This window comes from Rattus rattus, chromosome 7, assembly GCF_011064425.1.
Source record: "Rattus rattus isolate New Zealand chromosome 7, Rrattus_CSIRO_v1, whole genome shotgun sequence".
NCBI lineage: Eukaryota > Metazoa > Chordata > Mammalia > Rodentia > Muridae > Rattus > Rattus rattus.
In genome coordinates this window covers 74,314,948-74,459,126 of record NC_046160.1, presented here as the reverse complement: position 1 = coordinate 74,459,126, position 144,179 = coordinate 74,314,948, and positions in this window count along the sequence as shown.

Sequence of the window (144,179 nt, the reverse complement as noted above, 5' to 3'; positions counted from 1 at the left end):
TAGAGGAAGGCTACTGATTTATTTGAGTTAATTTTATACCCAGCCACTTTGCTGTAGGTGTTTATTAGGTTTAGTAGTTCTCTGGTGGATATTTTGGGATCACTTAAATATATTATCAAATCATCTGCAAATAGTGATATTTTAACTTTTTCCTTTCCAATCTGTGTCCCTTTGATCTCCTTTTGTTGTCTGATTGCTCTGGCTAGAACTTCAAGAACTATATTGAATAAGTAGGGAGAGAGTGGGCAGCCTTGTCTAGTCCCTGATTTTAGTGGGATTGCTTCAAGTTTCTCTCCATTTAGTTTAATGTTAGCAATTGGTTTGCTGTATATGGCTTTTACTATGTTTAGGTATGGGCCTTGAATTCCTGTTCTTTCCAGGACTTTTATCATGAAGGGGTATCATGAATCTTGTCAAATGTTTTCTCAGCATCTAATGAAATGATCATGTGGTTTTTATCTTTCAGTTTGTTTATATAGTGGATTATGTTGATGGTTTTCTGTATATTAAACTATCCCTGCATACCTGGGATGAAGCCTACTTGATCATGATGGATGATTGTTTTGATGTGTTCTTGGATTCTGTTTGCCAGAATTTTATTGAATATTTTTGCGTTGATATTCATAAGGGTAATTGGTCTGAAGTTCTCTTTCTTTGTTGGGTCTTTGTGTGGTTTAGGTATAAGAGTAATTGTGGCTTCATAAAAGGAATTCTGTAGCGCTCCATCTGTTTCAACTTTGTGGAATAGTTTGAATATTATTGGTATGAGGTCTTCTATGAAGGTCTGATCGAATTCTGCACTGAACCCATCTGGACCTGGGCTCTTTTTGGTTGGGAGACTTTTAATGACTGCTTCTATTTCCTTAGGAGTTATGGGGTTGTTTAAATGGTTTCTTTATTCCTGATTTAACTTCGGTACCTGGTATCTGTCTAGGAAATTGTCCATTTCCTGCAGAGTTTCAAGTTTTGTTGAGTATAGGCTTTTGTAGTAGGATCTGATGCTTTTTTGAATTTCCTCTGATTCTGTAGTTATATCTCCCTTTTCATTTCTGATTTTGTTGATTTGGACACACTCTCTGTGACCTCTGGTTAGTCTGTCTAAGGGTTTATCTATCTTGTTGATTTTCTCAAAGAACCAGCTTTTGGTTCTGTTGATTCTTTGTATGGTCCTTTTTGTTTCTACTTGGTTGATTTCAGCCCTGAGTTTAATTATTTCCTGCCTTCTACTCCTCCTGGGTGTATTTGCTTCTTTTTGTTCTAGAACTTTTAGGTGTGCTGTCAAGCTGCTGATATATGCTATCTCCTGTTTCTTTCTGCAGGCACTCAGAGCTATGAATTTTCCTCTTAGCACTGCTTTCATTGTGTTCCATAAGTTTGGGTATGTTTTACCTTCATTATCATTAAATTCTAAGAAGTCTTTAATTTCTTTCTTTATTTCTTACTTGACCAGGTCATCATTGAGTAGAGCATTGTTCAATTTCCATGTATATGTGGGCGTTCTTTCCTTATTGTCATTGAATTCCAACTTTAGCCCGTGGTGGTCTGATAGGCCGCATTGGATTATTTCTATCTTTCTGTATCTGTTGAGGCTGGTTTTGTGCCTGATTATATGGTCAGTGTTGGAGAAAGTACCATGAGGTAGTGAGAAGAAGGTATAACCTTTTGCTTTAGGATAGAATGTTGTATAAATAGCTGTTAAGTCCATTTGGTTCATGACTTCTCTTAGTCTGTCTATGTCTCTGTTTAATTTCTGTTTCCATAATCTGTTCATTGATGTGAGTGGGGTGTTAAAATCTCCTACTATTATTGTGTGAGGTGCAATGTGTGCTTTGAGCTTTAGTAAGGTTTCTTTTATGTATGTAGGTGCCCTTGTATGGAGCATAGATATTTAGGATTGAGAGTTCATCTTGGTGGAATTTTCCTTTGAGGAATATGAAGTGTCCTTCCTTATCTTTTTTGATGATGTTTGGTTGAAAATCGATTTTATTCAATATTAGAATGGCTACTCCAGCTTGCTTCTTCTGACCATTTGCTTGGAAAGTTGTTTTCCAGCCTTTCACTCTGAGGTAGTGCTGTCTTTGTCTCTGAGGTGTGTTTCCTGTAGGGAGCAAAATGCTTGGTCCTTGTTACATATCCAGTTTGTTATCTGTGTCTTTTATTGGGGAATTGATGTTAAGAGATATCAAGGAATACTAACTGTTGCTTCCTGTTATCTTTGTGTTTGGAGGTGAGATTATGTTTGTGGGCTTGTCTTCTCTTTGTTTTGTTGCAAAACAATTAGTTTCTTGTGTTTTCTGGGGTGTACCTTGCCTCCTTGTGTTAGGCTTTACCATTTATTATCCTTTGTAGGGCAGGATTTGTAGAAAGATACTGTGTAAAATTGATTTTGTCATGGAATATCTTGGTTTCTTTATCTATGTTAATTGAGAGTTTTGCAGGATATAGTACCCTGGGCTGGCATTTGTGTTCTCTTAAGGACTGTATGACATCTCTCCAGGATCTTCTGGCTTTCATAGTCTTTGGTGAGAAGTCTTGTGTGATTCTGATATGTCCGCCTTTATATGTTACTTGACGTTTTCCCTTTACTGCTTTTAATATTCTTTTTTTGTTTTGTGCATTTGGTGTTTTGACTATTATGTGACAGGAGAGTTTCTTTTCTGGTCCAATCTATTTGGAATTCTGTAGGCTTCTTGTATGTTTATGGGCATCTCTTTCTTTAGGTTAGGGAAGGTTTCTTCCATGATTTTGTTGAAGATATTTACTGGTCCGTTGATATGGGTGTCTTCATTCTCTTCTATACCTATTATCCTTAGGTTCGATCTTCTCTTTGTGTCCTGGATTTCCTGTATGTTTTGGGCCAGTAGTTTTATCTGTTTTCTGTTATCTTTGACAGTTGAGTCGATGATTTCTATGGAATCTTCTGCTCCTGAGATTCTCTCTTCTATCTCTTGTTTTCTGTTGATGATGCTTGTATCTAGGGCTCCTTGTCTCTTCCTTTGGTTTTCTATATCCAGGGTTGTCTCCCTTTGTGCCTTCTTTATTGTTTCTATTTCCACTTTCAATTCCTTCACCTGTTTGATTGTGTTTTCCTGGAATTCTTTCAGGGATTTTTGTGTTTCCTCTCTAAGTACTTCTACTTGTTTACTTGTGTTTTCCTTCATTTTTCTAAGGGAGTTCTTTATTTCTTTTTTGAAGTCCTCCATCATCATGATATAATGTGATTTTAAATCTAGATCTTGCTTTTCTGGTGTGTTTGGATATTCAGTGTTTGCTTTGGTGGGGGAATTGTGCCCCGATGATGCCATGTAGTTTGGATTCTGTTGCTTGGGTTCCTGCACTTGCCTCTCACCATCAGGTTGTCTCTGGTGTTACCTTGTTCTGCTATTTCTTATAGTAGCTAGACCATCCTATAGGCCTGTGTGTCAGGCGTGCTGTAGACCTGTTTTCTTTTAGTCAGTTATGGGAGCAGAGTGTTTTGCTTTCAGGCATGTAGTCATTCTTGTCCACTGGCTTTCAGTTGTTCCTCTGGGCATGTGTCCTGGGTCTACCAGGCAGGTCACTTGGAGCAGAAAAGTTGGTCTTACCTCTGGTCTCAGGCCTGAGGTCATTTCTTGGTGCTGGGTTTCAGCTCTCAGGAGTGCTGCAGCCAGAAGTGCCTGACCTCCTTCTCCTGTGTCCCTGTGTGCTAGGGGTTTTCCTCTAGAGTCAGAAATGTGGGCAGGAGTAGTTTCCTCTGGTTTCCCATGTGTATCTGCCCCTCTGAAGGTCTAGCTCTCCCTCCCACAGGATTTGGGTGCAGGGAGCTGTTTGATCAGGTCTGTTCAGAGCCAGGAGCAGTCTGGACCGCAGGGCTCCTGTAGCTTGACTGTCCCTAACTTCCTGTTCCCAGGGGCCCTACACAGTTTCCTCTTGAGCCAGGGAAGTGGGTAAAGGTGGGCAGAAGTGGCAGTCTCTCCTGCCCTGCAGTCTCAGGATTGCCTACATGTCTGGGTGATGAGATCTCTCTCCCATGGTGTTCGGGGGCAGGGAGCTGTGGGTTGGGATCAGCTCTGTACTTACTATTTTTATGCTTGGGTTTCTCATTGTGTCCTGAATTTCCTGGATGTTTTTGGCTAGGGGCTTTTTGTATTTTCCATTTTCTTTGACTATTGTGCCAATATTTTCTATGGTCTCTTCTGCCCCTGAGATTCTCTCTTCAGTCTCTTGTATTCTGTTGGTGATTCTTGCTTTTATGTCTTTTGACCTCTTTTCTAGGTTTTCTATCTCCAGGATTGTCTCTCTTTGTGATTTCTTTATTGTTTCTATTTCCACATTTAGATCCTGGATATTTTTTTTTCTATTCCTTTACCTGTTTGCTTGTGTTTTCCCATAACTGTTTAAGGGATTTTTGTGTTTCCTCTTTAAGGGCTTCTACTTGTTTACCTCTGTTCTCCTGTATTTCTTTAAGGACTTATGTCCTTATGTCCTTCTTAAAGTCCTCTTTTATCATCATGAGGTGTGATTTTAATTTTAAATCTTGATTTTCCTGTGTGTTGGGGTATCCACAACTTGCTGTGTTGGGAGAACTGGGTTCTGATGATGCCAAGTAGTCTTTGTTTCTGTTGCTTAGGTTCTTGTACTTGCCTCTCGCCATCTAGTTTTCTCTGATGTTAATTGATCTTGTTGTCTGGCTGGACCTTGTCCCTTCTATGGGCCTGTGAGCCTGCGATCTAAGGTGGGAGAGCACTCCTGGGAGAGCACCTCTCTCTGGGCATGTTTTGGGTCCTGACTCTTTGGGACAGCCTTATCTCTGTGTGCAGATGGAGACCAGAAGATCAAAACCCACTTTTAATAAGGGTTCTTAAATGTTTTAACCTCTCCACTACCCACCAGAGGTAGTGTAAAGGAAAGATTAATAGAACAAAGTAGGATACATGCTTAGAAACCATTTTTTGGGGTGACTCCAATCTTTATTGTGAGGATCATCAGTGGCAGCTTCATCCACTGGAAAATAGCATTTACAAATTAGCAAGAGCAGGTTGATTTAGAGCATTTACAAATTAGCAAGAGCTTTGCCAATTGACCTGAGTTAGCAGAAAGGGCAAGAAACCGCCAGGATATCACTCTAATTTTGTTGGTAGTGCTTCTCTCTATGAAGTCACAACAAATGATGATCAGCAAAGAGTGGTAAGGTGAACCAATATATAACATTGTCAGCAGAGATCAGCCTCAGCCCAATACCACCCAGCATCATCCACTTTCTACCCTTTTCAAACATCACGTGGTCTCTCAAGCATCTGCTCTAGCAAAACATCATATGCCCCTTTTCAGGATGCTTCTAGAAAAACACCACGTGTTTGTTCTCAGCAAAACATTCTCCAAAGTGTCTACTTCAGGAAAAACATCCTCTCATATGAAAGTTTCCAGAAAAAAATCATAGGACATAACTGAGTCTCCAAAGAAACTTTCACTGCAATTCAGTTTATTTTTAAATTATTAAGGACATTGTCTTGCCAGATATTCTGGGTTGTCCTTGAATTCTCAGCCCTAGTGAATGTTAGGATTGTAGTTGTGCACTACGACTCCTGGAAAATCACTGATATTTGAGTGGAGGATGGAGAAATTTCTCAATTCTTTTAGAACTTTGAATACATTTTTTCTTTCATGTTGAGAAGGGTAAATGAGATTTTTGAAGGTTTTAAAGTTTTCATGTGTGCTAAGCTCCATATTTGGTTGCCCACACAAGAAATTTGTATTAAATAATACAAATTTATTAATTTTTGTTATTACATGATTATTTGATAGCCACTTCATGTTTTGGCAAATTGATCTCCTAAAGTGATGATGTTAATTTATAAATAATTACATTTTCAGCTCTGTGTGAGTTAGGTGGGGTCTAGGGCAAAAGTGAATGAGTCTGTTTATTTGAGGTATTATTATATGGAATTTCAGTTTGAATGAATGAGGGAGTTGAGACTACTTCAATTGTGAATATTCTATGCAAGAAGGGAATAGCAGTTAATATTTTAGAGTTAGAGAGAAGCTATATAATTAGTAATTGAATACGTGCTAGTATTGCTTTCATGGTTTCCACTAAAGCACATAAGATTCTTACAAAACTAGCAGAGTAATAGCCAGTTTTAAAGGTTAGGAAACAGGTTGTTTCTTCTTTAAGACTTGAGACTAGGGACATTTATAAGATGTGCTCCATTTATTGTTCTAAATTGCCAAAGAATGATTATTCTTTGCTCCATAATCTTTGATACCTATTTGTGGCCTTTGAATTCTCTTTCAGATTGACTATTGTTGACATGACATAATTCATTAACTGGTTTTTAAAAACGTTATTATTATTATTTATTTATATGTGTATGCCTGTATATGTTCATACACCCAGAGTTAGGGGAATCCCTTGGACGCTCGAGTTACAAGCAGTTATATGTGGGTGCTAGGAGTTGAACTCAAGCCCTTGTGAAGAGAAATATATGTTACTAACCACTGAACCATCTCTCCAGTCCTCATTAACTGTTTTTTACTTCTATTCTTTTTTCTTTTTTTCAATATTTATTTTTTGAGAATTTTATACAATATGTTTAACCTTTCCAAACTTGCCCCCAGACCCCCAGATCATACCCTATTTCCCTACTCACTAAGTCTGTGTTCTTTCTCTCTAAACAACCAACCAAACAATCAAACAAACCAAACCAAAAAGTGTGTGCATGCAGGTGGATAGACACAGATACACACACAAACTCTATGGAGTTTGATTTGTATTGGTCAACTACTTCTGAGCATAAGGCCTGGTCTAGGGTTTGGTTGTCTTGATTCAGTGGTTCTCAACCCTCCTAATGCTGAGACACTTTAATACAGTTCCTCATGTTGTGGTGACCTCCAATTATAGAATTATTTTCATTGCTACTTCATAGTAGTAATTCTGCTGCTGCTATGAATCACAGTGTATATATCTGAGGTGCAGGATATCTGATATGCAACCCCTGTGAAAAGGTCATTTGACCCCAAAAGGATTGTGACCCACAATCCTAGTCCTAGTTAATGTCCTATTGCTGTGAAGAGACACCATGTGGCCAACTCTTGTAAACTCTTGTAAAGAAAAGCTTTATAGACGTTTAACTGGGCCTTGCTTATGTTTCAGAGGTTTAGTATTAGCATAATGGCAACATACAGACAGACATGGTCTGGAGGAGCTCAGGGTCCTACATCTGAATATATAGGCAGCAGGAAGATTGGACCATTAAAGCCCCAAGGCGTACCTCTGGTGCTATACGTCCTCCAACAAGGTCACACCTCCTAAACCCTGTCACGTAGCACCATGTCTAATGACCAAGCGTCAAACAAATGAAGGCCATTTCTATTCAAACTACACAGTGGTTGATATACCCAGTATCATTATATTGAAGAAAACTTATTTACCCTCTCCTAGCAACTATCAATTGCAAGTAGCTTCTTGGCTCAGGGTAGAACTTTTTGTCTACTTCTCCTTCTTCATGCTGTGTCTTTGCCTGTCTTGGACTTGTGAATGTCTTGTATGTGCAGCCACATATTAGGACACAAAGCAAGTTTCAACAGATATAGGAAAATCAAAACAACATCTGCAGTCACTGTTTTAAAAAGAAATATCTTTTAACTTTTATTTAGAAATAAAATTTCCTTTTATAATCAGGAAAATGCTTTAGTATTATTTATTTTTATTTTATATTATATGTGTGAGTATTTGCCTGAATGCATGGCTGTTCACAACTTGTCTGGTGCCCATGAAGGCCCGAAGAGAGTGTTGGGTTCCTTGGAACTGTACTAACAGTTGTGAGCTGTCATATATGTACTTAGAATGGAATCCAGGTCCTTCAGAAGAGAAGCCAGTGTTTCTCACCATAAGCCAACTTTTCAGCCCCTACAAAAATGTTTGAAAGACTAGATTTATAATAACATTTTAAAAAATATAATATTGGATGAAGAAAACCAGTGTTGATAGGGTCAGTAGCCATAAAAACAAAGATCGTGCACTTTGAAGATTACATGCGACTTCGGTCTACTTGAAATTTCTAAGGAAATGTCTCGATGTATTCGAATGCACTCAGTTGAAAGTGATAATACATTTCCTTTCTTTTCACACAGAAGCATTTATAAAATTTTACGTCAAATTTTCACTCCAATGACATTGAAGCACTCTACATTTTTCAGGAGACAATTTATTCATGGCTAAATTATTTCTTAAATATCAAACTTTGATATTCACTTTTTACTTATCAGTTGGTAAAGCAGCTGATAAATGTATTTAAAAATGCAAAAACTGAGGTGACTTGACATTTCATAATGGTTTTCTATCTTCTATATTAGAAGTAATAAAATTATATTTGTGTTTTCCTGATAAAGCTGTTAAAGAAACTGACATTACACTAAAGAGTTTTTAACAGTCTTTAGCTCTGTTTTTCTTTTGATGTGGACAGAGTTGCTACAAAAGAGACCTGACGCTAGATTGATGGTCAGGTGCATGATGGTTGATGAGTTTCCTTCCTGGAGAACTCTGAGTGACTTGTATACACGTGCTGCGTTGGAGTGATTTTTAAAGAATACTTGTCTTCTTTACTCCGCTTTTGAGACCACAATTCATGGAATGGGGCATCCTTACGGGATGCTATATGAAGATAGTCATTGATATTTTATTAAAGATTTGAACGATTGTGCTTTTGATTCTCTTTCTTCCTAAGCTCTGAGTTTGAAAGTAATGTAAGAACTAAACAAAAGACTCTGCGGGGACTTTTCAGCTTGGTGGCTTACCAATAATGTTTTGAAAAATTTTATTCTTATTAAGCACTACAGTTTTTCATTAGATTTCAATAGCCCTTTTTCTGTCTGACACTTTTTAAGTAACTGACTTGTACAGCTGGAATACTACCCTTCACTGTGGCTTAGTATTAATTGTCTATCTTAGCACAGGCAAAAAGCATTTAAAGTGATGCTTTGAAGCACATTGCCACGCAGAGCAGCCTTTTCAGTGGTGCAGAGAAATGATGTTGAAGTGGCATTAATTCGTTAATGAATTCTGTTGAGGAACCTTATAAACGGTTCAGTATTTTTCCCCTTTTGGGAAAAAGTCTCCCAAGCTATGCTTTTTGACATTCTTTAGGCACATTTACACTTTTATTTTTTTATTGGATTTTTTTTATTTACATTTCACATGTTATCCCCTTTCCTCCGTCCAACCACACACCCCTTTCTCCCTCCCCACCCTGACGTTCCTCTACACTTGGGGGTCCAGCCTTGGCAGGACCAAGGGCTTCTCCTTCCATTGGTGCCCAACGAGGCCATCCTCTGCTACATATGCGGCTGGAACCATGAGTCTGTCATGGGTGGTGGTTTAGTCCCTGGGAGCTCTGGTTGGTTGATATTGTTCTTATGGGGTTGCAAAACTTCAGCTCCTTCAGTCCTTTCTTTAACTCCTCCAATGGGGACCCCATTCTCAGTTCAGTGGTTTGCTGATAGCATTTGCCTCTGTATTTGTCAGGCTCTGGCAGAGCCTCTCAGGAGACAGCTATATCAGGCTCCTGTCAGCATGTACTTCTTGGCATCACCAATATTGTCTGGGTTTGGTGGCTGTATGCGTATGGGCTGTATCCTCAGGTAGGGCAGGCTCTGAATGGCCTTTCCTTCAGTCTCTCCTCCAAACTTTGTCTCCATATCTCCTCCTATGAATATTTCTGTTCCCCCTTCTAAGAAGACATTTACACTTTTGGATTGCTATGCTGAATTCAAAATAACCTGATGTCTTAGCCTCTTAAAGTGTAATACTAACAGTTTCCAATCAAAAAATTTTTTTGAAAATCTCGTTGGACATTTCGCTGTGATCACCATATGTCTTGTAGATTTCTCATAAAGAAATTGTCTCAGGGTTTCAACTCTTCTGACCTGTTTTAATTTCTTGACCCTGTGCACCCCACATTTGGTTATAATTTTAAGTCAATCTAGAGTTGCATTCAGACTTCTTTTAATTTGAGAGAAGTTTGTTGTTTAGAAGTTAATTTTTAAAGATAGAATTGAATCTGAGTATGTGGAGTATCCACCCAGCATGCACAAGGCCCGGGAGCGGGGTGTGTGTCGATCTCCAGCACAAAGCCAAATATCAGGTAGTTTTCAGTTGCCAGACTTAGCAAATTAAATAGATAAGTAGTATAATTTTTCTCTGTGTCCTTCCCAAATTGGTCCTCTAGCCCTTCAGAGAACCTACATGCTTGTTATTGGCTTAGGAATGCCATGCGATTGTGATTACCTAGGCCATTTGTCAACATCTGAGTGTCATCTTTGTTGAATGATACTTCATCACTGGTCCATTTGGTCACTGGTTACCTAACAGTGCTGGGACAGCAATATTTTACACATTATCCTTTTAAATTAAGTTTCATGTGATACCTGTGGCTTTCTGCTCTACACAGTATAGGCTAGATTTTCTCGGGTGGGTTTTCTTTTTAATTTATGTATTTATATCTCAAATGCTGCACCCCCACCTGGTATCCCCTCCCGGGTTCCTCCCTCCATATTCCCTCCCTTTCGCCTCTGAGAGGTTTCCCCCTGGGTATTCCCCTCCCCCCAAGTGCATCAAGTTTCTACAGTATTAGGTTCATCCTCTCCCACTGAGGCTAGACAAGGCAGCCCTCTGATGCACATGTGCCTAGGGCCTCAGTTTGATTTGCCCACATATGCTCTTTGGTTGGTAGTTCAGTCTCTAGGAGCTCCCAGGGGTCCAGGTCAGTTGACTTTGTTGGTCTTTCTGTGGGGTTGCCATCCCCTTCAGTTTCTTTAATCCTTCCCCTAAGTCTTCCATACGGTTCTCAGACCTCAGTCCAGTGGTTGGCTGCGGGTGTCTGCATCTGTCTTACTCAGCTGCTGGTAGAGCATCAGAGCACAGCTATGTTAGCTTCCTGTTCATAAGCACAGCATAACATCACTATAGTGTCATTGATTGATCCCTGCCCAGGGATGGGTCTCAAGTTGTGTCAGTCTCTGCTCCATCTTTGTCCCTCTGTTTCTTTTAGACAGAGACAATTTTGGATTAAAAGTTTTGTAGGTGGGTTGGTGTCCCCATCTCTCCACTGGGGGTTCTGTCTGGCTACCAGAGGTATTCTCTTCAGGTTTATTTCCCCACTGTTGGGTATTTCAGCTAAGGTCATCTGCATTGAGTCCTGGGTGCCTCTCACATCCCAGGTCTCTGGGACTTTCTAGAGGTTCCCAGCTGCGTATTCCAATTCATCTACTGGCCCTCTGGCTCACTCTCCTGTCTCTCCCGATTCCTCATCCTGTCTCCCTGGTATTTACTTATACCAGAGTCCTGGAAGACATCAGTCACATGTTAGATATCTACTGGGAGTGACTCAACCTTTTAAATTTTCAAGTAACTTCAGCATAGGCCTGAGTTTAAAACATCACTTTTTTTTGTATTGGTCAGTGCATGTGACCAGTTTCAAAGTGATAGAAATATACTCTACTTCTGATGAAAAGAATAGCAAATATAACAGCAGTGTATTTAGATACACATCCTCATTAGATCTGCAGCTTGCAATTATAAGGGGACAATGGTTCTATTACCCATGAGGGCAAAAGAACAAACAACAAGAGAAACAAATATCAGGTTTAATGAAAGTTAAAAACTTGTGGACTATTAAAAAACACAAGCTACAGAATGGGAAAGTAGAGTTGATAACTGCATTAGACAAGAGATTTTTTTTATTCAGGATAATCTTTTGCAACTTAACAAAAAATGAATAACTCAGTTAAAAAATGGACAAAGGCTTAATAGATGTTTCTCAACATAAGTTACACTAATACCAACTAAACACATAAAAGATACTCATAATTAATTACTAAAGATATATATAGAAACCAGAAAAATATAGAACTTGACATACACAAAAATGCTGATAGAGTCTAGAGAAATTGGAACCCTTCTACAATAGCACAAATGTGAGATGGTGTAGTCCTGACTTAAACTGTTAAGATAAAGGCACCACCATGCATAGCAGTTATCCTTCTTGGTATACGTATCCCTTAAAGAATAGAAACAAGATGGGTAGCAAAACCTGGCACACAGATACTCAGAGTTGTTCTTTTCACAAATCCAAATAGAAAAAACAATCAAACTAATCAGTAACTGATAAATGGACATACAGAAGAATATTTCTCAGCCATATAAAGGAATAAAATAGTAATATGTACTTCAAGATGAACCTTGAGGATGCAAGAAGAAGAAGCCAGACTCAAAGTCCTGGACTGCTGGTTGAATATTTGGATGACATACTAAAAATAGAGAGCAGAGAGACAGAAAGTGAGTTGGTGATTATCAGTGGTTGAGAGAGAGAGAGAGGAAATGGGGATTGACTGCTTATTGATTTGGAAGTTTCCATTTTTATGGATCAATGCTAAGTTTTGGCAGTGATAAATATGGGTATTTAAACAGCCTGTATCCCCAGTGTTGGTCTCCAAAGCTCCTTTAAGGCATAAAGCTTTCAACCTTTAGTCAAGATTCTGTTCAGCACTTGAGATCTAGAACTGATCCAACAAAAAGTCTTTTCCTAACTCTGGTGCTCCAGTGAATGCAAAGTTGGGGGGCCCTCAACTAACCCTTGAATACAAATCAGAACCAGACTAGGATCTTTGCAGTCTATGTTCCTGGCCTGTGGAACATATTGATCTTCCTTCAGTCAACAGCAGAGTGCCTTCCTGCCAGACACCAGCTATCCATCTCAATGGAAAATTACCTGTCTGATGAATTTGGTCTAAAGTGTAGGGGAGACAAATGATGTTCTACAGGGAAAAGTTAAGTAAGTAGAGTGCACATGTTTTTAGTAATGAAATCCTCTAATCAAATAAAATTCTGCACTTAACTAAAATATTTAAAGTAGTACTTTATTTGTTCAAATTGAGTTTGATTCATGCTTACAGAAAACAAAATTGTTCAGATATTTTCTTTTGGACTTTCAACAGATAGTCATAGTTATTAGTGGTAGTCACATTAGTCTGGGTAGTTAATTTGTTTCTGTGTTTTGGTCTTAGTTAAACAAAATCAAGGCAATTCTAAGTCACAGAGAAAATTACTCTGGTTCTTAACAATCTTTTTGTTTATTATTCTGTGATGTTCTCTGAGCTTTAGGTACGGAGATTGTATTGTAGATGTAACAACTGGGTCTGGGAACACCACTATCAGGTTCTTTCTGCATTTCTGTAGCTTATTGTAATGATTTCCATCTGCTGCAAAGAGAAGTTTCTTAAGTCCAACTAGACATCTGTTGGTAACAGCCAAGATACAAGTGCCAGTGTACCACTATTGCCATGTGGGACATTTTTGTAGATCATGGGTGTCAGGACTGGTTCACTGATTGGTTCATTTCCTTGGCAGTTCTGATAATGCCTTTCAATAGTATGAAAGCTTGTCTTTAGGGAGGAAGCTTTTAGGTCAGATCTAGCTCAAATCCTCGGAATCCTCTATCTTAAGTGCGTTGTGTTTCCAGCAATAGAAACCTACTTTAAATCTCTGGGAGGCAACTAATGGCAACAACAATAGCCTATGTTGTTTGGGCATCTCTGGACCGCTCCTGATTCACAACTCAAGGAAGTTTCTCATGTGTGGCCCTGGGGTTTCTACCAGATATTCTATGCGTTTCAGGGATAAACATCTTTCTAAGTCTCATAACTTTATTGAAATCCCTCTCTGTTTCTCTCCCCCTCCCCCTCCTTCCACTCCTTCCATGCCTATCTCTTTTTTTTATTTTATTTATTTATTTTTTTTATTAACTTGATTATTTCTTATTTACATTTCGAATGTTATTCCCTTTCCCGGTTTCCAGGCCAACATCCCCCTAATCCCCCCCCCCCCCCTCCTTGATGGGTGTTCCCCTCCCCACCCTCCCCCCATTGCCGCCCTCCCCCCAACAATCACGTTCACTGGGGGTTCAGTCTTAGCAGGACCCAGGGCTTCCCCTTACACTGGTGCTCTTACTGGGATATTCATTGCTACCTATGAGGTTAGAGTCCAGGGTCAGTCCATGTACAGTCTTTAGGTAGTCCATGCCTATCTCTTATAGCTAAAGCTCAGCTTGAAATCATAACATTGTCAAGAATGACCTTGAAGTTTTAATCTTCCTGCATCCACCTTCTGGGGTTCTAGCCATGTGCCTGATGCTTATGAATTTCTGGTCATCAGACCCACAGATTTGTGCATGCTAGGTAAACATTATACTAGTCAATGTTTTATTGCTGGGAAGAGACATCATAACCACGATGACGCTTGTAAATGAAAACATTCAGGCAGGATTTGCTTACTATTTCAGAGGTTTAGTCCACTATCCGCATGGTGGGAAACATGCCAACACACAGGCAGACATGATGCTGGAGAAGGAACAGAGTTCTATGCCTCCTGCATCTGCAAGCAGCAGAATGAGATAGAAACTGGGCCTGGCTTAAGCATTTAAAACCCTAAAGCCCACCCCCCAGTGACACACTTGGCCAACAGGTTTACACTTTCTAATTCTTTCAAATAGTGCCGCCCCATAAGCATTCAGACATATGAAACTTTGGGGATCATTCTTATTCAGACCATCATACACTCTATCAGTTGAGGTATACTCCAGCCTTAATGTCTCTTGATAAAGGAAGTATGTACATTATTAGAAAAGCATACATATGCATATATTATAACAATTATGAATAATATAAGCAGTAGCTAAGAATCACAGAGTGCCCACCATGCTACAGACACGGTTATAACCTCCTCTTGTAAAAGTAGATCTGTAAATAAGAACAAAGAGTATATATGCCCATGAAGTGAAGGTGATGGTTTGAGTAGTAGACCAGTGTGAAAACGACTGAAAATAATACTAGTATAAAATGTGCTATTAAAAAGATATTTGCACTTCTATAGAGACCTACGTATTTATAGCACATATGGACATATCTATATGTTTCCAGTTGAGGGTCCAAAATATTGTTAGTAACTTATTCCAAGAACTGGATTGGCTAGAGCAGGCTTTTATTGTTTATATAACGATGTCGTGGGACTGAGAATACTTTTGACTTTTTGTTCTTTTCAAACAAAACGTTAAATAACATCATATTGGTGATGGTGTGTGAAGAATACTGCTCTGTTGCACTGTGGTAAGCGCAGCTGGGTCTGTGCAGAGTGTGCTTGATCAAGACACATTGGAGATCTCCCCTCAGGCTGCAGGTAGCCATGGGGAAGAGGAGGCAGAAAGGTTATAAGAGCCAGAGGGAATGACTCCAAGGAAATGGTATCCTCCAGGCACAACAGGACCAATGCACACATGCATTCACAGAGACTGTGGCAGCATGCACAGGGCCTACTCAAGCTCAAGACAGATGGGGCCCCAGTGCTGAGTGGGGGAAGTGAATTTAGGCTTCCTCTAACCAAGAAGCTGTCTACAATTGCTAGCTAATATCAAAGGGAAAATCAGTTGTTTTTCCCCCCCCATGGAGTCTTACCTACACTTAAGGGGAGACAGGGTAGGTAGGTAGGTTTTTTTTTTTTCTCTTTACATTCACTTTACATCCCTCTCACTGCTCCCTTCTGGTCACCCCTTCCCACAATTCTCCTATTCCCCATTTCCTTGTCCTATAAATGGGTGCCCCCCCCCGGCTGGCTCTATGTCCAGCAGTAGATGGTCAAAATAAAATGAACTCAATCAAATTTGTGTAGACTTTTGTTGTATATTATTTTACTTGAACATTTTTTTTAAATCTCTCTGGTCTTTTGCTTGTATATTATGTTTTCCAACTTCGTGTTTTTTTTTGTGCCTGTTCCTTTGTGGTTTCCAACTTTGTGTTTTTATTGTGCCTGTTCCTTTGTGTTTTTTTTCTTAATTTTGTTTCTTTTTATTTGTTCATCTGTCCTGGAGAGAGAGAGGGGGGAGAGAGAGAGAGAGAGAGAGAGAGAGAGAGAGAGAGAGAGAGAGAGAGAGAGACAGGGCATGGAGTTGGATGGGTGGGGTTGGAGGGAGGATCTTGGAGAAAGTGGGGAGAGGAGACCATGTTCAGAATACAGTATATGAGCAAAATTTTTCAATTAAAATTTTTTGATATGGTTTTTACACTTCGAAACAAAGTTTGAGAGAACTGCTGTGTTGTAGTAGGTGAGAGCCACTTCTCTAAGAGAAGAACCTTAATTCTGTCAGTAATTAATGAGAATGGCTTTAAAAACTAGGCAATGGTTCTCCACACTGAGAGGAGCAGCTATAGGGAAAGAGAACAAAAAAACCAATTTGTTTTATTTTTAACTCTGTGTGGTGTGTGTCTGTATGCATATGTGAGTGTACACGCCCATGGTATCCACAAGAGGGCGCTGTTACTCTGGAGCTGGAGTTGCAGGCAGGTGTAAGACTATTATATGAACGCAGGGAATTGAACTTCTGTGGTGCACATGTAGAGGTCAGAGGACAACTCTCAGGAGTCAGTTCTCTTCTGTCAGGTGGAGTTTAGGGATTGAACTCTGGTCCTTGGCGATGGCAGCAAGTGAAGTCTCCCATGGCAGCCCCTCAGCAGCCCCGAGTGTTTGCGTTTTTGTCTTTTTAATTTCATCACTCTAGCTGAGTTGTGTTGGGCTCATCTGTTGCTGTTTTCCTGGAAAAGTAACTTCAAAGCTCTAGGTTTGAGCATTTTTTTTTGTCAGTGCTTAAACTGTCTTTGTCCAGCTTCGTTTAATGTAACCCAGCATCTCTTAGTGCCTCCCTTCTTTCTACTCTTCTGGTGCAGTGGTGAAGATGACACAGTGTGTTCAGCGGAAGAAGGGAAGGATGAAGACTTAGTTTTTAGATTGCGTATGGCTGGAAGTGTCATTCGGCAGGCCTCATGGCTTGCATAATCCCGTTGTTCACTGCCTCTGCCCCTCATATTTTATAGACCCACTCTACATCTCTCCATTTCCAGGGTGGTTGTCTCACGCTCTAGTCTGTTGTGTGTGGCAGTAGCAGGATGCCTGATACTTGTTGGATGTGTTGGTTCATACGTAATCCCAGCACTCAAGATATGGAGGAAGGAGGAGCACAAGTTCAAGGCCAGCCAGTTCAATCAGTCCAGTGAATCAATCCATCAAACAAAGAGAAAGAAACTGGGCAACTTATAATGAAATTTCTCACAGAATCCTGAAGTTGAATACCAGGAAGTCCAGTACCGAAGTGCCAGCATGTGTTGAAGACCTTTGTCTTATGTTCTTTGATGCAGAAAGAGAGAGAGAGAGAGAGAGAGAGAGAGAGAGAGAGAGAGAGAGAGAGACTGAGACTAGAAGGGAGGGGCTTGGAAAGAGGGGTTCTGTGGGTGTAGGAGTTGATTAGAACAGGGTAATGAGTCAGTATGATGAAAATACACTGTGCACATCTATAAATTTGTCAACTTATAAATTAAAATGTTTAAAGAAACACACAGCATAAGCCTGAAAATAAAAAGAAGAATGGGGAGAGGTTTATCTAGGTCACAGTTCTGGAGCCCGGCGTCCTGGCACCAGCATCAGCTCAGCTGTGGCAAAGACCCTCATGAGAAAGAGCATGAACTTGGCAGGGGCATATGCGAAAACAAGAGCTCATGATTCAGGAAGCCGGGGTCATTCCACAGTGGTCCTTCCTCTAGAAACTCACTCAGGATCCCAAGAACAGTGCCTTAAAGTCTTCTAGGGCATGAGCTCAAAGATCTAAAGACCACCAGGACCACTACTTACCTGCCCCATCACTGCCCAGCATTTCCAGACTAAGGACCATGTCTCCACCACAGGAACCTTCAGGGGATAAACCGCATCCAAACCACAGCAAGGATGTTAATAAAATGGTGGGTAAGCCCTTAGAAAATGGAAGACAAAAAGTATTTCCTCCAAGAGAGGAAAATTATAAATACATAGTCAAAACTTCATATGAATTAAACCAGAGGGAGGTAGAGTGAGCTTTTTCAACACAAACAGCAGATAACTGCTGTAATCCACACACAGCTCTGAGCCCAGATGCTCTAATTTCCCAGAAGGTCTCAACAAAAATGCCCTTGGCTTCTAATCATACCGTGATTTCATTGTCACAGTCCACTCAGTACTGACCACAACGGAAATCCGTGCCCATAATACAAATCACGGATGTCTTATCAAACACTTCCTTCCATTTGCTAATGTCAAAACATTCTGTCACTTGTTAAATTAGAAATTAGAAACCTTTTTTTTTTTTTTTACATGCCCTCTCCGAAATTTAGAGAATTAGGGCAACTGTGAAAGAACGGAGAAACACGCGCTGACTACAGATTTCTCTAAAAAATCCATCCGTGAAACAGTGAAGGGTTTTCTGTTTAATAGATTCTCAACAAGCCACATACTGTGCTCGCTGAAGCGAGAAGTAAAAAGAAATGATTGAGCAACATTAAAAGGTGGAGAGACAGACCCTTCTCTCTGGAGTGGTTCAGTGTTGAAATAAAGGGCACCGGGTAGCACTTGGCCTCAGCAGTCAGGACACCAACACCCTGCCCTTCTTGAACTGCTGGGACTTAGAGTCCCTGGAGAGCCCGTTCTCTCTCCATATTAAGGAAAACGTTGAAGCAAAGGCTGCCAGCGGGACCTTCCTATTCACACTGCCTCAGAAAGCAGCCTGCTCCGCTACTAGCAGGGCTGCGGAAGCTCACTCAGATTTGAACGGAAGTTCATACTGCCTCCATTCTTATCGGCCTGGCCCGGGAGGCCGATTTTATTTTCAGCAGAGTAGCATTCTGTTTCAATACAGTGTACTCTAATACTTTAACTTCTAGACTTTTAAACAAGGAATGACACTTTGAAATATCCTGTACGCCCTGTTACTTCTGCACACACAGTAAGATTTGTGCACGCACGTGTGTCACTAGGCTTCTAGGAGGTGCTCGCAAACTGCTGCTTGTTAGTCATGGGGCGTGAGCGTAGAGCTCAGCGGGTCTGTGGACACGCAGTAGCTCTCAGTGGGTATCTCCCAATATGTTTGTTTTCAGTTTACTGTCTGCTATGCATCCTTAGCACATTCATTTAAGCATTAGAATTAGTGTACACACATATACCAGAGTACCTCAGTACTCCAGAACTCCATTGTGTGATCTAGATTTCTTTTTCTTATACTTTGCGTTTAAAATTCTTCTAGAGGAAATCCTACCTCTCCCAACCCCTGTAGCCCCCACAGGTCAAGGAAGAGAACTCATGGCCACTGCTTTTTCTAAATATTGTGCATATTGCATAGTGAGGATTTTTTTCTAGTTTGCTAACAGCAGATATATTTAAATACATTGTCACATTGATATAAACATTTTCTTGCCTACAGATAATTTCTGTTCAAAAATTAATTGCCTCACACACACCTCCAGCACAGTTGAAACCTGTCAGTCATTGTATACGATCTAGGATGTTGTTCTCTGCACACAGGCTCTCCTCAGTTCCTCCCATATCTTTATACAAAAACTCTTCTAATCCCAACACTGGTTATTTTTAAGCTTCCTTATTCCCCAGGCAAAGGCAATATCTTTAGCAATGTTATGCACATAACAATGGTAGGATATCATTTGAAATGAAAAGCGTCTTTTTTTCCCAGAGATCAAATGGTATCGGTGGACTTTTCAAAGTCCAAGAGCTGTAGTTGTTGTTGAATAATGGAGGAGTCCAAGGGTACGTGCAAGAAAGGGAAGAGAAGATGAACAGGTTTATTCCCGTCAACCTTAAATACAGTTGCATACAGATCTTAGAAGCCCGTGCCTGGGCCAGCTGGTCAGGGGCGCACATATCCTCACAGGGTTTGCTTCCTTTTTCCTTTCATCAATACGAGACTATTTCTCCTTTCATAGCCTATTATAGGATCTTCCACTATTGAAGTATTCCTTACAGCATGTTCTTTCTTTGTTCAATTGTAATCCTTTTAATATCTGAAAAGGTAAGAGCCTCATTTTATTTATATAAAAAGATAAGCTCTGGAGTCAGACCTCCCCGGCTCAAGCCCCATTTCCAATATCTGTTAGCTGAATGACTACATGCAAGTCCCTCAAAATGTTTCTGCCTCATTTTCCTCGTAATAGACAAGACTCTAGAGGCAGGAGGCTCCCTTTATGTAGCCCAGAGGGTAGTCCTGACACCTGAGGTTTTTATGCCTCAGCTTCCTGGGTGTTGGAATCTCAGACCTAGGAGAATGTGGTTGTTAAAGGTAAGCAAAGCAGTTCTCATTTAACAGAATAAATGTCTGATAATGTTGAAAATTAGCCAAAATTTAGTTCCACAAGTGACTGAAGTTTCTTTGCTTGTCTAATTTCTTATTTATGTTGCTCATGCATGCTTTCTAAACTTACGTCTTTCTATTGCTACCAGGTCTTCTCCAGCCTTTATCTCATAGAGTTCCCTTGAATCACTTCAGTGTTTTGTTTACCTAAAAACCATAAGCCCTGTAGCTAGAAAGATGGCTCAGAGGAGCTGATGCTTTGACACAGGACCAGGGTTCGATGCCCAGCACCCACATGGTGGTGTACAACCTTTAGTAACTCCAGTTCCAGGGGATCCAACTCCCTCTTCTGACCTTCTCAGACACAAGACACACATGGAGTATACATACATACATACATACATACATACATACATACATACATACATACAGGAAAACAACCATATACATAACAAAAATAAATAAACAAATGAATGAATAAATAAAGCATTTTAAGAACAAACTTATTCCTTGCATGTAGTCTTACCTAGCTTAGAGTTACGAGTATCCTGTTTGTCAAAACAACAACAAGTAGTTCAACAGACTACATAGTGATAACTCTGTGAGCTCAGAGAACTGACATCAGAGAGTGCTAAATTTGCTGTGTCTACCAAAGTCCACTTGTAGTTTGGATGTTTATGAGATGACTGGTCAAAAAGCCCTGTGCCCTCATGCATGGCCTAATATAAAAGTAAATGTTTTAAAATTAAAAGTAAAAATAGTATAAAATAAGTAAAAAAATTATTTCTATTACTCTCTGTCTCTCTGTCTCTATCTTTGTCTCTCATGATACCTTTTCGCTCAGGAACCATTAGCTTCCATCAATTCCCAGGAAGGGGTGACTTTCGAGCATCTTCCTCACCTGTGATTGGCTGTTGAGCATCTTCCTCACCTGTGATTGGCTGTTGAGCATCTTCCTCACCTGTGATTGGGGGTTGACGGACCAATCTTTTGCTGCTTTTCTGCAGGTCTCACAGCTGCTGTGAGCCCAGGAGTGCAAGGGCCACACCATGTTCAGAAACCAGTGTTCTACAACATTCTTCACCATCCTCTTGGGTCTTCAGTCTTTTCTCCTCCTCTTCTAGTATGTTCCATGGGCCTTGCTATGGGAGGTGATGTAGACGTTCCATTTGGGGCTGAACACTCAAGAATGATGTATTCTTAGCACTTTGACCAGCTATGAGTCTTTGCCTTAATTTACATCTACTGCAAATGAATATATTATATACATGTTTACAGATTCTCAAAGAAACATTGAAGATGATTCTCTAACCAGGGCTGACCGTACCACTAATTTGAAGACATGAACACAAAGCATTTGACTATATGTCCATTTAGCAAAAACAAGATTAGAGTAAGCCTCTTCTGTATAAAGGCACTTAACTTCACATATCTCATTTCAGCAATAAAGTATAGTCCTCCGATGAAGTATAATCCTGTAAACCATAGTGAGTAGAGGATGGCAAGACACCTCCCAGGAAGGTGATAGCAGGCCCAGGAATAGTTCGCCAGAAGGGGGCTAATTCCTATGGAAATAGTACTGGCCGTGTATCCAGTCACTATATTTATCATGTACTTTGATTTTTCTTACTCACAATTCTATTTAGGGAACAGAGTATGAACTCTTAGCCGGCTTTCAAATATTTACAACATATGCACTGTATAAAAAAAATCCTTGAAAATAAGTTTACAGTAATCCAGACAATTCTTTAGACCAGAAGCTTAAATGCTGTAGGCAACATGTATGGCAAACACGAGCAGTGACACGGAAGCCGACAGTGAGATACAGAGGCTCAGCTGAGCCCACCCGGCTGGGTGCGACTCACGTTTTATACTCAGTTTGCCTTCCTGCAGCAAGACTGCTTCGCTGGGCAATCGAGCTCTTTCCCTTCTGGTCCCCTGGAAACCGACCTCCCAGCTGCAGGCCCCATTTTCAGCTAGGGCAAATCTCATCTTATTTAACCAATCTTTCGGCAAGTGGCTGAGTTCAGGAAGTTATTGCTTTCTGTGGTCTAAATTGCCTAACGGGAAGTCATTTTGCCTAACTCCTAGGACCCCTGTGGGAAAGCCCCACTTGGTTACTGGGCCTGCGAACTAAATAAGGGGCTAGCTTCCCTTACGAACAGAACTAGTCTAATGTCTTTGCACTCATCACCTTACTTAAATTAGAAGACTTTTGTTTGTTACAGCAAAAAAGCAACTTGTTTGGCTGTTTGTAGGTACTATTAGAATCGTTTTCCTTCTGGATACAATTCTTCTGTAAATGCTAAAGACCCGTAAATATTTCATCGTGTCAGTCTCATCAAATACTTAAGAGGACTGTGCAAGCCATTATCCTTTTAAAAAGCAGGATTGCTACTTAACTGCATATTTAGCAGAATTAATTAAGGCTTCTGAGATCCAGGCATGCAGTTGTCTGAGGAACCTGCTAAGGGCTCCCATTGCACGATCCTTAAGCACATAATGATTATACCTTTCACTTGTGTGGGACATTTTGCAGGTAATTCACTATTAATAAGCATTTACTAAGACAACTATAAGTGCATTCTGTTTTACAGTTGCAAACAAGCTCCTCATTCCACACAAGAAGGCTTATTATCTCCTTTATGTGGAAGGAGAAATGGAGGCGAAGATTGAGCCTTAATTGTAGCTCTGTCTGTCTGATTGGTAAACAGTGAACAGACACATGCTCTGAAGAGATTATAACTTTGATGTCTATGACATAGCTGCAATAATTCTCAGTTCTTTACCGTGTCATTAAAGTGGAATTATATTTACAGGAAAGAGGGAGCAATTTCTCCTTTATAATGACCTTAAAACAGGATCAACCAAGTCTCTTATACTTTTTTCATTAAGGTGAGACCTTTGTCCCTTACCTTGGGTCTGGGCTTTGCCTCTGGCTGACCAATAGGGGACAATAAAAAGCACATTTTACCCATCTTTCACCTAGGTTTTCAGCAACTGTTAGCTTCCACTTCTTTGTCTTAGGATGCCTGCTCCAGGAACCCAGGCTCCATGCCAGAGCAAGTTGAAGCAGCCAGCACACTGACTCGCCTGCTGGGTCTGCAGATGAGAGTTAGCGCCATAGAAGTGAGTCAGCCTGCAATCAGGTTCTGCATCCTTAGCTGAACTGTCCGATGGTGCCAGGAGAAGGACAGAGAGTTGTACCTGCTGGACCTGCCCAGATTACAGATCTGTAGGAAAAACAAGTGACACCTGTTTTAAGCCACTAAGTTTGTTGGTAGCTTTTCCAGACAACAGTAAATAACTGGAACTGCTCCATGGAGATGGCGGCGTTCTCGGCTTTCTTCCGGTGTAACCGGAAGGTTCACCTCTCACTGCTGGAGGCTTACAAAGCAAAAAGTGAATTCAGCGTGTGTCTAGGGGAGGCTCTGAGGATTAGAGGTATTGTATTTGGTCCAGGATGAGGACACAGCCTTGTCAAACTCACTGAGCCTCTAATGAGTGCCAGGCCCCGGCAGAGTCTCTAATGGCAGCAATGCTACCCTTCCTAATTTTGCTTTCAGTAGTAACTCACCATGTGGTCTGACAGACTGTTCTGTGCTAATGAATCCCATTTTCTCATCTATGAAATAAAGAGGCTAGCATAAACGTTCTCCTGGGCCCTTCCCAGCTAACGCGGTACCGCTCATACTATGTGTATAGTGTGAACATGAACACTCTAAAACTTAGTTGTTTGGCTTGAAAGTCTAAATATTTATTACCCTCCACAGGACTCCCCACTCCATTAGCCAAATATGCTTCCTTTTAAAGAGAGTATCTTATTCCTAAGGGTTGGCAATGCAGCTCTTTTGCCCTGAACACAATTCTCTACAAATGACTACTCTCTAATCTACTTTTTTTTCTTACCTTGGTATTGGAAACTAAGACTCAGGAGAGAGCTTATGTGACACATTGTTAGTACCTAATGTCTGCACTTGTCCCTTCCTTACAGAGCCTTGGGAGAGTAGCTTCATGGCACTCACAGCAGTGCTCCTTTATTCTGGCAGTGTGTTGAAACAACACCCTCCTGTCCTCTAATTTTTTAAATATAGTAATAACGATTCCAGAGATCTAGACTATAAATTCCTTTCTGTCCGTCTCATGCCACAGTGCCCCGTATATCCCTAAGTAGCGGCAGCACCAGCATCCGGTGGTTAAGACCTCAGGCTTTGAGGTCTCAGACCCACTCGCTTCCTAGCTGTGCTGCTTGCCAGCAAGGAGCTGTTGGAAGTTTTCCTCACCCCATGTGATTGCCAGGTTCCTCACCAGTTGTTGTTTATTTGCCCTCTGGAACCTAGGTTTATTTGTAGCATTAAAATGTTCATTTTATGGCTATTCTGTAATACCCTTAATTCTCTAGGTTACATTAAGGTTTCTTAAATTATTTTTTGATGGTCACAGGAAAGATGTCTATAAAAAAATGTGAGCGGATGAGGACTAGAGAGGGAGCTCGGCAATCGAGAATGCATATTGCTCTCCCAGAAGGTCAGAGTTTGGTTCCCTGCACCCATGTTACCTAGAACTCCAGAATCTAATGCCGTCCTCTGCTCTACTGCACTCAAGTGCACAAATCTACACACACACACACACACACACACACACACACACACACACTCACACACACACACACACGTACACGCAGGCATGCACACATATTAAAAATTTAGAGATGTTAAGCATTCAGTTTGGCTTTACCTCTTTTTTTTTTTTTTTTTTTTTTTTTTGCTTTTTAAAAATTTTCTTGTTGCTATATTTTTCTTGACTAATTACTTTTCCTAAAACCAAACCAAGGAGTTTATCATGTAGAAGGCTCTCTTTAGTTTGAATAGCACCATTTTTTAGGAATGTCAGTTGTAAGCAAATGTGGGGTTTTCCCTCTGGGGGCTCTCCACAGAGATCTCTGGCCCGGCTATGTGTGCAGGTTCAGGCACATGGCAGAGAACTCAGGTAGGGAGGGGGAACTGCTTTCGCTGTCTCTGCTGTTGGTGCTGCTCCTTTGGTTGCTCAGGCCGGGCTGAGCAAGCAGGAAGACTGTCTTGAGCCTATGTAACCTGTGGTCCCATCCTCACCCGTGGAGGAGGGGCTTGGGGCCTTGCCCGGTGTGACTGATTTGTCTCAAACCTCTCCCCAGGGAGTTGTGGGGGCTGTAGCTATGTGAGAAGGGCCTGATCTCCTGGGAGACTGGAAATGCTCCTGCCCTCCCTTTTAGGGTCTCAACCAGAAATCAGGGTACCTTTCACAGCCCACCGCCCTAAAACTAAACATGCCTTACCGTTATTGGTAAACTTACATCACCCTTTTGCACATTTTGGATATGCTCTTTCTACATGTCTTTGTTTAGAGTGGATCCATATTCCATGTTGTCTCTTGATACTTAAATATTTTATTTATTATTGTTATTTGCTTACTTTTGTTTCTGTGGTTTGAGATAGGGTCTCAAACCTATGATATATAGGTATATATATGATGATATAGCTCAGGCTAGTCTGGAACTTGCTATCTTAACTGTCTTTAACTTTCAGAGAGCTATTACGCCTAAGAGCTTATCCATTCCAAGCAGATGATAATTGTGCATATGGTCTCCTAATAAGATACAATGGATACCTTGAAGAGGAGTTACGTCCCCTACTGAGACTCGATCTGTATATATTTTTCAATTTTATATATACACATGTTTTGCCTGCATGTGTGTCTGTGTACAACATGCTTGCAATGTGTCCGTAGAGGCCAGATGAATATGTCAGACCATTGAAGCTGGGATTTCAGGTGGTTGTGGACCACCTGTGTGAGTTCTGGAAATTAAACCCAGCTCCTGTGAAAGAGACCTATTTGTATAAATTACATCCATCTTTGTTCAGAATCTAGACTTCTGAATCATTAAACCATCTATCTTCTCAGCCCTATGTTTTAATGTGTGTGTATGTGTGTGTGTGTGTTTGTGTGTGTGTGTGTCCATGTACATGTGTGTATAAGAGTCTTGCTGGTTTCTCTCAAACTAGATCCTGGGTTCCTGGTTTTCAGGGAGGGGCCATATCGCTTCTTATTTCTGTTTAAGGGGAATTTGTGAAGTGAGCTTATAGTTCTCTGATGCTTCTTGTATCATCTGGTATCCTTGTGCTTTGCCCATATTTTAATCATCAAAACAATTCTTTTAACAAAGCCAAATTCAATATTGAAGAACATACCATATATCAATATAAACAAGTTGCTAGATAGACCAGCAATAAACATACATCTTAGGGTTTTACTGTTGAGAACAGACACTATGACCAAGGCAAGTCTTATAAAGGACAACATTTAATTGGGGTTGGCTTACAGGTCAGAGGTTCAGTCCATTATCATCAAGGAGATATCATCATGGCAGAGTTCAGAAAGGCATGGTGTAGCACAGCTGAGGGTTTTATATCTTCATCTGAAGGCTGCTAGCAGAATATTGGCTTCCAGGCAGCTAGGATGAGGGTCTTACAGCCCACACCCACAGGGCCACACCTTTTAATAGTGCTACTCCCTGGGCTGAGCATATATAAACCATCACAACCTATCACCAGAATGATAGGACAATCATCAGATTAAGCCTATCATCAGAGCACAGAAATCAGTGAAGTATTCAATGCTTCCTAAAGTCTGTTCCATTCCCACTACTACCTCACCCAGCCTGGATTCCCAGCTTTGCAGATTATAGATGGTCCCTGATTAAGTGGTTGGATGATAATTGTCACCATATAAGAAGTGAAACCATTAAACAAGTTTTAGCCTGAAAGTATAAATATTCCCTTTTGAACACTAATTTACACATTTTAATACCCTGAATTACCTAGGTGGTGGCATAAGCCTTTAGTCCTAGCACAAGGGAGACAGAAGCATGCAGATCTCTGTGAGGTTTGAGGCCAGCCTGGCCTACAGAGTGACTTCCAGAACATCCAGAGCTACACAGAGAAACCTTGTTTTGAAAAACAAACAATGGAACAAGCAAACAACTCTGGATTTTTAGGAGTACAGGAAAGCATAGTTTTGAGATTCAACCATGCTCCTGGGTATGGTAAGCAAGCATTTCGCCATTGAGATATAGACTCTTGAAGCTTCACATTAAGCTATTTCAAAGACTTTAGGCACTGTATGCTATGACATGTAGATTTTCAGTATAAATGAGTTAGTTAAAAAATCAAACCATGGAATTAGACTGATAGCTCAGCAGTTGACAACACTCCCCGCTCTTTCAGTAGAGCAGCCTTTGGTTCCCAGTATCCACAACTGGCAGCTTACAACCACCTGTAAGTCCAGCTCCTGGGCCTATGATACTCTCTTCTGGCTTCCACTGGTGCATGCATGTGTTTGTGTGCTATATATACATATAAATAAAATAAATTTAAAGCAATTAAAATATATCCTTAGCAACTACTTTTTAAATATATTTAGATGCCCTTTCATCATTAAGCTAAATTCTTATAATAATCACCATTTAATTTGAAAGGACTGGAAAGTCAAATGGTACCAATCTATATGCATGGATAATGTAGACTAAAATAACTATGGGGTATAGTTTCACAGTGATCAGAATCATAAAAATCTCAAAAACAATTAAAAATGAAGCTATATCTCTCAAGAGTTCATTTATCACTTATTGTTAACTTTTATCATGAAAAATGAAGGAACCATGACTGGGAAGCAAGCATTGCCACTTTCTTTGAAAATTGCCATTTGCATGAAGGTGACTTTGTATAAATTATATTCCTCTTCGTTCAGAATCCTTGACTGTAAATCAAAGTGAAATATTAAGTTGTGTATTCACAGGATGCCCAGTTAAGAAGGCTTTTCTCTGGGGTGAATGATGAATTTTAGAGATGCCCCTTTCTCTGTGTGAGTCTATATTGTATAGGACAGCTTCATTTTTAAAATGCTTCAGCATCGAAGTGACCCTGAAACAATAAAGGATGGACATGTAGTGCATGAAAATATCTATGTGGCATTCATTATTTATGTGCCATTCATCAAAGAGAGGTACTGATTTTATAGATTAGTGTCATGCCATTACTATTGCCTTGCACATATAAGACTTTCACCATAGTTTCCCATTTCCATCTGTCTTCTGGATTAAACCGAGTTTCACGCTACAAGAGGAGAAAACAATGTCCCTCAGAACTCAGCATCATCCTGAGCATTATTCTTCAAGACCACACCTTCTGGTCCCAGGGCTCCATATGTTCTCTCCTTTGATACAAGGAGCACATTTATTTAGAAACATTACATTGGAGCATCCTTCAGTATGATACATTACAGACTAGTTAGGAGAACAGAAGAGGGGTTTTCAAGTGTAGACTTAAATTCAAGAAAACAGGCAATCCAAATATTTGTATATTTTAAGCAAACTGATGCAAACCTCCTGCCCAACACTCCATTACCTTTCTTAGCCATGCTGCTAAAGATTAAAAATACCATCCACATAAGAGAACAGTCTAGCATTAGTCAGCCCATCTAGCATTAGGACACATCCACTTGAGAATGATCATACTTGGTCCTTAACACTGATGCACTTAGCTGACACTATGCATTCTCCTGAAGGCACATTTCAACTGAGGACAAGAACAAGAAGTTCTAGAGAAATTCACAGAGAAGGAGAGGCAGGTAGCTCATGGAATTGGAGAAGCAGTTCAGAAAGACCAAGCTAGTGCTGTCAAAATAGAACTGCCCACTTCCAGATTTCTTACAGGACTGCAACAAGAGGTTGTCTGATACAACCTCTGAGTTCTTTCTCTCCTAGCCTTTCAACTTCCTGTCTGGCAAGGACACTAGATTATTTGTGTTGGCCGAATAGATAACCACATCAGCAGTTATAATGCAATCAAACAAGAGTCTTTTAGTGGGACAGGGAATGAAGTTGTGTGAGGTTTTACTAATCAGACAGCCTTGGTCTATTTGGGCTTAGAATTGCACTGAGCCTAGCCTACTTGTAGGACATATCAGTTTGGAACTTACATTTCTTTCAAAGGTGGTGCTATTATTTTCTAATACAATAATATTGTAGAAGAAGTAACTCCAAGTTTCAGAAGATTCGTAAATATGTGAGCCATAATTGATAAGTAATCAGAATACTTGAAGTCTCTAGAACAACAACAACCTCTCCCCAACAGGGGGAATGTACTCCCCCTTACCATGACTGAGCACCGAGAACCTGTCTGGGGTGAATGTAAGCAAAACTTGGGGTTTTAAAAAATATTCACGAATCTCATGGATAATTACAATGTTTCATTTCAATGGAAATTTATAGCATAGCCCTATAGTCATAGATTAGCTGTGACTAACTGAACAAATCCATCCATATAAATGAGGATACAGTGTAAATCAAGTTTCCTTTTCTATCTCCACTCCTACAGGCGCCGTTTTCTTTATGATTCATCATATATTTCCAGCAAGGAAGACATTGCAAAATCACCAGTGCTATCAGACCTCATTCTTAGGACCCTGCAATCAGGCTGGTTTTGAGACTTGTATTTCAGTTATCAAATTTCCTGCAAAGACAGCCCTATCTTCCCCACCCATATAATATCTTCTACATCAGAACAGAATGGCTTTTATCAGTTATCAAGTAAACCTGCATGCCTTAGAATTGCTTTATGGAAGAACTTCCCTTAGCTTCAATTTTTGATCTTTAGGAGTGGAAATCTTCTTTAAGCGAACACTTTCCAACTTTCAAGTTTCAAGTGTGAATTTGTGTCCTATGTGCTAGTGGAAGACTTATTATGGAATTTTCTAGAGAACACCCACCCGTGACTACCTTCACATGCAATCTTCCTATTCACTTGCTTTCCCTCCCCAGATTCTATAGATTCTATTTTTCTTTTGCACTTAAAGCATGATGTTTCTATTTTCTTTTATTGTATGATGACAGATTAAAACACCAGTGTTATTCAGGCCCACTGGGAGGGATACACAGCTGATCTTCTGTCATGCTGTTCCTGCCTTCAGGAAATTCCTTTCCTGGACACAGGGAGGAAAAGAAGTAATTTCCTGGTATTGATTGTAAGACAGGGTCTATAGTGGGTATTTAAAGCATCCCACTAAGGAGGGAGAAGAAACCAGAAGGCAGAGGGAGGGCACTGGGTGGGAGAGGGGAGGGGAAGGGACAGGGGGAAAGGCGAACAGGATCAGGTATTGGGGGTGGGGGCAGGAGTAAAGCCCTGAGGGCCATCAGAATGAAAGGAAATATGCAGCCATGGAAGGTGGGAGGTGGGGTGACCCTCTAGAATGTACCAGAAACCTGGGAGGCGAAAGAATCTCAAGACTCAAAGGACCTTAGATGAACTGCCCTAGAGTGAGGAGAGCGGAACTTGTAGAGTCCACCTCCAGTAGAAAGACAGGGCATCATGTGGAGGGATGGGATTGCCATCCCACAGTCAAAAACTCTGATTCAGGATTGTCCCTGTCTAAAACAACTGCAGGGACAAAAATGGAGAAGAGATTGAGGAAGGTTCAGTGACTGGCCCAAATTGGGACCAATCTCAGGGTCTGACACTATTACTGATGCTATTATGTACTTAGAGACAGGAGCCTAGCATGGCTGCCCTCTGAGAGGCCCAACAAGCAGCTGAAAGAGTCAGATGCAGATATGTACACCCAACCAATGTACAGAAGCTTGGGGACCCTTGTGGTTGAATTAGTAAAAGGTTGGAAGAAGCTAAGGAGGAGGGCGACCCCATAGGAAGACCAGAAGTTTCAACTAACTTGGACCCCTGAGATCTCTCAGACACTGAGCCAACAACCAGGCAGCACACGCTAACTTGTTAGAGGCTCCTGACACATACACAGCAGAGGACTGCCTGTTCTGGCCTCAATGAGAGAAGATGCATCTAGCCCTTGGGAGACTTGAGGCTCCAGAGAATGGGGAGGTCTGGTGGGGTGTGAGGGTTGGAGGGTGGGAACATCCTCTTGGACATGGGGGAGGAGAAATGGGATAAGGAACTGTCGGAAGGTGGATAATGACTAGACTGTTAAAAAAAAGATTAAGGGTAATAATAAAAAAGAAAAAACCTAATATTTATCATAAAAAAAAAATAAAGCATAGCATCACCTCTAATTTCTACAACAGCTTCTCCTGCCAGGACCCGGCAATGGTGTTCTTTCTCACTTTCTGGTGGGAAAGGATTCACTCTCACATTGTTGACTATTGACTTTCACACCCAGGTTAACTCTTAAACTTGTGCTTTTAGAAGTTTTGTAAGGAAAACAGTGTTGCTGGGTAAGTCCCCAGACTTGAGAGTAGTGGAGAACCAAGAGAAAGCTAAGACAGGAGGCACAGGGAGTAGAGGACACTAAAGGCTTTCTTTTCTCTACCATTTTGACTGGGGCAAGCCTTGAGTCTGACTGTATTTTTAGCAGCACATCTAAGCTTTGTGAAATGTCTGTTCACATAGTGCAAGATTTCACCTTTCAGGTTTAGTTTAAGGTTTATAAGCTCTGATATGCTGTTCTGGTTATTTCCCTTTTTGGCATCTCTCCTTGTGCAGGACATTTTTGCTCCCATTTTCCAATCAACCTTGGCTTGTCCAATGGGAAACACTCTTGACTTTGACCCTCTGACTCTCCTGTGCACGGCTCCCCTCCAGTCACAGTCCCTGCAGTCCCAGCCTCTTCATTTTCCAACTTGCCACTGGAACCTGACATCTAGATGCTTTTTTTTCTTTAGGGCTATAAAGAAGTTTGTATTCAAGTCTCAGTTATCTTTACAGTTGTTTATTCCATGGAGATAAAGTAGATACAGCTAGCCAGGGGTCTTTTGGATAAAATGTCTTTAAATCTGTTGAAATGACTATGACCTAGTAGACTCAAAGCATTTTCTAAAGTTAAAAGTAAACGTAGAAAAGTTTTTGGGAAAAGATAGCTATAAGAAAATTCTAGAACCGAGTTCCTAACATTTTCAGGATAGTGAAATGGCAGTTACTGTTTCAGAAGTGAAATGTCAATTACTGCCTTAGAAATGCAGGAAGGAGAGCCTTGTAATGATCATTGACCCATCTCCTGTATCAATGATGTATAAAGAATGCTCCCCAGTTATCTCTGATTGGTTAATGAAGAGCTGATCAGTGTATGGATGGGCAGAGGAGATGGGAAGACTGGACTTCCAATCTGAGCCCACGGTTCCAAGTATATGGAAGTGGAAGCAGGACTGTGAGGAGAGCAGGGAGAGACTCTATGACTCAGTTGCAAGTCTTTTTAAATGTTGTTTACAAAGCTTCCTGCTATCTAACATCAACAATCAATAAATGAGACCTTATGAAACTGAAAAGCTTCTGTAAGGCAAAGAACACCATGAATAGATCAAAACGGCAACCCACAGATTGGGAAAAGAGTTTCATCAACCCTACATCAGACAGAAGGCTAATACCCCAAATATATAAAGAACTCAAGAAATTAGACACCAATAAACTAAATAACCCAATTAAGAAATGGAGTACAGAGCTAGACTGAGAATTCTCAACCAAGGAATCTTTAATGTCGGTGAAGCACTTAAAGAAATGTTCAACATCCTTAGTTACCAGGGAGATACAAACCAAACGAAATGACTCTGAGGTTCTATCTTACACTCATCTGAATGGCTAAGGTCAATAATTCAGGTGATGGCACAAGCAGGCTGGGGACTCCTTGTCCTACTGATATACTGCTGATGAAGAGAGGCAGAACCCGGGCCCCATAATGAACCCGAGGACCATACCAACCAAGGACTAGCCAACTAGAGACTCACACCATGGAGTGACCCAACCCCTGACACTGTTAATGATACCCCAGTGTGCTGGCATAACTGTCCTCTGAGAGACTTCATCCAACACTGATGGAAACAAATGCAAAGATCCACAGTCAAACATTAGGTGGAACTCGACTGGGAAGAAAGATTGAGGGAGGTGGAGGGGTCAAGGACGCCACAAGAAAATCTACAGTGTCAACTAACCTGGGGCTCACAGAGATTGAACCACCAACCAAAGAGCATGTATGGGCCGAACCCATGTCCCTTACATTTATTTAGCAAATGAGCAGCATGGTAGCCATGTGGGTCTCCTCACAAGTAGAGCAGGAGATGACTTTGGATACCCTTCCCCTAGCTAGACTGCCTTGTGTGGCCTCAGTGGGAGAGGTTGTGCCTAGTCCTGTTGCGACTTGATGTGCCAGGGTCGGTTGGTACCCATGGTGGAAAATCTTTCCTTCTCAGAGGAGAGGGGAAATGGGGAGTGGGTAGAGGGAGTGTGTGAGGCTGGACTGGGAGGACAGGAGGGGCTTCAATCCCAATGTAAAGTGAATAAGTAAATAAATGAAGGAAAAAAATGAAAGAAAATTTACTGGTGTCTTTTAAAACTCTGTTACTATTCTGTGGGTGTCTGAACTCTGGAAATAGCAGGACTGGACTGGAACGTGAGCAGAGTAGGGAACACCTGCTCTTGGGTTTCCGTCACTTTTGTTTTTCAAGGCCATGCTCTCCTTTAGGGCTTTATTTCAGCAATGATGTGATTGAAAAGAAAATGAAGAACTAACTTCCTTAAGTGTTAAATAAGTCACTTTTGTAAATAAGAAAAAAGTCTTTGTTTTTTTTTTTTTTTTTTTTATTTATTTATTTATTTATTTATTTTATTAACTTGAATATTTCTTATATACATTTCGAGTGTTATTCCCTTTCCCGGTTTCCGGGCAAACATCCCCTTCCCTCCCCCCTTTCCTTATGGGTGTTCCCCCCCACCTCCCCCCATTGCTGCCTCCCCGACAGTCTAGTTCACTGGGGTTCAGTCTTAGCAGGACCCAGGGCTTCCCCTTCCACTGGTGCTCTTACTAGGATATTCATTGCTACCTATGAGGTCAGAGTCCAGGGTCAGTCCATGTATAGTCTTTAGGTAGTGGCTTAGTCCCTGGAAGCTCTGGTTGCTTGGCATTGTTGTACATATAGGGGTCTCGAGCCCTTCAAGCTCTTCCAGTTCTTTCTCTGATTCCTTCAACGGGGTCCTATTCTCAGTTCAGAGGTTTGCTGCTGACATTCGCCTCTGTATAATGCTGTATTCTGGCTGTGTCTCTCAGGAGCGATCTACACTTCTGCACTTCTTTGCTTCATCCATCTTGTCTAATTGGGTGGCTGTATATATATGGGCCACATGTGGGGCAGGCTCTGAATGGATGTTCCTTCAGTCTCTGTTTTAATCTTTGCCTCTCTCTTCCCTGCCAAGGGTATTCTTGTTCCCCTTTAAAGAAGGAGTGAAGCATTCACATTTTGATCATCCGTCTTGAGTTTCATTTGTTCTAGGCATCTAGGGTAATTCAGGCATTTGGCCAATAGCCACTTATCAATGAGTGCATACCATGTATGTCTTTCTGTGATTGGGTTAGCTCACTCAGGATGATATTTTCCAGTTCCAACCATTTGCCTACAAATTTCATAAACTCGTTGTTTTTGATAGCTGAGTAATATTCCATTGTGTAGATATACCACATTTTCTGTATCCATTCCTCTGTTGAAGGGCATCTGGGTTCTTTCCAGCTTCTGGCTATTATAAATAAGGCTGCTATGAACATAGTGGAGCACGTGTCTTTTTTATATGTTGGGGCATCTTTTGGGTATATGCCCAAGAGAGGTATAGCTGGATCCTCAGGCAGTTTAATGTCCAATTTTCTGAGGAACCTCCAGACTGATTTCCAGAATGGTTGTACCAGTCTGCAATCCCACCAACAATGGAGGAGTGTTCCTCTGAACCCCATTTTTTAATAGGGTTATTTGTCTCCCTGCGGTCTAACTTCTTGAGTTCTTTGTATATTTTGGATATAAGGCCTCTATCTGTTGTAGGATTGGTAAAGATCTTTTCCCACTCTGTTGGTTGCCGTTTTGTCCTAACCACAGTGTCCTTTGCCTTACAGAAGCTTTGCAGTTTTATGAGATCCCATTTGTCGATTCTTGATCTTAGAGCATAAGCCATGGGTGTTTTGTTCAGGAAATTTTTCCAGTGCCCATGTGTTCCAGATGCTTCCCTAGTTTTTCTTCTATTAGTTTGAGTGTGTCTGGTTTGATGTGGAGGTCCTTGATCCACTTGGACTTAAGCTTTGTACAGGGTGATAAGCATGGATCGATCTGCATTCTTCTACATGTTGACCTCCAGTTGAACCAGCACCATTTGCTGAAAATGCTATCTTTTTCCATTGGATGGATTTGGCTCCTTTGTCAAAAATCAAGTGACCATAGGTGTGTGGGTTCATTTCTGGGTCTTCAATTCTGTTCCATTGGTCTATCTGTCTGTCTCTGTACCAATACCATGCAGTTTTTATCACTATTGCTCTGTAATACTGCTTGAGTTCAGGGATAGTGATTCCCCCTGAAGTCCTTTTTTATTGTTGAGGATAGTTTTAGCTATCCTGGGTTTTTGTTATTCCAGATGAATTTGCAAATTGTTCTGTCTAACTCTTTGAAGAATTGGATTGGTATTTTGATGGGGATTGCATTGAATCTGTAGATCGCTTTTGGTAAAATGGCCATTTTTACTATATTAATCCTGCCAATCCATGAGCATGGGAGATCTTTCCACCTTCTGAGGTCTTCTTCAATTTCTTTCTTCAGTGTCTTGAAGTTCTTATTGTACAGATCTTTTACTTGCTTGGTTAAAGTCACACCGAGGTATTTTATATTATTTGGGTCTATTATGAAGGGTGTCATTTCCCTAATTTCTTTCTCGGCTTGTTTCTCTTTTGTGTAGAGGAAGGCTATTGATTTATTTGAGTTAATTTTATACCCAGCCACTTTGCTGAAGTTGTTTATCAGCTTTAGTAGTTCTCTGGTGGAACTTTTGGCATCACTTAAATATACTATCATATCATCTGCAAATAGTGATATTTTGACTTCTTCTTTTCCGATCTGTATTCCCTTGATCTCCTTTTGTTGTCTGATTGCTCTGGCTAGAACTTCAAGAACTATATTGAATAAGTAGGGAGAGAGTGGGGAGCCTTGTCTAGTCCCTGATTTTAGTGGGATTGCTTCAAGTTTCTCTCCATTTAGTTTAATGTTAGCAACTGGTTTGCTGTATATGGCTTTTACTATGTTTAGGTATGGGCCTTGTATTCCTATTCTTTCCAGGACTTTTATCATGAAGGGGTGTTGAATTTTGTCAAATGCTTTCTCAGCATCTAATGAAATGATCATGTGGTTTTGTTCTTTCAGTTTGTTTATATAATGGATCACGTTGATGGTTTTCCGTATATTAAACCATCCCTGCATGCCTGGGATGAAGCCTACTTGATCATGGTGGATGATTGTTTTGATGTGCTCTTGGATTCGGTTTGCCAGAATTTTGTTGAGTATTTTTGCGTCAATGTTCATAAGGGAAATTGGTCTGAAGTTCTCTTTCTTTGTTGGGTCTTTGTGTGGTTTAGGTATAAGAGTAATTGTGGCTTCATAGAAGGAATTCGGTAGTGCTCCATCTGTTTCAATTTTGTGGAATAGTTTGGATAATATTGGTATGAGGTCTCCTATGAAGGTCTGATAGAATTCTGCACTAAACCTGTCTGGACCTGGGCTCTTTTTGGTTGGGAGACCTTTAATGACTGCTTTTATTTCCTTAGGAGTTATGGGGTTGTTTAACTGGTTTATCTGTTCCTGATTTAACTTCGGTACCTTGTATCTGTCTAGGAAATTGTCCATTTCCTGTAGATTTTCAAGTTTTGTTGAATATAGGCTTTTATAGTAAGATCTGATGATTTTTTGAATTTCCTCTGAATCTGTAGTTATGTCTCCCTTTTCATTTCTGATTTTGTTAATTTGGACACACTCTCTGTGTCCTCTCGTTAGTCTGGCTAGGGGTTTATCTATCTTGTTGATTTTCTCAAAGAACCAACTTTTGGTTCTGTTGATTCTTTCTATGGTCCTTTTTGTTTCTACTTGGTTGATTTCAGCTCTGAGTTTGATTATTTCCTGCCTTCTACTCCTCCTGGGTGTATTTGCTTCTTTTTTTGTTCTAGAGCTTTTTAGGTGTGCTGTCAAGCTGCTGACATATGCTCTTTCCTGTTTCTTTCTGCAGGCACTCAAGCGCTATGAGTTTTCCTCTTAGCACAGCTTTCATTGTGTCCCATAAGTTTGGGTATGTTGTACCTTCATTTTCATTAAATTCTAAAAAGTTTTTAATTTCTTTCTTTATTTCTTCCTTGACCAGGTTATCATTGAGTAGAGCATTGTTCAGTTTCCACGTATATGTGGGCATTCTTCCTTATTGTTATTGAAGACCAGCTTTGGCCTTGGTGGTCCCATAGCACGCATGGGATTATTTCTATCTTTCTGTACTTGTTGAGGCCCGTTTTTTGACCAATTATATGGTCAATTTTGGAGAAAGTACCATGAGGAGCTGAGAAGAAGGTATATCCTTTTGCTTTAGGGTAGAACGTTCTATAAATATCCGTTAAGTCCATTTGGCTCATGACTTCTCTTAGTCTGTCTACGTCTCTGTTTAATTTCTGTTTCCATGATCTGTCCATTGATGAGAGTGGGGTGTTGAAATCTCCCACTATTATTGTGTGAGGTGCAATGTGTGTTTTGAGCTTTAGTAAGGTTTCTTTTACGTATGTAGGTGCCCTTGTATTTGGGGCATAGATATTTAGGATTGAGAGTTCATCTTGGTGGATTTTTCCTTTGATGAATATAAAGTGTCCTTCCTTATCTTTTTTGATGACTTTTAGTTGGAAATTGATTTTGTTTGATATTAGAATGGCTACTCCAGCTTGCTTCTTCTGACCATTTGCTTGGAAAGTTGTTTCCCAGCCTTTCACTCTGAGGTAGTGTCTGTCTTTGTCTCTGAGGTGTGTTTCCTGTAGGCAGCAGAATGCAGGGTCCTCGCTATGTATCCAGTTTGTTAATGTATGTCTTTTATTGGGGAGTTGAGGCCATTGATGTTGAGAGATATTAAGGAATAGTGATTATTGCTTCCTGTTATATTCATATTTTTGGATGTGAGGTTGTGTTTGTGTGCTTTTCTTCTCTTTGTTTTGTTGCCAAGACGATTAGTTTCTTGCCTCTTCTTGGGTATAGCTTGCCTCCTTATGTTGGGCTTTACCATTTATTATCCTTTGTAGTGCTGGATTTGTAGAAAGATATTGTGTAAATTTGGTTTTGTCATGGAATATCTTGGTTTCTCCATCTATGTTAATTGAGAGTTTTGCAGGATACAGTAGCCTGGGCTGGCATTTGTGTTCTCTTAGGGTCTGTATGACATCAGTCCAGGATCTTTCTGGCCTTCATAGTTTCTAAGCGAGAAGTCTGGTGTGATTCTGATAGGTCTGCCTTTATATGTTACTTGACCTTTTTCCTTACTGCTTTTAATATTCTTTCTTTATTTTGTGCGTTTGGTGTTTTGACTATTATGTGACGGAGGTGTTTCTTTTCTGGTCCAATCTATTTGGAGTTCTGTAGGCTTCTTGTATGCTTATGGGTATCTCTTTTTTAGGTTAGGGAGGTTTTCTTCTATGATTTTGTTGAAGATATTTACTGGTCCTTTGAGCTGGGAGTCTTCACTCTCTTCTATATCTATTATCCTTAGGTTTGATCTTCTCATTGAGTCCTGGAATTCCTGTATGTTTTGGACCAGTAGCTTTTTCCGCTTTACATTATCTTTGACAGTTGAGTCAATGATTTCTATGGAATCTTCTGCTCCTGAGATTCTCTCTTCCATCTCTTGTATTCTGTTGGTGAAGCTTGTATCTACAGCTTCTTGTCTCTTCTTTTGGTTTTCTATATCCAGGGTTGTTTCCATGTGTTCTTTCTTGATTGCTTCTATTTCCATTTTTAATTCCTTCAACTGTTTGATTGTGTTTTCCTGGAATTCTTTCAGGGATTTTTGCGATTCCTCTCTGTAGGCTTCTACTTGTTTATTAATGTTTTCCTGTGTTTCTCTAAGGGAGTTCTTCACGTCTTTCTTGAAGTCCTCCAGCATCATGATCAAATATGATTTTGAAACTAGATCTTGCTTTTCTGGTGTGTTTGGATATTCCATGTTTGTTTTGGTGGGAGAATTGGGTTCCGATGATGTCATGTAGTCTTGGTTTCTGTTGCTTGGTTTCCTGCGCTTGCCTCTCGCCATCAGATTATCTCTAGTGTTACTTTGTTCTGCTATTTCTGACAGTGGCTAGACTGTCCTATAAGCCTGTGTGTCAGGAGTGCTGTAGACCTGTTTTACTGTTTTCTTTCTGCCAGTATTGGGGACAGAGTGTTCTGCTTTGTGTGTGCATGTAGTTTTTCCCTCTACAGGTCTTCAGCTGTTCCTGTGGGCCTGTGTCTTGAGTTCACCAGGCAGGTCACTTGCAGCAGAAAAGTTGGTCTTACCTGTGGTCCCGATGCTCAAGTTCGCTTGCGGGGTGCTGCCCACGGGCTCTCCGAGGTGGCAGCGACCAGGAAGCTCTGCGCGACCTCTACCGGGAGCCTCGGTGTAGCAGGGGTCCAGTTCCCCACGGTCGGTTTCCTCCGGGACCAGCAACGAGTGTCGCCAATAGCCCCTATGGGGTTCTCTGCCGTGTCTGCCTCTCTGAAGGTTTAGCTCTCCTTCCCACGGGATTTGGGTGCAGAGAACTGTTTATCCGGTCTGTTTCCTTCAGGTTCCGGCGGTGTCTCAGGCAGGGCTCCTGCCTCACCTGGGCCCTCTCCCACGGGAGCCCAGAGGCCTTATACAGTTTCCTCTTGGGCCAGGGATGTGGGCAGGGGTGGGCAGTGTTGGTGGTCTCTTCTGCTCTGCAGCCTCAGGATTGCCCACCTGACCAGGCGGTGGTATCTCTCCCACGGGTTCTGGGAGCAGAGAGCTGCTGCGGGCCGGGATCCGCGAGTGTGGGACTTCCGATAAACCCAGGACGTGCCGGGACATAGAGGAGTTGTGCGTCTGTAGTTCCGATGCCTCCCCGCCCGACACTTGCAGCAGATAAGTTAGTCTTACCTTTGGTCCCGAGGCTCAAGTTCGCTCGCGGGGTTCTGCCCACGGGCTCTCCGCGGTGGCAGCGACCAGGAAGATCTGCGCCGCCTCTTCCGGGAGCCTCCGTGCACCAGGGTTCCAGATGGCCTCCGGTGTTTTCCTCTGGAATCAGCAATGTGTGTAGAGAGCAGTCTCTTCTGGTTTCGCAGGCGTGTCTCGAAAAAAAGTCTTTGAATCAGAAGTTTGAAAAGCCATTTGGATTTTATAATTTGTTAAAGAAAAATTAACATTGAAATTATAAACTGATCATTTCCAAATTAGCTATACTAATGTAACATGTTGCCTAGGCAAATTGTCGTTTTGTTTTTTTGGGGGGTGAGATTTCCAAATTCATTTGGTGTCTGCTTCTCTGGACTGAATGAGAATCTTCAGAGCTTTGTGATCAATTTCTGACTGACAGGCGAATAAACTTGTCTGCAGAATGACATACTGGAGTTTAGATTATCCTCTCATCATTTAGCATCAACCAAAGTACACAGCACATTCTTAGTTGATGATTAATTGGCTATGATTAATTTACAATCAGATTAGTAAAATCAGATGACTTTAGGTGATTGAACGGTTTTCTTTTTGTCCACTCAGATTCAAATGATGTCTCAAATTAACTGCCAAAGCCCAGGATTTTGTCTCTTTGTTACTGTTGTGATAGATCCTGCTTCCTACAAAATTCCAGAGTACACACATGATTATATTCCATGGAATAGGTATATTTCATACAGCATGATAGAAGAATTGTTGCCCTGACCATCTGGATCACTGTCATTGGATCTCTCAATGTTAAAGACCCAGTTCTTTACATTTACTTTCTATAAAACAAACATAGCTCATCTTAACTAGGTGTCCACCATGTGCTACACCAAGTGCTTTATGTGTGTTATCTGTTCTATTTTTAGAGAAACTAACAATATGGATACAATTATTGGCCCTATTTTAAGGTAAGAAAACAGACCTAGGAGGGCGTAGGTAACTCTCCTGTGCTCCACAGTTATCAGGGAGGAAACACAGATCCAGATTTGCCTGACTCCAGAACCTGCACTGTCATCCTCTGTGTGAGTCCATTTGACAAATAAGAAAAGTAGGAAGAAGGCTTGGACTAATGCATTAAAACTGAGCACAGAGAAAATCTGAAGTACCATCTAATCCTCACTCTTATGGCTGGTGAGAGCTCAAAGCAGTGGCCTTTCCTCTGTTTCTAATATCATTTGAAGAGTGGATAAGGCTGCAGTTGATTTAAGTGAAATGACATCTGGCTGTTGAGACGTTCTGTCGAGCCTTTCTTCTACCACCATCGTTCTAGTCTTTGTCTGACACTTCTTGTCCACTGTATAGTCCTGAGTCTTGGATGCAGCTTTCACCAGGGAGCTTATGGACCTGTGCGTGAGACAAGATGTGACTCACCGATGAAAGCTACTTGGTTACTATAATTCTAGCTCCATCTATTGCCTTGCAAATGTTCTGATTTCACTTTTTCTTGTGGCTGAATAAAATTCCACTGTGCAAATGCACCCATTTGGTTAGTTTTTCTTTTCATCTTAACATATACAGAGTTATATGGGAACAGGAAACCTCAACTGAAGAATTTGCTAGATCAAATTGACCTGTGGGCATGCCTGTAGGGACATTATCTTGATTGATGATTGACATGGGAAGGCCCAGCCCATTGTGGGCAGCACCATTCCTCAGTAAGCAGCCTTACGCTGTGTAAGAAATCTAGCTGAACATAACTCCTGGGCATATACCCAAAGGATCCTCCATCCCACCACAAGGACACTTGCTTAACTATGTTCATGGCAGCTTGTTGTGATAGCCAGGCACTGGAAACAATCTAGATGTCCTTCAAATAAAGAATGGATAAAGAAAATGTGTTATATTTATACGACAGAGTGTTACTCAGCTGTTAAAAAGTAACATCATGGAATTTGCAGGCAAATGGATAGAACTGGAAAAAAATCATGCTGAGTGAGGTAACCCAGACTCAAAAAGTCAAACATTGTATGCACTCACTTACAAGTGAAAATTAGCCGTAAAGTAAAAGATAGTCATGCAACAATTTATGGACCCAGAGAGGCTAAGTAACAAGGAAGGCTCAAGGGGGAGGACACATGAATCTTCCTGGGAAGGGGAAATAAAACAGATATTGCAGGTGGATTGGGGATATGTGGGGATGAGAACAGAAGGGATCAGAGAGAAGGAAGGTAGATGAAGAAAGCACTGGGAGACACTACTGGAATGGTGGATGCATTTCTGGGGTAAGGTAGAAACCTAGGGCAATGGAGATGGCCATAAATCTATGAGGGTGACCCTAGCTAAGACTCCTATCAATGGGGGGCACAGAGTCTGAAGCAGTCATCTCCTATAACCGTGGAAGACTTCCATTTGGAGGGATTCGGACACTAACCCAACCACAAAACCTTCAACCTACAATTTGTCCTGCCTATAAAATGTGCTGTGGTAAAGTTAGCACAGAAATTGTGGAAGTGGTCAATCAATGACTGGTTCAGCTTCAGACCCATGCCATGAGAGGGGGCCTATCCCTGACACTGCTTGGAGGGCCAGGACCAAGATGCTGAATAGCCCAGAGACCCATGATTGAATCAAGCCCAAGTGGGAAAAAAGTCAATGAAAGTGAAATGATTCCCAATGATATTCTGTTTTATTCATAGATTGATGCCTAGCCCATTTGTCACTAGAGAGGCTTTATCTAGCAACTGACAGAAACCCACAGCCAAATATCAGGTGGAGCTCGGGGAATCTGCTGAAGATGGAGAAGAAAGATGGTAAAACCAGAGGGGTCAAGGACACCACAAGAAAACCCACAGAATCAAATAATCTGTACTCACAGGTACCCGTAGAGACTGAATGGACAATCAGGGAGTCTGCATAAGTATGATCAAGCTCCAGTGAATGTATGTTATGGCTGTGTACCTTGATCTTCTGGTGGGACTCCTAACAGAGGAAGCAGGGGCTCTCTTTGATTCGTTTGCCTGCTTTTGGAACACTTTACCTCCTCCTGGGTTGTCTCCTCCAGCCTTGATATGGGGGGAGGTATCTAGGCTTACTGCAACTTGATATGCCATGTTTTGTTAATGTCCCTGGGAAGCATGCCTTTTTCTGAAGAAAAAAGGAGGAGGAGTGTATGGGGTAGGGCAGGTGGGGGAAAGAAACTGCCACCAGGATATAATATATGAGAGAAGAGGAAGAACAAAAAGAAAGCTGGCTGAGCTTAAGCCTGAGAATGAGCCTTAAATGGAGCCGGCAAGCAGCTTTCTTTTATGATTTCTGTTTCAAGTTCCCTTCCTGACTTTCTGTACTGAAGGACATGGTATCATAAGCCATATACATCCTTCCGCCTCTAAGTTACTTTTGGTCAGACTGATTTTTGGATTTTTTAAATTAATTTTTTTTTTTACTTATTCATTTTACATCCTGCGCACTGCCTGTGATGGTTTGTATATGCTTGGCCCAGGGAATGGCACTATTAGGAAGTGTAGTCTTGTTGGATTAGGTGTGTCATTGTGGGAGTGGGCTTTAAGACCCTTGTACCATCAGCCTTCCTATGAAGATATAGAACTCTCAGCTCCTCCTGCACCTTGCTTACCAGGATACTGCCATGCTCCCACCTTGATGATACAGACTGAACCTCTGAACCTGTAAGCCCCAGTTAAATATTGTCCTTTATAAGACTTGCTTTGGTCATGGTACTTGTCCATAGCAGTAAAACCCTAACTAAGACAGAAGTTGGTACCAGGGGTATTATTGATAGACCTGACAATGCTTTTGTTTGGAAGAATGTGGATTTTGGGACTTTGGATTTGGAAGGCTGCCATTTGCCCTTGTCTGAAGAGTCTACCTGAGTCTAAGGTAAAGAGATTTAGATTAATTGCATTGACAAAAGAAACTCAAAAGAGTCCAGCAGAGACTTTGTTTTCTGGTTAAATCTCATGAAGAACATTTAAAACAAGCATAGCCAGCTGAGAAAGGAAAAAATATAAAATATACAATTCAAGTATTAAAGGGACACCAGAAAGTGAAATGGAGCTGGATCCTGTGCTCTCTGATATTAAATTGAATTAAAGGAGTGGTAATCTTGGGGCAAGATCCCACCCAGCTAAGTTTAAGTCCAGGCATGGTAGTCCAAGTCTTTATTCCCAGAGGGCAAAGGCAAGCAGATCTCTGAGTTCAAATCCAGCCTGGTATAGAGCAAGTTCTAGGTGAAGAAAAACTTCAGTCCAGGTGTGGTGGTACATGCCTTTAATCCTAGGAGACAGAGCCATACAGATCTCTGAGTTCAAGGTCAATCTACAGAGCAAGTTCCAGGACAGTCAAGCTAGGCAGTTAGAAAACCTAAAGTTGGTGATGATGTAATAGAACAAGGGTACTATGTTCCAGCCCCAGCAAGCAGCAGAACTTTGGCTGCCTCAGCCATGTGTATCTGGACTGTAGTCAAGAGGAAGAGACTCTGGGACAACTGATGCTGGTTAGCTGGAGTTATGAAATTAGTGGTGATGAAGAGACCTGAATCACTGAGGTAAAATCTTCTGGAAAGTGTTTGGTGAAAGCAGAAGGAGGCTGTGTTCCAGAGATACCCAAGGTTGTATGTCATGCTGCAGCTGTACTTGGTAATGTGTCAGAGTCACCCAGGTGGTACTGATTTTGAAGGCATGAAGGGGTCATGGAGAGCAGCTGAGGCTTGACACCGTGAAAGGCCATGGAAGGCCAATGGGTGAAGGTACAGTTGACAGCCCAGGATTGAAGGGGTCATGAAAAGAGTTTGAGGCTTGGTACCATGAAGAGTGCCAATGAGAGGTTATTGGTGAAGCCTAGTTGCAGCGGAAGACCCCAGCATATTGGAGATGCCAGTACAATGGGATGATCACCAAGAATAGCAACAGCAGTGGGATGGTGTCAACCAGGGCCTAGAGTGCTACAGAGGGCAAAGCCAGAGAACTGACCCAAGCCCTTTGCAGGAGCCCAGAAAATCATGTGTGGATCCCAGACTATGGAACAAGAAGATATGAAGTTGAAGTTGCCTTGGAGATCCCAAGACGTTTGAGATGCCAGAGTCATGGGATATCTGCTGAGGAAAGCTGCTAACAGGGAGTGGAAACAGTCCAGGAGAAAGAAGTTTGTTGCAGTCAACAAGATGAAAAGGAGTTGGAAATCTAAAGACTGCTTTGACATCTCACATAGAGATGCAGAGTTTGGAGTTTTCCCAGATGGTTTCATGTGTTGCTTTGGGAATTATAGTTAAGTGATAGGATGAGTGTCAGAAGAGACTTTGAACTTTGGACTTTGGACATTATTGAGACTTCTATAGACTATGCAGACTTTGGAAGTTGGACTAAATGTGTTTTGCATTATGCTATGCCCCCAAAGACTCATGTGTTTGTACAAGCCTATGGAGGCCAGCGAGTGGAATGTGATAGTTTGTATATGCTTGGCCCAGGGAATAGCACTATTAGGAAGTTTAGCCTTATTGGAATAGGTGTGTCATTATGGGAGTGTGCTTTAGGACCCTTGTACTAGCAGCCTTCCGATGAAGATGCAGAACTCTTAGCTCCTTCTGTACCATGCCTATCTGGATACTCCCATGCTCCTGTCTTGATTATATGGACTGAACCTCTGAACCTGTAAGCCAGACCCAATTAAATGTTGTCCTTTATAAGACTTGCCTTGGTCATGGTGTCTATTCACAGCAGTAAAACCCTTAGACACTGCCCCCTTGCAGTCACCTGCTCCCAGTCACCCCTCCCATAATCCTTCCCCCCACCTCCATTCCCTTCTCCTCTGAGCATGTGGGTCCCCCTGGGTATGCACTCCCCTCCCAGGAGCACTTGAAAGTTCTGAGAGGCTAGACACTTCCTCTCCCATTGAGACCAGACAAGGCAGCCCAGCTAGAAGGACATATTGCAGGTACAGGCAACAGCTTTAGGGATAATCCCCTTTCCAGTTGATCAGGACCCATATGAAGACCAAGTTTTACATCTACTGCATATGTGTGTGGAGGCCTAGGTTCAGCCCGAGTATGGTTCTTGGTTGGTAGTTCAGACTCTGAGAACCCCCAAAGGTTCAGGTTAATTGATTCTGCTAGTCTTCCTGTGGAGTTCCTATCCCTTTCAGTGCCTGCAATAATAATTCTTCTTCTTCTTCTTCTTCTTCTTCTTCTTCTTCTTCTTCTTCTTCTTCTTCTTCTTCTTCTTCTTCTTCTTCTTCTTCTTCTTCTTCTTCTTCTTCTTCTTCTTCTTCTTCTTCTGCTTCTGCTTCTTCTTCTTCTTCTTCTTCTTCTTCTTCTTCTTCTTCTTCTTCTTCTTCTTCTTCTTCTTCTTCTTCTTCTTCTTCTTCTTCTTCTTCTTCTTCTTCTTCTTCTTCTTCTTCTTCTTCTTCTTCTTCTTCTTCTTCTTCTTCTTCTTCTTCTTCTTCTTCCATAAGAGTCCCCAAGCTCCATCAACTATTTGGCTGTGGATGCCTGTTATCTGAGTCAGCCAAGGGGTTGGAGCCTCTCAGAGAAAAACTTGCTCCTATCTGCAAGCATAACAAAGTATCCTTAATAGTGTTGGAGATTGGTGCTTGCCTATAGGATTGGTCTCAAATCAGGCCAGTTATTGAATGACCATTCCCTCAGTCTGCTCTATTCCCCATGCCTGCATGTCTTGTAGACAGGATAAATTTTGGGTTGAAAGTTTTGTGGATGGGTTAGTGTCTCTGTGGCTTCACTCTGGTTCCTGCCTGGCTACAGGAGGTTGCCTCTTCAGGTTTTATATCACAGCTAAGGTTATCCCCATTGATTCTTGGGCACCTCCCTTATCCCAAGTCTCTGTCTTGTCCTGGAGATGCCCCCTACCTCTTTACCCCTGTTAGTTGCAGATTTCCATTCATTTTCATGGCCATCTATCCATCTTTCCTGTCCTTCCCCACACCTGATCCTGACCCCTCCCATTCCCCACCGTATACCCCCTTCCTCTAAGTTCCTTCCCTCCATCTGTCTCCTATGACTGTTTTATTCCCCATTCTAGGTAAGACTTAAGCTTCCTCTCATTGGCCTTCCTTCTACCCCAAAGATGCTCCAACAATCCACAAAGACCCTTGCTCAACTATTTTTACAGCAACTTTATTCATAATAGGCAGAAACTGGAAAAAAAACCTATATGTCCCTCAACTGAAGAATGGATAAAGAAAATGTGGTATATCTACACAATGGAATACCGTTCAGCTCTTAAAAACCAAGGCATCATGAATTTTGCAGGCACATGGATAGAACTTGAGAATATCATCCTGAGTGAGGTAACCCAGTCCCCAAAGGACATGCATGATATGTACTTACTTATAAGTAGTTATTAGCCATAAAATACAGGCACAACATTATACTCCACAAAGCCAAAGAAGCTAAACAAGAAGGAAGGCCCAAGGAAGAAGCTTGAATCTGACTTAGAAAGATCAGATTGTTTTATAGTAGCAAGAGGATGAAACTGCCATTTTATTTTCCTTTCCCCTCCCATTCTCTCTCTCTCTCTCTCTCTCTCTCTCTCTCTCTCTCTCTCTCTCTCTCTCTCTCTCTCTCTCTCTGTACTATATGCATGTGCAGCAGCTATGATCAGCTGTGCTGGTACATGAAGAAGCCAGATGTTATGTTCCTCATCCCAGGATCTGCCTGCCTCTGACAGTCAATGTGGGGGTGTGAGGCATGCTCTTTTTCCCTTGGCTTTTTATGGGTTCTGGGAATCTGAACTCAGGTCCTCATGCTTGTATAGGAAGCACTTTATCCACCGAGCCATCTTCTGCGACCCTGCACCACATTTCCTTTATCTGTCAATCTGCTGCTGGACATCTGAGTTGGTTTCTTTTCTTAGTGGTTGTGAATAGTGCAGCAATAAGCATGGATATATGGGTATGTACATATGTCTGTGGGAGGACTCAGAGTCTTTTGGATGCATGCCCAGGAGTGATATGGATGGGTCACATGGTACATTTAGTTTTAGGTTTTTAACTTCAAAGTAACCTAGATTTACAAATTCCCAATTTTTCCTCTCATATGGTGTCTTAGTTTTCATATATGTGTATGGAACTGAGAAACAGCCCATGAGAGGGATTAACAATGTCTTAGGGGAGGAGAGGGTGACATGATACTGTGATATGAGAGCAGATCAGAGGGAGGGAGGAGGGGTGAGGGAAACAAGAGGAGGGAGAGGGGGCAGAATCAATGATGGTAAAGTATACATGAAAATGCTATCATGAAACATTATTTCGTATGCTAATTAAAAATAATTAAAGAAGAACTCACAGTTACTCACATGCAGGGCAAGTGAGCATACACACAGACACACACACACACACACACACACACGAGTTCAGAATTTTCAAGGGAAGTTAAAAGGTGGCATTTAATAGAAATATTGCCACTAGAAATAAAAGTAGAAGTGTCTAGTAACAGCTTCAGTACCCTTCATAAATATGAGCTTATTCCTTTGTGTCAGCACTGTTTTGAGCTCTCCATGTACATGGTCTTATTTAATTTTCATTGCCATATATATTATCCTCACTTGGCCCAGAGAAAACCAAGGTAGAATGTAAGTAACCTAGTCTAAGGTTACCTGGTGAGTAACCTTAGTGAGTAAGGGGAGTCCTAGGATTTTTTTCCTTTTATTAGTAATAAAATAAAGTAAGATAGAACAAAAATAACACATTGGAGTTGGACAAAACAATCAAACAGAAGGAAAAGAGCCCAAGAGAAGGCACAAGAATCAAAGACCCCCTTGCTCAGGAATCCCATAAAATATTAAACTGGAAGGCATACTATGTAGATGAAGGGTCTTCTTTTAGGTGACCAGTGCAATACCTGTGCCAGTTGCCTTAGTCTCATATGAGCTTTGATCATGTTGAATTAGAGCAGAGGTTCTCAATCTTCCTAATACTACAACCCTTTAATACAGTTCCACATGTGGTGATCATAAAATTATTTCACTGCTACTTTACAACTGTAATTTTGCTACTGTTATGAATCTTAATATACTAATTTTAGGAGATAGAGGTTTGTCAGTGTGTTGAGATCCTGCTGATTTCGAAGGTCTGGTTTTCTTGATGTCCTCTTTCCTGTATGGCTCTTACAGTCCTTTCACCTCTTCTTCCTTGGGGTTCCCTGAGCCCTGAGAGGAAGGATTTGATTGAGACATCCGCTTAGGGCTGAGTGGTCCAAGGTCTTTCCGTATCAGGTCTGTTTGTGAGTCTCTGTATTTGTTCCTGTCTGCTGTGGGAGGAAGCTTCTGGAATGATGGCTGAGCAAGAGACTGATATATAAGTAAACCAGAATTCCATAAGGAGTTATTTTATTGCTGTGCTTTTCCCTCCCAGAACAGTAGTATTTGGTTTTCTCCCGGGCCATCTAGACTCAGGTTCTTCGATCACCCAAGCTGTGCTGGGTATGGGTTTCATCTCACGGAGGGAACCTTAAGTCAAAGCAGATATTGGGTGATTATTCCCATAGCTTTGTGCCACTAATGCACTAGCATATCTTGTGGGGCAGGACATCATTGTAGATCTGCTGGGGTCCAGCCTCGACACAGGATTGGAGTTCTCAATTGGAAGCAGGGATATCTGGAAGGCACATAATAAATATACACGGACTACTCTTTGGGTGCAAACTGACAGGCAATTTCAAGGCTTAAAGTCTCTCTCTCTCTCTCTCTCTCTCTCTCTCTCTCTCTCTCTCTCTCTCTCTCTCTCGTAGCTTGAGGCTGCACACACTCTGCATTCTCTTGTGCACTCTGCTATTTTTTACTGCGGTTTTCTTTTCTCTGACTCCCATACTCATGCACACCTGTATTCATTACCATTTCATTCTTACCTAACACTCTTCATACACACCTCACACATCTCACACACACCACATGCACTTTCCTTTCACTCACACACAATCTTCATACACACCTCACATTCTCTCTTCACTCACTCTTCACATGCTCTCTCTCATTCACTCTTCACATGTTCTTCTCATGCTCTCTTCACATGCTCTTTAGCCTTTCTCTTGCCCCAGTCTTTTATTGATGATCCAAAAACAGGTTGAAAAAAAGACATTGTATAATCATTGTCAAATCAAATTCAAAAGAATAACCCCATCCCACAAAGAACTAAGAGTTACAATTGTCCCCCAAAGTTTCAAGCTTCCCCTATTCCCAGACCTGTGGCCAAAATAATAATAATTGTAAACTTATCATTATTTAAACTTTAACTTTTTAACTTATTATACTTCAGAGCTCAAAGCTCCGAGGTCAGCTACTTGCATTTCCCTGTGAAGCTCTAATGATAAATGACATAGGCAAAGCTTCCAGGCAGTGGTTAGAATCAAGTTAACCCTTAACTCAGTGGTTCCGCTAGCTTTCTGTTCCTTGCATACAATGACTCTTGTAAGAGCAGTATTTTGACTTATTTTACTTGTATATAATTTTATATATTCTATATGTCCTTATCCAGGAACCACTCTCAAATGTTATATAAAACTTGATTCCTAACTTCAATAACTTTTTCCTTTCTTAGGGTCCCAATGTTGGCTCTAATTCATTTTCTAATAATTTCTTTAAAGTTTCCTTGCAAGTCAAGCATTAATCTGGAACTACTATTGTGCAGTTATTGCATAGTTTCCAAGATGAGAACACACAGCATACACCTGGGCCATTAGGGCTGTGCTGTGCTGTGCCCCTATGCCTCAATTTCCAACATCAAGGAACATCTAGTTTCAAAGCAGAAGTAGAAAGAAGTAGGAAAGTCAGATATAATAGAATAATTATGCACACCAAGGCCAACTGAAAGGCAGTCACACACAAATGAAATCTATACAGCTGTTGTCCAGGGCTAAGGTTAGGAAAAATGGGAACAACCAATTTTTACAAAGAGCTGCTGCAGGCTACTGAGATGTCTCCATCCCGGCCTACTGCTGGCAGTCCCTGTCATTGTATGCTGTCCCCGGCATAGATCAAAGGAGTTGTGGTTGGAGTTTTCATTTCATAGTGTGCAAAGTACCTTCATGTACCAAAGACACTGTAATATAGGTGCAAAGGCTCTATGTAGGCCCCAGCTTGACTTCTTCATGTCCACTGACTTGTATAGGTATTGTCTTTAGCAATAGACAAACCACCTACAGTCTTGGCAACTGCCTGAGTTGTTTGGGAATTCTCAATGAACTCCTTTGGCCAATAACTGAATTAGCTGTAACCCAATCCTAGTACTGGAAGCTTCATTTGGTGACAAGAGATGGCCAATTTAGACTGTCTCCCCAACTACTTAGTAATTTTATTTAGATTGCCTTTATACATGTATATATGTTACAAGGTTTTATTGTATTCTAGTTTATTTTTCCCTAAAGTGAAGCTAGGATTTTAACAAACAAGATTGAAGTCATCACTGGACTTTTTCAGGATGAACATAGAATTTAATTTTGTGTGCACTTCATTTGAGGGGTAAAATTGTTCCAAAGACTGTGGGTGTATGGGTCTCAGGTGTAGGAGGTGTAGCATTGGGAGTTGTCAGCCTATAAAATGACTTGACACTAAGAGCGTCTATGAATATTTCCTCAGGAAAGTGACAGCTACAATAGAGGGGGTTTCAAGGAGAAAAATTTGGAGCCTCCTACCATGGAAGGGGAAGAAGTTGAAAGTATCAGTAAAATGTGCCAAGACAGCAGCAGGAGAACCACTCTTTGAAGATACAGCTTGGATGGCTTGGCATGTGGGTGTTTGAAGAGATCCCTGGTTGTTCTGAGGACTCTATCTTAGCTCTTTCCTTGTCCAGAGAAACTTCTCCAATCAGGTCTGACATGGTTACTAGCTTGGTGCTCTCTCTCCTCCTTGAGTCACCTTCTGTTAACATCTGTATCAGGGGTCTGAAAATGTCTTCGGTAAGGGATCAGTGCTATGTTGTGAATATATTTCTCAAAGTTATTTTTGAAATTAAGTTTATTTATTTATTTATTTATTTATTTATTTAGTGTGTGTGTGTGTGTGTGTGTGTGTGTGTGTGTGTGAGTATTGAGTATGGAGGTCAAAGGGCAATTTGTGGGAGTCAATTAGTTTTCTCTCTCTACCATGTGGGTTCCAGGGATGGAATTCAAGTTGTCAGGCTTGGCAGCAAACATCCTTCCCTGCTGAGCCATCTCACCAGTCAATTCTCAAAGTTTTTAGGTTGGAAACTCAAGGCTCAGTGTAAAAGTGTTGGGTGGTGGAATCTGCCAAGAGGTTATTAAGTCATTGGAAGCTTAGGCTTTATAAATGGCTTAATGCATTTATCAAAGGAGTGTGCTGATTGTCTCAAGAGTGGGTTTTTATAAATATTCTACACAGCTTTTTCTCACTTTCTTACTCTTGCCCTTTTATTTTACATCATGGAATAACACAGCTGGAAGAGCTCCTGATGCCAGCACCATGATCTCATATTTCTTTGCCTCCCAGAACCATAAACCAGACACATTTCTGTTTACAAGTACTTAGCAAGTCTCAGGCATTCTTTAATATCATCAGAATACATGCTAACATGGAAGACGGATGATTACCAAAATTATCTCTGTATACTTTACAAGAGGTCTGTGTGACTCAATTCTGCTGTGGAAGCCATCATAGACATGGATAGACAAACGAATACAGTGGTGCTTCAGTGAAACCGCATTGATTTTGTTTTATTTCATTCACATGTGTACATGATGAAGCTGTTGACCTGTGGAATGTGGTTTGTTGAGCTGTGTCCCAGAGTCACACCTCTGTCTGGTGTTGTAATGAGCATAGTAAAAGGAACCTTTTAGACATGTTAAAACAGGATTTCCTACTACACCCAAGGCTGTACCTGATTAACCAGAACTCAGTGATATCACTCACTTAAGATAACCAGACACATCCTAGACCCCAATGATGCCCACTGAACAGTAGATAAGCAGAGGCCAAAAGCAATGCTCTACTCTGTACATCTGTAGAGATGTCAGTTTCATCTGCCCTGCGGCTGGAGAGTTTCCCCTCAATCATGACCCTTGAATTGGAGACTTTTGATAGAGACTGGACCTGACCTTCAGCTAAGATATATCACACAAGTGAGCAGCCTTGAGAAATAGGCTTAGGACTGTGGTTAGGAATTTGAGCATGAACCTTGTATGATGACCTTCAGCATAATAAAATATAATTTTTTGTTATATTAATCATGTGCATCTATCTTCCTGTTCATGAGAGGCAGGCTTTCCCAAACCTGATCCTTTCTTCAGTAAACACTTGGCTTCAAACAGTTGAACACTCTTGGACATCTTGCGTATTCCTATATTAAATCTCTTCCTTCTGGTACATTCTTTGATATATTCCATAGAAAAACCCTTTGGTCAAAAAAAAACTTTATAATAGGTATTTTAAGAACATCTCTGTAGGAAGGCAAAACTGAAGACTGGTACTTCACTGAAGCATGCCACTGTGAAGCCTACATAGTGTGTTAGAGGGCTCATTTGTTGAATGCTTTTTAAACACTTTCCCCTCAAAATTTCAAAATTAAGGCCTGGAGAGAAAGGTGCTTTCCTCCAAGTCTAATGACCTGTTTCATCTTTAGAACCTAGAGAATACACACACACACACACACACACACACACACACACACACAGAGGGAGAGAGAGAGAGAGAGAGAGAGAGAGAGAGGGAGAGGAGAGAGAGAGAGAGAGAGAGAGAGAGAGAGAGAGAGAGAGAGAGAGAGAGAAACTCCTGTATACATAAATACAATACACCTCGTCCATAAAATGATAGCTGTGTGCTAATTGTGGAGCTGACCACTTGGTCTTGGATAACCAACATGGGGGCGGTGCTCTCCCTGGGGAGAACTATTTCTTCTACTGTCACCGTTCCTTGACATTCCACAGTTGCCTGCAGTTCTTTGTCTAGGGTTGGGGTCCCATCAGCTTTCTCCCTTTCATGTTAGCATATCCATTAGTATCATCATTGTCTAGGTCTTGTTTAGCCAGTCAGCCATGTTGATGATATTTCACAGGCGAAGTTTCTGAAACTTTTAGGAGATACAGCAAACTTTGCATTTCTGTCGCCTAGAATCCTTCTTCTCTCTCTTCTCCAATTACGCCTAAGTCTTAGGTGCAGGAGTTGTGTTGCTGATTTATCAGTTGGGGTGTGACTGAACACCCCAGGATCTCCTGTTCTCTTCATTTTGATTGTTTGTGGTTATCTGTAATGGTCTCCGCCTGCTGCAAACAGAAATTGATTTGACAAGAGAGATTGATCTGATGTGCATTTTAGACTGTGGTTGAATTGTACTTGATAACAAGTCAGATTAAATCTTATTTGTGAGGTAAAGATGGTTTTATTTGTATGTATAAAACCTTTGTGGTACATTGAGCTTCTTTGGGAGTGTAGAAAGGTTCCTGACCCTTTTGAGAGGGCATTCCCATGGAAGGACATATGTAGAGATTGCTAGAGATTTCTTATCCTGAGAATTTGAGAAATCTAGATTATCAGTGAACATTTTAAGTAGAAAATGACAGCATCTCAGGAGAGCTGAAAATTAGAGCATGTATACTAAAACACTTTGCCCCACAGGAAAGTAAGGCTTAGAAAATATTGGAACTCTAAAGCATCATTTTCCTTCACAGTTCTAACATCTAGACTTCTCACTATTGATTACGAAGTACATTCTAATCTTTTTTAAAATTGAAAAAAATCCTTATTTATATACATTGATCTTTATACCAAGAAGGCTGATAGAGGAGGACTGGATTTCCAATCTCCCCAATCTTAATTGAGTTGTTTATATAGCATTTCAAGCCTGCTATCAATTAAGCAGCCAATCTGTGATATGTGAGTCCAGGAGGGAAATACAGTGAGATTTGTGTCGACTCTATTTGAGATAAGAAATCAGTGTATGAACAGCAGAGCCCGGAAACTAGGAATACTTTGATGCTGCTGCCTATGGCAGGTGTGTAGATGTCTGCTGCACAATACCCCTTCAAGGCAGATCTTGCTTCACAGTCATGCTGTGGTGGGGACCTCACTTGAGGTCATCAGATCACAACTGTCATGAGCTGAATGGTCATGGAAACCAGGGTATCTTAGCTTGAAGGCGGACATACCTTTAGATAGCACTTGCTCTAGGACTGTATATACATCAGGGCATCTCAGCCTGGAGATGGATTTTCCTTCAGATAATACTGGCACCATAACTCTACATAGATCAGAAATTTCTGCCTGAAGATGCAACATCCCTTAGATAACACTCGATCCATAACTTCATAGACACTAACATATCTCAGTCTGAAGAGAGAGGCTCCTTTAGATAATGCTTATTCCAGAACTCTGTAGAGCCCAGGGCATCTCAGCCTGCATACAAAAAGTCCTTTAGGTTAGATTTGCCCCAGAACTCTCTGTTAGCTTTGTGTTAGCCTGATTTGCAATTTAACCTCTGCCCACTCTTGCTTCTACTTCTTCCCCTGTAAACGTTTTGCATCCCAAACTTCATTTCAGTGTCTGCCTCCAGGAGATCTGGGCTGTGTGAGCAGGAACTGACGAGCAGCCCCATCTTCCACACAGCATACAGAGAATAACCAGGAGCATTTGCATTTACACTTGGCTCCCAGTGATGACGAGTCCTCCAGAATCTCTCTAACTCTCACTGGGTCCTTCTGCAGCGTTGGCAATCTCGATGCACTTTCAGCTCTGTAAACAGGAGAAACTGTTAGAAACTCAAAACGCTGCTGCCTTTGGAAAACAAAACAAAACAAAAATGTTTAGTTCTTTTGTAAGAAACAAACCCACTCCCCACACCCTACTTTGACAAGCCTCTTTGCATTCACCCTCTGTTTCGTGACACTAGATGTTGTCAAACTGACAATCAATATTAACCCTGACACCTTTGCTCTCATCTCCCTGATTATTCCTATATAATCAGTCGCCGAATTACCACATCTACCGGGGGTGATGTTATCAGGCTTGTCAAGGTTCCTATAGCTCAGATTAGAATAAGGGGGCTACTACTAGAGGAAGGCATGATTGGACTGGGTTCTAGGACAACCAACCTAGTGTGGTCCCTAAGGGAGTGGGCAGGCTCAGGAGGGGCATAGCTTCTGCTAGTGTATAGGAGGAAGCTCCTATCAATCGGGAGCCTACACACCCTATACTCCAGCTATCATATCAAAGCTTCAATTACACAAGATAGATATTTTAGAGGGATATTTTCATACAGAAATTGACAAAAATTGTGTTTGTTATATCCAACACAATAGTTTTCCTTGTGAATATATAGGCACACATATATTGTGGAATGAAGACGTTGTGCTGACTAACATGGACATTACTACATTAGTTGAAGAAATTGAAGAGCACAGAGATTTAAAGTGATTTGTTTAAAGCCATTTGCAAATATGTCTGGGCAGATATGGGGGTAAGAACATTGTGCTCTGGAAGGCATTGCTAGTTTTCTAGTAAGTCCAATGTCTTTCTATTTTATTAAAATAGCCTTAAGGTTTTGAACACTATTTTTATCGTGTTTTGTTCATATATATATATATATATATATATATATATATATATATATATGACTAAGTTTTCACCTATGGATGTGGCTGCTTGGAAGTCTCTTTGAAAGGGCCAATGTTTACTTTCATGTTTCTCTAGTCTTGATATCTGGAAACATGGATGTAATACTCAGGGCTCCAGCAGTCACTTAAACCTTTAGAGAACTTTGATAAGGACACTCTACAATTGGATGAGAGAGGAGAGAGGAGAGCTTGTTTTCAAGATGGTGTCATCCATCAGTCCAGCTATGGGCTGCTTACCTCCAGGTTTCTTACCCATTAAGAGACACATACTCTTTATCCCTTCTGAGATTTTGTTACTCCATTTTGAGCTTTTCTCCTGTGTAAGGACCTAGTCCTAATTAATGACAAACACTAGTCCACCGTGCCAGCAAAATTCTTTTTTGTAGTTGGAATACAAGTTTAAAATGGATCTCCAGTGCACATACATATGGATGACACACAGTTGTGCTGAAATGGTTATTAAGTTCTTCATTCCCCTTCTGGAAGCTTCTTAGGGTCTTCTGTTTAATCACTCGACTTTCAGTGTTTCATGACATACACAGTCCCACTTTTCACCAACATCCCTTTGACTGACAAGCTGTAAGCCCATGACATTTATAGTTGCTGTCAGGGATGAAAATCTTTAGTCTCTAGTTTCCTGTATTCTCATCAAAAAAATGTCAGATTCCACCTCTTTGTATTTTAAAAGGAAGTGCAGCCTGCCTTTGTACTCCTTTCAGGAAAAATGAGAGGCTTATTCTCCGAGTGAGGGGAAGATTTTAACTCAACCAGAGTGAGTGATTTGATCTCTAACCCATGGCATTTCGTTCTAAGGACACCCCAGCTCACTGCTGCAATAAACGCTGCAGTGGAGCAAATAGAGCTGAGAGCTAGCATATCTCTGGAGTGTGTTTGCATCTGATTCGGATTACAATAAGCAATGTGGCCTGGCTGTGAAATGCTGTATTTTCACAATTGACAGACTGAGCAGCCGGCAGCAATCAGCAAAGGGCAGCTTATTTTGAGCGAAAACATCCATCAGACTATGATGAGCAAAGCGGAGCTGCAATCAGAGGCAGGCTCTTCCAAGAGTCCTTGATGAGAAATGGACTTTACACATATCAGGTGGAGAAGGAATCGCTGGTCATTTTTTTTTAAAGCTTCATTTTCATGCACGAACAACATTAGAAACATTTTTGAACACGAAAGGGAGAGATTGCATAGTCCTGTCATGAATTCGACTTTTCTGTCCTCATCAACTGGGAGACCTGAGTGTTGGCAGGAATCTGTTGTTCTAAAAAGGCAAGATAATAAGAAGCTTCTAAGAAAGTTCTAGCATTCATTGCAAATACCTTATGCAGATGTGATATTTTCAGTGGTATTTAGATGGAAGATTGTACTGATGTAGCCAATAGAATGTAGATTTTCCAACTGATTTCTAGTCTTATTTATATGAGGTCCACTCCATACGATTAAAAAACTGCAGCTTCCTAGTTATGTGAGCCTTCCACTCAGATATATATCATGAAAATTCTGTGGGTTCAAAGTATGTGATTTGATGTATAGGAAAATAGTTAAAATATGAATCTTCAGTTTTCTTCTTTTGATAGTGAGTCCTGCTGTGCTTGTGAGATTTTTGGTTTTGATAAATGCTAGGCTATCTGGAAATTTTGCCTACCATGGCAGAAAGTGACTACAGTTACAAAATGCCCCCAATTTTCCTCATTAAAATTCTCTCTATTTTAGGCCTACCAGCTCCACACTGTGGCATCCGATACTGGAGCATGATCTTGGGCCTGGCCGGCTCTTACGTTTGGCTTCCAGACCCATCCTACAGGGAGTTGTGGAGGAAAGCAAGATAAAGTGGTGGTTTGATGGCCCCTGAACTCTATGCCAAAGCATGGGCTTTCTCTCCCATTTCCTTTGGATAGTTTCGGCATATGTCTCAACTTTTTGCGTTTGGCCAGTGCCTTCTATTTAAGTCCACAGGGATCAATTGCACCTCTTTATCAGTTTTCTGAAAACAAAACAAACAATTCTATCTGCCTGGCTCTTCGAACAAGAGACTGTTAACCATATGACTTTTACAAAGACACTAGCTAGGGAGAGAATAATATGCATATTAAGCCAGATAAGATGTCAGCTGCATCTTGCATGGTCAATGACCTGATTCTGCACTGTACAACTGCTGATCTGAGCCATGTAGTCTAGAACTCAGGCAGAAGAAGGCAATGGAGTTTGCTGTTCTGAAGTGGGGGTGAGGGTGGCTCTCACCCTTGGACATTCTCCTTGCCCTTCGTTTAAATCTTATGTAGACTTAACAAACTACTACACAAGGGCCCTGAAACACTCACTGACTATGCGAACATTTTATTCAGATGCTCATGCAATTAGTACTGACATAGAGGCTAGGTTCGTTATCAAATAAGCTGTAGCAGCTTCAGAGAAAAGCAGAAAGGCCTAGGAAAAAAACCAAAAACTATGTATCTTGCTACACTGTTACTGCTTTGAATTGTGTTTCCTAGATTCACCACTAGAATGTGTGTGTGTGTGTGTGTGTGTGTGTGTGTGTGTGTGTGTGTGTGCATAGTAGTTGTGAGAACCTGAGAAATTAAAATGGTAAATGGTGAATGCCAGAGGTTGTAATATGAAGATGGATGCTTGTGTTAAGTGTTTAAAAGCTGCAGCAACACTGGAAAAAATTTCCTGAACAAAACACCAATGGCTTATGCTCTAAGATCAAGAATCGACAAATGGGATCTCATAAAACTGCAAAGCTTCTGTAAGGCAAAGGACACTGTGGTTAGGACAAAACAGCAACCAACAGATTGGGAAAAGATCTTTACCAATCCTACAACAGATAGAGGCCTTATATCCAAAATATACAAAGAACTCAAGAAGTTAGACTGCAGGGAGACAAATAACCCTATTAAAAATGAAGTTCACCATAGAGAAGGGGAGGGGGAGGGATTAGGGGGATGTTTGCCCAGAAACTGGGAAAGGGAATAACATTCGAAATGTAAATAAGAAATACTCAAGTTAATAAAAAAAATAAAAAAAAATGGGGTTCAGAGCTAAACAAAGAATTCACAGCTGAGGAATGCTGAATGGCTGAGAAACAACTTCCTGTTCAACCCTCCTAAAGAAATGTTCAACATCTTTAGTCATAAGGGAAATGCAAATCAAAACAACCCTGAGATTTCACCTCACACCAGTGAGAATGGCTAAGATCAAAAACTCAGGTGACAGCAAATGCTGGTGAGGATGTGGAGAAAGAGCAACACTCTTCTATTGTTGGTGGGATTGCAGACTGGTAAAACCATTCTGGAAATCAGTCTGGAGGTTCCTCAGAAAATAGACATTGTACTACCTGAGGACCCAGCTATACCTCTCTTGGGCATATACCCAAAAGATGCTCCAACATATAACAAGGACACATGCTACACTATGTTCATAACAGTCTTATTTATAATAGCCAGAAGCTGGAAAGAACCCAGATGCCCTTCAACAGAGGAATGGATACAGAAAATGTGGTACATCTACACAGTGGAATATTACTCAGCTATCAAAAACAATGCCTTTATGAAATTTGTAGGCAAATGGTTGGAACTGGAAAATATCATCCTGAGTGAGGTAACCCAATCACAGAAAAACACACATGGTATACACTCATTGATAAGTGGCTATTAGCCCAAATGCTTGAATTACCCTAGATGCATAGAACACATGAAACTCAAGACGGATGATCAAAATGTGAATGCTTCACTCCTTCTTTAAAAGGGGAATAAGAATACCCTTGGCAGGGAATAGAGAGGCAAAGATTAAAACAGAGACAGAAGGAACACCCATTCAGAGCCTGCCCCACATGTGGCCCATACATATACAGCCATCCAATTAGATAAGATGGATGAAGCAAAGAAGTGCAGACCGACAGGAGTCGGATGTAGATTTCTCCTGAGAGACACAGCCAGAATACAGCAAATACAGAGGCGAATGTCAGCAGCAAACCACTGAACTGAGAATAGGACCCCCGTTGAAGGAATCAGAGAAAGAACTGTAAGAGCTTGAAGGGGCTTGAGACCCCATATGAACAACAATGCCAAGCAACCAGAGCTTCCAGGGACTAAGCCACTACCCAAAGTCTATACATGGGACTGACCCTGGACTCTGACCTCATAGGTAGCAATGAATATCCTAGTAAGAGCACCAGTGCAAGGGGAAGCCCTGGGTCCTGCTAAGACTGAACCCCCAGTGAATGTGATTGTTGTGGGGAGGGCGGCAATGGGGGGAGGATGACGAGGGGAACACCCATAAAGAAGGGGCAGAGGGGGATTAGGGGGATGTTTGCCTGGAAACCGGGAAAGGGAATAACATTCGAAATGTAAATAAGAAAAACTCAAGTTAATAAAAAAAATTAAAAAAAAAAAAGCTGCAGTAACCTGAGCCTTCCTCCCAGATGCTCTTAGACTCCTCATTAAGGTTGAACAGGAAGTTGGGGAGACTTTCTCTACCGGCAATATCACCCCCTTTTCATTATTAGGTGTGGGCAGCAGGCCTAGAGGACTTCAATGATCTCTGGGATTTCTCATAGTTCCCTTTGCCTCTATGGGTGACCACTACATAGCAGCACAAACACCAGAGGCCTGCAGCTCAAGCACAAATAATTCCCGAAGATTTCATTCCCTAGCCCTCATCTTCTGATTTATCTTGAGTGGCAGAAGCCAGGAAACCTCAAGCTGTTCATTTGGATAGGGGAGCACTGTGTACTTGGATGTAACTATTCTTTTTATTAACCCTCCTGTTATTTGCATTTATATGATATCCCTCTTCTAATGCTCTTAAAGCAATTTCAGCTTCATAGCACTTGTGTGAATTGGATAAGAAGAAACACACTTCATTTTTGAGGTTGAGATAAAAGACAAAAATTGTCAACAATTCTTCTCAACAGAATAGAATAGTGAAAACCAGACCGGGCAGGAGTGTGTGTGCTGTTTTCCCACACCAGTTTCCTGAGAGGGATCAAACATTAGTGCAACACTAGGTTCTCATATGGTTCAGATATTCAGGGGACAGTGTTCTTTGACAGACCTCTGCCAGTTTCAGAGAGAGAGTTGCACACACAGCAGGGTCCCTGTTGTCCTTCCTTGCCCTGATCGCAGGGCTGCAGGTTTGCTGAACTTATCAGATTCTCAAAGGAGCAGGGCACCTCAAACCCTTATTCATTCAAGTTGAATTGGGATGCTTGTCTGAACATTCTGGTCACACAGCCTGAAAGCCCATGCCAATGAGCTTTGAACAGGGCCCCAGGACTTAGATCGGGACACTAAATGATTACAATTCTTGTGAACAAAGGCAGGCCCTCCAGACCTCCGGTCATAGCCCTTCAGTTAAGCAGAGGAGCAATTTACTGAAGTCTTCAGGAGTTAGTGCCTCAGACTTGAAAGCTCAAGTGTGGGCCCAGAGAGAGGATGCAGGGACTGAAGTAGTGGCATCACAATTGAGGAATTTTGTCAGTTGTCTTAGAACTAGAATCACATTTCAGATGTTAGGCTACGAGAGTTTGGAATGAAAACTAAAATAGTATAAGAATGATTTAAAAGACATAGCACAAAACATTGAGAGAAATAATACTGTTTTTAGACTTAAAAAATCTGTTCCAAGTGGGCCCTATCGCAGAAAACTGGGAGCTCCTGGAAGGAGAGAAATGCCCAGTCTAGCCACCAAGTACCAAGTCGCTGGAAATTGAAATCCCTTAATAGTTAGAACTTAAGGAATAACACAGGATGGAAAAGACCACTTGGTTTCATTGCCGGGAGAGACAAGTTAGCTAAATTAAGGTCTTTTCCGAAGCAGTGAAGTAGTTTGAGGTTTTCTATTTGAAGCAGCCTATGAAAGATGACATAAGGGGGTTTTACTCTGATGGGAGGGAACGTTTCTGTTTCCTGACTTCAAAGACAACTGTTTAACAGGAAGGCCTATGGAACTATTATTTCATACATCATCATCTCAGAACGGGAAGACAGCCCTGATTCGGTATAAGCTGCTGGGTTGGCTGGTTGAAGGGTTTCAGTTACAACCCTCACCCCTTTTACCAGATCACTGTGTCTCCCTTTAGTAAATGCTCTCTTCAGGGCCTGACAGAGTCCTCTCATGTTTGCCATCCTTTGTGTGCCAACTCTACTTTGACGCGTGCGGCTCCGCACTCATAGAAGCTGGCTCGGCGGACGTTTATTTAAAGTGATAACGGTGTTTGCTCTGTGCCTTCTTGTTGACTGCGCTGTCATTTAGGCCGGCGGTGGGGAAGTGATGTCGGTGGTGAGTCAATCGCTCCGCAGCAGCCTCAATCTGTAAAGTACTATATTTGGGAAGTACCCTTTGGGAAGTACATGGTGTCTTTTTGAAGAGTTCCTTTTTAAATTTAACAGTGTTTTTCTGTAAATATATTGACACACACTTAGAGCACAGACGGTGGTAGCCGGGCAAGATCTTCTGTGAATGTGTGCAAAGCTCATGCAGTGCTTTGTTTTGTGAGGTGAACGCTTTTAGGAAATCAAATTGCACTAAAAGAGCAGTGCGCTTTCTCAAGGCAACCTGATGCGCAGGAATGCAAAGGTGTGGCGAACAGCCAGTCAGGAAGAGAAACAGAAGAAACAAAAGAACATTTAGCTTAGAGGGGGTGAGAGTTTTGTTTTGTCCTTCACAATGGCCAGGGATAACAGAAGGAAGTCTCCCTGTGTCTTCCCTTCAGGTTCTTTGGGGTTCAGTGTCTCTTCCCATTTTACAAACAGAAGTCCTGGTCATTGTTGACTCTCCAGCACCATGACCCCCACACTCGGAGGCTGAACGGGTAATGATCCACTGACTTTGATAAATGCACTGACTTCTCCAGTGCCTTTCTCTCAGCCTGTTTCTGGCTTTACAACCCTGCCCCAATGTGGCCCTTGTAACTAATGATTTCATCTCTTAACACTCTCTTCTTCACTCACCCTACTCAGTGTCACCGGCCTCCTTAGGGTTCCTTAAATATGCCGGGCCCAGGCCCAACGAAAGATTTGTACCTCTTGCTTCCTCTGACTTGGGTGTTCTCTCTCTCCAGGTATATGTATGTGTGTGTGTGTGTGTGTGTGTGTGTGTGTGTGTGTGTGTGTGTGTGTGTGTGTATGTGTATATGTGTATATATATATGTATATATATATATAGTTTCTTTTTTAATCTTTTCAACTCTTTTCAAAGAAGTTTTTGGGTGCATATATAGACATGGCTGCACGGCACTTGTGTGTGTGTGTGTGTGTGTGTGTGTGTGTGTGTGTGTGTGTGTGAGAGAGAGAGAGAGAGAGAGAGAGAGAGAGAGAGAGAGAGAGAGAGGGAGAGACCACAGTGTGTATGGAGGTCAGAGCATGACCATATTAGTTACTTTTCTGCTGTGTGATAAACAACCATGGCCGCTTACAGAAAGAAGAGTTGGTGTATGTTTTCAGAAGGAGAGTCTATAATGGTGGAGGGCAGGGCAGCAGACATGTTGGCAGGATCTTTGACCATAAACACCAAGAGAGAAGGAATTGGAAGCTGGGTGAGGCTATGAGATCTCAAGTATTTCCTTCAACAAGGCTACACCTCCTAACCCTCCCTTAAAAAGCACCATCCACTAGAGAACAAGTATCCAAATGTACAAGTTGGTGGAGACAATTTTATTTAAACCACCACAGTAACTCACAGGAGTTGGTTGTAGTAATCAGGCTTGTTACAGAAAGGACCGTTTCTTTCTGAGATATTTTGTCACTGCACATGGTTGCTTTCTTAACCTCCCGTCCTTTCTTCTTAAGGAAGTCTTTCATTGCTTGCTTCCATGGTTGCATGACAGGAACCCTAAACGTTAGCCTTGCGGGTTAAGTGGCTGCTTCTTTCTCACCTGGTGATGATGATATTTGGCTGGGGTCTCTGCTGGGATCTCTTAGCTCTCCCCATGCTCTCTCTATCTCACATGGTCTCTCTACATGGTGGTTCACCCTCTAGGCCTTATTCTACCTAGTTCTGTCTCCAGTGGAACAGCTAGGCTTCCCTCACATCATGAAAGTGAGAGTGTTTGAAGAAGGCAGTTCCTGAGCTTGGGAAGCCTTTGTTCACACACATTGCTAATGTCTCATTAGCCAGTCCGTGGCCAGGATCAGTGTCAATGTAGGAAGAAAGCATACCCACACTTACGGTTGATTGAAGGCCACTAACATAATAGTCTCCTCAGAGTGCCCTCTGGCCCGAGTGATTCACACCCCTTTCACCTGCTTATAGGAGCATGAACAAAAGGCCTGCATCACTGAAAACTCTCACCACAGCAAGAGGTGGCTGAGAAAATCTATATTCCTGGCGCTCCCTGCACAGCTGCTTACTGTGTAGCTTAAATGGCTCCTCGCCGCTAATCTGAAAACACAGTGATAATGTATGTGTATAGGTTTTGTGGTGGTCTATGTGAGCACCCTCGTTCTGTTTGTATCTATGGAAGCTGACTCCAGTGTGCATGCATTGCTCACCCGGTCTAAGTCTCTCACACAGAAGGACAATGGACAGAGAGTTTGGTGTCAACTTATTTGGTCAGTCCTTTGGCACAAGGCTTATTTCTCTATCTGTACATATTCATGGATACAAAGGCAGCCATTTCCTTAGTCAGTACACATTACAGTCTCTCCTAAGTTATAAAAATGTATGCATACATGTATACTTAATATGTGGAGAGAAAAGTGGGAGTAAAAGACAGAATATATTAGAATTCACTGCCTAGTGAAATACAAATACACCTTATACTTTTGGGCTTTGAAGACCTCTAGTAATGTTTATCAATGAAACATATTAAACTCTAGGGTATTAGAAATTAATGACTGGTGTGGATTTTTAAACCATTTTATCAATCTGTTTCCCCTTTTTTCCCTCCATTCCAATGTAATTTTTTTCCTTTTATTTTTTCCAGTTCTTTCCTCTAAGTTACAAAAACTTCTTCCTGGAAACACGTATCATTTTTTAAAGCCTCTAAGACTCAGCTCTCCAGTGACAGTGATTTGAGGGTATGTGATTATTTTTTATCCTGATTTTATTTGGCCTAAAGCTTCCTGATAAAAATCTTCACAGGAGGGAATTGCTTGTTGCCTTTATACGATATTGTTAGAGGTGGAATTAGTCACTCAACACACTCATATTATAAAGCCATGATTCCAAAAGCCACACATACAGTTCAGCAAATGTTTTCAAGAACCACGCCTCTTGGTGTAGATGAAAGGTATTACAACAATGTATAAAAGCCATCAATAGATGGTCTCAACTAATATCTGTAGTAAAATTGCAAGTGAAATCACCGAATACTGCATAATTAGCTGTGTGGAATAAAAATAGGTATTATTTGCTATTATGGCTTCTGTTTAAGCAACAAAATACCACAGTCATGGGATAATTGCTGGCAGAATTCTGTGGGTGAACTTTAAATAAATAGAGAGAAGGAAGAAGGTAAAATTTTAAAGAGAGATATTTAAATAGTGCATTCAAAGCACATGCTGAGAAGTATCCCCAAACATGTTATGAGACCTTTATGAATTATTAAAAACCAGACCACAATGTTATTCCTTTTTAAGTATAACAATGATGTAAATTGAGAGTATCTAGAAAGTTCTGTGGGATGCTGGGGAGAGAATATGATCATGAAGTTGATCGCTTTTCTAAAATAAAATTGGTGAATACAGGCAGTAGAATAAATAGTAACATTTAATAGCACAGTTTTTCTTTGCTAAATACATTAATATTACTGACATTGTTTTCTGGAAATCTAATTGAAACCTTATCAAAATTTCAAACAAGAGAAACTATATCCACACATATATGTGTGTATGTGTGTAGGATGATGTCATTATGCAGGTGAAGGTAGGTACAAGATAGAACAAGGCTTGTCATTGAACAAGAAGGAAGAGTGGGCAGGAGAAAAGTTTTAGAGAAGAGGAGACCAGAACTAGAGGAGAAGCAGCTGAGAGAACATGGAAGCAGATGTTAAGATCCCTCTCTGCACATTTACAGGTTGTTATGAATGTTCTTAAGGGATGGAAGTGTACAGGGCTTTGTATGTCTATGTGGGCAATTATATATTATCAGTTGGATCAGAGGTTATTGTGTTGTATGTTCTTTCATGTGGAGAATTAATTGAATTCAAGAGAGTGTATAGTGGCTGGAGACATTGGGCCACCACAGAATTGGGATGCATATGTCTGGCATGGTGGCACCCGGCCTTGGGAACTAGATGGGTAGAGAGATTGTTGCCAGGCTCAGAGACTGGCCATCGGCAGTGTGATATGGAATGGAGCAGAGTGGGTGAGATGCTTTGCTGATCGAGATGAAGACATCTAACAGATATCCTGGAGCACCAAGGTGCCCTATCTAGTGTGGGGTAAAAGAAAACTCTTTTATTATGATTTTACAGCAATATATGTATATGTATGTGTATATGTATTCCTTGTCGTCTTTGCCTCATTTAAGGAAACAGAATGTTTGATGAGAGGTTTTTATGTTTGTTTGCTTTGAATTTTATTCTAAAAGGTTTTTTGTTTTGTTTTGTTGTTGTTCTTGAAAACTAAATCCCAATGAAGAAGTTGGTTAAAATGAGAATTATAAAAGCAGTGAAGGCATTCACTTCATCTTATCTAAAAGATGCTTCTATTTCTTTAAGTTTCTTCTGCTCTGTGGAATGCTTGATTCTAGCTCACTTTTCATTAGAAATGGTCACTATGCTGGCTTCCCCTTCCTCCCTAGAAGTGCCTCGTGGCTGATGACAAAAGTTTGCTAATCATTGAGACTCAGATATGTGTTCTCTCTGGGCACAGTTACAATTTGAATATTTTTGTTGTGGAAAAAAAAGTGATCCAAAATTTCAGAAAATGAAGGAAACAGAGAATATTATTCTAGGAGTATATGCTATATGTAAATGGTCTTTCCAGGCATGGGAATTCAGTTAATGCTCAATCATTTGTTATCTATGAAGAAATTAAAAAATTCTTAATATTCATACTGAAGCACAAAACATCTTCGATAATCTTGGAGAATAAAAACAGGGCTGAAGGTATCATTCTTTTGTTTTATTTTTCAAATCCCCTTTACCCTTTTTGGACTTGTAATTTAAATACAATATCTCCCTCTTCCCTTTCCTCTCTCCAAACCTTTCCATATGCCCCCTCCTGGGACTTCTCAAGATTTATAGCCTCTATTTTTACCAAATATTATTGTATGCATATATTTCTCCTACTCTCAGAATCCATTAGTTGTTTTTAGTTCTTGTGCAACTTATTGGCATGTGGTGAAATCCAGAGTTCTCTTTAGATCAAATGTCACGTGTGTTTTCATCCTTTTTCTAAATTCAATCCTTTTTCCATCGCTGCCTTCCCTTCCTTTTAACTAGTAAGTTAAAACCTTTGCTGTGCTGGAAAAAATATTTTTTCTTTTAATTTTTTCATACAGCCCTAAAACCAGGGCATCTATTCTAGACTTGTATTGTGACATTATTTCCCTTTTTACTATACTTTTATTATTAAAAAATTCCATGTAAATATATTTTGATCATAGTCTTCACTTCCCAAGTCCTTCCAGATCTTCTCTCCCTCTCTTCCTTCCCAAATTTAAGTTTTTTCTAAAAAGCAAAAAACAACAAACAATACAAAACCATGAAATTAATACATTCCTTATTTGTCATCCAGTTTGGGATGATAAAATAAATTCTAGGCTGAATTTATACATGTAAGAGACAAAATATTTTAGACAAGATAATTATATCTGGGTGATTTCTAAAATTATTTTTAAGGGCATTAACTTTGATTTGCATATGGTTAGAAGTCGTCACATAAATTTCAGAGTTTTATTGTTGTACAAGTGGGCTAGATTTTCTAAGCATGTTTTGTTCTGTAAAGGAAATTAATATATTTCTTGAAGGGAGCCCCTGTCTTGTAAACTCTTCTCAGCATCAGTGTGGAGCTTGTAGGGCCCTGATTTTGGCCAAGGGCCCTTTGAGCAGCAGCAGTAGTAGTGACTCTCCCCAGTATTTTCACTTATACTTGTTTGATAGTTACTAGTATCTTTCTGACCAACATGCTGAGGGAAGTATAAAATGCCCATAGAATAAGTGGAGATCATTTCGTTTACAGATTTCCTTTTAAGACAGGTGGATTGACACCTTCCTGCTTTCCAGTAGGTGACAACACATGTGCATTTCATTGACAGCATTGATTTCCTTCCTTGTATCTGCTACATGTACTGCTGTGCATCCTGTGAGGCTGCAGCCCCATCCCAGGAGGGAAAGGAGAAATGGCATGTGAATCAGATCACATATGGCCATTTCAGAGTTATACATGACTGAAATCAAATTTAAGAACATCTTACTTTTGTTTCCTAGGCTTGTATTATGTCAACCACTGTATTCTAAGTGTGTTGGTAAGCTTAAAATATTCATACAAAATACCATTTTGAAATCTTAAGGAAAAAATTAACGTTCACGAAGAAGTGTTTGGGGTTCTTTGGTTTTGTTAATAAAAGACAGTTTTGTGGTGAGAAAAAAACAAAAACAAAAACAAAAGACAAAAAACCAAGACATTATAAAACCACATCCAAAACAAATCAAACCAAACCAATCCAATCCAAACCAAACCAAACCAAACCAAACCAAACCAAACCAAACACTAAACTGTAACCAAATAAAAGCTCATGTATACAAAAGTAGAGTTCAGTTATGTTTCTCAATTACTTGTGAACATGAGGCCAGTCCTGAAGTGGTTGATATGTCACTATGCTAGAGAAAATTGATTTTCCTCTCCCGGCAGGTATAAGTGACAGTTCTGCAAGAATTCTGTCAAAATGTTTCAGCAAGAATTCTCGTTCCTTGATAACCAACCAATTTCATCATGTTCCTTTTCCATCCGCACACCCTTCTATTGCACATTGGCTCACATCTGCAGTAGGTGTGGCCCTCTTTAGGGTTCAGTGCCATTGATGTCCTCTACTGAAGTAGTCTTGAATGACGCCCACCTTGCCTGTTTGACTTAGTTCTGTAGCATTTATTTGAAGTTGGCTACTGGCTAGGAACACAGCTGGTGCTGTCAGCTAAAAACCTGTGCATTTCCTGTCCATTTAGCCTGGCTTCCTTGTGGTGTGGGATTCTCAAGGATAGCTGAGCTTCTTACAGTCAGAGCGAGCCTTTCAAGAAGGAAGCCACAAGCCTTCTTATGATCTTACATCACAGGCCCCCTTTGTGTTCCGCTGACCAAGAAAAAAGAGGAATTAGATTCCACGAGCAAACAAGAGATGATGTTTGTGATACTTCTAGCCTATCAAAGGCTGAAGGCAATAGGGAAAACATACCAACGTGTGGCTTAGTGTCAAACCTGTACTGTAGGCCTAAAAGCTTGAAGGCAAAACAAGCCCCATTTAATGGAGGTCCTTCTATCTATTCACCCTGCCGTCTTCTTTTGCTGACTCTTGTGATAGTGTCATAGTCCCCTGCAATCTTTTTTTAATTTTATTTTTTGGATATTTTATATATTTACATTTCAAATGTTATCCCCTTCCCCACTCTCCCAAATACCTTCCCCTATTCCCTGCTTCTATGAGGATGCTCCCACTCCCACACACCCACACCAACCTCACATCCCTGGCATTACCCTACATTGGGAAACGAGCCTTCACAGGACCAAGGACTTTTCCTCCTATTGATGCTGGACAATGCCATCCTCTGCTAAATATGTGACTGGAGTCATGGGTCTCTCCATGTGGACTCATTGGATGCTGGTTTATTCCCTGGGAGCTTTGATGGGGTCTGGTTGGTTGATATTGTTGCTCTTTCTATGGGGTTATAAACCCCTTCATCTCCTTCAGTCTTTTCTCTAACTCCTCCATTGGGGTTCCCTTGTTCATTCCAATGGTTAGCTGCAAGCATCACATCTGTATCAGTAGGGCTCTGGAAGAGCTTCAGCAGGAGACACCCATATCTGGCTCCTGTCAGCAAGCACTTCTTGGCGTCATCAATAGTGACTGGGTTTGGTGGCTGCATATGGGATGGATCATAAGGTGGGGCAGTCTCTGGATGACCTTTTCTTCAGTCTCTGCTCCACTCTTTGTCCCTGTATTTCCTCCCATGAGTATTTTGTTCTCTCTTTTAAGAAGGAATGAGGCATCCACATTTTGATCTTCCTTCTTCTTGGGTTTCATATGATCTGTGGATTTTTCTTAGGTATTCCAAGCTTTTGGGCTAATATCCACTTATCAGTGACTACATACTATGTGCTTTTATTGTGACTGGGTTACCTCACTCAGGATGATATTTTCTAGTTCTATCCATTTGCCTATGAGTTTCATGAAGTCATTATTTTTAACAGCTGAGCAGTACTTCATTGTGTAAATGTACCACGTTTTCTGTATCTATTCCTCTGTTGGAAGACATCTGGGTTCTTTACAGCTTCTGGCTATTGAAGAGAGGGCCATTTAGAGGGTTCTCTGAGCTCTGCAGGGAGGGATTTGATGAACAAATCCCAAGTAGTTCCAAGGCCTCTCATTCTTTGTGTAATGTCTAGCTGTGGGTCCCTATATTTGCTCCCATATGCTGTAGAAGGAAGCACTTTTGGTGGTGACTGAACAAGGTGTATTTTGTTTTGTTATATTTAAAAAAAATGAAAGAATAAAGGAATGAATGGATGAGTGAAAACCTATCCACTAAGGCATGGTGACATCCTTTAAATTTACTTATACTCCCCTCCCATCTATGCTTTCCAGATGCCCTCCAGCCAGAAGTAATGTCACTCTCTGTTTCTTTTTACTGTGCTTGTGAATATGCTTTGGGATGCTTTGCACTGGGGACAGTAGTCATGTCAGTGAACAAAGGAGATAAGGACTGAGAAAAATTTCCCTGAAACACTGGTTTTGTTTCCCCAGATCTTCTCCTTTTCCTAGCTAGAGACGGTAATTGTTGAACACATTGTCATGACTTTTTATATATTCATAAATATATTAAAGCTACTCTGACATTCCATCTTATACTCAATGTATTCCAAGTGCTGCCAGAGATAGCCACACACAGGAGTTCTAGTCTGTTCTTCTCACAACAGCCAGGAAATGGAATCAACCTGGATGCCCGTCAACTGATGAATGGATAATAAAAATGTGACACACATGCAATGGAATTTTATCCAGCCATAAAGACAGGTAAAATCATTGAATTTGCTGGTAAATTGATGCAACTGGAAAGGATTAAGGGATATAGCCTAGTCTCTGACGAGTCCTATATGTTTCCTCGTTTCTGTGGATCTTGATTGTGATTGCGTTGAATCTGTAGTGTTTGAGTAGATATCTGGGCTCTTCTTTCCTGGTTAGGTTAACACAGAAAACTGCCACATTGAACTGTGTATTATCCCTCTTTTCTATAATATTCTTTGTCCTTGACTGTCTTTCAGAATTTCCCCATTTATTAAGGTGTGCCAAGCTTTTCTGTCTATATAAAATACAAATAATCCCCCTAACCCTTTGCTTCAAACCTGTGTTAGATGTCACCGTACAGTAATTCTTTAAGGATTAGTTATACATGTAGTTTCTAGTTTTTTTCCACTCTTTATTACTGAATCCACAATAAAACGCTTGTCCTTGGGTCTCCCACTACACTCAGACTGGATTTAACAAGCATTTGTTTTATTAAGTGCAGTGAAAAAAAAATCAGTGGAAAGGTTGGTAATCTTCCTGAAACACTGTGTTCCTTTGGCTTCTGGTGTAATAATTACTGGATTTCCTGTCCCTTTTTTTTTTTTTTTTTTTTTTTGTATCTTTCTGGTTTGTGACACTTAAGCTTCACTGCTCTTTTGAGCTGTCTCCTAGGTGCTCAGATGTTCTTAAACTACGCAGGAAGTCAGGCGTTCTCATTTATTCTCACTGCCTCAATAACCATTTATATGCTGATTTACCCTCCAGTGTGTGTGCGTTGTGCCTGATCTTCATACCAACATATTCAACTCTCTTGATGTCTCCTCTCGGATGCATCTTGTTAGGCGCCCCAACATCAGCATCCCTATGGCTGAACTCTTCATTTCTCCCATCGTCCTTCTCATCCTCTTGATGTTCCCCCATCACACTCTTCAGAATCATTCAGAATGTCTTGCTTCATGCGCTGAGGCAGTAGGAGTTACCCACCAAATGTCTTCCTTCCTAGTGTTTTATATCGAATCCAAAACAAAAATTTCATGCATGATAACTTTTAATTACCTCTTTAAATGCCCTGATTTCTCCTAATTGCCACTTCTGCCACCCCGATTTAGGCCACCCTCATCTTTTCACCAGCTTAAAGCTTTTTAAAAAATTTCCTCACTGCCATTATTTCTTACTGTTCCCTAGTTCATTCTGTCTCCAGAGCCAGAACCACTGGTTAGACAACATTTGGTCATTATTTTGTCATGATTAAAATTCCTCAGTGATTTCTGTTTGGTTCTAAACTTAAGATCTTAAGGTATCCTCAAAGCTCTTTAACATCTTCTTAGTTCTGTGGCAAAGAATGATGCTCCTTGCTTTTTGTTTTATAAACCTTAGGCTTTATTTCATGACCTGTTCACAACTCCTTCCCAATCTTATTTTTAAAAATAGGTTATGTTTCCAACATTCTCTCTCCCCTAGCCCCTTCAAAATTAGCACTAGAATTTGGGGTAGTTACTGTTTATGAAACTCAACTACCATACAGAAGTATTGACAGAGTTCTGACAAGAGATTGTATGAATCTACATGAATGAAAACACACGCAAAATAATTTGTGCAGTTTTTGCTACACAGATTAATCAATAGGTAGATATAGTTTCTCTTTATCTGTATCACAAAGGTGTCTTTGTAATCCAGGCTGGTGCCAAACTTGTGATCCTCCTGCCTCACCTTCCTGAGCTCTGAGATCATAGTCATAACCACCATATTGGTCCTATACCACTTCTTTTGATGACAGCTTATCCTTCTATTTAGAAGTCTTTTTATTCCTCTGATTCCTTCATATGTATGTTCACTACACTTTAAATCATGGTTGTTATAATACTGGTTTTCTTAACACAGCCACATGTTGCCATTACTGAAATGACTCTCAGAATATTATAGACTAAGAGTTTCTTGTATATTACTGACCTTGACTTCTGAAATACATGGAAAATTTATTCTCCCTGACTAAGGTCTTTCTCTTGGGCCTTAAAATGTCATATATTCTTTTACTCAAAATATGTGCGGGAAAAGTTCAACATGTTTACTGTATAAAGAGTGGTTCTGTTTCACATCATCTGGAATTAGGCAAATGTATAGCTTCAAGGCAGAAGATAAAATCTCCTGATATAAATAGCTATCATTTGAGATTTATATGAATGTATAAGTTATCATTAGGAGGCAATGTTTAAAGAGAGACATATAAAATGATATTAGTCTCACAGGGATCCAGGGAAGACTTTAATCATAAAATTACTGCTTGTGTACATGGTCAGGTTTAGGTAAAAAGATACAGAAATGCCATTTTTGTTTCCATTTCAAATTCCATAGATGCTGACACAGAATTATTAGAACAAAAGAAGCCGTGAGTTTTCCTTTAGGCTGAAATAAAGCAGTAGCTGACAAGGAAAACCTTCATAAAACCTAGCGTTAGCTTTTTTTTGATCTGCAGATTTTCATCTATCTCTCCTCTCCTCCAAATCCAATCCTAAGATTTATCCCCAGGTTCCTAGCTGAACATCTACCAGGTTATGATCTACTCTTCTCCTCTGACCCCCAACTCCAAGAGATCACTTAGACCTTCTCCTCCAACTTACCCCACCCCCATCCCAACATTCCAAGCTCCAACACCAGCAGGCCTTTCCTGAGAACATGCCTGACATTCAGGCCAGGGGAAGCAGGTAGAGTAACTGCAGATCTTCACCCCTCTCTAGTCTCCCCCAAATCCAATTCTTCAGTCTCATCCCAGTTCTGTAGTAGATCAACAGCTGTGGCCTCCACTCTCTCCCTGCCCCATCTCCAGTGCATCATATACATCTTCCTCTCCACACTTCCTTTTTCCAACTCCTTGCTTTATCCCAGACTCAAAATTCATTCATCAAGCACTTCTGGAGAACCCACATCCATACACTTATAGACACCTGATTTTTGACAGAGAAGCTAGAAACACACTGGCAAAAGGTCAGCATTTTCTTTTCTTTTTAGAGATTTATTTATTTTATGTATATGAGCTTACTGTCCCTGACACACCAGAAGAGGGCACCAGATCCCATTACAGATGGTTGTGAGCCACCACATGGTTGATGAGAATTGAACTCAGGACCTCTGGAAGAACAGCCAGTGCTTTTAACTGCTAAGCCCTCTCTCCAGCCCCAGTATCTTTCAATTATGGTGATGGTCAAACGGGATGGTTGAAGGAGAAGAATCTAAATAAAGCTGTTCTTATTGCTCTGCATAAAACTTAGTTCCAAGTAGATCAAAGACCTCAACATAAAACCAAGTATACTGAACCCAATAGAAGTGAAAGTGGTGAATAGCCTTGAACGCTTTGGCACAAGAAAAGTCTCTCTGAACAGAACATTACTAGCTCAGACACTAAGATCAACAATTAATAAATGGGACCTGACAAAACTAAAATGTTTCTGCATGACAAAGAATGCCACCATTCAGACAAAATGATAGCCTACAGAATGAGAAAAGATTTTCCCCAGCTACACATCTGATAGAGGGATAACATTCAAAATATATAGGGGACTTAAAGATCTAGATATCAAGAAAACAAATAACCCACATAAAAAATCAGGTACAGATTTAAGCAGAGAATTCTCAAGAGAGGAAACGCAAATGGCCAAGAAACACTTATAGAAATGTTCAACATCCTTAGCTATCAGGAAAATTCAAATCAAACTACTTTGAAATTTTATCTTACACCCATCAGGAAGGCTAAGGTTAATAATACAAATGATATCTCATGTTGGTTAAGATGTGGAGTAAGAGGAACACTTATTGATTGCTTGTGGGAGTGCAAACTTGTACAGCCACTATGGAAATCAGTGTGGCAGTTTCTCTGGAAGATAGAAACCAATCTCCCTGAAGATCCAGCTACACCTCTTTTGGGAAGATACCCAATAGACACTTTATCCTACCACAGAGGCTGTTGCTCAGTCATGTGTATTTCTTCTTTATTAATAATAACCAGAAATTGGAAGCAACCTAGATGTCCATCAAGAGAAGAATAAATAAAAAGTTGTACATTTACATACTTGAGTATTACTCAGCACCCTACCCCCAATGATGCTTTGAAATTTATATGTAAATGGATAGAACTAGAAAAAAATTACCTTAAGTGGGGTAAGCTGGACTCAGAAAGATAAATATGATGCATATTCATTTAGATGTGGATATTAGCTGCTAAGTCAATGATAACCGAGCTACTATTGGTTGAACTACAGAGGTTAGGTATAGAATAAGGGATTGGGGAGGGGGAACAGATAGGTCTTACAGGAAAAGAAAATAGAAAAATAGTTATGAATGGATAGAGGCATTGAACAGGAAGGTGAAGGAAGAGGGCAATGAGGAGGGAATACAGAGAGGGGGCACTAAAATTAAAGAGCATTTGAGGAGCAGCCTAGAAACCTAATATAGTAGAGGTTTCCTAAAATATATACATATATGAAGTGATCTAAAGGAAATCCCCAAATAATGGGGGGACAGAGTTCCAACTGGTCATCTTTTGTCACCAAATGAGGCTGCCAGTACGGGGATTGGGTTTCATCTAATTGAGTTCTTAGCAAAAGGAAGAACCCACATCCTACCCAGGCTTTTGTCAGTACTATAGGTTTCTATTCACAATGACAGTAAGTCTCCATTGCTGAAGACAACACGTGTACAATTCATGGAACGTGGAGAAGTTGAGCTGGTGCCTACACCAGAGATTTCACTACTACATGCTAGAGTCTTTGCTCAAGGAAAGTGCACCACATTCTACTAAAACAGGAACATAAACACCAGCATAGCCACAAACCCTTTGTTCTCCAATGGTGTCCTACCTATAAGATATGCTAGGGCAATGGTGACACAAAGCTTGTGGGAATAAACAACTATTATCTTACTTAAGGCCCCTCTGTGAGGTGGAACTCATACCTGATACTGCTTGGGTGATCAAGAACCTGAGACTAGATCAGACTTAGGGACCTACTATAAAACCAGAAGCTACCATTCTAAACTAACTGTCCATCCATCCCATCCATCTATCTACCCACCCCACTCACCCACCCACCCGCAACCAACCAACCAACCAACCAACCAACCAACCAACCAACCAACCAACCAACCAACCAACCAACCAACCAACCAACCAACCAACCAACCAACCAACCAACGAATTAACCAACCAACCAACCAACCAACCAACCAACCAACCAACCAACCAACCAACCAACCAACCAACCAACCAACGAACCAACCAACCAACCAACCAACCAACCAACCAACCAACCAACCAACCAACCAACCAACCAACCAACCAACCAACCAACCAACCAACCAACCAGACAAAAACAAATATAAAACTACAGCAGAATGACTCCTAATGACATTTGCTATAGCCATGTATCAGTGACTTGCTCAGATATTATTAGAGAAGCTTCCTTCTGCAACAGATGGGAACATATACAGAGATCCACAGCCAGACATTATGCAGAGAATAATAGACCTTAACTCAGCCCTAACTGGATTGTCTCTATCAAATCTCTCCTCTCAGAGCTAAGGAAACCCCGCGGAAGAGGAGGTAGAAAGAATGTAAGAGCCATAGTGAATGGAAGACACCAAGAACATGGTCCTCTAGGTCACCATGATCAAAGTTCATAGGAACTCACGGAGACTGAGACAGCATGCACAGGGCATACAGCAGTGGGGTTCTGGAGCTGAAAGATCATCTCTAACCCCTAAGCAATGTCCAACTGATAGCGACTTACAAAGGAAAACTTAATTTTCTACAGGGAACTCTTACTGGGGAAACAAACTATCCTAATGTGTAGGCTGCATGTCCAGCGGTGGTTAGCCAACAGAAAATAAACCAAGGACATCACTTGATGTCCTATACTCATCATGTCAGGCCTCCCCCCTGCCCCACTCTCTAGTTCAATCTTATTTTACTTACATATTTTTCTTCTTGTTTTTTTACCCTACAGGTCATTTTCATATTTATGGCTTCCAGTTTAGTGTTTTTATGAGGTTCCAAAGTGTGTGAATGAGTGGTCTCTGTTTCTTGAGCCTTTTCTTGGGTTCTTTTTCTTTTGGGTGTTTTGTCCTATTCTGATACGTTAGTTTTTGTTATCATTTCATTTTCATATCATATCATATCAATAGGAGAAAGGATGTGGGGAGGATGTGGGGAGGAATAGAGGGAGAGGAAAATATAATCAGGATATATTATGCAAGAAAAATGTCTATTTTCCATAAAAGGAAAACAAAGATATACATGGCCTAAATACCACAGGATTCTCATTCCAGATGCCCCTCCACACCAAGGCATTGTTTTGTCTTCAAATAATGGTTCCTACAAGGAAGGCACCAAACAACAGATGTGTTTCGCAGATGAGGCTTTGAGTAAAGTACGTACAATTTCTGTATTGTTGGAAAGAAAAGTGTTATTTTTAGATACATTTGAATGTAAGGGCAGATGCTTTCTGAGGAATTCTGGAAGGCAAACTCTTGACAAAACATTGCAAATTGTTGAAATAGATCATAATAAAATCAAGGAAAAAGGAGAAATTTCATCCCTAAATAGTTTGATTTTATTGACTGACTGGTATAGGTGCATGCAAACACATGGGATGGGACATATAAGCATCTTTGAATGTACCCACCCCACTTGAAAACCTGTTGGAACCAGTGAACGTATCACTGTGCAGCACTGCAGAAAGCACTACCAGGAAACAGGTGAAATGAATAAGCATCTCAAGTAAGGTGAAACCTCACGTCTTGTGATTGGGCAGCTGCAGTCTGGATCACGCAGGTCTACTGTTCTGGGGCAGTGACATCTGACTCTCCGAGCCACTTTCCTTTTGGTTGAGCATCGGACTTTCTGTTCATTGTGGATATTTGAGCAGGCATCCTTCTCTTCTCCTAATGAGCACCAGATTCTCCCAGTGTGTAAATTAAGCTCTTTTGGAATCCACTACCAGGCCACAAGGGTGTCGTGCAGTGAACTGAAGTAGTAATTTACTAAATGGGACCCTCATGGCCTAAGAGAGTTCATTTAGCTTCCCAAACGCCTACCTTAACCAGGCAATGGTTTATGGTCTGGAGAACCTAATGAGCGTTCGATTATACTATTACATTTAGAAAAGGAGACTCATATATCCCCAGGAATTTTGGATGTGCTGTATGCTTTAGCTCAAACTCAAGTTATTTTTAGACTTCTGACTCCCACCATTTATTTCCACCGGGCTGTATAAGCACCTTTTCTTCCCCCAACTTAAGGTTTCTGCCGGGTTTTACTTGCCATGATGTTATAAATTTGGCTTCATTCGAAGGAATGGTTGTTATTGGAAAGGTGATAAACATTGAAAAAACATCTGTCACTTGATCTCACTCGTTATTCTTCAAATTCATTTTCAGGAACAGATTTTTCTACCTGGAAATTAAAACATTAACACCTGAACGTGGCTATTTTGCAATGGTCGCAGCACAGTATGCTCCATATAGACCCTCTGCTTCTGTTCAGCTGTAATAGGTATGGTTTTCAACTTCTAGAAGACTGTGCTGGCCCATGTATCACAAACAAAGAATCCAAAATCCAAACCACAGTTAAAACTTAAAGAACAGGAATCTATATAGCTTAAGAATATGATGTTAAGATGTTTCACATGGTTTGTGGGCCTTTGAATAACAAGACACTAGGCCAATGTTTTCCCTGCAATACATATAAATGCTACGCTGCTGTCATTTCTATTTTCTCTAGGTGGCAGCTTAGCTCTACCTCAAAACATTGCCCTTCTGGTATTTTCCTCACTGACTTTTCATTTTAGAACCAGTACCATAATACACAACAACATGTAAAATGGACACAGCCAAACATGAGCTGCTTGACTTTAATGTCTTGACGAGGCTTTTCATGTCGCCTTGCCAGGCTGCTGATTTTAATAGAAGGACTTGGATATAACAGTATTTTAAAAAGTGCTCTTTTTTTTCCCCATTTCCTCTCATGAAGGTCACTAGCTCTCTTTTATGATCAGGTTTCAGTTACAAGGCAGCAGGATTGTTCTGGGGTTTGGGCGTTATTTGCGTGTATTGAGCTGGTTGTCATGCTCGTTAGTTACATCTGAGATGTGCTTGCTTCTTCCTCTCTATTATAGTTACTGGGGCAGCTGGTCTGAATGTCACAGTACCCTCATCTGCTCAATGAGAGTCCACGTGCCTCCCTGAGAACTACGAAAATAGCAGCTGAGAACAAGAGGAAGAAACTGCCCAGTGCTTTACATCATTAGCTCGGAGTGCATGGATTGCACCCCTCAGGGTAAAAATGTCTGGAGATACTTAGAAAAATTTATCATTACATTTTATTGAAATGGATTCTCTCTCTGTTTCTCTTTCTCTGTGTGTCTCTCTCTGCGTCTTTCTCTCTGTTTCTGTCTGTCTCTGTCTCTGTCTCTCTGCCTCTTTCTCTCTCTCTCTTGTGTGTGTGTGTGTGTGTGTGTGTGTGTGTGTGTGTGTGTGTGTGTGTGTGTGTGTGTCAGTGAGAGGTGCCACAGTGTGGAATGGATGTCAGAGGATAACTGAAGGAATTGACTCACTCCGTCCACCATTAGGTGTCAGAGATTGAACTCAGGGTCTGGGGTGTGGTTCCTTTACCCATGGAGCCACTTCACTGGCCCTGCCACTTTTGATTACTGAAACTGGTGACAGAGGAACATTGCTACCAGCATCTAGAATGTCAATAGAGCCTAAGGATACTGAGAAGAACTCTCTGGTGCAGATGACAATTTTCCACAACAAATGTGTCCAGCACGAATGAGAGCTCTCCTATGGCAAAGAGCCACAGACAATGAGGATGTAGTACAGAGCCAAGCTTATTAATCACCACGAAAACGCATATTTAAGTAGGTTACTGGAGATTACAAATATCACGCCCTTTCTAAAAAAATCCTTCAGAAAAAATTTCCTTGTGATTAATTCAGGAACAGATTTCTCAAGAAATGACCACTCTTTCATGTTGCTCTGCCTGTTTTTACTCACATAAAAAAAAATAAGCTGTGTCCTTGAATTTTATTTTCTTAATTAAAAACATTGTTCATGTCTTATTTTGCATATCTACACACTCAGGAAACCTCTTTATGAGAACCACTGTTGACTGAATACACAGAGTTAGTCTACACAGCTGTCGAGGTCTGTATTTGGGTTCCTTGCCGTCCTATTTTGAGAATCAGTTTTATTAAAAGAGGTTTGAGGTGTCTCAAGTTTATCAGTCTTATTGACTATGGAACATATTAATTAAAATTATTGAAAAATCAAGGTTTGATCATACTGAAGTTCCTGAAGGATTTAGTAAAAGAGGTGACTTAATTTATCATTGCCAGGAGGCTGTGAAACAATGACAATCTTGTTTAGTATCCTGAGACTGTGCAGCCGGCACAATTCATCATCATGTTCTGCCTGAGGAGCCATTGTAGGGCATAATTAAGAGTACTCACTATATATGGATTTGTCAGGTACTCTGACATTTAATAAGCTGATATGCTAAGATTTCTCCGTTACCTTTTGTTCTCCTTTGATCAATTATCTTTGAAATGACATCTTATTTTAAGCCCTTCTTCATAAGATGAATTAAGTTTGAGTAACTTTTGTTGTAAGAAAGGAACCTGTAGAAACCCCAAGGCACCGTTGCAGGAGCTCAACGTTCTTCTGAAGAGAATATGGAACCTCTGGAGTAGGCTCAACAGGGTTGCTTCAGTCACTGCCTTTTTTTTTTTTTTAATTAACTTGAGTATTTCTTATATACATTTCGAGTGTTCTTCCCTTTCCCGGTTTCCGGGCAAACATCCCCCTCCCACCTCCCCTTCCTTATGGATGTTCCCTCCCCCACCCTCCCCCATTGCCGCCTCCCCCCAACAGTCTAGTTCACTGGGGGTTCAGTCTTAGCAGGACCCAGGGCTTCCCCTTCCACTGGTGCTCTTACTAGGATATTCATTGCTACCTATGAGGTCAGAGTCCAGGGTCAGTCCATGTATAGTCTTTAGGTAGTGGCTTAGTCCCTGGAAGCATTGGTTGCTTGGTATTGTTGTACATATGGGGTCTCGAGCCCCTTCAAGCTCTTCCAGTTCTTTCTCTGATTCCTTCAACGGGAGTCCTATTCTCAGTTCAGTGGTTTGCTGCTGGCATTCGCCTCTGTATTTGCTGTATTCTTGCTGTGTCTCTCAGGAGAGATCTACATCCGGCTCCTGTCGGCCTGCACTTCTTTTCATCCATCTTGTCTAATTGGGTGGCTGTATATGTATGGGCCACATGTGGGCAGGCTCTGAATGGGTGTTCCTTCAGTCTCTGTTTTTTTTTTTTTTTTTTTTTTATTACTTGAATATTTCTTATATACATTTCGAGTGTTATTCCCTTTCCCGGTTTCCGGGCAAACCTCCCCCTCCCCCCTCCCCTTCCTTATGGGTGTTCCCCTCCCCACCCTCCCCCTATTGCCGCCCTCCCCCCAACTGTCTAGTTCACTGGGGGTTCAGTCTTAGCAGGACCCAGGGCTTCCCCTTCCACTGGTGCTCTTACTAGGATATTCATTGCTACCTATGAGGTCAGAGTCCAGGGTCAGTCCATGTATAGTCTTTAGGTAGTGGCTTAGTCCCTGGAAGCTCTGGTTGCTTGGCATTGTTGTACATATGGGGTCTCGAGCCCTTCAAGCTCTTCCAGTTCTTTCTCTGATTCCTTCAACGGGGTCCTATTCTCAGTTCAGTGGTTTGCTGCTGACATTCGCCTCTGTATTTGCTGTATTCTGGCTGTGTCTCTCAGGAGCGATCTACACTTCTGCACTTCTTTGCTTCATCCATCTTATCTAATTGGGTGGCTGTATATATATATGGGCCACATGTGGGGCAGGCTCTGAATGGGTGTCCCTTCAGTCTCTGTTTTAATCTTTGCCTCTCTCTTCCCTGCAAGGGTATTCTTGTTCCCCTTTAAAGAAGGAGTGAAGCATTCACATTTTGATCATCCGTCTTGAGTTTCATTTGTTCTAGGCATCTAGGGTAATTCAGGCATTTGGGCTAATAGCCACTTATCAATGAGTGCATACCATGTATGTCTTTCTGTGATTGGGTTAGCTCACTCAGGATGATATTTTCCAGTTCCAACCATTTGCCTACAGGAAAACAGGTCTACAGCACTCCTGACACACTGGCTTATAGGACAGTCTAGCCACTGTCAGAAATAGCAGAACAAAGTAACACTAGAGATAATCTGATGGCGAGAGGCAAGCACAGGAACACAAGCAACAGAAACCAAGACTACATGGCATCATCGGAGCCCAATTCTCCCACCAAAACAAGCATGGAATATCCAAACACACCAGAAAAGCAAGATCTAGTTTCAAAATCATATTTGATCATGATGCTGGAGGACTTCAAGAAAGACGTGAAGAACTCCCTTAGAGAACAAGTAGAAGCCCATAGAGAGGAGACACAAAAATCCCTGAAAGAATTCCAGGAAAACACAATCAAACAGTTGAAGGAATTAAAAATGGAAATAGAAGCAATCAAGAAAGAACACATGGAAATAACCCTGATATAGAAAACCAAAAGAAGAGACAAGGAGCTGTAGATACAAGCTTCACCAACAGAATACAAGAGATGGAAGAGAGAATCTCAGGAGCAGAAGATTCCATAGAAATCATTGACTCAACTGTCAAAGATAATGTAAAGCGGAAAAAAGCTACTGGTCCAAAACATACAGGAAATCCAGGACTCAATGAGAAGATCAAACCTAAGGATAATAGATATAGAAGAGAGTGAAGACTCCCAGCTCAAAGGACCAGTAAATATCTTCAACAAAATCATAGAAGAAAACTTCCCTAACCTAAAAAAAGAGATACCCATAAGCATACAAGAAGCCTACAGAACTCCAAATAGATTGGACCAGAAAAGAAACACCTCCCGTCACATAATAGTCAAAACACTAAACGCACAAAATAAAGAAAGAACATCAGTCTCTGTTTTAATCTTTGCCTCTCTCTTCCCTGCCAAGGGTATTCTTATTCCCCTTTTAAAGAAGGAGTGAAGCATTCACATTTTGACCATCCGTCTGGAGTTTCATTTGTTCTAGGCATCTAGGGTAATTCAAGCATTTGGGCTAATAGCCACTTATCAATGAGTGCATACCATGTATGTCTTTCTGTGATTGGGTTAGCTCACTCAGGATGATAGTTTCCAGTTCCAACCATTTGCCTACGAATTTCATAAAGTCATTGTTTTTGATAGCTGAGTAATATTCCATTGTGTAGATGTACCACATTTTCTGTATCCATTCCTCTGTTGCAGGGCATCTGGGTTCTTTCCAGCTTCTGGCTATTATAAATAAGGCTGCGATGAACATAGTGGAGCACGTGTCTTTTTTATATGTTGGGGCATCTTTTGGGTATATGCCCAAGAGAGGTATAGCTGGATCCTCAGGCAGTCCAATGTCCAATTTTCTGAGGAACCTCCAGACTGATTTCCAGAATGGTTGTACCAGTCTGCAACCCCACCAACAATGGAGGAGTGTTCCTCTTTCTCCACATCCTCACCAGCATTTGCTGTCACCTGAGTTTTTGATCTTAGCCATTCTCACTGGTGTGAGGTGAAATCTCAGGGTTGTTTTGATTTGCATTTCCCTTACGACTAAGGATGTTGAACATTTCTTTAGGTGTTTCTCAGCCATTCCGCATTCCTCAGCTGTGAATTCCAGTCACTGCCTTTTAATTCTTGGATATCCACATGTTCATCTTGCAGTGGGGGGAGGGAATTGATTTTCCTTTGACTTCAAATCCCTTCTAATTAGAATCAATTTTCTTTTTCTTTTTCCCCAGCAAACCTTCTCTGTTTTTTTTTTAAACAAAATTATTTTATTACTTTGGCATATAAGTGTTTGCTTGCATATATATCTGTATACCATGTACGTGCCTGGTGCCCATTGAGGCCAGAAAAGTATCAGAAACCTGGAAGTAGGCAGTTGTGAGCTGCCATATGGAGGTTAGGAATTGAACTCTGGGTCCTTGGGAAGAGGAGTCAGTGCTCTAAATCACTGAACCATCTTTCTAGCCCTCTAGCAAACTAAATGGTGCTTTGTTTTCTATAACCTTGCTTTCATTTTCCATTTTATCCCAATTCCTAAAGTAATTTCCGTCTTGTACCTTTACTGTTTTCTGACCACTGTTTTTGGCATAATATTGGTTCTACATCAGAAGGTCATTTCACTCTCAGCCTGCTCTATTTCTTAGTAACTGTTGACCAAGTGTAAGTGTGTTCTCCCTTCCTTCTTGGACATCTTCTCCTATGTTTTCTCCTTTCTTCACGGATGATTCTCATTGTTTTCCCTTTGAGTGATGGAACCTCAGAACTGAGCCTCCACATGCTTCTCTCTGAGCTCCCTAAGTTGTCTCGCTCATATCCATGACTTTACTTTACACATTGATAATCTTTACTCTAGCCCTCTTCTCTGGATCTGAGCACCATTCCTATCCCAATAGGACTTCTTGGATAGCCTCTCTTCCCATCTAGTGTCTTACTTCTCAGGGAATAGCATGGCTGGTCAGATTGGTTCTAATGAAAAACTTGGGGTTCATCCATCATTCTCCACTTTCTCTCACTATCCATGACTCCCAGAAGAAACTCCTGTCTGTATTTCCTGACTCCCACACTTCAAATAAGTCCATACACTCCAGTTTCTTCCATGATGCTATTTCGCTGAGTCCCCATCACTTCTCCTGCCAAGAGCCTCTTCAGTTATCTGTCTATATCCTTGTCTTGCCTCCATCTGTATCTCTACACGATGGTGTGTCCAGCCAAAATATTAAGAATGATCGTAGCAGAACAGACTGGATGAGTGCTGAAATGTTCAACAACATCAAACTGATTGCATGTCTTTCCTGCTTACAGTGGTCACATGGAAAACTATTGTATTCTGAATGCAAATCCCATGTCATGCTCGTGGACCTGTTTGTTTCTCCAGTGTCATTCTGCCCCTTCTCTCCCACTAATACTTTATGGTATTGACTTGTGGGGTCTGGATAGGTCTTATTTTTCAATCTGTGGAGCTTTTATCTTATATTTAAAAAAATTACCTTTTCATCTCTTTTTATACATAATATTGTGTTTTATAGATATTAAAAATCATAATACTCACCCAAGTTTGCATATATATTTCAGTAATTTTTATTTTTATTTTTAGTTTTACTTCTTTGTCTTCTGTTTCATTAGAATTTAGACTTCATAATGACAAATTTCTTTTCTGCTTGCCTATGAACATTGGGTACTTAACACGTATTTGATGAAAAATAGATAATGAGAGATTAAGATAAAAGATAAGCACATACATTCTCATATATACTTTATAGTTTTTTTAAAAAGAGATCTATCACTCAGTAGGAGAATGTGATAAATGATGTCTAATATTTGAGGATTAATGTAGAAAACTGGTTGGACATGGAACTGATATCTAGAAAACAAAATGAGAATATGGGTAGAAGCTGAAATAGAGACAAAAGAATTATACCTTGTCGGGAGATGGTGAACTGTGATTTGCAGATGTTGGTCAACTAGAATTGAATGAACAGAACATGACCTTTTTTACTTTCATTTTTGAAATTATATCATTTTCCTTTCCCTTTTGTTTCTACAAAACTTCTCATATACCTCTCCTCCCTTTTAAATTCATGGGCATTTTTTTGCACATACATGCACCTCCCCTCCACCGCATATCCTGCTCAGTCTGTGTGTCACTCCTATGTATGTTTTAAGGGCTTACCATTTGGTATTGTATAGCCAACTGGTATACTTAGAGGAATAAGGAGTTTGCTATGAGATTGTGTCTCCTAGCAATCTCAGAAGCTGCTTCTGTAAAGTCTTACCAACCTGACTGCTGAAACATGATCTAGACAAAGACAACAGCAGTGGACTTGCCAAAGTGGATACAGAAAGAGTATGAGGCTTCAATCCCACACAAAGAATTACAGGCCAGGAAAGAATGCTGAGAGTGGGGAAATAGGCCTTGGGCTTTTGATTTCCATTGTCTGGTGATCCAAAGGACTTTTCCTCTTTGAACTGGTGAGATTTAGTGATTTCCCAATTATGTCTGTATCTTCCAGTAGTTGTCATTGTTTCTGTGTATAGCATGTATGGTTCCTACAGTTGTACCTCATTGGGCATCTGTGCTTGTTTGTTTGTTTTGTTGTTTTTTAGATAGAATCTTGCTATGTGGAAAAGGCTAGATTCCAAATCATAACCCATCTGCCACAGTTTCCTGAATAACTAGACTAATATACCACTCTCCTGTCTGCCTGGACAGCCTCTTAAAGCCTTTGTCAATGATAGTGAAGAACCAAATAAACTACCTTGGGAGGAAACCAAGGAAAGTCACCAAATGAATAGAGTTAAACAGGAGGTCTATTGTCCTGGTTGGTTTTTGACAACCTGGTACAAGCTAAAGTTATTTGGGAAGAGAGACCATAACTGAGAAAATGACTCCATTAGGTTTCCTGTAAGCAAGTCTGTGGGGGCATTTTCTTGATTAATGATTCGTGTGGAATGGCCCAACTCTCTGTGGGTCGTGCCACACATGGACTTGTGATCCTGGATGGTATAAGAAAGCAGACCAACCAGACGGGTTTAGTGCAGAATTATATCAGACCTTCATAGAAGACCTCGTACCAATATTATCCAAACTATTCCACAAAATTGAAACAGATGGAGCACTACCGAATTCCTTCTATGAAGCCACAATTACTCTTATACCTAAACCACACAAAGACCCAACAAAGAAAGAGAACTTCAGACCAATTTCCCTTATGAATATCGATGCCAAAATACTCAACAAAATTCTGGCAAACCGAATCCAAGAGCACATCAAAACAATCATTCACCATGATCAAGTAGGCTTCATCCCAGGCATGCAGGGATGGTTTAATATACGGAAAACCATCAACGTGATCCATTATATAAACAAACTGAAAGAACAAAACCACATGATCATTTCATTAGATGCTGAGAAAGCATTTGACAAAATTCAACACCCCTTCATGATAAAAGTCCTGGAAAGAATAGGAATTCAAGGCCCATACCTAAACATAGTAAAGCCACATACAGCAAACCAGTTGCTAACATTAAACTAAATGGAGAGAAACTTGAAGCAATCCCACTAAAATCAGGGACTAGACAAGGCTGCCCACTCTCTCCCTACTTATTCAATATAGTTCTTGAAGTTCTAGCCAGAGCAATCAGACAACAAAAAGGAGGTCAAGGATACAGATCGGAAAAGAAGAAGTCAAAATATCACTATTTTGCAGATGATATGATAGTATATTTAAGTGATCCCAAAAGTTCCACCAGAGAACTACTAAAGCTGATAAACAACTTCAGCAAAGTGGCTGGGTATAAAATTAACTCAAATAAATCAGTAGCCTTCCTCTACACAAAAGAGAAACAGGCCGAGAAAGAAACTAGGAAATGACACCTTCATAATAGATCCAAATAATATAAAGTACCTCGGTGTGACTTTAACCAAGCAAGGGAAAGATCTGTACAATAAGAACTTCAAGACTCTGAAGAAAGAAATTGAAGAAGATCTCAGAAGATGGAAAGATCTCCCATGCTCATGGATTGGCAGGATTAATATAGTAAAATGGCCATTCTACCAAAAGCGATCTACAGATTCAATGCAATCCCCATCAAAATACCAATCCAATTCTTCAAAGAGTTAGACAGAACAATTTGCAAATTCATCTGGAATAACAAAAAAACCCAGGATAGCTAAAACTATCCTCAACAATAAAAGGACTTCAGGGGAATCACTATCCCAGATCTCAAGCAGTATTACAGAGCAATAGTGATAAAAACTGCATGGTATTGGTACAGAGACAGACAGATAGACCAATGGAACAGAATTGAAGACCCAGAAATGAACCCACACACCTATGGGCACTTGATTTTTGACAAAGGAGCCAAAACCATCCAATGGAAAAAAGATAGCATTTTCAGCAAATGGTGCTGGTTCAACTGGAGGTCAACATGTAGAAGAATGCAGATCGATCCATGCTTATCACCCTGTACAAAGCTTAAGTCCAAGTGGATCAAGGACCTCCACATCAAACCAGATACACTCAAACTAATAGAAGAAAAACTAGGAAGCATTTGGAACACATGGGCACTGGAAAAATTTCCTGAACAAAACACCCATGGCTTATGCTCTAAGATCAAGAATCGACAAATGGGATCTCATAAAACTGCAAAGGTTCTGTAAGTCAAAGGACACTGTGGTTAGGACAAAACGGCAACCAACAGATTGGGAAAAGATCTTTACCAATCCTACAACAGATAGAGGGCTTATATCCAAAATATACAAAGAACTGAAGAAGTTAGACAGCAGGGAGACAAATAACCCTATTAAAAAATGGGGTTCAGAGCTAAACAGAGAATTCACAGCTGAGGAATGCCGAATGGCTGAGAAACACCTAAAGAAATGTTCAACATCGTTAGTCATAAGGGAAATGCAAATCAAAAACAACCCTGAGATTTCACCTCACACCAGTGAGAATGGCTAAGATCAAAAACTCAGGTGACAGCAAATGCTGGCGAGGATGTGAGAAAGGGAACTCCTCCATTGTTGGTGGGGTTGCAGACTGCTACAACCATTCTGGAAATCAGTCTGGAGGTTCCTCAGAAAATTGGACATTGAACTGCCTGAGGATCCAGCTATACCTCTCTTGGGCATATACCCAAAAGATGCCCCAACACATAAGAAAGTCAGGTGCTCCACTATGTTCATCGCAGCCTTATTTATAATAGCCAGAAGCTGGAAAAAACCCAGATGCCCTTCAACAGAGGAATGGATACAGAAAATGTGGTACATCTACACAATGGAATATTACTCAGCTATCAAAAAAAAATGACTTTGTGAAATTCAGAGGCAAATGGTTGAACTGAAACTATCATCCTGAGTGAGCTAACCCAATCACAGAAAGACATACATGGTATGTACTCATTGATAAGTGGCTATTAGCCCAAATGCTTGAATTACCCCTAGATGCCTAGAACAAATGAAACTCAAGACGGATGATCAAAATGTGAATGCAGATCGCCCTGTGAGACACAGCCAGAATACAGCAAATACAGAGGCGATGCCAGCAGGAAACCACTGAACTGAGAACAGGACCCCTGTTGAAGGAATCAGAGAAAGAACTGGAAGAGCTTGAAGGAGCTCGAGACCCCATATGTACAGCAATGCCAACCAACCAGAGCTTCCAGGACTAAGCCACTACCCAAAGACTATACATGGACTGACCCTGACTCTGACCTTGTAGGTTGCAAATGAATATCCTAGTAAGAGCACCAGTGGAAGGGGGGCCCTGGGTCCTGCTAAGACTGAACCCCTAGTGAACTAGACTGTTGGGGAGAGGGCAGCAATGGGGGAGGGTTGGGAGGGGAACACCCATAAGGAAGGGGAGGGGGGGGGGATGTTTGCCCAGAAACCGGGAAAGGGAATAACACTCGAAATGTATATAAGAAATACTCAAGTTAATAAAAAAAAAAAAAAAAGAACACTATCAACTAACCGGACCACCCAGAGCTCTCAGGGACTAAACCACCAGCCAAAGAGTATACATGGAGGGATCCATAGCTCCAGCTACATATGTAGCAGAGCATGGCCTTATCTGGCATCAATGGGATGGGAGGCCCTTGGTCCTGTGGAGGTTTGATGTCTCAGCATAGAGGGATGCTAGAATGGTGAGGTGGGGATGGGTGAATAGGTGGAGGAGCACCCTCTTAAAGGCAAAGGGAAGGGGGGATGGGATTGGCAGTTTGTGGAAGGGACACCGGGAAGGGGGATATTGCTTGAAATGTAAACAAATAAAGTGATTAATAAAAGAAAGAATAAGGTGAATGAAAACACTTTCCTCACTTAAGCTCTACTTCATCAGGCTAAGGGATTAGAAAAAAAAAAAAAAAGAAAGCAGACCAAGCAAGTCATGATAAGCAAGCTGGTAAGCATCCTCCTCCATGGTATCTTCTTCAGTTCCTTCTTCTAGGTTCTTGTCTCATGTGACATGAGAGTTGTAAGGTCAAATATACCCTTTCCTCCCCATGCTGCTTTTGGTCACAGTGTTTTATCACAGCTGTAGGAACTCTAAGACATTGATTCTAAAACAACTTAACAAGTTATATTTTGAACTTTATGTTTTAAAAGCAACAATTATCTGCCATCATATCTTTTAATATTGACCTGGAACTTCTTGTTTTCACTTATCAAATAATAAGTTTGATATGATAAATAAACAGGAATAATGGCTGAAACAGTGCCAGCTTTACTTGGCTGACTTTCAGAGATCATAAACGATCTTAGCAAAGTCCATTTGTTCAAAACAGTATTAGGATAGATTCAGTCTCTTTGCAGCTGAAGAAGAGCTGCATTCCCAGAGGTGGTTTCTATTTTGTCCTCAAAAATAATCCACACGAAATTTTTATTATATTATATGAGACAGTAAAATACATCAGAACAAAACAAATAACAAAAATCAACCTCAACAAACAAAGCAACAACCCTAATAAGACAAAACAACAACAACAACAACAACAACAACAACAACCCCATCTACATTTAGTCACGTGCCATTTGAGAGCTATCTTTTATTTGAGGACATTTTACAGAAAATATAAACACATAGTGTCTCTTCTTTTAGACAATACAGAATTACAGGTTAATTTTTTTCATGTGACTTGTCTATATTTTAGATGTTATTTTCACTTGGAACTGATCACTTTTTTTTAAACATAGAGCCCTTCATGTCCTCTTTATTTTGCTTTTTGGTCTTCTTTATATTGCTCATTTTTGATTTTATCACTTACATACTTTTTCAGTAGCCCAACAGTGATATACCAAAAAAAGTATGCCATGCTATAAGAGTGATATTGTACCCCATTTTCCACTTTACTTTTTTACACTGTACAATTTGGCCTTACAGTCAGTTTGTATTAGTCAGTTTTTTTTTCACTATGGCAAAATACCAGAGGCAACTAAGTCAGAATGAGAAGAGGATTATTTTGATTGTGGTTTCTTCTCAAGGTCAAGTAGTCCTATGTCTCTCGGTGTCAGTGAGGCCAGCAATCCTGGCAGTATATGCAACAGAAGATATCAATCTTGTTGTAAGTTAGAAGCAGAGAATAGAAGGAAGACAGCAGTCTTATTCATTTTGGGGGTCTACTTTGAATGACTGAAGGACTTTTTACAAGGTCCTGTCCACTATATGCTCTACCACTCTTTAACAGTACTATCCGGGGGATCAAATCTTTGACATGTGAACCTTTGGATAATGCTCATCCAAACCACAGCAGCTCTATAGTATGCCTCTCTATTAGTGGTTATTATTTCTATCATAGGCAGAATATTATTTATTTAGCATTAATAAATTCACTTGCTTCTCTCCTCAATTTATAGTTTACCAAAAAATTTATTTTTGTCTTTACTTTGCATCATGACATTTTGACTTTATCTCTATTCGTCTTTTGGAGACCCTTGCCAAACAAGTGATGTGTTCTATTTCTTTATCACGTCTTTAAGAGATTACTTTCAGCATCCCCAACCTTAAGCCCTTTAGTTCTGAAAGTCCAGAGTTGGAATGGGTTTTGTAGACATGGGGCCTGGGCTGTGATCCTTTGTGAAGGGTCTAGAATCGAACATGTTACCATGCCTTTCCAGCCGCTGCAGAATACATGTTTTCTTTGTTTCAGTTTCCCTTTCTGTGTCTCACATGGACAAGCCAATCTTCTTGCTTGTGGACTTCTTATTTTTAATTTCAGGGACAGATATGCCTTGTGCATGTCAGCCAATCAAGTACTCAGCCAATTGATCTGTCTCTCCAGCCCTTCTTGCATAATGAAGACCTCTCGTGACAACGTGGAACTCACTGTGTACTTGAGAAAAAATTTCCACTGTTGGAAAGTCAACTGTTTACTATTTAATTCTACTTGTAACTTTAATCACCCTTTGCCAAATAACAGGAGGAACACTTCTATATTCTGAGGAGTAGAATGACGACATCTTTGAGGTGGGTGGTGATTATTCTGTATCTGTTATTCAGTTGGATCCATCAGTCACATTGTACTTGGGTTGTACTTGCGGCTCCTTCCCTCTCCTCCATTTTCATAATCTCTGATGACTGTAAATGAATATATAAAAACAACAACTTTGATTTTTGTGTTCAAAGCGTAATTAATGAATAACTTACTTTGATATATAAATAACTTAAAAATAGATACATGTTAATCATCCTTTCCTCTTTATTTTAATGATTTACATCAGATTCATTTTCTTTTTCTTCTCCTTTTTGTAGTATGTAGCTATTCTATCCTATAAGAGACATGAATAACACTTTGAAAATGAAAACTACTGCGTGAAAATGTTTTTGTTACTAATAGTTTGGTTTTATGCACAACATATTTTTATACCATTTTTGTGACTTGTTCTGAAGTTCAAAAATGATTTGAGCTTGACTCCTGCTTATTTAATTTTAAAAGAAACTCATATAGTTCTGCTGAGGCCCTTCTGTGTTTTAAAACATACCATTGCTTTTCTTCCTCCTCTGTTAAATACAGGGATCCTAGCAGCATCCTGAGAAATAGGCATTTGGTCCCAAAACCTATATATGGTCACCAGCAGTTAAAATGGTACAGTGGCTGGTGTCTTGATTAGACTTTCATTATTTAATGCACATTCACAGGTAGTAATTTTGCTATTTATGCTCTACTATTGATACTTATCTGACTTCTTAGACATAGTTTCGTAGGTTTAACAAAAGCTGTATTTTCATATTTGGAACATCCTTTCTTAAGATAAAGAGGAAAGTACATTAAAAATATGTCCCTGAAATAAATCCAGACTACACCTGCATGGAACTTTGGACTATGATTGGGAACAGAGTCTTGGGAACTTTGGGTAAAGAGGACTTTTTCCTCCTTCTCTTAAATGAAAGACAGTCTTGTCTATTGGATTTGAAGTTGGTGAGCTCAGTCTGCTCAAGATAAGTGATCCCCTCCCGCAATTAATGGAGTCAATCAGAGCACTGAGTTCAGTACACATTAACCACGTTTAGTTGGAAAAGCTCACTGTCATTGAGAGTATCCTCTAGTTGCAGCACTGCATTTTAAAGATCTATGGATACATTAGGTTTAAGGTATGCCCTACAAGCATAACCAGCCCCTCAGACTGGCCTCTCAAATACATACTTTGAAAGGTAATTGAAAGAGTCACTCAGGTTATATTTTTTCCATGCATTTATAGAGCTAGGGTTTCTCAATAAATTTAACTGAGATATTTACACTTTTTCCCTATGGATTTAAATTTTTAAAGTTGATTTTATAAAATGAGTGGAAAATTTGAAAAGAGATCCAATAAATTATCTAAGTAATAATACTAGAGAAGGACCATTGTGAAAGAAAGAAAAGGATTCAATATCTCAAGTGCCGGAGGCTTTGCTTGAAAATAGTGCTCATAGTTGGTCTTGCAGTCAGTTTATATGCAAAACATGGCACAGCTGAGACTCTACATGGACTGTGAACAGCAGAATCTCAACTTTTCGTCTGATACTTCTGTGGCATGCAGACAAGAGCTGGTAGGTGCAGTTCTTTAACTCAAATAATGAGAGAACTTTCTCTTTTCTGAATTAGTTAGGAAGTTGGCACTAAAACAGCCCCAAGGCATGGACTGTGAATCCAAGTGTATCCACACCAAGCTGCCTTTCATTTAAGTCTGTTTAATAAATCATCTTCCTAACTGCAGCTGGGGGTCTAAAAGTTCATGCCTCTGGCACACTGAAAAAGAGAAAGGAATCAGGAACACGAGCTTTTAGAAATGTAATATTATTTTCAACTTGTGTTTTCTGACACAGGAGGAAAAAAGCACATTTTAAAAATATCTCTACCTGAATAAAATAACTACTCCTTGGAGGTTATAAATAATATTTGGAAAATCAGAAATGGTTTGGCTTTGTTCAAGTTTCAGTGGCTAACACAGAGGAAGGATGAACTGAGAGTTTGTGAGGGTAGAGTAAGATGACCATTGATTGCCAATGGAATTAGTGAAGGAATCAAAATGTCAGTTTTTGACTTCTTCATATCCCATGTAAACGATCTTAGTATGTATACAGCAATAGGGAAATCATAGAGAATGATTTCATAAGAACTTAATAAAAACTTTGTAGTTGTTCAATAAACATATTTATAAGCCATCCAATGAAGTAATGTACTTAAATTTAGGTACAAGGTTTTGGTAGTTCTGTGCCTTTATTTGTTAAGTATGTTTCCCCGATATCTTCTCTGTGCCAGGCAGTGACAAGTGCCTGGGATACAGAAACATCAAAGTGAGTAGACATACATGGCCTCTGGTCTTGGAACAAAGACAGGTAATTAGTTATTATTCATGCATCCAGTGAAAGCATCAACATGGCCACAACCAATGAACAAATAAAGATGATGTGTACATGTGGCACACATCTTTTAGATTTAGGAGGCAGAGGCAGGTTTGTGAGCTTGTCTATACAGGGAGTTCCAGGCCAGCTAGGGATATATAGTGAGACCTTATCTCACAAAAATAATGTGGTATATATAAAAGCAATAGCATTTTATTCAGCTATAAAGAAAACTGAGAGAATGGATTTTGCAGAAAAATAAATGGAATTGGAAATTAACATGTTAAGTGAAAAAAATCCCTAAAAGAGAAATATTCATTTTATACATGTATATGTGTGTATATGTTGTGGCAGGAAACGTCATTCATGAACCCTCAAAAGACTACCAAGGAGCTGATTCCAATGCAGTTGCATTAGGGTCTCTTCTTTTAAGCTCCAGCTTGGGCCATACCACTGTCTTTGATGTAGGAGAATGGGAGTGGGCCCTGAGCCCAGTTTCAGGCAAACATTTATAGAGGCAAGAAGCAGGTATCTAGCCTGGTACACATCTGATTGGGGGGGCATTACATCCTTTAACATAATTGGCTGGTGCTGGGAGCCAAATCATAAACTTAACTTCTGCTTTCCTCCCCATTGTTGCTTCTTAAGAAGTGAAGTGTCAGGGGCAGACTTGTAATCTGGAGGTGCAGATTTGTTGGAGAGTAACCTGGAAACTGGTGCTAGGTGCAGGTCTTGTTGGGGGTAACCTGGAAACTGGTGCTAGGTGCAGGTCTTGTTGGGGGATAACTTGAAAACTAGTGCTAGATGCCAGTTTGTTAGTTAGCTTAAGTTCAACCTTAGGTCAGGTTCTCTAAGACGGAGTCTGAACCTAAAAGATTTTGTTTTTCATATGTGTGTGTGTGTATATATACACACACATATATATATGCATGCATATAATGGACATTTACATATGCATATACATATAGATACAATGTATATACATACATACATATCCATAATATATATACTAGATGTAATCATGAAGCTAGAAAAGCACCGTGATGGAAAGAGAGATTGTAGGTATGTTTTGGGGAGAGGGTAATGAAATATATATCATGAAAGCACAGGGGAATATTGTGAGGAGGAAGCATGGGACCTGGGAGAAGGCTGATCACAAGAATAAGCATGTATGAAACCTCATAATGAAACCAATTACTTAAAAATGATTCTAATTGGTAAATATATAAGAAGCAACATAGAGTAAGTGTAATAAAATATGAAGAGCAACACATCATGGAAGTATATAAGGTAAAAGTCAGACTCAGTTGTGATGGTAGTAAAAGTTTTCAAGGATTAGTAACATTCGAGTTGCAAACAGTGTGTTAACTAGTAGGAATTGCCAAGTTGAAGGCAGAGAGTGTTAGAAGTAGGGGGAGGGGCCAATTCATATGGTGTTTGGTAAATTCATGGGCCTACCACATGGGGTCTTCTGGATTATGTGGTTAATTCTCAGAATATTTCTCAGTGTCCAGTATAAGTGCCTTTAGGAAAATTTTAAAGATGTTGCATGTAGTTTAAAGCATCATGATAGGACATTACAATATTGTATTAAACCTTTTGATTGATTAAAGAAAAACAAAAGAAGTAGAGGGAGGGGAGGAGAGCAGCAAGTGCTGGGAGCTCAAATAACTTCAGAAGCAGAGCTAGGGGTAGGGAGAGGTGAGAGGGACACAGGAAGCAAGGCCAAGGGAAGACAGGCCATGAAAGCCAGGCTGGGGCCTTAAGACTGTGAACTTTGGGTCTAAGATAACAATTGAACAAATGAAAACAAGTGATAGGAATCTGTGGAAAGTTTTCCAACAATATTGCTCAGAATGGATGACCTGTGGTTTGCGGTTCTTCTTCTGGCTGTACTGTGGAGAACAGATAAAGATTCAAGACTGGAGGGAAGTTCGGGGTAACACTTGGTTCAGTCTAAATCTGTGATGTATGGTTCCCTTGAGATGGGGTAGAAATATAAGTGTAGCTCTAGGTGTGTTAAACTTAAGGAACCCGTGGGCTAATCGAAATAACGTCTCCAGGAGACAGTCAAATGTGTAAGTCAGAAGCTTGCAAACACGATCTGAATGAAATACGCATATTTCCATGTTATCAGCCTAAGGGTAGAAACAAAAATAATGGAGATTGATCCAGTTGCCTAGAGTATACACTGACAGTTCTTACAACATGATCTTTAGAGACAGATGGTACTTTTAAAACAAATAAACAGGAGGAAGGATTGAGGGAGACAGAGTGGGCTGATGAGATAAGAAGTCTATCAAGACTGTGAAGTGACATATGTCTTAATATCTATTTCTCTTCTGTCTCCCTGTCTCCCTGTTTATCTCTGTCTCTGTCTCTCTTTCTCGTGTGTGTGTGTGTGTGTGTGTGTGTGTGTGTGTGTGTGTGTGTGTGTGTAAGAACGTGCATACAGGTGCGCATGGAGGCCAGATGAGGACATGGATTCTTTGGAGTGGAGTTAGAGGTATTTGTGAGCCATATGATGTGGCTGTTGGGTACCAAACTCTTCTGTAAGAGAAACAAGTGCTCTTAACTTCTGAACCATCTCTCCAGCCCTGGAAAATAAAGAGCATGGCTCAGTCTTGCAGCCAGCACCTTTGGGTGGTGAAAGCAGCAACCACACTGTTAAAAAGGAGGAGACCAGGGCACAAGGGAGCCCCCTGGTTGGAGGGAAAGGTGAGGAGAATGAGGAGATGGTTCCAGGCAGGTACGCAATCAGCAGGAAGGCTCGTGTGCTCATGGTGTATATGTTGGCTTTAATGTGTGAAACCAAAGTATTTTCAACTGCAGATGGGAACAAGAGCTTGAAGATGAAGTAGGAGGCAAAGAGGAATGAAGGTGGGATTGGAGAGAAAAGAAGAGGAGAGAGGCGCAGGGGACTAAGAGCAGTTGTATTATAGAAGGGACTGAATTTAAGCAAGATAAATGTGGCCTGGATGAAAACCCTGTAGGTTGTGTTGGTAAGAGGAGGTGTGGGAGGTTTGACAAATGTGAGAGATGGCCACTGTGGAAAACAAAGCTGAAGGAGGAGGAGGAGGAGGAAGAGGGGGGAGAAACAGCATCCAAGTTGAATGCCAGGAAACCATGGTACCAAGGCTCTTTTCTTCTTTCTTCCATAAGTGCCCAAGATCTGAGCTGAAGTGAGGAGAGAGCAGACAGCGTGGGCATTTCCTGGCTGGGTGTGACGGAATGCGATGGGAGAGGGAAGCTGGGAACCCTGGAGAGGGGGCTGAGCAAGGGAGCAGGCACTTGTTCACAAGTCTTTGTTCTCATCAAAAACTGCCTTTAAAAAAGACTTGCTGTCTGCTCATATATTTTGAACTCGAAATAAAGACGTTAACATATAAAATATTTTCAGCATGTCTCACTGCTTATGTAATATAATATACATAAGCTAAATGTAGTCTTAGCCAAGTCTTGTGGTATAGATTTAGCTCAATTTATAAATCTCCTCCTTCAGATAATCAGACCTCATTGTGAAATTAATCAGCCAAATCATGGTTACTTTCCACCAGAAAATATCCGATTTCATTTTCAAATTCATACGTCTGCCTCACACCTCTGTTCTAAGACAGATGAATCGATGGATAGGTGAGTGAATGGTGTTAGTTGGTAAATAGGAGGCCCACACAAGGCGCAGATGAACAGACAGGTCCTTGCCTTGAGTTTGTCTGGTAGTTGGAACAAGTTCCCCTCAAATATTTCTTCCTGAAGTTGATTTGGTTTCACTTCTAAGAATCTCCTTCAGACCTTCAACTCAGTCTTGATGCCAGAGGCCTAAAGGCAGGCAAGCATAGGATCTAGTTTAGGGACACAGTACTCCACATGGCTGTGGCTTTGCATACACATAAATAATTCACATATCACCTGTTGGCAACCCAGAAGGCCCTACATGCATCAAGCTTCTTACAGTCCTCTGTAAGCAATGCAGACCTTTCTCCTCCCCTTGATAATGATCAAACTTTGATAATTTCTGGCTTTGTGTGCATGCACAATAAAGGGAAAATATCCTGAAGTAAATGGAAAAAAAAAAAAGAATCTCCTTCAGCAAAGTGACATTCTGACATCTAGATGTGTTCCTCTCCTTGACATCCTGGATTAATTTCTCAAATTTGAGCATGGGGGAGGGGAGGGTATGCTTTTGTGTGTGAAATGCTGGAGAGCGCTTGAACAGTGAAAGAAAAGACTGTTAGATCCCAGAGTTTACAGGATGAACAACTTCCGGAATGAATATGCGATATGGAAATGTTAACTCTGTCTCTCCGTAAGCCATTGGGCACATTGGAAAGGCTTTGTGTCTACACTTCAGCTTGAAAACTGCTGCAATACTGGACTAAGTCTGGGTAAAGGAGAAAATAAGACTGAGGGGAAGCTAGAGGCTTGCTGCCTCCCGCACTCACGTCTACACTTGAGGCTGTGATAATACAGCAGCATTGAAGTAGTTTGTTGTTTGGTTTCTTTTGTTTTAAAGGAAGCAACGTTTGTTGAGAAGTGAGACGGAATGTTACAAGGGAGGGAACGGGAAAGTGAGTTAGTTGCCTAAGACCAACGGTCCTATTGGGAATTAAAGCCAGGATTTCCTGTTCTGAGTCAGGTCCTTTAACCACTTTAGCCACGGGACACCTGGCTATTGTTTAGTTTCACTTTTGATTTACTTCAAATCAAGAGGTTTCGGCATTACGCTTTACTGAAAGCAGAAATGTTAAGGTGCATTTGGGGCTTGTGTGTCAGTTGGGCACAGTGTAGAGAGCGGAGACTGGGGCCAACACACTTGAATTTGAGTCCCCTATGCTCTACCCCTCCCTCACCATGTCCCAGGCAAGCCAGGCAGCCATTTTATTCCCCTGTTGTTCTCATTCGCAAAACCTGGAAACACAATGACTGCCTCTAGGTGAGCATTCAAGGGACAGATACCTGCTTATTTAACTCGGCTTTTATTGTACGTGGCAGGCACTGTTTGAAGGTATAGAGTACAAGATGCATTTGTTTTAACATAAAAGTACACGAGTCCGTGGTGATAGGGTCATGCTTACGAGTGAGGTGCCTGCTGTACTCTGCTGGGATACAAGCTCAGTAGTTATCAGGCCAAAACAGAAGGGGATTATAAATATTCAGCATTGTTTTCCCCGAGATTCATAAAGCTCTTTGGTTTTTCTTTCCTCTCCACTTTCATCAAAATATGCGGCAAAACCTAATTTTAAGAAAGTTGGAAATGTGCATCTTGTGCAAATATGAATAATTGTCAATGATTTCATCCAAATCATTTTTTTAAAGAACCAATATAAAGATAAAACTGTGGTTAAGAGTATTTGAGAAACAAAGTGTATATGTATACCACCGTGCATCTCTCTCTCTTTCTCTCTGTAGCTATCATTTATAGATCTGTCTACCATCTTATCTGTGAGTGGATATTAAAATAATATACTAGAAGAGTATTAAAGAGGCTTGCTGTATCCTTCCCCCTTTGTTTTTAATTTTTGGAGATTTGTTTTAAACTCTGGCACCACCCTGTTCTTGCACTCAGTGTTGCAGAAACCATTTCTTGGTGTCTGAAGAACAGCTTTGAGACATTCTAAAATGCACAGACAACATGTGCATTATAATATGTTCAATTAACACTCTTAAACTTAGAAAGATTTTGGGTAATGCCAATATTCTAAAAATAATATATAGATCTAGATAAACAAGGACAGGGAGTAAAGATGGAGAGTACAATGCTTCTTTTGGGGTACCTGAATTAATCTTAGAAACAATATTCCAGCTCCTACATTCAACACTATGGGTTCATAATGCATAATATGGTGGACTAAATGAACAGGTACTATTGACTCTGAAAGGTACTCATTCAGAAATGGCCATGCTTATTAGAAACAACCTTGAATCTGGGGCAGACATATTATAGCTCTCAATTTAAGGATAAAGAATATGAATTAGGACGTGGTTCAGCAACAGGGCCAAGGCTGTAAATCAGTGCTGTTCCCTGCTCTGATCTATTGGGCCTGACAGGCGGGAGATGCCTGTGAGCGCAGCCTCCAGTTTCCAGGTGAGTTATGCTCCTGGGTCATTTGTAGGTTCATTGTTTTGAGCGGAACACATTTTTCCAGAGAAATTGTGAGAGGAATAAAGGCTATATCTTCAATGCAGCTGGTCAAAACCTTTACCCTGGCATGTATCCATACCTTAGCCATCCATACCTTAGCCATCCATACCTTAGCCATCCATACCTTAGCCATCCATACCTTAGCCTTGTCTCCTTTGTTTCTGCTAGAGAATAGAGTGCAGAACTGTCACTCGAAGTACATGTCATACTGCGTCCCTCTCCCCACTTGCCATCAGAGCACTAGGGCTGAGGTGCAGCTTCCCACACCTCACATCTGTAGATGCTCTGGTGGTGGTTGGCTGGAAGGAGACTCCTGTCATGGTGCTGGGAAGGAAGCCTTTAATGTAGAATTGCTGCAGAGCCAGACACAGGTTTCTCTCAGGACAGAGGCTGGACTTTGGAGGATTGGGTACCAAAGGACTGGATCACGGCCTGTGTCAGGTATGTTGACAGAAACACTCTATAAAAGAGTACATGTTGGCATAGGAAGAAGTGTCTTCACCCCTTGGCATGTATGGCAAGCGTGTGTGTGTGTGTGTGTGTGTGTGTGTGTGTGTGTGTGTGTGTATGTGTATGTGTGTGTAGATGTATGCACTCAGAGGTCTTTTACTGAGCCTGGTGTGAGGCTGTTTGCTAGTAAGCCCCAACAATCCTCCGGTTTCCATCTCCCTCCATTGGGTTATAGTCATGAGCAACTAGGCACAATTTGGGATGGGGGAGTGGGGGCATTAGATCTAAGGATTTGAACTCAGATCTTCATGCTTTCATCTCTCCAGCCCAGTGTGCAACAGTTTGATCAATAAACTCCACAGAAAGGTTTTCAGGTTCAGGGATGGGATCAAACTAGGTCGCTTTTCCCCAATTTTATTGATTTCAGTTTATGAAAAAAAGATAAACAAATGGGTTAAATCTCCTTGTTGATATTATAAAATGCAATTTGAATGAAGTGGAAAATTAAACAATATCTAAAATATTAATAAAATTGAAGATCATATAAATCTTTCATAAATCCTTCACTAACAGATAAGCATTATTGATATGAAAAAACCAAGAGAGCCTAGAAAGGTTTCCAGAATCTTCTCAATAAATGATTGTAGGTTTTCAGATCTCACTGTCTAATAGGTTCAGCATTTGTCTTTTTTTCCTGGGTTAGGTAACATTTCAGGGCCTCTGGAGGCTTTACATTTTATTCCATGAATAAATTGTATTATATAATTTTCCCTTAGACTATATTAATAACTTCATTTCCCTTCATTTACTATGCAAGAACTATGATAAAGTGAAGCCGTTCCAAAACCCCAATTCTTAATTCAATATTTCAAAATGTTATATTTTTCTAATTTTTGAGATCATAGTATAATTACATTTCTTCTTTCCATTTCTTGCCTCCAAAACCCTCCCATACGCTCCTCCTCTTCCTTTCACATTTGTGATTTCTTTTTCCATTAATTGTTATTGCAGGCATCCCCCCCAACTCGATCTATCTGTGTTTGTATCTGTATCTATATCTATATCTTCCTAAATATACTCTGATTTGTATGTATAATATTACTCATATGTATGTTTTCAGGGATGACCATATGGTATTGAATAACCAATTGGTGTGCTTTTCCACGGGGAGGACTACTTCTCCTGCTCTTGGCATTCTTTAATGACCTCTAGTTCTCTGTGTAGGGTTGAGACTTCATGGACTTTCCTCCATCCACTTTGCATGCGTATTGGTGTCATCATTGTTTAACTCATGTTTGGGCAGTCGTGTTGGTGAGGCCTTATGGGTACAGCTTCTGACATTACAAGGAGACAAAAATCTCACCGCTAACTCCCTGATTTTTGGCTCTTCCACCATGTCACATGACTTAAAGGTATGTGCCATTTATCCACACCCTTGCCAACCAGAGGATTAGCACATGGATTTTTTCAGAGGTTCTTAGAACCTATAAAAATATTTTTTTCCTGTTGGAATTCCTTATTGGCTCACTCCCCCCCCCTACATGTTGGTGGCAGTTATAACTAGAGTTAAGATATGAAACCAGGAGAAAGGAGGTCATTTTGGGTGTCCACATGACAGCTGCTGTTCTAGTCCCCATGAAGGCTCACACTCCCCGTGCATCTCTGTGTAGATGGCAACAATGACAATGCTTACTCTACTGAGTGAAAGAGATTAATTGAGATACTACCATGAGCTGTCTGCCAAGAACATAATTCACTATCAGTACATGTCCGACATTTTTTACCTTTTAAATGTAAGATCGAGGCGTGAATTAGGTCATCTTTAAGTTACTTCCAGGGTACCTATACAGCTCTACTATGAGGAAAATGGTTAGCTGTCCTTATTTGATCCATAATTTAGAAAAAAAAATATTGAGGACACAGCAGGTTTCAAATGAGCAAAAATGAGCTGGGTAATTGCTCTCAATTTAAGCAATATCTGCAGTAATATGAATCAGGAGACTAATATAAATAACATAACCTATAAGAAGTGGCTTTTACATAGTGAAAGCCACAATCAAGCCACTAGAATACAGCTGACAGCATTTAAAGCCACCTGTTTAACTCAGCTTACACGTTTACTGTGGGAGATGGAAAAATAGCTCAAAACCTTGCAAGTAAATTCTATGCAACACAGAGAACAGTTATCAACTGTCATTCATCGCAGCCTCTACTGAAAATCAACAACTCTTATGCAGAAGCCAAACATAAATATTTGAAAAAGATGGAGCATGGCAGCCTTATCAAACAGAGTTAGAGCTGTTGACCTGTCAATATTTTGCTCTTGCGAGCCACGATCTTTGTAAGCTTAGCTCAGTACTTTCAAATATTGAGCATAGTGATTTTCCTATGAGGCATTTCAACACTTCAGAGTTATTTATTTGACCTGAACTGCAACATCCTCCATCTTAAAGGAACTATGAGATAATGTGAGAATTCTATAATCCTAGAATTTAAAGGGGACAAAAATCTAATCTTTTCTACAAAATATCTAGTGATATTTTAACTTGGCTTAAATCCTACAGAGCTGTGTAAATGTTACAAGTAGTCACTGAGTGACTTGTCACAAGTATTCTGTCATCTTTCTCCTTCCAGGTACTTGGTTATAATGTGTCCTATCTCCTTAAAATTAAACATGTCCTTGGATTCTTTGGCTGATGAGATTTAAGTAGAAATGATAGGAAGGCATTCCAGGCAGAAGCACTTGAGTTCATTTTGATCCAGATTATGTTTCCCTGTCATGGCAGCCCTGGGGACATTTATTAAAAGAGCAATGGTATATGACAGTACAAACTCTATCATCTTGGGTCTCAGAGTGCTACCATGAGTATGTTTTTATTTGGTTTTTGTGTTGGTAAGATAGTGTAAATGAGAAACTTTGTTTGATGAACTATTGGGATTTTTTATTTTGTTGTTGTTGTTGCTGGAGCACAAATTTGGCTAACTTGATCAATACTTTACAAAACTCCACTTTTACATAGGCCCCTTGTATAGCTGGACAGAAACATTATTTTAATGTTCTGTCTTATATTAAGCTAACTTCATAGAAAATTTAATCTCTGTATGCCATCTGGAGCAGAAGAAAATTGTCACGTTTGTTCATCCACATGACAATCCTTCAAATATCAGAGCATAAATATTGCTCTTACCATACATCCTCTCTTTGTAAAGAAACTCTGTGTTTCTCCTGGCAATGTTCTTTAACTTTCCACCATCATGACAATTCTTTGCATAATTTTTGTAGCTGTCCCATTAAAACATAATGTGTAGAATTATAGAGAAATCTTATAATGTTATGCAGTTGAAGGGACCATATTTTGTACATATAATTAATAATGGTTTATGATTATTTATTAGAAGCATATTATTTTAGAACATATTTGGGGATGACACTTTTTTTTATTATTGTTGTTGTTACTGGGAGTTGAATTTAGGGTTTCACACATGTTAAGCATGCACTCTACCTTTGAGTTGCAACCCAAACTACAGGGCTAACATTTTAGGATAGGTCCCAACCCTGGGACTGGTTCATGAAGGATTTGCTCCCATTTATTTTCACTGTAAGATATGATACTCTTTCAAGAACAATGACATCAGGAATAAAATGTACATCATGTCATGTCTGAGACCCAGCTCATACAAAATAAGATTTACTAAAGGTTTTAGTGAGAGTGGGATAGACAGATTCATCTTATAGAAAAACAAGACTGAAAAATTAAAATTAAAATCCTTGAGAAGGGGGTCACACTAAATGTAAGAAGACTGTTCAGTCCCTCAACCAATCAGCACAGTTGCCTAAGGGCCTGCAGTTGTGTACAATTTGTAACTTGAAGTCCGTGGTTGCAATGATAGCTAAAAATATGACCAAGCACAAAATAGTAAACTTATTTAAAACATGAGATTGGAAATTTGCCATTTAAAAATCCAGATTGTGAGTTTCTTAGGGCAATGGTTCCCAACTTTCTGAATGCTGTGACCCCTTAGGACAGTCCCTCATGTTGTGATGACCCCAACCATAAAATTATTTCATTGTTACTTTGCAACTGTAAATTTCCTACTATTATGATGTATAATGTAAACATCTGCTTTAAAGATATAGGCAAACCCTGTGAAAGGGCCATTAAACCCCGAATGGGTCACAACTCACAGGCTGAGAACTGCTTCTCTAGAGTCAACTTTGAAGTGACTTTGTAATGTCAAAGCTTGGGTATTCCTGGTAGGCAGTCAAGAGCGTGTAAACACAGTATGTGGATTGTTCCATTTGTGCATAAAATCTTGTCTGAAGACATTCAGTGATGGAGGTCAGAAAAGCAGAAAATATGCTCAACACCATGATGTGAATTGAAGACCAGGCAGGGTAAGGTCATATCCATGAGCAAATCTGAAAGAATCAGAGGCTGAGATCTGAGAACAGGGTTTCTATCATGGATATCCAAAGAGACAAAGCCAATGGGGGGTTGGTAAAATGAATCTCAAATGATTTAAAAACATTGAAAACTCTAACAGAGTTGCCTCAGACAGTATTCAGTGAGGGATTGCTCTACCCGAACCCACCTTCTGCTCTCTTTATTTCTTAGCAGCTTCTTCAGAATGTTTCTCATCCCAGTAACACATCAGGTGTCATCAGTAAAGAAGGATTTATACTTCCTACGCAACACTTAGGGTAAAAAGCATCCATTTTCTATAATCAGTGAAAGTTCTGAGCTTCAGAAAGGATGGTCAGACAGGATGGCTCCCAAGTCACTTGCCCAGCTACTAAAAAGCACATAGACTAAGTAGGGGATGGGCTGCTCTTGACATAGATAGTTGGGGCACACTTTCCAAGGGCACAGGTTGAGAGAAATCCTATAAAGGGAGCTCACTGATACTCATTATGTGGTGTACAGGAAAAAACATGGCTAGATTCAGAAAGACAGAGAATAGTCTTTTACTATGATGGGATGGAAGTGGCTGGGCTTTAGGGATTGAAAAAAATTGGTAGGAATTCTTCACCTTAAATATCTAAAACAAGGTAGAGAATGAACAGCCCTTTGTATAAGAGATGCAGTACTTTAGGCTACAGAAGACTTTAATCTAAGGAAAAGGAAGCGGCTGGTTTCTGAGAGACTTTGGGCAAACTCTTGACTGAAAAGTGGAATCAGAGAAGAGATTGTGCTATCCGTTCACACATAGGATGTGGCTGAGGTCTGTCTAGATCCTTCCCCATTGCAGGTAGAGGGTTTGAGACATCTGACCAGCAGCTCAGAAGAAAGGAACTATTTTTTTTTGTAAATTGTTTCTTGAATTGCTTTAATATTCTGATCATATTCTTTTTTATTGGGTATTTTATTTGTTTACATTTCAAATGTTATCCCCTTTCCTGGTTTCCCCTCTGGAAAACCCCTATCCCATCCTCCCTCTCCCTGCTTCGATGAGGGTGCTCCCCCACCCACCTACTCCCACCTCTCTTCCCTTGTATTCCTGTACATTGGGTCACTGAGGCTTTCCAGAACCAATGGCCTCTCCTCCCACTGATGTCCAGCAAGGCCATCCTCTGTTGCATATGAGGTTGGAGCCATGGGTGCCTCCAGGTGTACTCTTTGGTTGGTGGTTTAGCTATTAAGGAGGACATTTTTAGCTTGGAAGAGAATAAGAAAAGACTCTGACCAGTAAGGGGAGCTGGAAACAAGGCTGTCCTGTGAGGTCTTTTCCTGTTTTCTTCATTGGGTGGGCAGCTTATTTTGTGTAGGCATTTTTCAACTAGTGAAGTCTTTGTTAGACACTAACTAGGACTGGAGAGTTATCATCTGTCAGTTGGGATCCAGTTTTTAGACCCTCAGATTTCAAGAAAGCACACATCATTAGCCTTCAAAACCACTTCTCAGCTACACATGTATGCATTAGGTGGAGCAGTGTTGTCCACTAATTAAATAGAAGAGTTACCTGATGTGTGCCATTGCCTTTGGTTCCTTGTCTACAGTACATCTGCTCTTGCTGACTGTCGTACTGGGAACTGGAAACTCTTATAGGTCTTCTTGTTTTTTGTTTGTTTGTTTGGTCAGTTAAGGTAAGCAGTTAGATAGGCTTGGCTCTGAAAATCTACTTCCTAGGAGCCCTGCACCCAACTCTACATGGCAACTCTTAGTCTACATACAGGAAAGCAGAAAGTGCATTGGCTCTGTGTTGCCCATCTCCTTGAAAGTCTTCCTCCTCAGCCAGTTTTAAAGGATGTAGTAGAGAGGCATCTGCTGAACAGGGTTAGGCTGCTCTTCCTCACTCTGCATGAGGTAAGTTCCTTTACCTCCCTGCTCCTATGCAAAACGTGATTGATACACAATTTTTCTCCCTCTTTGAATAGCTTTTTTACTCTCATTTCAATATTTATTTCTTAGTACTTTATAAACTGACATGGCAGATTCCTGTCTCCAACTTCTTAATTTTTTTTTTTTTTGCTTTGCCTTTTATCATTTGCCAGTTTCTGTCTTAAGTATTTGGCTATGTGTTTCTTCTATATCCACTCATCTAACACTGATAACACAAAATTCTGTCATGTCTCCACAGCACAATAATGGTTTCATGTCCTGTACCTAAGAAAATGGTTGTTTTCCTTTGCCTTTTATCCTCTAAAGCACCGACACAGTCTCTCAAGAATAATTTCCATTTGAATATTTGATGAAATAAATTCATTATAGAAAATTAGTGCATATTTATATTTGATTGTATTGAGCAAACTAGAAGATGAAGATAATCATTCTTAACTTTTAAGTATAATAGTTTTGCCAACATTCACTAAGCTAAATATTTCACCTCCTGTCCCTGTTAGGAACAAGGCAGCATTTTATACTTTCTCACTGACTTCTGTAGCAAGAAATACAAACCTTGTAGCAGTATGTTGCTGTCCTACTGGAGTTATGTTATAGTGGCTAAATACGAAGCATCCTTCTACTAAGGCCTGCTCTTTCTCAGAATCCCTCTCATCACTCCTTTGGCAGTCACTATGGTGATTAGAGCACATAAATCCTAATGAACGTTCAAGCCATTTATTGGCCCAAGTGAGAATATCACAGAAGGATACGTGTCTTTTAAAATTCAACTGGCAGATTTCTTATGGAAAAAAGGATTCTGGTCTTGGGTTCACAAGTGAACAGTTGGGAAAGGCAAGAGAATTAAAAACAATATATACATTGTTTGAGTTATGAAATACTGTATATATTTTGTAAATTGCCCTCAATTGCAGTCATAGAATATACCTACATGTAGAGAAAATGCTGTGAGTCTTATACCTCATGAATATTCCATGAAAGATAATTTTTTATGAGAAGTGACTTCCCAGTAGGCACTCTTAGAAGAAGTACACTATAAAATAATGTTGAAAGCTTTATTGTCTGATGCAGTTGAAATCTTTATGATTTCTTCCAAGACAGAGTTGCTAACTTTCCTCTCAGCTATACTATAATATTCCTAAATCTATATTTTATTATTCTTCATATTAAAAGAAAGGATAATGGTACTATTAACACAATAGCTGTTAATCTAATGGAACATGTTTTAGTTTTACAAGACAATCTTTGTAAACAGTCATTAATCTTTGGAATATTGAGATAAAAGCCTTAGAAATGTTATTAATTTTTCAAGATATTGTAAAATGAGTTGTAATGTCATAAAACCCATAAAACTTTATATTTTGAAATCTTTTGTCATACTAGGTATATAATGAAATAAGAATTTGGTTGGATATTTTTGCCTTTATGTTTGTTCAAACCCACATTATAGACCTAAATTTATAGATATATTTGTAGCAATAAATCTCCTAAACTAGAAAAACATTTCCTATGGAAAGAAACGGTAAATATTTTGACTAGAGAAAAAAACTTGCCCCAGTTTTGAGCCTTGATAAATACTGTATTATTATGGACCTGTTTGAACAGGTCCATAGAAATAGATTTTTTTAAAGGTCTTTCCAAAGATTTTATAAAAGAATAATTTTAAGGTTAAGATTGTTATAAAATGGATTTTTCCCCACTGGAGCAAATACTAAGGATGTGCTTAATATTAAAGAAATTTGGCCCTGGAAATAGTGAAGCATGAAATTGAAGGTGTGAGAGTAAGAACTCATTTGTTCAGATGACCAAGTCAATAAAGGCTAATGTCAAAGGACAGAATTAGACATTCTGATGAATTTCCAGGATCAAGTGGATTGATCTACCTGTTTATTTCCTTATCGTTTCATTTATTTTCAAGGCTTTGAGATTGCACTGTGTACTTCAGTTGATGAAAATTATATTAACTTGGCAAGATATGAAATTACAGCCTTTCACCTGGAGTAATGAGAAAGAAATTCTACAGTTTTAATATAAATGCATTTATTTGGCCTTTTAAAGAGATTTAAAATATTGTTAGTAGCAAGGGAAAGTAAAAATAATTTGATAGAATCTATGTTTTTTTTTGTTTGAAATATTTCTGCATTCTCAGAACAAAGGAAAAAAACTACAGAACAAAAAAATGTTCATCTAACAATTGGCTTCTAAACAGAATTGTAAACATGGTAAAACGGAAAACAAACTGTTAAAAGGACCAATTCGTCTAGACTAATTTGTCAAGAGGATTGATATTTTGCCTGATGAAATCAGAAAACAGCAAAGTTATATATTCCTTACATCTTTTTATAGCTCCTTATATTTTGTGGCTATAGAAGAACATTCATTAGAAAAAACTTAAGTGGTGATCAAAGAACAAAATTATTCATCTAACATTTGATTTTATTTGGGGTGATATCACCTATATTTAGCACATTTATCCATGGAAGTTAAAGTAGTGTCTGTATTATACAAGGGCTCTTAAATTTGCCCATGTCCTAATCTTCAGGAATCGTGACTATGATGATATAGTATATATGAAAAAAAACAGTATGGTGAAACCAGGAAAATTGGAAATTAGGAAAGTGTCCTGTATTACCCATGAGACCTATGTAATCACAGGGACATTAATTGTGTAAGAGGGACATGAGATATGGGCTGATCCAGGCCTAAGTTTGAATGACTTCAGTAGCAATAGATGTTTTGAAGGTGACATGGAATAGGAGATGAGGAACTGAAGTGGTTTCTAGAAGCTGGAAAGGCAATGCGGTAATCAGGATTCTCTCTCTCTATAAGGGAGGTTTGTTAGAATGACTTCCAACAGTTACGGTCTATCAAATGAAGGTCGGTGAATTCAGTAGTTGTTCAGTCTGTGAGGCTGGATATCTAAACTGGTTTTCAGTATACAGTGAAGTCATGAAGAACTAGGTTCTACTCCGAGTGAAGGAATGTCCTGTTTAGCAAGAGTGAGAGAAAGCAGGCAAAGAGAGCAAGCTTCCTTCTTCCATGTCCTTTATACTGGTTGTCATCAGAAGGAGTGGCCCAGAATAGAGGGTGGTTTCAAAAGACCCAGATTAAAGGTGTATCTTCCCACCTCAAAGATCCTGAGTAGAAGTGGATCTTTCTACTTCAAGTGATTTAATTAAGAAAACCTTCCCTCACAAGTGTGCCCTAGATGTAGTAAGTTGACAAATAATAGCCCACAAGTCCCCCGCTTGTCACTGACACACAGTCACATTCCCTTCTTATTGTGGTACTTTTGTTGACCCCACCCGAGTTGTTCAATTAAGACATGGAGACTTCTACCCAGTTTAAAGTTGTTGGCTTTGTTCTGAGGCAGCCAGCTAGCTACTAACTGAACCTGATTTAGCTGCCATTCTGTCTCCCCATGTGGCTCTCACTGCCTGCTTCTGGTTCCATCCATCTTCTTCCTGAGTCTGTCACATCTGCTCCTGACTTTCTCTGCCCTGAAGTCCTGCCCCCATACTTCCTGCTCCAGTTTTGGGCCATCATCAGCTCTTTGTTACACAAAAAGGTGAAAAACCAGATCTTTTGGGTTCAGACTCCATCTTAGAGAACCTGACCTAAGCTTGAACTCAAGTTACTAAGAAGCCAGTGTCTAGCACCAGTTTCCAGGTTACCCCCAACAAATCTGCACCTCCAGGTTGCAAACCTGCCCTGGCACGTCACTTCCTAGCAAGTACCAATGAGGAGGAAAACAGAACTTTATGTTTGACTCCATTGGCTCCAGCACCAGCCAATTATGTTAAAGGTCATAGTGCTCCCCCGCCCCTCCAGTCAAATATGTGCTAGGCTAGATACCCCTTTCTTGCCTCTATAAATGCTTTCCTGAAACTTGGCTCAGGGCTGCGCCCTCCTGTTCTGCTGTGTCAGAGATGGTAGTGTGGATCAAGCTTGAATAAAGAGCCCCTAGAGTGATTGCATGAGAATCAGCTCCTTGGTGGTCTTTTAGGGTTCATGAATGCTTCCTGGCACAATAACGGCACATTCTGGTTTGAACCAATCAGCAGCAAAACAATGCCTGATCCCTCTCTTAGGTTGACTTTAGGCATTAAGAGTTGCCTGACTTTCATTTCTTGGGCAGGTGTGCATCAACAAACATTTACAAATAAAAAACCAGTGACAGACCTTAGAAATAATACCAAAATCTTGCCAGCATGTAGCACTTTGCCTGTATAGCAATCAACAATTGAAAATACAGTGACACATCTTTATACAAAGTAAGGGAAGGTCACTCCAATACCTTATGTCATGCTTAATTTCCAAATGAAAACAATAACCAGGTGATAATTACTCTTAACATTGATATAACTATCCTAAATACGGTCACAAATCCATTATATATTAGGCAGATCATAATTATTCCTAATATGATAGAACAACACTATAAAATTAGAATAGGTGACAATGACCTTTGAGTACTTTAAACTTAACTATGAAAAGCGCTATGGTAAGTTAAGGCCATCAGAAGTCCTTAGTGATTCTTCCAGGGGAAGTCTGAGACTCTAAATTCAGTGGGACGATTGTTGTGGCTCCTGGCTGGAGTACTCTTCACTGTGGAGCCAAAACTTCTAGGCCAGCAGAACTTAAGGTCATAGGAACAGAAATATAGGATAAAATGATTGTTAAAACACAAATACTTGTACAAACATATTCTAAAAATATGACAGAAACCCATATGTGAATTATAATCCTTGTTTCTGCACCTGGTCACATGGCCTTAACTGGTATTTTATAACTAACTTTATCTATCACCCATACTGTGTTTCCTCTGCTCTCTGCAAGCGCCTCATCAGGTCTTGGATCTTTTCCAGAGGAGTCATTCATACCTTTATTGCTCAAGGATCTGGGCCCTTTGTCATCTGGCCTGGGTTAGATTGTTGTAGTTTTCCATTAGCTTTAGTCACAGGACACCTTAGGACCAAGAGGCGCTAAAGGATCCCTGCACTGTAGACATAATCTTTCTCCTTTGCGGAGAAGCAATCCAATTTCCCCACGGTAATTTGGATCAATTACCCCTCTTAACACTGTTATCCTTTATTAGCCTGTTGACCTATGGCCTTCAGAAGCCCAAAGTGGCCAGGGGGAAGTCCGAGACTCTAATTCAAGAAGGTTTGTTGTGGATCCTAGCAGGATCATTCCCCACTCTGGACCCATAACTTCTAGGCCAACAGAACTTAAGGTCATAGGAACAGGAAGTAAAAAAATTTCTAGTGGATCACTAGGAGTGATAGTGAGTAGAACTATTTCCTTTTCCACCCTTGATTCCCGGACTTGTGATCCTGGCTAAAGGAGAAACTTTACTGTGCTGGCTAGTTTTATGTCAACTTGACGCAAGCTAGAATTTTCTGAAAGGAGGAAGCCTCAATTGTTGAAATGCCTCCATAGATCTGACTGTAGGGCATTTTCTAAATTAGTAATTGATGTGGGAGGGTCAAGCCTATTGTGGGTGGTACCATCCCTGGGTTCTAAAGGAAAGCAGACTGAGCAAGTCATAAGCAGCAAGCTAGTAAGCAGCACTCCATGGCCTTTGTATCAGCTCTTGATTCTACATCCCTACCCTACTTGAGTTCCTATCCTGACTTCCTTCCATGACAATGAAGTAATATGGAATGGTAAGTTAAATAAAGCCTTTTCTCCCCAAGTTCCTCTGGTAACAGTGTTTTATCACAACAGTAGTAACCCTAACTAAGATACCATATCATATATTGGAACCTAATTCAAAACATTTACTACCTTTTGAAGAACCTTGCCCTAGCCCTCTAGGTTGTTGCTGCTTAATTAGCATTGTAACTATGTCTTCTGAAGGTCAGTCCATCTTTCTATCAGGCCAGCTGTTTCAGTGTGCAGGGGAACATGATAAGACCCAGTGGATTCCATGATTGTGGGCCCACTGTTACATTTCTCTGATTCCATAGGTGAGATAAATCCTTGAAAATCTGAGCTTCAGTAGGGTCCTCCCACACATCCACATCCCAATAGGATTCCATCCTGTACCAATCAATGCCCTAACTTTCACTGCCAACACACTGCAAAAACTGGGGCCTGAACTTTTTCAGTAGTTCAGCCAATCTTATAATGAAGGTTTCAGTTTGATTTTTTGCAACTTGAGCCCTGTGGCTGCTGGAGAGAAGATTTTCTTCCAAGGCATACTTTAGAAACCTTTAGGCCCTTTATGCTCACCTGGAGCTGATCAATTTTATTCCTGAATTAATTGAGATGCTAGAAGTTGATTTTTTTTTATCATGGATCTCATTCTTTTCTTTTGTCAATTTATCCAGAGATGTAGGAGCAATCACCCAGCATCATCATTTTCCTACAAATTGTCAAAAGTTTTATATACCGAGTCACCCACAGTTAGGGGAATCATACGCAGTTGACTTCTTAAGTTTTTAAAATAGTTTGCACTATGGACTTTTAGTACTTTCTAAGCTCCCAGGAAAGGCTTCAGTTACTGGAGAAAATTCAGTAACGATAGAAGTTAGCAAATTGAAAAGTCTATTCCAGGGAATTAAAAAATGTATCCTTAAACTTTTGTTGCTCTAGAACCATTTCTGGTACCAAAATCTACATTACTCAGGAGTCTCTAAAGCAGTGGTTCTTAGCTTGTAGGTCATGGCCCCTCTGAGGGTTGAATGACCCCTTCACAGGGGTGGCTTAAGATCACTGAAAAATACATGAGTTGTGATATTTACATCACAATTCATAATTGTCGCAAAATTACAGTTGTGAAGTAGAAACAAAAATAATTTTATGGTTGGGGGTCACCACAACATGTCTTAACTTTATTAAAGGGTTGAAGCATTAGGGAGGCTAAGAACTACTACTCTAGGGTATAGACACACACACACACACACACACACACACACATGACTTATTAGAATGGCTTCAAACAGTGACTATCTACCAAATGAATGTACATGGGTCCAATGGTTGTTTATTCTTCAAAATTGGATGTCTCGGCTGGTCTTCTATATACACCCCCAAGTCATGAAGAATTAGACTCTATGGCCAGTGAGTGAATAGACTAGCTAGAAAGAGTGAGAGCAGAGAGGCAAAGAGAGGGCAAGCTCCTTCCATTTCTTTTATATAGGCTGCCACCAAAAGGTGTGGTCCAGATGAAAAATGGGTGCTCCCACTCAAAAGATCTGGATCAAAGGTGTATCTTCCCTCTTCAGAGATCCTGATTAGAAGTGGGTTTCCCACTTCAAATGATTTAATTAAGGAAAAAATCCAGCACAGGTGTACATAGACATTTGGGTTTTTATTAATCTAGATATAGTCAATTGATAACCAAGAATAATCACCACACACTATCTATCCTGCCTCTAGAAAGGACAGAGCTCTGGCTAACATGTTGTCAGGATCAACTTGGACTTCTCATTTCCATGGCAGAAAGATTATAGATTTATGGATTCATGTTGTTTTTATTTAGTAATGTTTATAGATCATAGATTTATGTTGTTTAGGACTGCTCAGTTTCTGGTAAATTGTCACAACAATGAGTTTTAATAATTACTTTTGGAAATGAGACAATTAAAAATTTGAGAACTTTGAGGTTACCCTGGTCTACAAAGAGAGTCCCAGGACAGCCAGGGCTACACAGTGAAAGCCTGTCTTAAAAAAATCTTTAGAAAAATTGAGACCAATTGTAGTAGAGGTATGTAGCAACAACGGCAACCATGTCACCCACTTTGAGTTTATATAATTCATCTGTGTGCACTAGTAATTCAGCAGCCATCTATAGTAATTTAGCTAGTAGAAATGGCATGCAGACTCATAATATCTAGAAAACAACTCAAAGTAGTGAGGCAATACAGGGATGGGGTCCCCATCCATTTGACCTGTATGTGGGCATCCAGTCTGGGATGCATAGAACCCTTTACAAATGGAGTTTGTTTCTATTTCCATTGATTCAATTTTAGTATAAAGGCTTGGCAGCTTTTTGGGCTTCTGACCAATATTAGAAGTTATGAATGCCTTTGAAGTTATTCTCAATAAATCTTCCAGAGTTTTGTTTGTGGATAGTTGAGTATGAAGTGATCATAGCTTCTTGTGTGTTTTTGTTATGACCTTGAGAAAATAATGAACAACTTTGTTTCCTGAGCTAAGAGAACTCTTGTCCTTATTCAGCCACTGAAAAATTGACAGAATGAAATGACTCCCCTTGCTAGGTTTTTTTATTTTTAAAGTTTCTCTTTATTTGAATAATTCACCTTATTTTTAATTTAATATTACTTATTTAATTTAGTTTTAAAGTTATAATTTATTTTACTCATTCAGTACAAATTTCTAAACTGTTATCAAAGATTAAGAGAGGGAAAATTATTGGGTTCTGCCAGGAAGCAAAGAAAGCTGGTGGCTTTTTGAAATGGTTATGGACTGCAATTCCGAATCCCTCCTCTGTGTGACTTTGAGTAAACTGTTTATTTTTATGTATGACAAATTATTCACCTGTAATATAGAAGTTACAATGGTTATTAATTATTTGATTTACACAAGGATTACTTCAGACATGATACTGACAAAGTACAGACAAAGATGCTTACCTCATTGCTTATATTATTTTCGTGGTGCTGGGGACTGAACCCGTGGCCTTGCACATACTATTAAAGTGCTCTGCTTCTGAGGACACCTCAGGTCTTATTCTTGCTCTTTTAATTCATTACCATTGAAAGTCAAGAACAACTTCCCTCTAGAATATAGCTTAGCTTTGATATTAGTAATCCATTTTTGGCCAGTTGTCAGTAAACCCAAGGGAAATAATTTTTATATTTTTAAGAAAACTGTTGCTTATCAGAGCCCCAGAAGGATTGCTTCTTATAATACCAAATGAATTTTTATCTTTATATCAGAACTCTTTAGCCATACTAATGCAGATACTGCTATATATAATTTAAAATTGCTGTAACTAGAACCAGAAAGATAGCTTAGGGGTCACAGTGGCTTAATAGCAGAGAAATTTCTGATAATCCTCAAATCACTGAGGCCAATACAGCATCTTTATGCAAATGTATTATACTATGTATTTAATACTGAGGGGAATTTCAAAGCAATCTTAGTTGCCTTGAAGAACAGCATGACTTCATCTAGCAATGTTAACGGCGTTGTGATCTGATCCACACATTTTGCTTCTGTGCCTGTACTGTAGGACATCTGTGTACCTGTGCATCAGAAGACATTTACCCTGATAGTTATTGGATTTTTATTTTGAATAGCAAGTTATTGGTGGGGACAGAAGCATTATTCAGTAGGAGAATGATAACAGTGCATTATAGCTTTTTGTTTTGTTTTGTTTTACCAAAAAAAAAAAAAAATCACACAGTAGTGATATAAGTGAACTAAAGCCAGAGTGGATAATCCTCAGAAGTAATGTTGGGAGAAAAGCATTTCAGACGTGAATGCATAGTGTGATACTGTCACACAAAATGCTGCATACTCTTTAACAGAACCGTGTGTAAAATTAATATTCACATGTTTGAAGATAGCATTTAGTTTGGGAGGAAGAGAAAAAGAATGGGATTGAGATGGGTTATGTAGAGAAATATTCAACACTTTCTATAGCATTTTTATTTCTCCCCCCAAAAAATGACCTGGAGTAATTGTGAGTATGGTATTAGATGTTTATATGTAAACCATTTCAAGATTCCATAGTAAAAATGATCCAAGAATTTCTTCACTTGCTGACATAAAATGTACAGTATTGGTCCTCGTGCACTTAATACATTTAATAGCATTTGTAGCTATACTAGCTTCTTATGGCTGTACAAATTAGCACAAAAGTGTTGATTTAAGATCAAGGAACTTACTTTCTCCTGGTTCTGGATCACGGGCTGCTTATCAGTGGCATACCTCTGAAGAAAACCCCTTATGCCCAGAAACCATTCACTCTCAGTAGCTCCTCAGGGGAGTATGGGGCCTCATGTGCTCCTCTCTCCTCCATGATTGGTTGTTGACTGGCTCAATCTTTGAAGGTCTTGTGAGGGTGATCATAGCTGCTGTGCATTCATGAGCAAAACAGTGATGTTGTGTCCTAGAGATAGCATTGTACATGTAGATATATAGGTAGTATTAGTCCCCATTCACCAGCTTTAACCGTGTCCCCATTCCATCTTCCATGGTGTTTCATAAGCGGTGAGTTTGTGTGTGAGTGGTATACATTTTCCATTTAGGGTTGAGCACACAGCACTCACTTATTCTCAACAGTTTGACCAGGTATGCAGAGTCTCTGAACTGACCGAATCCTATTATAAAAAGCTTCTTTGACCAAGGTGTGAAGCATCACAAATCTGTGTGTATAAGCATAAATGTTTAAGACAATTTGACAGCATGCCCATTTAGCAATACAAGGGTAGAGGTCTCCTCTAGTGTCAGTTACTTCCCAGTGATAGACATTTGACCTGTCTTACAGTACTATGCATGTGTTTTCTCCCAGAGCCTCCAATCCAATTCAAAAGTGATTGGTTACCCCTATAGCATTCATTTTACTGTTGCAGCAGTGGGATCATCTTGACTGGCAGGTCAATATTATAGCATGCAGAGTCCACTGCTTGGTAAGACTATTGAGGCATTTTTTCTTCCAGCAACCTGCAGAGCAGAGTCTAAAATCTAGCCAGTAGGGAAGAAGTTCTAGGTCAGTTCCATATTTCTCTATATGTCATAGCTAAAATGTGAGGTATTCTTTGCAATAAGGTTTTACAAGTTTTTCTTAATACGGAAAAGCAATTATATTCCTTGTTTATATATAATGATTAAGTAATAGTAAAAGAAATCCTTTTAAACATCAGTGGTTCCGGAAACTGTGCCCATATGCAATGCCCATGTTCCATTACTGAATCACACCCATATTTCAGTCATTTGAACTTTTAATATCAAAGTTTATAGTTTATTAGTCTGAGTTCATAAGCAGTCATTCATTTTCTGAAGATCAAAGTCAAAAGTGAAATAAGAGAAGCAGTGCTGTGATAGCTTCCTTGAATTGCTAAATTTATTAAGATGTACGGTGCTAACCAGTCGAATGCTGCTTACAATGAACATGCTAAATTCAAACCATAACACTAGAGCATCAGAGAATTCTTTCAGTCAGCCATTTGGACTTTGATCTTGCCTGGACTAATCATTGAAATTGAGCAATAGCAAGGAAAACATAAGACACAATTGGCTGTTTTGAGGGGAACCAGTTAAATATAGTATGATTTAACCAAAGACAGACTATCAATACTAAAACTAAAATTTTGAATTTAAAAGTTTTGCTTTATACTTTGCGTTATGGTTACTATCTGTGTTTATCTTCTGCCACGGGACTGTATTACAAATATCCCAAGTTCAAAGAATATGTTTGTTGATGTGAACGAAATTTTACTTAAAACGAACAAGTAAGCAAATAGAGGGGATTATCATCTAAGGGTCGTCAAGTCATGAACTCCATCTGAAGCTACTTGTTATGATTGTTCTTTGTTTAAATGAAAGCTTTGCTAGAATGGCATGTTCATGGCAACTTTTTTCCAGCAATGCCATTTGACTATAATCAGGCCTGACAAATGCAGACCCCGAGAGCAGGCTTACAAGGAATCCACACAGATAAATGGTAATCACACAAATACACTGCATTTTCCTCATAAAAGGTTTTCACCTCTTTCAGGTAGAATGACTTAGTATCTCAAATTAACACCAGAATTTGGATCGCATGTCTGGAAGATTCTCCCATCTCTCAGGAATCTCTCTCAGTGAATTGCATCGGTTGTTTTAGCATTTCAAGTCATAATTCAACACTGGATATGTATGTGTGTTCCCAAGGTTCCCCTTTGTGTACTATAGCTGCACTTATATTACTTTCCTTGAAGGATACAGTAGGATGAAATAATGAAAGATCATGTGTTGTGATGTAATCAGTGATAGGAAAATACCCTGCAAATGGAAAGCTGCTATCAGTTAAGTAGCGAGTGAACTGGAGCTCGCACAGGTGGCTTCCAGTAAGATGAGGATGAAAACATATTTGAAGAGCTTATGGTCTTTTTCTCCACTGCTTAGTCTAGACTTCCAACAAAAATGACCTTTCCCCTCTTTTCATCTAGAAAAGCACACACACTAAGGTTATTTGAACTAGGCTTTATTTTTGCTATGTAGGATCATTTACTTCTGATAGGAGATCAAGGATAAGCCACCAACCCCTTTTCGTGCTTTCATTTAGAGTGAGATGGAGTTTCATTTCCTTAATAGGACTCACCAGATGATTTGCTTTGTCCATTAGGGTTTTTATTTAGTAGGATCGAGCACATTGTTTATAGCTGCAGTGCTGATAGCCTAGTTGTGCAGATAATATAGATGCTACTCAAGAAGACTGGCTGTGACCCTGTATCTCCAGGAGCAGCAGAACAGGGGGGTGGATGAAGTAAGAGTGTTTCCTGCTTGTCTTACATATTTCAAGACAAGTCTTGCTAAATTGTGGGAAAGAGCATGACCATTTCTATAAAACTGGCTGTCTGTTGCTGGGTGGGTAGGGATCTGTGGGGAGCTCTGTACATTGAGGTCCTTGCATATACCCTCCATTTTTTTTGGAGATTATCAAAGGCAAAGGAACCAAGAGAGTTAAGACCAGAGGCACTAATAAGACCCAAAGGCTATGTACTTTAATTCTAGGACAATATTTGCTTCTCTCAGACTAGATTGATGCTTTTATTCTCTGCACGAAAGGGAAAGGCTTTCAGTTTATATTTTCCCCTAGGAAGAGGAGGATTTGTGTAGATCCAAGTATTAAGGAATTTTAACTCTCCTCCTATTATATAACTAGTCTGCAAATGCTGTATTAAAACTTGCTTCTTTCTGAGAGCTGCTTTCTCTAGTGGATTTGCTTTTCAGTACATTGACTTTAGTTTAGTACTCACCTTTCAGATGTAGAAAATACTTCAGCAATGCATTTTGGTTACTTCAAGCTGTGTCTGGTCTTACAACCACAGACAAAATTAGGAAACAATCATTCAGGTCTTCCCAAGTCTGCTATCACCATACTCACTCGCTAGCTAGGTTTAAGGCCCTCAGTTTTCTTCTGAGTATGTGTTGGCCATTGTGGTGAATGGACACTGTAATCACAGGTTATGCTTTTACCCTTGTGTCTTTGCTTGCTTAGAATTTGTTTTGGTTGTCTTATTTTTTTAAAAAAAAAACATTTGTATTGTTTGATGATTTTATATATGCATATGATGTGTTTTGAACAAGCCCAGACCTAAATCTCTCCCCTTCAGCCCTTCTTGTTTTTCCAATCAATGAATGCTTTGTGTTAAATACCCTGAGCCCACGTGGTAATGCCTGAACTTTATGAAAACAGCAACAAATGGTACGAGGCCCCCAACACCTATACAGCAGAGACCTGCCTGGTCTGGACTCAATGAGAGAAGACCCACTGAACCTTCAAGAAACTTGAGGCCCCAGGGAATGGGCAGGCCTGGTGGGATGGAATGGGGTGGAGTCATTTCCACAGCTTATTGTGCTATTAGTAGTGCTCATATCTAGTTGATGTCTTTTCTTTTTGCATCATTAGTTACTCCCCAAACAGGGCTTTTAAATGCTGCTTTAAGCACACATGCCATGGTCTTGATGGAAGAGGCCCCTGCTCTTTTAGTGTCCTTCTCACTAGGGTGCTACTACTGCTTGAGTCTGGTTTGAGCAGACTTTGGGGTCCTGTATTTGCTCAACCAGTGCTAAGGTAATACTTGGGTCAGAGAAGAAGTGGGAAGTCAAGTTTTCTTATGCTTGTTGTGTGTTTCTACTTTAGGAGTCATAAGGCAGCGTGGCTGTGCTTCTGTGACTGACAGTATTTTGGGCGAACACCCCTTTAAGTTTCTTTGGCAGCACTCTGTTTCTCAGACAGGTCTAAGGACTTTGCTGTGGATAGAATGAGCTGTAATCATCGTCACCTCCTTCTGGCACTTAATGTCAATTTTCTTTAATTAGTTTCTCCTCAGAGACACTTTTGGTCCACTACAAACAGACACTTGTCAGGGCATCCTTCAGGATGACCAGATATTTTCATGTCAGACATAGCAGTAGCATGATCAGTATTGTTTCCAAGGGAGGTTGTTTTTTTCCAGGTAGGTTTCTTTCAGATCTGTCTTAGCAGTTGAAGTCCAAGTGCCACAGACTTGCATCGAGAGTTACACCATTTTAACGGACCTGGAGATTGTCTCTCGGGGTGCTCAGCAGCATCCATCAGGCATCAATTGCTGTGCATACAAGAAAGAGTCCCCATCCTCAAGGAACTTAGCTCATTGCTCGGTACTTCATGCATAAGTACCATACACTAGGATACGTTATATAACAACAGAATAGTACTACGCACACACCCTCACACACACAGAAGGAAGGGGCAAAGAGACAGAGATATAAAAGTGTTTCCAGAGGGCAGAGGGCAGAGGGCAGAGGGCAGAGGGCAGAGGGCAGAGGGCAGAGGGCAGAGGGCAGAGGGCAGAGGGCAGAGGGCAAAGGGCAGAGGGGGGGGGCAGAGGGCAGAGGGCAGAGGGCAGAGGGCAGAGGGCAGAGGGCAGAGGGCAGAGGGCAGAGGGCAGAGGGCAGAGGGCAGAGGGCAGAGGGCAGAGGGCAGAGGGCAGAGGGCAGAGGGCAAACTTATGCCTATGGGTTAGGAGGGACCAGTGGAAGGTCTGAAAGCCATGTGTAAAATGTGAACTGTAGGTGGGGCACATTTACTGTACTGTGTTCCAAACTAAAGAGCCTGGAAAATCAGGAATTGCTAGAAGGTATAAACATGATAGAGACTTGGATTTATTAGTGAGGAAACAAAGTGAGGAGTCATGTATGAATTCTCTAGGCTGTTGTAACACAGTAGAAAGGCAGCAAAGATATGAACAAAGAAAGTGAAACCGTATAGCTAGAGAGATGAACTTAGTACAACTGGGAATGGAGGGGTTCTTTAGGAATTATTTAGCGGGGCAGAATCAACATGATTTGGTGAGTAGATCTGGCACTGTGAGGGGGAAAACAACCATGCAAGGAGGCTGGATCACTCCTCTGGTTTCCTGGGTATTGCCATCTTGAATCACTGGGCACTGGGCACTGGGCAAGATAGGTTCTAGAGAGGAAAAGACAGTGAGCTATTCCAATATTATAAATGACTAAAGGAGGTGAAACACAATGAGTTATCCTAAAATTATAAATGACTAAAGGAGGGGACAAATATGGGGGAAAAGGAGATAGAAGACAAAGAGAAGGGATAGAGAAATGACATGAAACTAACCGGGCAGAACTAGCAAATACAGGAAAAGCAAGCAACAGAGATGAGTAATTTTGAGGCCACTCCATTTCTTAGTAGTATGGTGCACAAAGGCAGTGGTTCTTTGTTACGATCGGAGGGGACAGTAAGGGGGTGGACGGGGAGGGGATAGAGGGCATATGGACAGGAAATTGGGAAAGGGAATAACATTTGAAATGTAAATAAAGAAATATATCCAATTTAATAAAAGAATAAAAAAAGAGATTTGAATCTTGAGTTAGAGAAAAAGGGAAGAAGGCTATATAAAAGAAGGAAAGACTAGGCTATTCCTGATGATTCTACAATAAGACGTGATTACCACACAACTCAACTCTTTAAAAAATTTTCCTCTTAAATAGTCATGAAAAACGACTTTCCACAGGACTCATATTTCCTTAGTGTTTTGGAAAGGGAAGAGCTGGAAGAAAGAGCAAAGCCAAGAGAAATGCCTCCGTTTCTTTCACAGATAGAAGCTGTCTCCACCTGGAAAGATGTCAGGAAGACAGTGAATGAAACCTGACATAGGAGTGGATTTACATAAAACAATTCCCAATTTTTGCTTCTAGAACTGTACCCACACAAAGTGACCGTATCAGCTTGCTTGACTGAATAACTCCTCCATTCATAGGCCTGTTTGGGTAGGATGATGAAACCGACACTTGAGTTTACATAACACATCTAAATCAATGTTTTGAGAAGTATTTATAAAGAAGTGGGTTTTATTAGCTTTTATTTTATTCTGGGAATAGAAGCCTTGTCAAAACTATGAACCTTTTAACAATAAGTATTTCAAAATTGCTGAAGAAAGGAAAAACTATTTGGGTATTTTTCTCATAGGATCACTGTATGTAAAATATCGATGATATTTTTCTGAAATCATCAAGGGAAGACATATTTTGAAATATGATTTATATTATAATATACAATCAACAGCCCATTGATTTTTCAGTTCCTGAAAGTGCAGCTCAAGTTTGATCAATGCTCAGTAGAGGATCAGTAATTAAACAGTAATGATTTTTTGAACTGGAGGTAGTTAATATTATGGTAAATTGCTTTTCTGTGAGAAGTTCAGGGTCTTAATGTTTTCGTAACTGACTTTGGTGAACAAAAGTAAGCTTTCATTATATTATCATTTCAGGCTTTAGTCTATGAAACTTAAAGAAAAGTATATAAACCCGTCACCGCCACAGGTATGTGACAACCTGAAAATTACTAAGTCAGGAGGCAGCATCTTCAGAGATGTAAGGACCCTCTGCTTCTGTAATGTCTCGCTTGTCACCTCGTAAGAGATGTGCATAGAAAGTGAACAGTTGCACAGGGCAGAAACAAAGCAGACAGGAAATGAGCAAGACTACAGTGAGAATGCGCTTCACGGTGTCTGCAGTGACGCTACCAATCTCATGATGCACTTTCACAGGGAATGAAACTGTCCTCAAATTCTCTGATCCAGACACCCACTACTCATTTAGCCAATATTGTGTATTCTTATTTTCGAGTCTCAGAAATGTCAGGAAGCGTATCTGGCGGTACAGGTCTGAAGCTATCTTGAGATGTTCTAAGTTTTGGGTAAATAAGGTTAGGAAAGAGAGGCTATGGTGCTGTGTGTGCGTGAGCGCGTATGTGTGTGTGTGTGTGTGTGTGTGTGTGTAGAATTTGATAATCATCACTTGTACTGTAAAAGAGTCTTAAATGTTCGTGAATTGATCTGCATGTTTTCTATGTGTGGGAGTCTTAGAAATTCAACATATTTGAATTCTGTTGACCATAAGGAGTACCATGGTATTCAGTGGGAGAAAAATCAACCATGGAGTTTGTTCTAAAATCCCAAACATGGTGGTATCTACTCTATCTTTTCAGTCTACATTGAAATGCAGGGTTTAGAATATTTTACTGTATAAGACTAAACTGATCTGGTGCTCTTAACTGCAAATCCAAGGCATTACATAACTTCACACAGAAAGACTTAAGTACATGTCTCTAATACATGTGAGGCTTTAAAATAGCATACTGGCAAGAACATCTAAATGCCCAACACATCAAACATTTATTCTTCTAGATCATGTAACAACTAGTTCATGTTCTGTTGTCCCTTATTATCTCAAACATGTAATTTTTGTCATGTTCTAACATTAAAGGTGTGTCCCTGGACTTGTGCATATTAGTACTGAACTGCAACTTCAGCCCTCAAAAGTATACTTTATACAGTGTGTGTGTGTGTGTGTGTGTGTGTGTGTGTGTGTGTGAATATGAAGATCACTACTTTTATTCTAAGTCTATCATCAAATATGCGGACCTTATTCACATTCCAGTAGTAGCCCCAATAATGTTCTTTTCATGCATTATTTATATTAGAAGACTTAAATTTGCATATGAGAACTAATAAAAGACAAGAGGTACAAAGGTCAAAGAGAAGAGAAACTCAATAGAAACAGTTATCTGTGTAGAGATACACACAAACAGAATACTATTTCATTTTCTATAGTACTGCTCATCAGAACAGAGAATACATCTAGAAGAGAATTTAGAAAACAATTCCTAAGAGAACATAACCAGAATTTTCAAATTTCTCCTAAATGGTGAGGTGGTAACTCAATTAATTTTGACTTTTTCGTTTTTGTTTGTAACATGCATACTTATTTTTGTTTGCGTCTTTTAGGCAGTTGTTTTACTATGTAGTCTTGAGTGATGTGGAACTTTGCTGTATAAACCAGGCTGTCCTCAAACTCACAGAGCTACACTCTCCTCTGCCTCTTGCTGCCATTAAAGTTTTGTCCCACTATACCTAGATTTTTAAATCTAGCATAGTAACATTTGCTGAGATTTAATTGTAGGGTCATTTTCTGTTAAAAGTAGATTTCTTCCTTCTCCTTGGCCCTTTTCTAAGTTTCTGGCATCTTCTCTCTGTTACACTCATGTAGATGTACATATATAAAAACTCAGAAGCTAAATGATGTCTGTTTTTTATGAGTCTGGGTTATTTCACTTAATATGTTTTCCATTTCCATCCATTTTCTTAAAAATTTCATAATTTCATCTTGTTCACTGTCTTTGTGCAATGCATGCTATTTTCTTTATTGATTTATCTATCGATTGAAATCTAGTCTGGTCCCCTTCTCTTGCCATTATAAATGGTCCATGGACAAAGCTGGGTAAGAAAATATCTCTCTGGTGAGACACAGAGCACTTTGGGTATTTACTGAGGAGTGATATAACAGGGTTTACTTTTAGTTTGCAAAAACTTTATTTAAAAAGAATTGCAAATAGCAGTTCGCTTTTCTGAGAACTCTCCACCCCGCTTTCTATAGTGTACCAGTTTGCATTCTTCATTAACAGTGGATGGGGTCCTCTTTTCTCACACTCTCTTCAGCATTTGCCATCATTTGTTTCCTTTTCTTACTTTAGAAGTTTTCTTGAGAATAGTATATATGAATACTGTATCTGTATTATTAATACCCTTTCCTTACTCTCCTCCATTTTCTCCTGTGTCCTTTCCACTCCTTCTTAAGTTCATGATCTCTTCTTTTCATTGTAACATATAAATGTAACATATGTATGCATAGCTATAACCTGTGGAGTCCACTTAATGTGTATGTGTGTGTATTAAAGGCTGGCTATTTCAGATTGGCTAACCTATCAGGAGGCTTGTTCCCGGTGAAGACCTAATTTCTCTCTTAGCTGCCATTGACTATAGATCTTCACCTAGAAGTGAATATTTTGTCAGTGGCATTAACTGTTGTCATTGTGCTGATCTTGTTTTGATGACCATATTGCTGAGATTGCATAGGTGAAGCTCTGTGTTACATATAGAAGATACCACTTCACAGCAGACATTCTGGCCATCTGGCTCTTATAATCTTTCTGTCTGCTCTTCTGTAATGTTCTCTGAACCTTAGGTGTAAGGGTTGTGTTGTGGATGTATCGGTTGTGGTTCAGCACACCATAGGTAGGCATTCCCTACATTGTCACCAGATGAGATTTCTGTAGTGACCTCTGTTTGCTGAAAAAAAAAAAACTTTGATGAAGGGCGAGAAGTGCACTTACTGATGGGTTTAAAGACAAGTATTTAGAATGCAGATAGAAATAACACTGGTTTAAAAGAGTGGCAGTAGTAGGGTCTATGACCTCACCAGCTAAGGAAATTGGCTAGGTTTATAGTACTAGGCATGAATTCTCTCCTATTGAGCAGTCCTCAAGCCCAGTTAAATGGCTGTGACTTACCTCCATGATATGTGTGCCACTATTGCAAGCTTGGAGTTATCTTGCTGTGCTGGATTTTGCTGTGGTTCATAGGCTTTACAGCCGGCTAGAACTAGTGATTGCTTTTTCCTCTTTGGCATCTTGCACAGCAGTTTCTGATATGAGAGCTACTCCTGTTAGAGGAGGCTTTCAGGTTGGTTCCAGCTCAGTTCCTCCAAGTCCTACATCTTTAGCATGTGGTGTCTTCAGCAATAGTCTGACTTTCAAGTTCTGAGTGTCAACAAAGAACACTATCAACAGCTCATATAGTTTGAGGAGTCTATTGGACTTTCTTGACCAACACCTCAAACAAGTTTCTCTGCGTTCTAGAGTCATTGTTAGCTTGTGAAGAGAGCATTATTACCTCAAGTCATGCGATTTTAATGAAATGTATAAGAAGCAAGTTGGCGTAGTAATTTTAATATCTAACAAAACAGATTTCAGGCCAAAACTAATCAAGAAATGGGGAAAGACATTACATACATACTAATCAAAGGAAAAATCCACCATGATGACATTTCAATTCTTAAAAATCTATTCCCCAACAAAAGTGCATCCAAGTCTGTAAAAGAAACACTACTGTATCTTTTTAAAATATCTATCTATCTATCTATCTATCTATCTATCTATCTATCTATCTATCTATCTATCTATCTATCTATCTATCCAGCTTTCTGTCTGCATATATGACTGCAGGCCAGAAGAGGGCATCAGATCTCAATACAGATGGTTGTGAGCCACCATGTGGTTGCTAGGAATTGAACTCAGGACCTCTGGAAGAGCAGACAGTGCTCTTAACCTCTGAGCCATCTCCCCAGCCCCACTACTATATCTTAAATCATACATCCACTCTCACACATTGGTAGGGGGAGACTTCTGTACCCACCAATCTCACCAATGGACATATCATCTAGACAAAAAATAAACAGAGAAATAATGGACTTAACAGATGGTATAAATCAAATGAACCAGACAGATATTTACAGAACATTTCACCCAAACACAACACAATATGGTTTCTTTTCAGAATCTCATGAAACTTTCTCAAAAATAATTACATACTTGGACACAGAGGATTTGAATATACTTGGCCCAGGGAATGGCACTAATTAGGAGGTGTGACCTTGTTAAAAGGAGTGTGCCGTTGTGGTTGTGGGCTTTAAGAACCTCATACTAGTGCCCTGGAAGCTAGTCTTCTCATATCAGCCTTCAGATGAAGATGTAGAACTTTTAGCTCCCCCTGCACCATGCCTGCCTGGATGTTACCATGTCCCAGGCTTGATGATAATGGAGTGACTCTCTGAACCTGTAAGCCAGCTCCAATTAAATGTTGTCCTTATAAGAGTTGCCTTGGTCATGGTGTCTGTTCACAGCAGCAAAACTGTAACTAAGCCACATGAAAATGGCAATAATTCCCAGAATCCTATCAGACCACCATGAATTAAAGCTGGATATCAACAACAGCAGAAACAACAGGAAGCTTACAGACTCATGGTACTAAACAGCTCTGTACCAAATGAAGAAGGGTCCAGACAGAAATAAAGAAATTAAAGACTTTCTAGAATTCAATGAAAATGAATACACAACATACTCAAACTTATGGGACACAATGAAAGCAATGCTAAGAGAAAAGTTCATAGTACTAAGTGCCTACATTAAAAAAAAGGGGGGGGGAGGTTTCTCAAACTAGGAACTTAATAGGGCAACAGAAAGCTCTAGAACAAAAAGAAATAAGCACACCCAAGAGGAGTAGACAGCAAGAAATAATCAAACAGAGGTGAACTTAATAAAACAGAAACAAAGTGATCAATGAAACAAAGAGTTGGTTTCCTAAAAAACTCAACAAGATAGAAAAAACCTTATCCAAAATAACTAAAAGACACAGAGACAATATCCAAATTAACAAAATCAGAGATGAAAAGGGGGACATAATATCAGACACCAAGGGAATTCAAAGAATCATCAGGTCATACTTTGAAATGTGTACTCCACAAAATACATCTAAAAGAAATGGCTAATTTTCTCAATAGGTATCATGTCTCAAAGTTAAATCAAAATCAGATAAAAGATTTAAGTTGACTAATTAAAAGCAGTCATTAAAAATCTCCCAGCCAAAAAAAAAGGTTCAAGGCCAGATGGTTTTAGCACAGAATTCTACCAGACTTTCCTTTTTTTCTTTTTCCTTTGCTTTTTTTCCACTTTTTTTATTAGATATTTCTTTATTTACATTTCAAATGTTATTCCCTTTCCTGGTTTCCTGTCCATAACCCCCTATCCCCTCCCTATCCCCTTCCCATTCCCTTCTTCTATAAAGGTGTTCCTCTCCCCATCCACCCCCTTATCCCCAACCCCCACTGGGGGTCCAACCTTGGCAGGACCAAGGGTTTTTCCTTCCTTTGTGCCCAGCAAGGCCATCCTCTGCTACATTTCAGTTGTTATCCCCTTTCTCAGTTTCCCCTCTGGAAACTCCCCATCCCATCCCCCAACTTCCTCCCTTTATGAGGGTGCTCCCCCACCCACCCACCCACTCCGTCCCCTGACATTCCTCTATACTTCTACCAGATTTCCAAGGAAGAGCTAATACCAGCACTCAACAAATTATTCCACAAACTAGAAACAAAAGAAATTTGGGCCAAGTAGACCCATGCTATGGAACAGAAGAACTAGTAAAGTTGACTGAGCTCAAACCCTTTAAATCTCAGAATTGAGGGCGGTAGGAGTAGAGCTATTCCCTGCCTACCTCTACCTGCTCTGAAACATGTAAGCACAGCATCCCACTGAGAGGAACCTGACAGTAAGTCACATAGGGAAAAGACCTGGATTCTTATTTGTCCTATGCAGATAGAATATCACTAACACCTCAAACTAAGTCAATAGCAAACATCTACCCCTAAATCCCATCCTCCTCAATATTTATAAAGTTCCTGTCTATGTGGAATAAAGTGCACACGTTATTTCATCAAGAATCATCTGAGAGTGCTTGTGTTAACTGAGCTGTACAACTTGAGAAGAATTCTTTCTTCCAAAGCTTTCATTGCTGGACCTTGGACCCACCTGTCTGGTCAACCTTATGCTATCACCACCATCCTCCACCGCTGCTGTCACCCCTGCTACTGTCACCCCTGCTACTGTCACCCCCTGCTGCTGTCTCCCCTTCCGCTGTCACTGGTGGTGTGCTGGTAGCAGAGGAGATCTGGGACCGCCCCCCTCCCCCTGCTACCTGCCTTGTGCAGGCTGCCCAGACCTCCTTGCTTCCCTTTTAAGGGCTGTAACATTTTTTATTTTTCCAGCAGGACTGAAACTGTAGAACCTATTCATCCCATTTCTGTGAAGGAGAACAAAGGAACATTGCCAAATCTATTTTATGAGGCCACGGTCACTCTGATACCCAAAGCACACAATGATTCAAGAAAGAAAGATAATTTCAGATCAATTTCCCTCATGAACAATGTTACAAAATAATCAAATACTTGCAAACTGAATCCAAGGACACAGCACAAAGATCATTTACCAAGACCAAGTAGGCTTCATCCTAGAGATGCAGAGATGGTTTAACATATGAACATTAGTAAATGTAAGCCACCATATAGACAAAAAGAAAACACCAGACAAGCACAAACCTCCTTAGGTACCAAAAAGGCCTTTGACAAAAACTCAAAACCTCTTATTAATAAAAGTCTTGGAGAGACTAGGGATACAAGGGTCATATTTCAACATAATGAGGGCATTTACAACAAATCTATATCAAATTAAGTGGAGGGAAACTCAAAGCTGTTCCCCTAAAACCAGGAACAAGAAGAGGTTGTCTACTCTTTCCACATCTATTCAATGTAATATTTGAAGATTCAGTTAGAGCAATAAGACAACTGAGGCAAATCCAGGGGATACAAATTAGAAAAGAAGTCAAAGCATTATTATTTGCAGTTATTATAATAATGTACATAAATAACCCTAAAATTCTACCAGAGAACTTCTACAGCTAAAGAACATTTTCAGCAAAGTAGCAGGATGACAAGATTACCTAAAAGAAAAAAAAAAGAAAAGAAAAATCAGCAGCTCTCCTAAACTCAAATGCCACACGGACTGAGAAAGGAATCAGGGTAACAACACCTCTCACAATAGCCACAAATAATATATTTTGGGGTAACTCTAACCAAGCAAATGAAATCTTATAAATTAAAAACCTCAAGTCTTTGAAGAAGAAAATTAAAGACGATATCAGAAGATGGAAAGATCTTACATACTGGTGGATCAGTAGGATTAGCACAGTATAAATATCCATCCTACCAAAAGCAATCTACAGGTTCAATGCAATCTCCATCCAAATTCCAACATAATCTCTCACAGACCTTGAAAACAGAGTTATCACCTTCATATGGAAAAGCACTTACTCAACTGTGTTCAGTGTGGCCAGAAACTGGAAAAAACTTAGATGTCTTTCAACAGATGAATGGATAAACAAAATGTACTTTTTCATAATGGTATATTTCTTAGCTATCAAAAATGATTCAAGAAATGTTCAGGCAAATAAATGAAACTAGAAGAAAAATAATCCTGAGTGAGGTAACCCACACCAGGAAGGCAAATTTGGTATGCATTCGCTTATAAGGGGATATGAGTTATTAAGTAAATGACAGCCCAAATAGCTTGAGTGGAAATGAAGTCAAGTATAGAGAGGTAGCTGGGTTGGTGTATGGCATGTGCTTCCTGGTCCAAGGCTAGAGTATAACGGTAGATCTGGCTTGGAAGAAAATTGGATGTGTCTCAGAAGGGACATGGGGGTGGTGGTGGCGGATAGAGAATGTTCTGATGTAACAATGGAAATTGATTGCTGTGCTTGTGAGATGGCCAGAGTAGGCCAAGGTCCTGGATGTGGTACTTTGGCTACATCTGTTTTAACAGGGAGAAGGCATGCACTGGGAGGTCATGGAGACCCACCAGGCTAGACCAAGATAAAGAGATGAGAAATTTGGATGAAATTTCATTTTTCACCTCCCTCCCTGCAGTATTTATGAGGTTTCACGATGCCTGCTTTGTCCTCTGGTTAGATTGCTTGTTCTAGTTACCCTGGTGTGTTCTGTGGCTCCCTTCTGTGGTTTGGTCTGTGTAACAAAAGTGCTGCAAGTGGAGGAAAGACCAAGAGAAGGGCAGTCTAGCTGTGATTGCCTTCCTGCCAAAGGTCCAATCTATTCCAGTAATTATCCCTTTTGGCTGTTCAAAAATCACCATTAGAGAGCTCACAGAGAAATTAAGGAAATGAACTCAGGATTTTCACACTCACCTTGACTGCCAGAAGAATTACTCTTGATCTTTAAACCAGAGCTGGTGGGCTTCTGATGTTCTGCATCACAAAGCTCATACATTCTGACTATGCTGAGTTCTAGTAAGGGTATACCCCAGGGAAAGTGCCATGCTTGCCTCCAACTTGGTAGAACTTGGAGTTCTGGTAACACCTGCTGTTCATTACTTTAAGTCATCCAATAGGTGCCTTTCCAACTGTCTAGTCTAGATTTTTGTAGTTGTATTTAGTGGACAGAAAAGGTTGAAGCATGCATATTTTATCTCAGTTGGAGTTTGAGTATTTTATAAAATTTAATTAAAAAATTGTGACACATGTTTCAAAATCAAAACTATGAACAAGGTGCTCTTAGAGAAGTGTGTCCTCTTTTCCCCCAGAGACAACCATATTTGCAAAGATTGGATTATATTTTTGTTTAATACAAAATTGTTAGTATTGATATTTGCCTCCTGCTTCTTCCATCTTTACAGAAAAGACAACATACTACTCACGCTTTTGTATCTTGATTTTTTTCCTGTTAATTATGTATACTTGCTTTGTAGCCACTTCTGACTATAAAGATTTTTTCCTTATTCCTTTTGAAGATTGTGCAGTATTCTATTGTATCAATTTACCAGGGACTTTAGTTAGAATTTTTCTTTACTTGCTTTTTCCTTTTATTTTTGTTTTCTTTTTTCTTGTCTGTTCCTTTCCTCTCTCTCTCCCCCTTTCTCCTTCCCCCTCTCTCTTTCTATCTTCCTTGTTCTTTTTGGCATAGTTCTGTTATATAGCTCTGGCTGACTTGATATTACATAGTCCATACTGGTCTTGAGCTGACAGTCTTCCTGTCTTAGCTTCTGAAGTACTAGAATTTCCATGCCTGGATAATTTTCCTATTTTTTGTATTTGGTCTGGATCAGGACATTCTCTCCTTACCATCTTCTTTCCTGGTACCATTGCCCCTTATGTATAAAATGATGTATTTTGGAACATCTCAGGGTTATATTGGTCAGGGTTCTTTTTTTTTATTCACTACGAATCTATGAAGATTTTAACAAACACATAAGAATAAAGCTTTGGGTAAAACATTCCATAAGTATAGATAAAGAAATTATGAAGATTGCCACAGGACATCATTAGATGGGTCCCAAGGCGACTTGTGAGTAGCAAAGCACAGAGTCTGCTATGTGACTTAGTAGTTCCTTCAGTAACAGAAGCCATACCACTTTTTGTTTCTGCTGGTTCTGATTCATTAGACACATTATTCTTATTCACAATCTTAAATTTTTATTATCATTTCACAATTTCATATATGTATATAATATACTCTGGTTATTTTCACTCTCTATTGCCCCCATTCATTGTCCCATTCATCTCCTACACACACACAAACACACACACACACACACACACACACACACGCACACACACACACATTAACACATTACTTTCCTCTGCCAGCAACATTACTCTTGAGCAAAGTTTGTCCTTTCATATCCTAGTGTAGAAAAGTCCTACCATTTAACTAAAAAGTTTTCTGATCCCATTCTGCTTATTATTTCTTATAATGTTATGGCTTTTATGCCGGTATCTTCAACTGCTTTCTATCTTAAAAGTGCCTTATGATTCTATGGTCTAGGATCAAACAATTCAGTCATTTATGACTTTGACTTGATGGAATGGTAAAATGTTTCGATAGTCTTTTCTGGTATAGTAAAATATGTTGAGAATGGCAGGAGCAGCATCATGCTTGGACCGATACCAGCAGGTATAGCAGCACTGAATTTCAACTTGACCGTTTGATTTTACCCCTTGTGTCCCTGAGTATTATTCTTCTGGAAGTCATTTCCTGTTTAACTCGCCTTGGTCCTATGGGCCACATTCGTAGTCTTAAAGATCTGGGTTATTCTGAAGCATTGAGAAGTTCTGAAGTGGACATTTCTGAGCTGATGGCAACTATCAGAGGCTACTATGTGTGACTGTTTGGTCAGACTCATGCATGTAGTACTGGTTTAGACAGTGAAGAAAACAGTGAATGCAAACTGAGTTAAACACTGTGTGGCAAGTTACATAGTAAGTGTTTCACAGAAACTCCTTAAAGAATTCTTACATCAAAAATTTATGGCTAAACACTGTTACATACATTAATTTGTAAGTCAGGAAAGTGAGTTCAGTTATCAAGGTGATTTACTCAGTGGTTCTTAGCAATGCAGCAAATGTTTGCATGAATTCAGATCTGGCTTCTTTGGCTTTTTCCATCATCCCTAACAAAATCCTTTAGTGAGTGAAGATCACTTTTTAAGGACTCCAACTCCAGGGGTGTGGTTCAATGATGCTTAAAGCATAAGATCCTAGTAAAAGATTTGAAAAAGCTGTAAAGCCTATGTTTATTAGGTATACTTATAAACTCCATACGCTTCACCTTATCTAGCACTTTTGGTATTGTTTAATTAGTGTATTTGTTATTAAAATATTGTCTTTACTCTTTCTTAAACTACATACACGATTGTCTAGTGAATTGTTATTTAACAAACCTTTTTAAAATGTAAATTTAAAGCAGTGATTTAGTCAATGTTTCTAATGGTTATGATAAAACAATATGACCAACTAGTGAAAAAATGTTTATTTTGTGTTAGAATGTCCAGGTCATAGTATATCACTAAGGGAAATCATGGGAAGATCTCAAGGAAGGACACTGGTGGCAGGAACTGAAGTAGACTGTCATTGAGGATTACTGTTTATGCATTTGATCTTCATGGCTTGTTCAACCTGCCTTTTTATACAGATCAGTAACACCTGCCTGGGATGGTACCATCCACAATTGACTGGCCCCTCCACATCAATCGCTAATTAATAAAATGGCTCAGAGGCTTTCCTACACGTCCATCCCATGGGAGAATTTTCTTAACTGATGATCCCTCTTCCCAAACGACTCTAGCTTGCTTCAAGATGACAAAACATTAGCCAGTAGACATTCTAAAACTGCTTTAATATATGGAAAAAAGAGAACTCTTAGGTCTCTAATTATAGGATATTGGTGACTTGGAGGAGATTATGTGTCTAGTGTCCTTGAGCAATCAGAAGTCATGCAGATGATGGGTAAGAACAGGGCAGACCTTGTGCTAGGTGGTGAAAGGTTTTAAAACCTTGATTATGATGTAAATAAGATGGACTTGAAGCAGAGGTTCAAATCATTTGTGGATGTGAATTTATCCATCTTGGGGTAAAGGTTCAAATGACTTGTGGTTATGAATTTTTTCCATATTTGGAGCTCTTTGCAACCACTGCCTCTGATTAAAAGAAGTACAATTTCAACATTTTGAGTCCTGTAAGATGCCTCCTGAGTTCACATTATGCTGACAAGAATTTCTGATGCCTCAAGTAAAGGAATAACTATGGATACCTGTGATGGACAGGACATGTTGGGTGGGTAGGTCGCTAATCCTGTAGAAGAAGAACTCATTTATTAGTCTCTGATTCTGAGCTAAGGATGAAGCACAAAAAGTCTGCAGGATCCAGGAATGTAAGGCAAGTACGAAGGACTTTTTATGTTATACACCACATTCCTATAAGTAGATACCTGTCTATTTTTAAGCACTTGGATAGTGAAATCTTAATGAAATTGATCTCATACAGCTTGTGAAGAAAATTAGAAGGCCTGTCTCATGCCAAGAGCTGTAAGTTTTCTTGAGCAACCTTAGCTCGAGGGTCAGGTCTTACTATCTGAAAATATATCTCCTTGTTCCAAAAGTGCATTACGTAGAACACTAGTTCTACAAGATGTTCAATAAAATAAATGTTCCAGAGTTAAATCTAATTTGGAAATATATGTTACACACACACCACCACCACCACCACCCACACTTTTATGTGTATGATAGCATTATGTGTTTGTTCATCTAGTTTCTCTTCATACATAACACACACACACACACACACACACACACACACACACACACACACCCGTACATACATCTACTTTTATTTAAGATTTCATACAGTTAAGACACTGTATTCTGGCATGCAGACAGGCAGGCTGTAGAATGGAATGGGACACCTATAGTAGACCTCACAGTAACTCTTGATAAAGGTGGCCCTGCAGTGCAGCAGATAAAGTAATAAGCTCTTTTCAGTAGAAGGCATTCAATGGATTGGATATCCATAAGAGTAAAAAAGTCATCCTTGGTTCTTGAATCATTAGGAAAAGTAAATCAGCATGACTTTTAGAGAAAACATAACAGATTATGTTTGTAACATAGGAAAGAGCCTATCTTTATGTCATTTAAACAAAATTAAAAGCTAGGCAGGGGGAATGGAATAGTAAATAGTCCTGTGTGTGAATAAAATTCTCTTTACCAAATTAACCATTAAGGAAATAATAAGATTAAAATATAGGCATAAGTGATGGCGGTGATTTGAATAATCTTGGCATTTGGAGTGGTACTATTAGGAGATGTGGCCTTGTTGGAAGAGGTGTATTGTGGTATGGATGGGCTTTGAGGACTCCTAGTGCTCAAGCTCCACCTAGAACAGAAACTCTCCTTCTGAATGCCTTTGGATCAAATTTTAAAACTCTAGATTCTCATAGTACCATGTCTGCCTGGACAGTGCTATGCTTCCCACCATGATGTAAGCCAGCCCCAATTAAATATTTCCTTTTATAAGAGTTACCTTGGCCATGGTGTCCTCACAGCAATAGAAACCATAATTAAGACAGGTGAAAACCTGTACAAAGCTTAAGTCCAAGTGGATCAAGGACCTCCACATCAAACCAGACACACTCAAACTAATAGAAGAAAAACTAGGGAAGCATCTGGAACACATGGGCACTGGAAAAAATTTCCTGAACAAAACACCAATGGCTTATGCTCTAAGATCAAGAATCGAGCAAATGGGATCTCATAAAACTGCAAAGCTTCTGTAAGGCAAAAGGACACTGTGGTTAGGACAAAAGCGCAACCAACAGATTGGGAAAAGATCTTTACCAATCCTACAACAGATAGAGAGGCCTTATATCCAAAATATACAAAGAACTCAAAAGTTAGACCAAGAGGGGAGACAAATAACCCTATTAAAAAATTGGAGTTCAGAGCTAAACAAAAATTCACAGCTGAGGAATGCCGAATGGCTGAGAAACAACTAAAGAAATGTTCAACATCTTTAGTCATAAGGGAAATGCAAATCAAAACAACCCTGAGATTTCACCTCACATCAGTGAGAATGGCTAAGATCAAAAACTCAGGTGACAGCAAATGCTGGCGAGGATGCGGAGAAAGAGGAACACTCCTCCATTGTTGGTGGGATTGCAGACTGGTACAAACATTCTGGAAATCAGTCTGGAGGTTCCTCAGAAAATTGGACATTAAACTGCCTGAGGATCCAGCTATACCTCTCTTGGGCATATACCCAAAAGATGCCCCAACATATAAAAAAGACACGTGCTCCACTATGTTCATCGCAGCCTTATTTATAATAGCCAGAAGCTGGAAAGAACCCAGATGCCCTTCAACAGAGGAATGGATACAGAAAATGTGGTATATCTACACAATGGAATATTACTCAGCTATCAAAAACAACGACTTTTATGAAATTTGTAGGCAAATGGTTGGAACTGGAAAATATCATCCTGAGTGAGCTAACCCAATCACAGAAAGACATACATGGTATGCACTCATTGATAAGTGGCTATTAGCCCAAATGCCTGAATTACCCTAGATGCCTAGAACAAATGAAACTCAAGACGGATGATCAAAATGTGAATGCTTCACTCCTTCTTTAAAAGGGGAACAAGAATACCCTTGGCAGGGAAGAGAGAGGCAAAGATTAAAACAGAGACTGAAGGAACATCCATTCAGAGCCTGCCCCACATGTGGCCCATATATATACAGCCACCCAATTAGACAAGATGGATGAAGCAAAGAAGTGCAGAAGTGTAGATCGCTCCTGAGAGACACAGCCAGAATACAGCAAATACAGAGGCGAATGTCAGCAGCAAACCTCTGAACTGAGAATAGGACCCCCGTTGAAGGAATCAGAGAAAGAACTGGAAGAGCTTGAAGGGGGCTTGAGACCCTATATGTACAACAATGCCAAGCCACCAGAGCTTCCAGGGACTAAGCCACTACCTAAAGACTGGCCATGGACTGACCCTGGACTCTGACCTCATAGGTAGCAATGAATATCCTAGTAAGAGCACCAGTGGAAGGGGAAGCCCTGGGTCCTGCTAATACTGAACCCCAGTGAACTAGACTGTTGGGGAGGGCAATAATGGGGAGGGTGGGGAGGGAACACCCATAAGGAAGGGGAGGGGAGGGGATGTTTGCCCGGAAACCGGAAAGGGAATAACACTCGAAATGTATATAAGAAATATTCAAGTTAATAAAAAAAAAAAAAAACAGGTGAAAAATATATATTAGGAAATGCCCTATGCAGCAGGGTATGATGGTATATACCCCAGTTTCTCAGGAGCCTGAGGCAGGAGAATTACTGGAGCTTAGGGGGTGGAAGCTGGCTTGGGCAGCATACCAATACCCCATCACAAAGAAAGTTTCAAGTGTTGTGAAGGAAGTGGGGTAACAGACCTCACCTCCACAGTGGTAGAAGCATTGATTAATATATCACTTGGAAAGACTGGCTGTCAGTAATGACAAATGACAAACATATGGCTTGTCTTACAGTTCAACAGAACTCAAGGAACTCATAGATTATATGTTCCTGCAAAAGCATATCTATACTTAGTAAAAGATGTGCTAGAATGTTCATGGGAACAGCTCAAATATTTCTCAACAGCCGAATGGATGAACAAAGTGTGATGTGTTCAACAAGTGGGAATGAACAGATGACTGCATGTAACAACATGGTTGAATTTCACCAACGTAATTTTGACCAGTTGCAATCAAGCTGAAAGACAGTATACAATGGATGATTCCAGTTATATAAAATTTATTAACAGGTAACAAAGAATGAGATAGCAGGGTAACAGATAGTTATAGAACACTTAAAGAGATCTTTTGGAGTTCTGGTAACCATTATTCCTATTATTTATTTATTATTTGACTTTTTGCTTGCATGCATAAGTGCACTGTTTGTGTGCCTGGTACCCTCAGAGATCACAGGAGGATACCAGTTCCCACTGCACTGAGGTTACCGATATTTGTGAGCTGCTATGTGTGTGCTAAGAAGTACCAGGGTCCTATAGAAGAAATGACTAAACAATCTCTCCAGTCCTTTCTTGATCTGGGCATTGATTCCCCTTTAGGAAGAGTAATTTATAAATTTTCTTATATGTTGATGTACAAAAATTTAAAAAGCCAGATAAAATGAAAGTGTCCCCAAATAAAAATCCACTCAAGGACAGCCTGGTACAGAACAAATTCCATGTAAAGAAAAGCTTAGGTCTAGGTGTGGAAGCATACACCTTTAGTTCCAGCACTCAGGAGACAGTCATGCAGATACCTGAGTTCAGGTCAATGTACAGAGTAAGTTTCAGATTGGCTCGGCTTAGGCAGTGAAAAAGTGGGAAAACATAAAGCTGCTGCTGATGTAATAGAACAGGAGGCCATATTCCAGTCCAAATAAGCAGCAGAACTTGGCAGCTTCGGCCACGTGGCTCTGGTCAAGAATAGAAGGGGTTACTGAGATGACTGGTGCTGGTGAGCTGGAGCTAGGAAATTAGTGGTGATTAAGAAGAGCCAGCGTCACTGTGGTAAAATCTGGGAACCATTTTTCTGAGATCATGAAGATGTGATGATTCCAGAGATGATCACGTTTGTATCCTGTGCTGGTAGCCAGACTTGGTAGTTTATAAAAGTCATCCAGATGTTTTGACGGCATGAAGGGATCAGCAGCTGGAGCTTGGCACTGTGAGAGGCCAGAAAAGGCCATTTGTGAAGATGTAGCCTCAGTTGCAGTTGACAGTGCAGTACTGAAGGGGTCATGCAACAAAACTGATACTTGACACCATAAAGAGTGTATGAGAGGCTATTGGTGAAGCCTAGTTGCAGTAGAAGACTGTAGCATATTAGAGATGCCAGTATCATAGGATGATTACCAAGAATAACAGCAGCAATGGAGTGAAGTCAACCAGAGCCTAGAGTGCCTCAGAGGACAGAGTTGGAGAAGTGGGGCAAGCCCTTTGAAGGAGCCCAGAAGTTTATTCATGGATCCCAAGCATTGGAACAAAAAGATGTAGAGTTGAAGTTGCCTTGAAGACCCCAAGATTTTAGAGATGCCAGAGCCATGGGATACTTGTTGAGGAAAGCTGTTAGCAAGCAGTGAAAACCAGCCTAAGAGAAAGAACTGTGCTGCAGTCAACCGAGCTGAAAGAAGTTGGACATCAGACATGGAGATGCATAGTTTGGAGTTTCCCCAGCTGGGTTTTGGTCTTGCTTTGTTCAGGAATTGCCTCACTATTAAGGTTTGGAATGGTAGTATATATCCTTTGATGTTAGAAATATGTGATCTGCTTTTTGATTTTGATTTTTTAGGGGATTACAGTTAAGAGATGGCATACATTTCAGGAGAGACATTGAACTTTCGACTTTTAACATTGTTGAGATTGCTGTAGACTGTGGGAACTTTTGAAGTTGGACTAAATGTATTTTGTGTTATGCTATGACTGGGTACGGCTGCCATAGACTCATGTGTTCAAACAAGCCTATGGTGGCCAGGGAGTGGAATGTGGTGGTTTCAATATGCTTGGTCCACATTCCACTTTCAGTACCTTGTCTGCCTGGATGCTGCCATGCTCCTGCCATGATGATAATGAACTGAAGCTCTAAAACTGTAAGCTAGCCCCAATTAAATGTTGTCCTTCATAATGTTTGCCTTGGTCACAGTGTCTGTTTACAACAATGGAAACCCTAACTAAGAGAGATACTTTATGGATAACTTGGTGCCTGCTTGTAATCCCACCACTTTGGAAGAGAGTTTAGCTGACTGTGGACAATGCCAACCTTCGGCAGGTAGTCTTGGCTAGTATAAGAAACTTTGCTGGAAGTGAGAATGGAATCAAACTAGAAGGTAGGATTCTATTATGGTTTCTGCTTTAGTTACTGCCTCCAGTTTCTTGCTTTAGTTTTTCTTAATGATGAGCTGTAACCTGTAAGTCAAATAAACCTTTTTCTCCTCAAGTTGCTTTTGGTTAGTGTTTTGCCTCAGTAGCAGAAAACAAACCAGGATGGTCTGTGTGAATGTATGTGCACCACATGCAGGTGCTCACATCAGCCAGAAGAGGGCATTGGTTCCCCCGACACTGGAGTTACAGGCAACTGTGAGCTGTCTGATGTCAGTGCTGGGAACTGAACATGGATCTTCTGCAAGAACAGTAAGCACTCTTAACCACTAAGCCCTCTCTCCAAGCCAAATTTAAGTTATTTTTAGGCTCAAAACATGATCAAAGGAAATTATGTTGGAGGTAAAACATTAACAGCCACTTTTCCAATTAGTGTTGCAATTTATCATTATGTAAATTATGGAGGAACACAAACTTTCCATAACTTCATTGGAAATCTACAAAGAACATTCTTCAGCTAACTGCAATTTTATTTAATCATGGTGATTAAGTATCATATTTTTAATAAAGTAGGCTTTATTAACATTGAAATCTAAGTGAATTTGCAATTATACAAGCTCACAACATTTTATCCTTCTTCCAACTTCTTATTTTGTCATTTGAGAACATTTCTGAAGAGAGCATGAGTACTCAGATCCTCGGATCACCATGTGCATGCTTTTTTTCTCTTACACTAATTAAATAATTAAATCACTCGTTTCAGAGTGTTAAAATGCCAAATGTCCAGTTTCTCTGTCTTCACAGACTCTGGACTCTTGACAGCCAACAATTCTCTAAGTGTTTGACATTCAGGAATTGGAGAGAATAGGTCAGGATGTGGTGAGTTGGTTTGCATTTTAAGTGGGTGTGAGTATAACAAAATAGGAAAGAACTGTGTTGAATAATAATTTCTCTTAGTTTATATGTTAACATTAAGACCTTTGGTTTTTCTAATGAAGACAAACACTAGACTAATTGTTTTTACCCCAACTTTACTTTTCTGGAAAAAAACAAGTTTGCTTGTTTATTTATTTGTTTGTTTATTGTTATTATTTATTTATTTGCATGTGTGTGTGTGCACACGAGTATGTGAATCAGGTCATCTCGCTTGGCAGCACACACCTCTTTGCAATGCATCTTTTTTTCCAGCACACCAATTTTATTTCTTTTGCAGCAATTCTTGTGGAAAATTCCAGCAGTCTGACTATGAATTTTCAATAATTATACATTATGTTCATAGTTTAGTTAAATGGGATATTTTTGTTGTTATATTGCACATTTCTAAAGGAAGGAGGATGTTTCAGTGTGACACTCAATTCTTCTGTGACAAAACATTATAATTTCTCTGCTTAAATTGCTTTTTATATAGCAAATTTATACTTTGAAAATTCCTTTCACATAATGTAATATTTATATTTAATTCTTCTTACTCAGGTTTTAAAAGAAAATATTACTTAGAATATTCAAAATATTATCCCAATCATAATTTTATGTTAGGTAGTGGTTTTAAATTTTCTTTTATAGAAATGTTTGATGCACACAAACACACACACATATCTATATACATATATATTAGATATGTGCATACATGTGCATTTGTGTTTGCAAGTGCACATGCCTGTATGTGTTCAGTGTATGTGGGTGTATAGGGGGAGGTCCAGGATCAATATCATGGGTTTTTCTCTATTGCTTTCAACCTTATTTCTTGAGACAGTGTCTCTCGCTGAATCTGGAACTCAAGGATTTGGTCACATTGTCTGACTAGTAAGCCCCTGAGAAGTTCCTGTCTCTACTTCCATGGTAGGCACCTGTCATCATGCTAGGCTTCTTTTGCCTTCATGTTGGGGATTTGAACTTAATTCCCCCTGGTTGCATAGCAAACACTTTACTAACTAACTGGAGATTATAGACACGAACTGCCAGCCTCAGCTTTTTATGTGGGTCTGGGTATCTGAACTCGGTTCTCACTCTTGTGTGGCAAATACCTCATTCTCAGAGTCATCTAC